Source organism: Lepisosteus oculatus, chromosome 10 (assembly GCF_040954835.1).
Source record: "Lepisosteus oculatus isolate fLepOcu1 chromosome 10, fLepOcu1.hap2, whole genome shotgun sequence".
Classification (NCBI taxonomy): Eukaryota; Metazoa; Chordata; class Actinopteri; order Semionotiformes; family Lepisosteidae; genus Lepisosteus; species Lepisosteus oculatus.
Genome location: NC_090705.1, coordinates 17,695,740 through 17,817,635, shown reverse-complemented (window position 1 = coordinate 17,817,635; position 121,896 = coordinate 17,695,740). Strand labels below are relative to the sequence as shown.

General features: G+C 37.4%; 1 protein-coding gene across 4 annotated transcripts; it reads left to right on the top strand.

Annotated features, from left to right (window-relative positions):
- The first annotated feature begins 781 nt into the window (after positions 1 to 781).
- On the top strand, positions 782 to 106,247 carry nfatc1 (nuclear factor of activated T cells 1). 4 transcript variants are annotated; one of them, XM_015357731.2, is made up of 11 exons: positions 782 to 1,282; positions 9,368 to 10,439; positions 14,009 to 14,168; positions 31,662 to 31,864; positions 35,869 to 36,041; positions 38,109 to 38,249; positions 53,333 to 53,388; positions 56,622 to 56,754; positions 70,064 to 70,461; positions 70,561 to 70,759; positions 102,803 to 106,247. In XM_015357731.2, exons 1-11 carry the CDS (start codon positions 1,150 to 1,152, stop codon positions 102,856 to 102,858), a joined length of 2,724 nt encoding a protein of 907 aa, XP_015213217.1. In that variant the 5' UTR covers positions 782 to 1,149; the 3' UTR covers positions 102,859 to 106,247. The 4 variants fall into 4 exon arrangements, with proteins under 4 accessions (XP_015213217.1, XP_015213219.1, XP_069051072.1 ...); XM_015357733.2 differs by lacking the exon at positions 70,561 to 70,759; XM_069194971.1 differs by having other exon boundaries at positions 70,064 to 70,759.
- Positions 106,248 to 121,896: the final 15,649 nt, after the last annotated feature.

Below are 121,896 nucleotides of genomic sequence, written 5' to 3'. Positions count from 1 at the left end.
AGGAATACTGTCTCTAATCACCTAGTGGGTGATGTGTCTCCATAGTTCTGATATCCAAAAGAAATTCTCTAGTCTTCAACAGAAAGTTCACAAAGCCATTATGAAGTGAAACTGAAGTAATACATTTATGCAGTAAGTCTTGATGACAAACTTAAATACTATAGTTTCCAAGTGACCTTAATGCTGTAGAAATATAAAATCATTGTAATATAAAACATTGTAACAAAACTAAAGAGAGATTGATTCTTGTTTCTAATTTGCATGTGCTTCTAATACTTTTTTTTTAGAAATTCCGAAGGCGTTAAGGAAGCAAACACCACTATATATATATATTCATTTTCGTAAGTGGTTAGAGTATCACTCTGACTATTATGCTTAAGTGGAGCATGTATATATTTCAATAGTGACGAAGATTCTTACTGTAGCAACTTTTGTTTCAAAACGAGTAAATAAACAACTTCGGCGGAGTCCATTGTATCAGTAGTCCAGAAAGACTCAAGCTATAATCTTTGTTTTTTATATCTTTGTAAACAAATGTCTTTTACGCTACGACGGGACTCCAGCAGAGTAAAAGGAACGGGTCACTGTTCAGGATCGCCAACGATAGCCCTCTCTGACTCCAGCCGCAGCGTTTCAGTCCTACGGCTCTAATCTCTGTTCCCTCAGTTAGCTTTTCGGCTGGGAGCTGGCAGGGAGAGGGTATAAACGTCACTAACAGAGGGCGGGGAGAGGTTCTGGAGGTGTTTTCCAGCTTTAAAAAGGCAGGAGTCTACTCTTGACAAGCTCTGCGTCACAGTGAGACAGAGTCACTGAAAATCTCAATTACATTATCACGAGAGACAGCAAAACACTCCAAACCATTCCTTGTCTTTTAAGAGAGGCAGCCACTCCGCTAAACTTCCCTGCAGCCGCTATGCCCATACATATCCCCTGTTCTTAAATATCAGTCTTTTACTGTCACTTGGACTGAAGGCATTTTTTTACTGTTTTTTTATTATAAGATTTTTTGGAGTTTTTGTAAGCCTTAACTTTCCTATTTAAAAAAAGAACAATATTTTTAGACTTCTTTAGTAGAAACGGGATCTCGGAAACTATACCAATCCTTTGAGACATTGTTACTACCGAGAAAGGAGACCTGCCGCTGATTGAATGCAGGATAATAGCTATCTGAGTGTCTCTTCAAAGTTCACCTTCGGACCACTCTTTTCTTCATCTGTAGGAAAGGAAACTTTGGAATTGCATTTATTCCCGCCCTACACCACCATGAAATCTGCTGAGGAAGGTAACTATGCTATATATATACATAAAAATATCTGTGCAACTTTTACGGTTTACTGTTACCGATGTACAGTAGCAGAGACTTTCGTAATGGTTTTAGCCAACCGGTTCAGAATTTCTTGGTTCACGTCTGCAGGACGATTTACTGTGAGTTAATTCGCGACAACTACTACAGAGGAAAATGAATTAAAATTAGTAAGATTCCCTCAGCCCAAGTGTGTGATGCTGTGGTAGACCACTTGTCTCCCAGTGCAACCGAAAAGGCTTTTTTTTTCTTACGGGTTATTGCCTATAGGTGTCTCCTCTGTATAACTCATAGCGCGGCGTTGTAAATTTTACATTACAGCAAAGCTTAACAGCAAAGTTCTGATGTAACACTTTGTAGAAACCATTTGGAAAAATGCAGAATCCACTCAACCATCGCTTCTCGTTCAGTTTCACCTTAATGTGTCTTGGTCTGAGGTGTATGAAAAGTAATAACTAATAGAGGTTGCGTGGGTCACTATACGTAAAATGTAATTCATGGGATGTACTGTAAGTGGACCAGCAAGCTTAGACTACTCATAATGCTACTGCTACTTCTACTACTACTCCTTAATATTAATATTAATAATACGAACACCTTAATTTCCCGGGGATTCCTGTTCAGATATTAACTCCAAACTGCTCTCCCGAAATGAAAACTACATTGCTGTTGTATTACCCTTAGATATTAGACGTTAGTTCTTTACTGGAAGAAAAATGTGTGCCAATGTGTGGAGAGTCGATTAAAAACCAATTCAGCTTCCTTTCCTCACTTCTTTTATTTCGTTACGCGCTTGCACTTGTTGACTGGGAGGTCTCCTGAGTGAAAAATCGAGGCGAGTGTAATTTGCTAGTCAAGGTACTGTACCTACTGTAGTGCTTTAATTTTCCACAGACGTTCAGTGTCGGTATCCTGCCTCTGTGCTCTGTACTCTGCAAGTCGAATAAACCGGCACTTGTTGCTGCATCACTCAAGGTTTTGCCAATTTGGCATCGTGTACTTACGGGGTGCCCTGGGAGGCTCCTGCGATTGCAGGGCTATAGTTACTGTACTGTCGTTTTACTGTACAGTATGTGCAATTTTCACCACCCTAATTGTAGAACTCCCCCCCCCCCAAAAAAAAAAAACAACAAGATTTTAATTATATGCTGGATTACAAAAAAAATGTTTAACTTTTGCGTAAGAAATTGGGCTGCAAATGATGAAAACCTTATCAGTTACTAATCTTAAAATCGCCAAAGAAGAAAAATCAGGTCAGTGTGCTCTCTTTAATTTGACTGTATACCTTTCCTGTTACTTTAGAATATATACTGTCTACTGTATGCTGCGAAGAGGGTAGCCAATGGAATATTTCATAAAAGATTTACCTCCTGCCTTTTTAATGCATGCAGGAACAGGAACTCTGACAGCACCACACAAGGTACAGTACATGTATGAATGTCTTCACAGGTACAAATACACTTAAATAAATGCATTGGAGTGACATCATCCAATGAGTTTTTAATGCAGCTGTTGATGTCATAGACTCTAGGAGGGACAACCTATCATTATTTTCAATTGCTGAAATGTTGACTTGTAAGTCTTATAATTGATAGCAGACTGGGGTACTGGCGACTCCATCCCCTTGGCTGGTGGAAGCGCATCATCACTTGATATAACCAGCATGCTGACTCCAGCAAGATGTTGATCCCCCCTACTGCTTTTGTGGTAACTTAAGGCTATATGAGAGCCAGACTCCAGTGGTTGAAGCCTAAAGTCAATACTGTGATGGCAGCTTCACCAGACATCTTCCTATTTAACTGACAGCCAAATGCTGTAGGGATGTGAATGGTCAGATTGGTATCAGTCGGTCAATCAGTCAGCATCCTTCTAAATTAGATATGCTAAAAAACCAATATACTAATCCAAGCCTGCAATATAATTTGAAAAATCTGTATATTTTTTTCAAAAAGATAACACTAAAACTCTGTTCTGTAGATCAGTCTCCCAAGGCATTCTACAACATTGAACTTTGTCTTTATCCATACTGTAATATTTCTTGATGGCCTAAACAATAAGATACTTTTTCCAGCATTCACATAATCTCTTCTCCTGAGTCTACCTGATTTTGTGTTCAAAGAACGTCGACCCTTTTGCTCGGCCCTGAAGGTTGCCTGAATAAACAATTTTGTTGACTTTTGATTTGCTGTATTCCATTATGTTAGTTGCCTGTGTAATTCTTAAAACAGTATTTGCAATATCATGTGGTCAAATCAATAAGATAATATAGCATCGGCGTCAGTGACATCTGTGCTGTGATGGACGCATACTTCTCATAAGAAACATATTGAGAAACCCTCTGCAAAGAAAACACAACCTGATTTTCTTTGACAATGAAAATGTGTTAAACTCTTTGTAGAAAATAGCTGACCATGGCTGATACAGTTTTAATGATACTGTGGTATCATTCACAATGCAAAGAGCTTAACACAACATAAAGTTAGGATCTGATCAAAAAAATATTGAGTGCTGTCGTGAAATGAACTGCACACTTTCTTGAGGGCTGTTCTTGTGGATTTGTTATGCAATTTGCCATTGGACAGTATGTTAAAATATAATTGTGTATTAGTTTTATTTAATTTGCTACTTTGGTGTGTGGGTTTTTAAAAGTACTTTAAAACTGTTTAGAATTACTTTTTGGATAGGGCTCAAATATTTATATATCACAGAAAGCCTGAAGGAACTTGAAAGTTGTTGTTAAATCATTAGACCACTTTTTCTGCACAGAATCCATCTGTAACAGAATTGGAGTACATACTGTATATACATGCAGTTTGATTTTCCAAATTGCAGATGAGTGGAACAGATTCTAAAATTGGTTTATTGGATTGCATTTCATTTTCTCTTAAACATATAAACAATCATTAACACGGTCACCATAAAAAATCAGCTAATCGAGCAGAACAGGGAAGGAGAGAGGGAACTAAGAGAAAAAAGATGGAGAAAACACAAGAGCCATCTTTATAAGCTCACAGAAAGGATTCTTCTAAGACTAAAAATCACATATTGTGTTATTTATAAAAATAAATAATTGGAGCCATATAGTGGGAGCCATATAGTTTATTTTTACCAGTTTTAGATGGTGCAAGACATCTCCCTGTGAGTTTGTGTAGGCGGGTCTGATACAGTAGTTTCCTTCACAATCTGTCTGAAATACACCGGTCAGTAAATAAATGCACAAACAAACCACATGGTCAGAGGCCCTTTCGCATTTCTTTACATACAGTACATCTTGATTGAAGACACAGAATTAAAGTGGACGTGCTGGCTGTTAATTGTTGAATTAAGGGCTCACTATTTCTGAAAGACTTTGTGTCAGATATGTAAGAAATGTTGCTACAGTACCTACATTTGTTTCATGCAGTTGTGAAGAGAAATATCTTAAATCTAATTTATTATTGCTTTGCTTTTCTTGTGCCCAACTGAATAGTTTTTACAGGATCATAGTGGCATTTTACGTGCGGTAGAACCTATGCATGAAAGTAGTACAAACCTAGTGCAACAGAGTGTACAAGGCATGAATGAGATCAGGTTTTGTGATTAACAATACAATGTCATATTATAAATGAGGAAACTCATGTCCACATGCTTGATGATCACTAAGGGGAAAATGTACTTTGTGTATTACGCAGGATGGACTTCAAAAGTGTTGATTTATGAGTTACTAAAATAGGCTTTATAAGGCTTGACTTTCTCTTGTGTAAGAGAAAGCCTTTTATTCAAAAGTTGTATTAATTATGCATGCATGTAATCAGAAGTCCTCATGCAAAACAGGGATGTGCTGAAAGACAAAACATTTTTATGCTTATAGCTAGCACCTGTCACCAGGAGTTTGAAACAGTTCACACTCTGTACAGTATATTGAAAATGCGTTGATTCCAGTGTGTGCATCCTTGCTGCACAAACTTGCTGTTTGAATCTCCATGCTGTACAGTATATAGATCCAGGAAAGAATATGCTTTTGCAGAGCACTCAGTAATTAGCTAACCTAATAGATTGTAGCACTGCACTCTAAGAAACTCAAAAAGTGAGCAATTCATAAAGTCAGGAACCTGGTTTATTTATGTTTCTGTTTTAAACAATTTCTGTGTGTAATGCTTTTCATCTAGTGCATATAAAATTGGGATTCCTAGAAAAGTGAATGTGTGAGAGAGAAAAAACAAACAGAAAAGTATTGTCCAACTCCTTAGCAGAGGGTTTTCTTTGTTATTGGGTATCTATTACATTTAGAAGATAAATTCCATTGTTTTTATGTTATAGAAAGAAAGGATAGAACTGTGAATTGCATCATTTGGCAATGTGTTGGTATTGCAAGTAATATAATGGTTCCTTTCTTACTGTGGAATTTGAAAATACAGTACATTAAACATTCGCAGTATAGCTTTCATGGATGTGTATTCACTTTGGCCCATTTGTTACAATTTACATCCCTAGTTGTAGAATATCATCTAAAAAAGTAAGATTTTTTAATAACATTTAAGAGCATTTATTTGGTTAAGGTACCATTCTGATTTTAGATTAGATTTAAGTCTAAAACAAATAAAAGAATTATCCACTTACTGGCCAAAATATTAAGTTAATTTACTTAAGAGTCTGTCTGGAATCCGTAACCCTATAAATGAATTCACAAAGGTGTACAAAGTGTAGGCAGTTGAAATCCTCTGATTTGATATCCTTCTCAGTAGTACAGCATTGCACATCTGTGATCTTTGAGTCTAGTAGTGCATCAAGTCTTTTAAATTATCTGTAAATTGGATTGATTGGGGCTCAGTATATTGAAAATACATATTTAATTTGGTAAAGTACAGTAATTAGTTGATTAGGAGTAAAGGTGTGATTTTCGTGTGTTAAGTCAACAAGTCTTGGTTGACTTACCAAGAGTTCCTGTAACACACAGCTTTACCAACCAACAAACAACTTTCCATCCCAAGCCTAGACCTCTATTCTACTTAAAGACTCCTGCTCCTACTGTACTCCTTATCACGCTAGAATTTAACCCACATACTAGTCACCCATATTAGTATGATAATTGATTAATAAGGAACTATACCAATAATAGTGATATAAAGACACCCCATCATTCCTATTGCTTGATTAAAAGAAAAAAAGAGCACCTTCTTCTGAAGAATGATGTATTAAAACTCCTGTTTGTGGGAAACTAGGCACTTTTTATGTTTTTAAACAACTTGTTTTTTGAGAGGATTATAACAGCATTAGAAACATCCCCGGTACATAAAACAGTATTGGTATTCTGAATTTTTGTGGTCCCAAGATTGTGTAATGCCATTAAGAATGTTTTTCAGTTTGTCTGAAGCACCAGAATTTCGTAATTCTACAGAGGCCTAAATTTCAGAGCAGGTGCACAACTGTCTCTGATTCATGTAGTTGAGCCATTAAAAAAAAAACACAGGGTTCAATCTGATCAGGTAAACATTTTACAATTAGACTATTAAAATAAAATACACCAGTCTCACATATTATATAGTATACCAAATTAGAGAAGACTTCAGCAGTTTATTGTAAAGTTCAAGGGAATTCTCCTTTCTCTTCCTTTTTCCATCAGACAAACTATCTACATCTTTGATAAACTAAAGATAGCTCTGGTTTCCACAAAAGCTTTTCATATCCTCCATTTGCTGTGTAAGAAGGGAAACCTATGAGCACAAAATCCATGTTTACAAAAGAAGGAAACAATCACACCATGATTAGTTACAATGACTCTTCTTTATTTTCTTAGATTACTTCCACACACCCCCAACCCCCCAACCCCTCCTTCCTTCAACAAAGTTGACGGACAGCAGGTTTTCTTGTTTTGTCTTTCTGATGTCATGTGTGTTGCAGACCCGGAAATGCAATGTTTTACGTTTTCAGAGACAGCATCAGATAGTGTGAACGAGTGAAAGCAGAGAGAGAGAGGGCTGAGACTCCCAAGAGCAGCTACAAAGCTTGTGACTAGGAAGCTTATGCTAAACACCTGTCACTGTTTCCTCTGTCACATCGGATATTGTGAGCAGTATTGCCTCCAGCCTACGAGCAGCACATGTGGGCTGATACGAACGGCACTTAAAGCATACCTTAACTGTAACAAGTTTAAGCAGTTCAGAAAGTCTGTGTTGCTGAGGCTAAACGATGACCACTGTTCCAGAAGAACCGGAATTCGATTTTAATTTTCTGTTTGAGTACAACCAAAGTGAAGAAGCTAACAGCTATAAAGGTCTGTAATGGGGATGAGAAAAGGGCTTTCAGGGGGCGGAGGGTGATTTCTGTCTTTTTGGGTTATTTTAAAAGTGTGGTGAGCTATCTAATACTTCAAATAAATGTTAAATCAAGTAATACGGCAAAGGTGATGGGGAAAACAAAATGATTCTAAAACTTTGGAATTGAAAAAAATATATCTTACCCCAATTAACAACTGTAAAAGAAAATAAAAGCAAATGTTTCTTGGCTTGTACAGAAACCTGGAATGGTCAGTAGCTGTTTATGTTTTTTTCAGTATTTTAGGACACTGTATGTTCTTAGTTTGACAAACCACAGAGAGTTTTATCGTAGCCTGAAAGTTCCAACATCTGATAGTTGTCACTCCTATGTCTTAGTACCAGACATATTCATATTTTGTGAGTATGGAAATGTGTGCCCTGTATTTTGCAGTGTTTGATTCTTTTTTTTACCAGTATATTGTTCCAGTAATAGGAAAAAGTAACTTGAGCCAGTTTGATTGTGCAATAATTATGTATGGTGTGTGCTACAGTACGTCAGGTTAGAACTGCTACAATAATGAGTATTCAGCTCATGTATCACTTCATGATGAGCTAACAAGGAAGGTGCAAGGGCCTTGAAGTTACAGAAGTCTTGAAGAGCTCTGGAAGGGAAACCCCACAATTTTACAAAAAGAACTTGTATTCTTGTGAAATGTATCTGTGTTGTGCTCCACCAAAGCTGGTCTTATACAATCAATCAAACTTTATATTATACAGTTCCCTTCAAGGAAAAAAACCTTCACAAATCACTGTATTAAAAAAAAAAATGATTCATTTACAATAGAGGTAATTTTTTATTTAATTTGTTTATTGGTATTTAGTTTTAGTTAACTGATTCTGTTTACAGTTAATGCTTTTGTTTTTAATGTAATACAGGTGATTATGTCTTGTGAAAAAGATAGAAACGCTCTGAATAACAATTACTTCTTGCATTTTGTCACCAATTTGGCAAATGATAGGACAATAATTTTCCTATTATTTTTGAAAATCAGGTTTTAGGTTCCTTAAACCTTATGTACATATGTACACCTTTCAATTGTTTTATTAGAAAAGTATTACCAGATAAATAGGTAATTGTATTAATTTTTTTTCTTCTGAGCCCTCTGTAACTTTAATGGTACAATATTTAAAATGTGACTCAATTTGTTCCAGTAGCTTCAGTCGCAGATACACTGGAGTCTAGTCTAAACATATCTTGAGTGTACTATAGGAGATAAATTATCCCACGTTTTCTCCAGCTGTTGAGAAGAGGCTTATATTTTTTTCAGGCCAAATATTCTTTATTGCCGAATGTCAGAGTTAACAATGTCAATCTAAATAACGTTTTCATGCATGTTAGTGACGTACAGTATGAAAGGCAAACGTACCCCATGCAGGTTTGCGCTGCTTTCTCAGAGCTCTCAGGTCCTGGGGCATCTTCTGTGTGGAGTCTGCATATCAGAGCAGAGTGTTGTAGTGTCAAGAGTCTACAGACTAGGCTGTACTAAGCAACAGGTGTGCTATCAGATATAACAGTAGATATAACAAAGTCCTATTCTGAAGGCATGATACAATTGTTATACAATTTCTACTTTGCTTGAGAACCATTTTGGTGGAACTAACTGTATTAATGTCCTTTGATACCAGCCACCTGTTGATTTGGCCTTAGGCACACAGCCACTGCAACACATGTCAGACTTCTTCATTTTATTTTTTGTGATTGGTTTTAGCCCCTGGGGGGGTCTACTGGTGCTGCACTCTAATGAAGTCATGCTTCTTGTTTTTCTAGAGGCTTTCAGCTATGCCCCAAACGTCAGCCTTACTCTTCCACTCAGCATGGGGAACCCTTGCCTCTCAACGCCTTACCACAACCTCCAGTCCAGCCCGGTTATCTCTGTGTCTTCCAACCATCAGCTTGGCTATGGTGGTCACGAGGATAATGGAGCCCCTGGTTACTATCTGTCCCCTAGCATCAGGCCAAATGGAGCTCCAGCCTTGGAAAGCCCTCGGATTGAAATCACACCCTACACTGGGCTGCACCATGGCAACCAGTTCCCTGAGGATGAGATCGAAGAGAGCATGCCCAACAAGCGGGGCAATTCCATTGTCACACTGACCCTGCCAAATGCGGACAACTACAGGGACCCCAGCTGTCTGAGCCCCGCCAGCAGCTTGTCCTCCCGGAGCTGCAACTCGGAAGCCTCGTCCTACGAGTCAAACTTCTCCTACAACTATGACAACTCCCCCCAGAACTCGCCCTGGCAGTCCCCTTGCGTGTCTCCCAAGGGCACAGCCCAGGATGAGCGTTTTCACCAGGGGCTGGTGCCGTGCCCTCTTGTAGCCTCCCCAAGGCACTCGCCCTCCACCTCCCCGAGGACCAGCATCACTGAAGAGAGCTGGACAGGCAATCGGAGTCCCAGGCCCTCCTCGCCCTGCGGCAGCAAGAGGAAGTACAGCTTCAATGGTGTCCCCTGCAGGCACCCCTCTTACTCTCCCAATCACTCCCCAACACCCTCACCCCAGAACTCCCCACGGGTCAGTGTGACAGATGAGACCTGGCTGCCTAATACCAACCAGTACACAAACTCAGCTATTGTAGCTGCCATCAATGCCCTGACCACTGATGGGGTTACAGACCTTGGGGAAGGAATCCCTGTGAAGTCGAGGAAAACCATGATGGATCACAGCCCCACCATGAGCCTCAAGGTGGAGCCAGGCGGAGAGGACCTAGGTTCTGGGGAGCTTCCCCAAGAGGACTTCTCTAATCCACGCTTACCCTTCAAAAAAGAAAGCTTCTGCGGGGACTTCTTGGTCGTGCCCCCTGCCCCTTACAGCTGGAACAAGCCAAAACCTTATATCAGGTAAGAAAACCTCTTAATCTTGTAGAACACAGACAATGCAGTATTTCTTTTGAGGAAGAGGTTTTCAAGATGGTCTTATTCCAACTATTCTGCATTAATGCTCCTACCCCCTCTTAATGAAACATTTTTATACTGACTAGGCTGAGTGACGCAGGTAGTCGAAGCTGTCTACTTACTGTTCCTCTAGCCTCACCCAGCGTCAGTGCCTGTTCTTGAAAGTTATCAGCACTGATGCCTTGCCTTAAGTTAATTTGGTTTTGTTATATAAGACATTTCTCTGAGGAGGCAAGATTCATTTCTGAAATGAAAATCGGTTTTGAAATGGGGTTTTTAAAGGTTCCTAAGCTGCTAATGGTGTTGACCTGTGGTGTTGCATTCATAGTCTGAAGAGCTGAAGATTTTTGTCTCTGTAGTACTCTCTTCATTGAAATGAGTTAACAAAACTGAAATAGAGCAATAAAACCTTTAAATCACCACACCCTGATAGCTGAATAAATGGATATTCTTTAGGCTCTTTACGTTTGAAAATGTGCTTGATTGATGTAGTTAAAAAAAAAAAGTTAGTTTTCCCTCAGCACCTAATTGGCATTAAATCAAAGTGGAAATTGATCATTTGTGTTGTTGTAGGTTTAGTGATATGTGTTCTCATTTCTGGCTGACTGTACAGTATGTAGGCACTTTTTTTTCTGCCACAAACTAAAATGTTTCTATAATGATAATTTTCACATTTGCTAAGCTAATTTTTTATACATAAATTTGGGATATTCAGTAACTGAGGCCAGTTAAAACACACAACTAAAATATTACAACAGCTTTTTTATAAAACCCAGGACATTTTTATCATAAAAAATGCCAAGAATCAGTTAACTAAATGTGAATTTACAGACCACCATAATTTCAGTCTGTCACTCCAAAACCTATTAATCAGTTATTTCAAAAAGTACTTCTCAAAGGGAATTCACAATACAATGTACAGTATGGTGTATCTGTTTATGTTACACTAAGGGTTGCATCCAACAATTAAAATTGTTAATTAATTTGAAAAAGAAGATAGTATTTTGAAGGTGTGTTTTGGTGCATGTAAAATGTGTCACTTATTCAGAAGAAAATGGTCACACCCTGGAGGGAAAACCCCATTTTGGTGAAAAACCTGGAAATGTGGTTATTTTAAGTATTAATGTTTCCAAGTGATGATTAAGTTTCCTACATGAGTTACTTCACAAGTCATGTGAAACTGAGAAATGATACTATTTTAGGTGTAGCAGCAATAAATATTTAAATTACAGAGACAGGCTCATCACATTCCGTATATGATTTTATATATATATAAATATTTATTTTTGCATGCCTATCATTATACAATATCATGATATTTGGTCTTTCCTGTGCAGAGCAAATCTCTATATATATTCAGCATATTTGTTCCCTGAAATTGTAGTTTGTAATTATTGTAGTAATATAATGATTTCTATCTTCAAAGAGCAGTACAATAACAGTTCAAATTAATTTCTGTTTACTTTCAGATGGATTGCTTTGAAAATCAAACCCACTTCAGAAATGGTCATGCACTGATTACTAAAATGTATAAAAAATGTAATTTCACAATATCTGTGGTCATACTTCCTCTTATGTGAAAGCACTTTATTTAACATGATTTATCCTATACAGAATTTTCATATTGACTCAGTAGAATTTTTCCACTGACATTTTTTCCTGTAGGAAATACAGTGTTTGATGAAGATAATCTCAAATAGGAAATGATCTTGACAGCCAAACAGAGGGAAACAGTTGGTGGAATAATTGCATTGCCTTGTGCTTTCATGTTGACCTCTTTTTGCTACTAATGTGATGTCATGCTTTGACTGCGGTGATAAGGAAGAAGGGAAATTGGTTCATTTTGGGGCTGCAAGGTCAACAAACAAACAGAGAGAGTTCCGAGAGGACACTGTAACATTTAGGTCATGGGATTTTGATTGGAGAAGACATAAAAAGTTCATAAAGTACATTTATTATTAGTTTTATTTCTCCAGTATTTACATAAGAAGCCTTTTTTAGCTCTATTGAAGTTCACATGGCATGCCACAGAACCAGGAGAATTGGAATAAACGCTCTTCTTGCTATGTTCTTTTATAGCCATAAATGTCGTATCAGTCACAGTAAACTTGTTACTGAGTAGTGGGGAGGACATCAGTACTGTCTTGCAACTTATATCCAGACAGAATTATTTAAAACTCAAGAGCAATTTCATAATTAACACAAGAATTTCATTTTCATACAGGTCATGAAAAGCGCAACAAATAGAATTATGCTTTGAGATTAGAGGTCTCAAACGTTTCGTTTTTAAGATGTAGATGTTTTTACCCAAAGAAGTCCCAACCCATTTGGGAATCATCACTAAAAGCACAGATAGGGACTGTGGGATGGGATGGGACTTACTGTAGCTCTAGTACAGTAAAAAGTAGGTGTCGATCAAAAACAGTAGACAGACATTTTTGTGGATCTGTGTCTTTAAAAAAGAAAAAGAAAATTCAGTGCTCCTTTCTAGAAATCTGGGTATGGTTTGCTGATAAACTGTTGCTTCTAAACTGCAATTTACAGTATTTCATGTTACTGTGTACATACATTATGTACAGTAGGTCCTAAAAAATCAGTCATGTCATATGTCATATGTTATATCAAATTGTCTTGTCATATTCTTTTTAAAATATAGTCATTTGATGGCTATAGTGTGAGAAGCAAAGAAATCTTAACAGTCTTGATCTGTGTCCTTAATTTCTGGCGTCCTGACTGTTAGATACAAGAATTAAATACTTCTAGATACGCACTGGCAATGTTCCCTGTTTTAAGCTCATTCAATAAGAAAATAGGCCTGTCTTAAAACATATTAATTTTAATTTAACAGGAAACTTGAGTTTCTTTTAGTGTGAGTGTTACATTTCAAAAACAATAAAAGTCCTTTTCAAAGCTGCATATGGGAGGCATTTTTGGGTGATTTTTACGATGTTCATATGTCATGAGATGGTTTTCTCTTGTGGTGTAAGAGAAGTTATTTTGCAACGTTTGCAGAGCTTGAACCACTCAGCCTCATTCTGCTTCCCTTATACTCACGATGCAAGTGATGGCTTCTGTAATACCATAAGATATATAAATGTGATTACATGCAAGATAAAATAAAAAAGTAATATTTTAAACCAGGAAAATTCTAAAGGACAGTTTCTAATTGAGTTAATATTCTCTTCTTCTTGTAGTTTTGCCTGATTTAATTGTACATGCATTGTAATTGCATTAGGATAAGGTTTGCACCCCATCAAACCAAAGAGAAACTTCTCAGTCCTGATAAAAATGCAAATATAGCCCATTAATCTTCATAACACAGCCATCACTGATGTCCAAGCCTTTTAAATTACTTATGTCATGGTATGATCGTTATTGATGGATATGGCCAATGTGAGATGGGGATAGATGGGCTGCCTCCTGTGGTCTTGGAAGTAATCGCACTGTGCTCCTTTGTGGTCTGTGCTTTATCTGCAGGGTCATGAATGTTTAATCTGAACACTTGTTTGTTACAGCCCCTCCCTGCCAGCCCTCGACTGGCAGCTGCCATCCTGCTCCGGTGCTTACAGCCTGCAGATTGAGGTGCAGCCCAAATCCCATCATCGCGCTCATTATGAAACGGAAGGAAGCCGAGGTGCAGTAAAGGCACTGGCAGGAGGGCATCCTGTGGTGCAGGTACCGTTATTTCTAGACTGTTTATAAGTCAAATTACCAATAACTGGTCATTTACGACCCTTGACCTTTTTCTCTACTCCTTACGCCACCACAAGTTGTGACATGTTACGTCCCAGAATCTAACTACTGCCTGAAGCTGAGATACACCAAAGAAAAGTCAGCCAATGTGCAAAACCTTTCCTTAAACCAGAAATACCAACCTGAGAGCCTGATATGGTGACAGTTTGCACGGAGGTGTTGGAGATGCCAGTTTCTGACTGCTGGCATAGTCTAGCTATCCTGTGATAAAGGCTAGAATCCCAGCTTGTGCTAGTTGTGTTCACAATTGTTGTGCCCTTTCTCCAGTAAAGGAAAGAGCTTCCTGTTTATTTCTTGTATTAGAAATAAAACATATATGTGCAAAACTCCTAGACACAATCAAAAGTTAAAGTATACATGTGTTACGAGTGCCAACAGTTTACTTTAAGCCACACTGGTGTTTTCTATTATTATAACAACTGTAACTTACTAGTATACTGTAGCTTAAGCAGCCAAGCTGATCCTTTATCTATCTAGAATTCACACTGAAGAGAGCCTTAAAAATCATTCATTGTTTGCTTATCCCCTTCATTATTATCATTTACTATTCTCTCCATACATAAAGCAAAAATGCTATTTTGGTACTACAAAATATAGATCTATCAAGATTAAGTTAATAAATGTTAAAAAGATTAAAAAATGATTTAATAAAAAATTAAATCACTGAATTGTGTACCTGTATAAAGAAGGAAAAAATAAGAAAACAAAAGAATGTTAAATGTCTAAAATCTTTACAGAGCAGTGTAAAACGGTCACAGAGAAAGGCAAGATCCAGATGCCCTTTTACTTTTTAAAGCATTCCCTCATATCAGCTCTTATATCAGATTCGTAGACCTTTCATTGCTTTGTGGCTAAACTTACATCCACGTCTAAGAAATAAGCAAATCGAGGGCTTAAATCTAAACCTAGAATAGTGGTTAGTGCTTTGATTGGAGAGCTTGGGGTCAAATGCCAGGTGGGAGATTGGTGTTGTAACCTTAAGCAAGGTACTTCATTCACAGTACTCCAGTAAAATACCCTGCTGTATAAAGTACTCTCCTGGTTGCCATTGTAAACAGTTGTAAATCATTTGTCCTCAACTGACTTATCTGGTTAAACAATGGATACAAACAGAACTATGGATTTATTCCAAACCCATGTAAAGACTTTGAGAAGTAATAGAATGCAATAAATTATATATGATATTCCTGTTACACTACTAAAGAACTACAGAAGGATGTTCTGAAATAAAATCAGAGAAGATATGAACAGTGATTGGCCTCACAAAGGCTTGTGTTTGCTTATGGGTTCAACCAGAGCTCCAAAGGCCATCATAAGGTTTCTCCATACAGAATCCCTCTTTTATCTGCTTAGTGTCGTAACATCTCACATTTTTCTGCTGATCATTTCGAGTTGAAGCTACTCTTACTAACATCATATATTATCACTGCCTTTTATCGCTGTATTTGACACTACCAATGTACTTTGATTGTATTCATGAAGTAACTCACCATGACCTGACTCCTTCTAATCTGACTTGCCTACTACTGTAGTACAGGCTGCCTGTACTTGGACTGTTCAACTGGGGAAATGAAGAACTCCATTACATTTCTTCATTGTGGAATGTCTTGCTGTGTTACTTAGTCTTGTATGATGCATCAAAGTGGCATTTGCCTTGAAAAGCAACAGGTGCTCCATTGTTTAAAGGGAGAAGGATTCTGCCTGGAGAGAAATGGTACAACAGTCTTTTCAGAAGAAGTCATCATCTTGCTACAGTAGGTATTTGTCTGCATTACCAGGAAGCAATATTCTGTAATTTCTCCATGAAAACTATAATTACAAACTTATGTTTTTACTACATAGAGTGCTTGGCATACCTTAACTGTGAAACTTAAATCATATGCTTTAATTTAACAGACTCTTCTGGGCTGTTAGGGTCCCTGCAGTTGATTTATTGGTCCTTCCCTAACTCCTGTGCTAATAAATCAGACAACATTCAATTTAATAAGAGACTGTCTGACAACTTCCACTGTCCTGCCAGCTGACAAGCAAGTCTTGGTTATCTGAAGAGTGGCAAAGCCCTGTGTGTCGCCAAATAAACCATACCAGACAAGTCAAGGCCTGCTTCTTTAAAAACTACAGTAAAACAAATTCATAGCAATGATCTGTAAACCAGTTCCTGTTTGTTACATAACATGGTTTCTTACCTCCCACTGGGGCTTTAAAATACATTCATGAGGTGTAGAAGACTATGTTTCATGGTATATGAATCTTAAGAATTGTCAGCATAATTTTGTATTTAACGTGCACTGTTAAAATATCAGTATTGAAATGACCACTGTTATAGAGATTAAATAATTCTCTACTTAAAATATCACTTTGCAAGTTCATTTTAAATAAATCTGTGACATATTTATCAGCATATTCAGGCTGACTGTAGCAGTACAAGAATGTAGTTGGTGAATGATGACATTGGAAAATATCGTAACATTTGTTTCCAGAAGCAAGTCTTTTGTTCATCACAGTGTTTTCACGGATGGAAATGCTATATTTTTATATAAGACACAACTTAACAATTTCCTTAGATCATGACATTTTGAATTGAACAATTTTACTTACTGTAAGAACTGAAAGCAATACTATCTTATTTGCTTACTACTGAAAGTAAAACACTACAATAAATTCTAGGAACTAACTCTAACAAATTAATTTCAGCACAGTGCTAGTGTATTTTGAATTTTAGGTGGAAACTATTTTCCCCATCTTTAGATCACTTAAATTACTTTCCTGTCTATACTGTCTACATAGGAAATCTCTGTGTATGAAGCTACAATCCAAGAGTTAAATACCCATGAATAGAAAGTTGTTGTTTTTTATTCAACACTAATTTAATGATGGACTACTAAGTAGATAGCAGGTTAAATATGAAAACAGTTCCGGTTAATGAAAAACGAAAATCCTCCCTTGAGAAAAAAATACCCTTTTGCCTTCATTGCAGTGAGTGAAAAACATGTTAAATCAAATGCCACATCAAGAAACAGGAAAGTGCCAGTACAAAAAAAAAATACCCAAGTCAACAGTAGGGGTTTGATTCAGTTAAAAGAAAAGCCAGCAAGAAATTAATACTGTTGCAAAGTTGAACTGTGGTGCCAAATACATTTAAGACATTCTGCAGTTCTCCAAAACAAGAAATCATTAGGGGATGCCACAGACATTTCACTCTGCAATACCCGAAGAGTTAGATAAATCCCATGTGCCTTTGCAATAATGAGTTCCAGTTGTTGGGTGCAGCCGTGGAGAAAATAGTGAGAAACAAGAGATTCAGCAGTTCAACAGGGCTTGGTGCTGGCTTACCTGGAAGAGCTGGGTTCTCGCTGATTTCTTCTTATAGCCCAGAGGATCTTGGGATTTTATTGGTGCATCTCTGACACACTGATATCACCTTTAGCATTTTACAGTTTATAATTTGTTGTTCTTGAGGGTCTGGGACCTGATGATTTTAAAGTGACCTTTTAGCTATGTTGTGCTTAAGGCTTGAAATAAAAATTGAAATAAAATACAAAATACATATGTGTATAGAACAAAACTCTCTGATTTTTTCAATTTGTTGCCTAATGTACAGACTGCATTTTTGTCTTGGAGGGTTATTTCTCTCCAAGAAAAGTTCAATACTGACACCACATTGAGTTATGTCCCATGAAGCAGTCTGTCTCAACCACACAAGCCTTTGGCAAACTGTCCTCTCCTCTGTTGAGTTGTCAGTAAAAGCCTTTAACAAGCCACACGATCATCAGAACGTCCAGATTACAAGGTATGGGGAATTGCGGACACTCGCAAATCAGCCTTTCTGGTGTTTTTCCTGTGCCTTTACCAAAGGTTGCGTATGTCCTGGAACACAAATGCTCCTTAACTGCATATGTTCTGACCTCCTCACATCTTAGCTGAGTTTGTAAAGTATCACTGTTTCCCTTGTCACAGACCACACATCTGTTATAGAGATGGCAGTCTCAAAGCCTGCCTTGGCAGTGAGGCAATAAGTTTTAATTTAACCACAGTTATATGCAATGTCTGCTTTCATCTTGAAGAATAAGACTTTGTCTACCCTTCACAGAGCCAAGGACTAAAGCATATCTGAGGGTTTTTCTGAAGCAATCTCAGTATAGACACCTTCTTATGGCCAAGGTGAATGTCTTAAAAGCACAGTCACAAACATGCTGTGACTAAGAAGTGGTCTCTCTTCAATACTTTTATGGGTTTTTTTATTCATTGGAATACCTGAATACTGTATGTCCAAAACTGTTTTTTGTTGTCATATTCACAGTGTTAGAACCAGAAAAATATTCTAGAACAGAAGAGAGCTTGCAGACAGAATTTCAATCCATTTTGATGTTTAGAAGCTATCCAAATAGCTAATCCTGTAGCTCCTTAAAACGAGGTCAGGTTATCAGCTTTGACAACACGCCTGGTTAGCTTGTTCCTGACTCCCACAACCCTTTATGAAAAGAAGTGCCATCTATTCTATCCTCAATTTTCTACAACCCTGTAGTTACCACTTCTGTTCTCTAGTTTGTGTTTCTTATTTTTTTGTTCAAGACTGAAGAGGCTTAGTCAGGGTGATATGCCAGCAGCCCTTCAACTCACAACTGGCAACCAACTGAAGCGAACCAGGTGTGAGCCTGGTCAGTACCTGGATGGGCAACTAAGGATGCTGCTGGAAGAGGTGTTAGTGGGGCCAGCAGGGGGTGCTCACCCTGCAGTCTATGTGGATCCTAATGCCCCAGTATAGTGACGGGGACACTATACTGTAAAAAGAAGCCATCCTTCAGATGAGACTCTCTGTGGTCATTAAAAAAACCCAGAGGGTTTCTTGAAAAGGGGTGTAACCCCAGCATCCTGCCCAAATTTCCCATTGGCCCTCACCAATTGTGGCCTCCAAATAATCCCCATCTATGAATTGGCTTCATTACTCTGCTCTCCTCCCCACTGATAGCTGATGTGTGGTGAGTGTTCTGGCGCACTATGGCTGCCGTCGCATCATCCAGGTGGATGCTGCACATTGGTGGTGGTGGAGGGGATCCCCATTACCTTTAAAGCGTTTTGAGTGGAGTGTCCAGAAAAGAGCTATATAAGTGTAAGCAATTATTATTATTAATTATTTTACTTGTTAGAATATAACATTCCTTTGAGCTCAAGAGTACAGTATGGACTGACTCTAGAGCAGCATTCTTTTCTGTAGTGACCAAAACTGTACATAATATTTTCAATAAGATCTTATTTTACAATTCTAACATAAAAGCCATTAATTTCTTAAAAAGGCTTTTGTCAACATAAACACTTAAAACGTAATCTTAGCCAGCTTATTTATATTGATAATTTATGTTTTTGCTACCTTTCTCTGTCATTTTACTGTTTCTATTCCATGTCCATAAAACATTAAACTTGATGGAAACCCTAGATCCCTTACAGAGGATAAATGTAGGGTCTGGTAAATACAAGATAAATACAAAAATTCATTATTTAATGGATTTTCAATCCAATCCAATTTTTTAATCCATTGTACTGTAATGCACTGAATAGCAAGTCTCACTCAAAGATTAGACTCACACATAAGACAACTTGAATTTTAAACTTCCAAGAGCAATGTGAACAATTGCATGGTCTCTGGTATATTTTCACATCTGAGTGTACAACAGGAAACTTGAATTCATTTTAGTTAATTGTAGAAATTACATAACAGTTAAAACAAATTATCAGTTTTTACTTTTTGCAAATGGGAATGAGCAAAAACTAAACCTACAGTGTACATGTGCGATTTTCCTTTTTAACTTTATTAAATGTCTTTTCATTTTTTTCCACAAAATTGTATCTTTTTTCTTTGCCAAAATCAGTGTGAGCTCAAAAACAACTTTTACAATCAAGAACACATAACCGCATACTGAAATAGCCTCATATTTTACTTTTGTTGTTCAAGTCTCTAAAAAAAGACAAAGGCATTTTAACTGTAAAACCTTCATTAGATAATCTGAGTGTGGGTGTGTCAGGACGCATTTTTAAATGAGGGACTTGATCCAGCATTAATTGTAAGCGGCACACTTGTTCTGTTGGTGTTTTTGTTTCCTACCTTCAGTGTAAAGTTAAGGGAAGATCCATTTCAGATGTATTCTTGGCACATTGTCAGTCTGTTACAGCCCTCAGTCTTACTGTTAGCCAGCACACTGTGGTGTTCCCTTCTGTGTGAGTTGGGGGGGGGGCATTCCATGCTCATGGCCTTGGTATTGAATAACTAATAATTGTGGCAGAATGGCAACTGGAAAATGAAGCTAAATAACTACGTTTACAATAGTTTGAAGTGATGACTGGGACTAACTGGATTTATAGAGTGAAAGATGGAGTGAATGATAAATTAGCCAGCTTTGTTCTCAGGACATTAGACTGAAATACACGTCACTCTGCCCAAACTGCTCCATCTCATCTATTTTTCTTTCATGTCTGGGTTCGCATTTTATGAAATCCTATGTGGAAAAAACTTTTTTTTTTTTGCAGCTGTCAGATGATTTGTTTGACTGTCAAATGACTGTGTTGCCTTTCTTCCTTGGTATCAATGACCTTCACTAGACTGGTGCAGGTGGAGATTGGGTGTTTTGGGACCCCGTATTGAAATTGTCGGCCTCTTGTGCGTGACTGTATGTTATTATGTCATGTACCAATTTGTGGGAAGGCTTTTGCATCATACTGTAAGGTTTCTACAATATATTAATTGTGAAAAAGAGCACAGAAACGTGCAGCTACTAAAAGTGCAAGTTTTTTTTGTGGTAATTTGTAACTTTGGAAAAGACAAATAAACCAGCTGGGTTGTGTGTATTGCTCAGACGGTTTCAGTTGACACCCAGGGATCAAAAGAACAAAAACTGGCTAAGCCACTTAGCATTGAATTTCAGGAGGCAGACGGGCTGTTTTTGTTAAGTCTTAATTTGTTTTATGCAGTACAAAATGAACAGAGGGGCTTGACACATCTGTCTGTGCCTGTAAGACTCTGAATACTTGGTTATGCTGAGTTTAAGCTGTGTTGTAACGATCTCTATGTGTTTTGCCAGCCAGCTGAGCAATGCCACGTGGAGAAGTGTTCTCCACATTCCTCCATGCAGCGATAGAATGTTTTGGAGAGAGAGAGTGAGGCCTGTGTAGTCAGATATTTTATCACACACACCCACAGACCAGGATAAATAAACAACAGTGCCAAGCAGCAGCTCATTTTCTTAAACAAATATATGCTTTGCAAGTAGTTAACCCTAACTTAATCAACCTTGAAAGCCTGTCATATCTGAAACAAAACTTAAATGAGAAACAGCAGTGTTGCTGGTGTGAATTGTGGGGAACTGGGCACCGTCGTTAAACAGAAAAAAACTTTTCCCAATTTAATGTGTTCTCAAAAGCAAACTATATCACAGTATTTCTACAACGAGGTGTAAAAGTTGCTAATTTGTGTACCAAAAATATGAATTATTAGCTCCAATTACTATCATTTACAACTGAAATACACCTATTGGTAGACTTTTGAGTGTCCTTTACTTTCTGTTCAGCTATTATACAGACAAGACTACATGCCCAGCATAATGAATTCACTGGGGATTTTAAAATACAGCTAAAATGTTTCATTGTTGGCCCTAGAAAAGGTCCCTAAAATTTGTCAAATCTGGGAAACTTGTATGCATTTTTTTGGCTCGTGAAAGATTTCATTATGAATATGGTGGCATGATTTCCTTAGGTATTTATGCAAAAAGCCGCAGCCCAATATCCAGTATTTCCAGCAAGTGCAAGTGCATGAGCAAGAAAGTGAGTCAAGGAGTACAACTTGCTTTCATTATGATTGTTAATTGTGCTGGCTCTGTTATTCAAGGCTGCTTACCTTTTAAACAAAAGATTTTCTTTTACCTACACAAGTTACAAAGCCTTCATGGTGTAGTGGTCTAGCAAAAATAATCAAATTTGACTCAATGCTCTAAGTAATAAAGCATTTGCAGCAAATCTGTGTTGGATTGTCAAATCGTGAAGATCCGTCTGATCCAGTGGTTTTGGAGGAGGTTCTGGCAGGCCATCAGAGCAGTTCTGACCTGATGTTTGTGGATATCTTGATCCTCCATAGAGACAGGAGATTGAAGACAAGGAACTATTGTTTGTCTAGCAGAAGATGAAGAGACAGAAAGGTACAGTAGAAGTGGCTAGAAAAATGGAGGGATCAATGAGAAATAAGACAGAACACCTCTTGATCATGCATGGAATGGATAGTGAAGGGGTGGTCTTTTTCCAGCCCAATTACCCAATGCATCATAAAAGAGCTTGGAACCTGCACAGCTGAGAATAATTAAGTAATTGATTATACAGCTGACAAGTGTGTTATGGCATTTGAAATTAATAAATGCATTTTGACATGTTAGGAAAAAGCGGTAGGTCCTTCCAGTAAAACTATAGGTGGTAAGTTTAAGATGAAAACTGATAGGGTAATGGTAAAAGCTGTTGTTATGGAATGTGTCCAACTACTGTTAGCTGGCAATGCCATTATGTCCTAAGGACTGAAGTAAACATATTATTTCCATTATTTATTTATTTTTAATTCAGTTACTCTTATGGTCATTTTACCAGCTCATGTAGTATTCTGTTCAGAATTTTGCACCAGTCAGTAATTTACTGTATATTAGTGAATCTGACATAGTGGGTACAAAAATTCTCTGTCAGCGTGAATGAGAAACTTTGCAAGAAAAAGATATTTAATCCACAGAGAGATGAAAGTTTGAGTTACTTGGCAGTCATTTCACTGCATACTACCTCGTGCCTTCTGGAAACTGATTCTGGGAGTTTGGGACCCTCAAAACAAAATAGCATAGAAGTGTGTTGGGCATTTTTAGGCTAGTGCCTCAAAAAGAAACTGTGAACGACAAGTTTATAAACACTTCATCCAGTCTATTTTTGCGATTTATACATGATGCCAAACACATGCTTCATGATGAAAATTGGTGGCAGCAGAAAGCATACAAGTATAACTCAGAAACTCCTCGAATTGCATGTGCAAAGTACAGATTCAGTTTATTCACTGGAAAATATGTGGAAAGCACAGTTTAAAAAGACTTGTTGAACAACCACAAAATCATAAAAGAAAGTATGCCATATTCTGAAATGCCACAATTATCTGTTGCCCTGGCTGTGCTTCAGATTGGAACATCCCTCTTACAAAATGCTTCAGGTGACACAAAAAAATAATAATGCATGTTTCAGACATTATGTTAATCAGCATATCAGTAACAGGGTATGTTCAGGACATTTAAGGTGTAAGCAAGCACAAGTTAGATAAGGGTCACACACCACTGTAGTTGCCTCAGGTGGTTGCTTCCACAGTCAACGTACAGACAGCTTCTGTGAGGCACAAGTGCTAATATATACAGGATGCACCTCTTCTAATGTGATGTTAATTTGGAAACTACTGTATGTTGAAAGATGAGAGAGACTGAGGTGTTTTTTTTTCCTTTTCAGGAAAACTTAATCTATTACAGAATTAGTTAGCTTGCTGTGTATCATATCACTCTACAATACACCATTCCATACACATACAGTAATTATTCTCAAAAACCATTTTATAAATTTCTCAAAGAACAAATTGTCATTTAGATAGCCACAGTATTGTATGCATGCCTCCTAAACATGATCTCCTCAACTGTCTGTCTTCATAGATTTTCACAGGGTCCCTTGTGACCCTGAGTTGCAATATGTTTGATGAATCAGTTGATACAATTGGATTTAAGGCCAGGTCTGATCCTGTTTTGAGAGATGCACAGCTCCACAATGTTTCCAGATAAACACAGCAGTGCTTTTCCTTTCTCCCCAGGCTAAGACACTTGCAAAATCCATCAAATATGCACCTAATATTCGAGCCTTGAGAAGTAACTGAGGTCGGTCACATTTTCAGATGTGATAATGTTGTCTTGCAGCAGGAATCAATTTCAGTTTCAGAGTTTCTCTGTTTCATCTCCACAATTTTCTGGGTACATGACCACCATGTCATCATCTAGCAATCCACAGTTTTATTTTTTATATTGTAGTTGAAAATTTACAAAGACAATTTTCAATTGTAGATAACACAAACCTGAATGAATCTGAAACCTTTGTGCTTGACCTTATTTAATACAAAGATTTAATGCCAGGAGTACATTAAGTAGGAAGCTTTATTAAGGTGACTGGTCATATTAAAATGCTATTAATGCACTTACATAAAAGTGAATGTTGTTTTTTTCAGAATGATGGAAGTCATTTGGTCCCTTGTCTCAAGTAACACCCAATGTTGTAATTTTATAACTGCCGTGCTGCAAACATTTTCGAATGAATCCCTTGTTAATTAGATCATTCTACTCGCTTCACAGTTACAGTATGGGCTTGATCAGATCGACTTAGTGATTAGAACTTAATTAACTTTGTGTGCCGTCAACAGTGACTGTTCACTACGGTCCTTAAATAAATTGCTCTGTCAAGTATTTAGAAGAATACTGTTTTTCATGCCTGAAAATTCTGAATTTTGAACTATGGAAGCATTGAAAATATTCTCTATACCCATAGTATGGATTTAGAAAATATTTAGTTTGTTGCGAGATTTTTCTAAGAATCTGACTGTATTAGTGAAGTGAATTTTCAAGTCTACACCAGTTGTAAGAAAGCATTCCACTTACGGCTTGCAGAGCATTTTGAACTTTTGTTTTATGAGAGTCAGTAAATAAATGATTTGATTGAAGTCCTGTCCAGAGTGGATCCTGCCTTGCACTCGTTGCTTGATGGGATAGGCTCCAGCTCCACCGTGACCCTGTATTGGATAAAGCAGTTTGAAGATAGATGGATGGATGATAGTGTTTTAATGTGCTGTATCATTTACCTATAAAGTAGTTAAGGCCCTTATGACCTGCAATTCTTTTATGTCCTACACTGTTGTCCCAAGATTACAACATACTCTGACCAGAGCAGCTTTTGCACTTTTTAGACATTAACAACTGTTTATTGTTGTGCACAGCTCTGAAAAAAGGTAGAATTAAAGCACAATTCAGAGTAAGGAGGTAACTGTGCGGCAGAATGTGCTACGTTCCAGTGCTTTTGCTCATGTTGTCTTGTGTATAAAAGTAGTTAAAGAGGTTGGTACAGACCCCTCTTCCTTCACCCTTCTGGAATGTAATGTTTCAAACCTCTTTGGTTTTATTCTACAATTTAAAGTCATTTACTCTCACTTTGCTTATGCTTTCCTGTGGTTTTACCACCCTTCTATACTTAAACTATGACAATACAATGATTCACCGTAGCAAGGATTCCTTTACACCTGTGTGGCTCTGTGGTAATACCCTAATCAAGGCTTACTGCCATAAATCATTTTGCAATCATAGTCTGGTTCAGTAAAGGACACCGAAATATTGCTCAAATCATAAGAAAGCACTGCAAAAAATGAAAGCATTTAGAACTGTTTCTTCTGAGAGCTCAGGATTTTCCAGGCTTATAGAAAGTTCCTCATCCTGCTTTTCTAGTCTTATAGCCAACTAGTGCTTTATCAAATACAGGGTCATAGGGGAGCCAGAGCCTATCCTGGCAAGCAACTGGCACAAAGCAGGATACATCTTATATGGGATGCTAGTCTATCTCGGGGTACACACAGACACAAACAAGCATCCACTCACACCAATGCCCGCTTTCCCTTTTAATGAATCTTTTGGACTGTGGGAAGAAACCATAGCACCCAGGGGAAAGCCACATGAACATGGGGAAAACATACAAACTCCACACAGATAGCACTACAGACATTGGACCCAGGGCTACAACACTGCAGGTAGCAATGCTAACCACCGTGCCACCATTCCACCCCATTTAGTACTATAAATACACTGTGAGATGTGAATCTGTAACCTGTAATGTAAAAGACAGTTTTAAGAATAAAAAAAGGAAAGCTTTTATTTAGTGTGAAAAGAGTAGTACTTACCTATAACAGTCCCAAGAAATATCTAAAAAAAAGGGTATGAACCTGACAGAATGTGTGAAAAACAAGTGTTTTAGTTCGATTAAGCTTCGCAGCTCTTTGGCAAAGCTGTTGCACTTGGAGAGTGTGAGGGGGAAAGGGGAGGGTAAGATCCTGTGAAAAATGACACTGCATGTTATCATGGAGAAACTAAGGTACAATAATAATATTTGTATTTGTATCTGTTTTGGATTATTGATCTTTGTCATCTGCATGTGTGCCTGTGATTATATAGTACAGTTTTTTCCAATTAAGAAACATTTAGGGAAATTTTGTGGTGGCTAAATGAGATTTGGACTGTTTTCTGTTGTCTGGGGAAGACTGCATTTATGATGTGGAACAAAAGTTTGAAAGTGCGAGGAAAAAACTTCGGAAGATGAGTGAGATTTTCCTGTCATCCCAGCCTGCGCTGAAAGCTTACACCATCCCGAGGCAGAGACTTCAGATTTACAGTATACGATGCTGTATAACTGCTTATTACATACTGGCTTTTATGCAAGAAACCACACATTTAATTAAGACATTTTACGGTCAACACAAATTCCTACATGTAGGCAATCCCTGGCTGAGTAATACACAATAGCCACTGTGGAAACAGGCAAAATCCCAGAAGTGCCCCCCTTTATTCTTTTTTCTACGTTATACTGCTTCTAAGACATGAGCTGCCTTCATATTGGTGTCCTTCATTCCTGTTGCATTTGCTGTCTTTCTGTGTTTTTTAATTGTTAATAAAGCTCAGGCAGAAGAAACCAGCTGCACAAATATACATCAGGACACCTGAAAATCATCTCTAAAATCCCCTCCTGCTGTGTGTCACAAGGCTCCTCTGTGCTCTGCTGCACCGTCTGTATGGCATGGCTACTGTGTTGCTCATCTAAATTAAATTGATGATTTGTGTACTAGTATCACTGTTGGTCAGCCAGAAAAGTTGCTGAGACCCTCTGATATGCAGATTTTATGGTTGAACTGAAGGCAGGGTAGACAGACAGAATGTGAACCTTAATAATTCAAAAACAAATTCCTTCTGTCCTTTAAGAGAAACACAAAAGATAAGAAAGCAGCGATTCTCATTTGTTTAAAGGCTTCATTACAGATGCATTCTGCCTGTCTGTGAATTATTATCATTTCAAGGATTCAATGTGCAGAAGGGTACAAGTTTTCAAGTGGTATGCGGGAGAATTTAGAGCAGATGAACAAGCCACAGTCGAAGGGTTTTTTTTTTGCATTGCCTAACTAGATTATCACCATCCCTGCCCTACTTTCATTTTCCACCCCTAAACGTGTATTAACCACAGAAAGTCATTTGCATCAGGGTGTTTATTTACACATCAACAATGTTCTTTAAAAAATAAGAAGGAGGGAGTGCAGCTGTCTAGTTTCCAGCAGTGCAGCTTAGTGCAGGGCACCGGGTGCTTTCTGCGGCCTGTCTGTTAGTCTGGGTGAGCTGCATCATAAAAGCTGCATCTGCCACAGTTGGGTTATGTTCAACATGCCTCTCCACCCCCGCTACCGCCACCCTCCCTCCTTGTTCCTTCCTTTATTGGGACTTCCTGTGATCGTCTTGGTTCAAGCCTAATCACCAAAGCATCAAGTGCACAAGATACTTATCACAGTGGCATGAAGAAACATAGGGCCTAAAAGAACAGATCCTATTACAGATTTAAATGAACAGCACCTTCTCTGCATTATATAGAAGAATTAGAATTGTTTAACCCCTACCAAAAGGCTTTCTACACATTGGATCAATTTTGATGAAGTCCTCTGTCTGGTTTTTGTCCCCTCACTACTTTCCAGTGCTGTGAATACAGATATGGCATTTCTACACAGTTCATGGTGTCACTCCCTTCCTTTAAGTATGCATTCTGTGCATGTCCCCAGTCTAGATCCTCAAGACTTCAGAGTTTATCAGAAGCTTCTGGTTCATCTCCAGCCAATGGCTGTTTAAATACATTTACCCCCTTGTCTTCATCACTTTAAAAGGCGAGTTATCTATTAAGCTAAAGCTGTGTGAATCTGTATTAATATATATGAGTGGCAGCCATTTCTCATCCCTTCTTAGTCTTCTCTGTCCAAGACTAAAGGTGTTCTGTTCCTTCAGCCTGTCAGTGTAGGACATTCCCTTATGCCCCAGAATGCATCTGGTTGCTCTTCTATGGACAGATTCCTGATCAGCAATATCTTTTCTGTGGTGTGGTCACCAAAATCATCCACAATATTCTAAGTGAGGCCTTATTAGTGCACAATACAATATTAACATAATATCCCTTAATAGAAATTCTGTGCTTTTAACTATGTATCCTAATACTGTTTGCCTTTTTAATTGTTTGCCTACATTATCTAGAAGATGTAAAAGATGTGTCAACATTAATCTTTTCATGTAAAGGAATGAAGTCAAGGCTGTAGTCGACGGTTCCTGAAAAGGCTGTTGTTACTCACCATAGAATCACATACTGTGTCTGCAGTGAGAGGACGCAAAATTATTCAGCTAGTTTGAATAATGGCTTTGCTCTTGATTGAGGGACTCCCTTCCTTTCCTGTTTGATTGCAAGTAGGAAATGCACAGCTATGTTAATTGAGAAATAATGTGAGTTAAAAATTGGATAAGAATGTAGCAAACGTCTAACGATTGTGAGGTATTAGAACTAACTGTGAGGTATAATAACAAAGACTGCAAAGTTCTGATGGGCTAAAGCTGAACAAGGCCATGTTGTTGTTTTGTTTTTAGCTTCATTAGCTGTGAGCCCAAAGTTAATGATTTTTGTTTCTTTTTTATTAGAAACCGGTAGCTGTTAATAGTTGCCAGTGAAAGGGAGGCATGGAGTCCTGGTTGTTTGAAGTGGTTTCTATGATTCAGTAGCCCTTTCATCTCCATGCAGTATTAGAGCTGGCCCCCTGCCAGAAGGTTATAAGACTTAATGAAAATCATAGCATATGTTGCATTCTGTATAAAAAAGCAGGCTACTCTGCAAGAGAGGCCCAGCATGCCCTAGTATATGTGTATATTTGCTTTCTTTGGAACGGTTAGACCCAAAGACCTCTTGTAAATCAAACATGGACCCTTCAGGAGAAGCCTCTGATGATAAGTTAAAGGATCCCAGGGTTGTTTTCCCAATTGGTGACAAAATAATTAGGTACTTTACTCACAGTATTGCAAGGTGTAGTTTAAGCAAGACAGGTACTTAAAAGAATTTGCACACATACTGTACATTTTGAACACAGTTTTTGATATCCTTTGTTCTACGAATACGCACATACATTCAAATATTTGATACGGAAAGAACCATGAACGGGTCCACAGTGTTAATTCCAGAAAACAATATGGGATGGGGACAGGCAGGCAGCTTGAGATAACACATATTTTGGAGGATGTGTCCCACCCTCGAGAATGCAAGAGTAAGGCCAGTGGGTTTACAACTGTAGGAAAAAGGTATAATATCAATTACTGGTGAAAGGAAATCTGATGTTTGCAAGGTATTCAGGATTCCAAATTGTTCTTTTTAAGAAATTAAAAGCCTGTGAAGAAGATAAGGTTTTGTTTTGGAGACGTTTGAAAAATAAAAAGCCACGTTTACATGTATTATGATATAACTTATCAAAATCAAAACAGTATAGGTTCAACAAAGTGAATTCCAAAATCCTGGTACTCAGAAATTGCAGTGGTTAGAAGAAGTTCACTAAACAACATACAGTAAATTCATGGAAAATGTTATGTTTTTAGGTTATGACAAATTTTGCTTTCTAAAAAAGTTTAATTCTTCACATAACTGTTCTAATGTCACTAACGTTGCTAATACTATACGTACACTCTTTGGCTTGCTTTTTGTTTGAAGCCCATGAATACAGTATCTTTTTTTTAATTTACTCAATATTGTCTGGTGCCTCACTTGTGATATATACTGTTTTACTTCTGCAACTGGTAATCAAAAGGAAAATTAATTGTTTTTTCAATGCACAATAGAGAAGGCAAGGTAGGAAAAAATCATCACCCAGATTACTGGTTTTCTTTGGGAGTTCAATATCTGGTCTTCATGTTGTTATATTTATATCACATTTTGTTATATTTTACAGCTTTGTTAAGTGCCTTGGGGCAACCTTGTTGTGAAAGGCGCTATATAAAAATAAATTGAATTGTATTTATTGGATTCACCAGTTAACAGGAGTTATTTGGAATCTGAGTTTCCTTAAAAGTGTCGTGGATGTGGTGGTAGTTTGGCATTCTTCATAGCTCAGTAGATAAACAGTGGCAACATATAGCTGACAAGAATTTGGCTAGACAGAGAGCTGAGGGCAACAATTTCTGCCACCTGTCTCTTTTGCTCATGACTTTTATAACAAAGTAGATAGACGGAAGACTTTTATAAGAAAGGTTTACAGCACTCCCTATTGTGTCAACGGCTATGGTACTACTTATCATTACTGTCTGCTGTGTTGCCCATATTCATAATTAATTATATCGAACTTAATCCCAGTCCTTTTAATACTGTAATTCATATATCCTTGGTCATGTATAAGATGGGAAATGGGGATGAAATTGAATCATAGGTCATTTCCACTTGTAACTAAGGAATCATTTTAAATCTGATGATTACAGTATGTCATAGTTTCAGAATCTTTATCCTAAATTAAAGTTTGCCATGGTAACTTTTGCAGAAACATTTTCTGTTTTACCATAGTTTGCTGCGCTCACACAATGAAATGTTTACATATCATTTTCCATATTTTGTATGATAAATAATCATTAGCTCTAATAAATGATCAAACTTTTAGTATGAATAACTTTCATTCACTGTACTATAATTTACACTTTCATTTTTCTTTCAAATGTAAGTTGCTATTTGATTTCCACAGGAATATGCTTCACTGTCACAACAAAGGACATTTTTCAGGGTAACTTGTGACACACACAATAAAACTGACTGGTGGATTGTCCAGGCTCCAGAATACACCAGGAAACCTACTTTTCATCTAGGCTGACCCAAATAATAGAATTACAAAGCACTTTATGATGTTCATATAAGTTTGAAAAACAGTGTCCAAATGCTGTGAATGAAAATACTTAGAATTTTTTAGATCTTGCTGTTCATTAAGTCCACCAAATCTTTATTTTATAGACCCTGTAGCTGGTGAGCTTTTCATTGAACTGACCTGGAGATCAAAACAAGAAAAAGAAAAAAACAAAAGCTGAAGGGGATGTTCTGGTTTTATGATTTAAATTTACTCCTTGATGAATGCTCTTCATGTCTTCTGAAAAATAAACTGGGACATAGCAGTCAGTAGCTATCATTAATACTCTCTTGTCCTTAGTTTGTTCGAATTAGGGGCCTCTGCCTGTAAAAGCCTAAATTGGTCTTTAGGAGTTTACATCTACGTTGCCTAGCTGGAGATGTCTGTTCTTTTGCCAGCTCCACGGTTATATGGAAAGCGAGCCGCTCACCCTGCAGCTCTTCATCGGGACGGCAGACGACCGCCTGCTGCGCCCGCACGCCTTCTACCAGGTCCACCGCATCACGGGCAAGACTGTCTCCACCGCCAGCCACGAGGTCATGCTCTCCAACACCAAGGTGCTGGAGATCCCGCTGCTGCCCGAAAACAACATGCGCGCCATGTGAGTCCGCCGTCCGCCGCCCTCCGCCCTCCCTGCTCGCTCTGTGCGAATGAGTGGGTGTGCGCGCACGCCCGCGTGTTAAACCTTCAGCAACAGCTCCAGCTAACATGGTCCCTCCTTGGCCCTCGAAACTGCCGAAGGGTTTTCTTTAAAAACTGCCTCCCGTCTAACTTTGTGCTTGTTTGCTGGTTTCAATTAAATAACAAGAGGGGCAGACGGCAGAGAAGCCGTGCTGTGGAAATGCCAAGGAGCTGCTGCTCTGTTCAGAAGGCAAACTCTGGCACTTTGCAGATATTTAATACAATATGCAAGGGGGCCTCAAAACGTTGTATGCAACAGACAGTGAAATAGACTACAACTCTTTATGTATAGCCTCACATTGAACTGGATCTCTGCTGCCATGCAAAAGATTCAGTAGCACCCTCTAAATGAGTGCACTCCCCCAATCCATCTAATCACTGGAAAAGTCCAAAGCAAACTTTACCTATCGCTATGGAAACTGATTAGCTGCAACTTTATAGTTTCTATATCTGGCAAGCTGGACTGTCCTGAAATGAGTGGCCCCAAATGCTATCGGTAGTAAATTTCCTGCTAATAAACTCATGAGCTCAAGTTCCAAAACACCCAGTTTAGATCCCTCAGGGCTTGTTACCAGGGGTTGTTCCAGCCTTCATTGCAGGCAGTAGCATTTGGCATGGATTCATCAAGTCACTGTGGGTCAGCAAGCCCTCACTCAGCATTGTTCAGGAGGAATAATGAACTGTAATTGTAGTTATATCATGGCCTCTCTTAAACCTTTCTTTTGCATTAGAACAGTTCAACTCTCCCTTGACAATGTTGGGTGAGGTAAGGGTATCCCAGAAATTCAATTTTTTTTTTAAACGTATTCTGATATTTTTATACTGTCACAGGAGTTTTGTTGCTGGAGGCTTAAATCACATTAGGCGATACCCTGAGCTTAATTTAATATACTTTGACAAGGGAGAGACAAAATCAATTTCTTTTGAGGAAAAAAATCACAATATCCTCATGAGGCGAACAGATTTGTTTAGATGATGTAACAAAAATAAAAACAAATCAAATGTGTAAAGAAAAGGCTCCTTTGACTAAGGGAATATACACGACTAAATACAGTAATATCCCAGAAGAATGGCTTTTGAAAGCTAATATGCATTTCTTTTTAAAGGATTGAGCATATTGCCCTAAAAGTAATTACATATAAAATGATGCAGGAACTTTGGAACACACCACACAATTGCACTCAATCTGGGTGGCTACAGGCAATTAATGGGGCATCTGTTTGTATGGAGTGTGTGCACTCAAAGTATTCTCAGGGCTGTAGGTAAAAATGTCAGAACCAAACCTAGGAATTTTCCTGCAAATGTTGAAGTAGGTTACATATTCAATGGGAGATCTTTTAAATGTAGTGTTAATAGTGTAATTAAAGAAGTAAAAAACTTACACTAAATTTCCATCCTTTTTTATACATGCAAAACAATGTGTTTAGCTTTCCTGAAATACTCATTAACACTTATAAAGTGCACTGCATACTTACCCTGAAAAGTTAAGTGGTGGTAGCAGAACAGGTTTTGAAAACTGTAGTCTTTCAAAAAGAGAGAACAAGCTAGGAAAGTAAAAGTGAAGTTTTCTCCAGGGCTTCAACAGGAAAGTGTAGGCTGGTGGCAGCAAAAGGTTATGCTCCACTTACCAGCCCTGGTGGAGACTTTCCATAGGTTGTAAAAAGGCATCTTGATAGTTCTAGTCATGGCTAGCTTTGCGTGCCTGTGTGGGTTGAGGACAGTTAAAAAGATTTTTTTTGTGTCCCCTTTTGTTGTTAAAACTTTAGAACTACATTGCATCTGTAATGCAATAACTCACCTAATTTTATTAAACATTTCTGTATTTTAAACAAGTCACCTTGTCTTTCCTAACTGCTATTTATTGTCTTGCAAAATGTTATTGAAAAAGATCTGCAATTTATCCCTTCCAGAGAAAAAAAAAAAACTTTTAAATAAAAATAATATCCACCATCAACCATAGAAGTAGGAATTTACGTGTTTTAAATCAGGTAGAGTTCACACTAAATGTGAATTTAAAGGAAAACTTATTTTTGTATGGAATCATATTTCGTTTTAATAAGCAGAATTGTACTACTTTCAGTGAATTTAATCCATAATTAAAAAACACAGGAATTATGTAAATATCTGCCCAGATGACAAAAGTAATCTTTTTCTAGACACAATCTTTACTGAGCAATCCAGGTCCTTTTTTTTATGATTTCATGAGCGGGTAAGGCAACAAATGAAGTATTTTCCACTGAAAAAAAAATCCTTTAGTGGAAAACCCCAGACAGATTAAAGGTAAACGTGGCATTTGTTAAAAATGCTGAAGCTATGATGCTGAAAAGTTGAAAGTATGGAGCAAGAAAGAAAAGAACTAAAATGTTAATAAATTGTCTGAATAATTGCAGAAGTGGGTGTTAAAAGTGATGTCTGAGCCAGCAGGCTACTCTGCTGGAAATATCAATGGGGGGAGACCAAAGACCTTAAAAAAGGATCTCAAGGGAGCCTACTTTGTGGATCGTAAAAATGTATATTTATACATTTATTAAGTCATGAATGTGCAAAACAGTAATTTTTAAGATTTGGTGTGAAAATGCAGGTCTGCGGAATTGAGTGGAGCTTTCAGTGGACCTGACCGATTTGACCTCAAAGCATTCTACAAATCCCACCTCAATAAATCTTGAGCTGGGATGTGAATACAGAAACAGATTTGGATCTGTCTGATAGACTTCAGCAGGGAGTTCCACGAAGATGCAGCTTGACGAGGAGCTATTCCCTGATGTTTTCACTCGTGCTCTGGGAATGACCATTAGTCCAGAATCCTGAGGATGAAGATCTCACTCAGGAATGTAGGGCAGTAAAACCGCACTAGGAAGAAGAGGCTGAATTCAGTAGCCTTCTACAGTATATCTAGCAAAACAATTTTAATATCAATACGAAATAGGACTAGGAGCCACTGTAAAAGTTAAAATAAGAGCACCAAGTAGAGAATTGTGATAGTCAATACATGAGGAAAAAGTGAGTTATCTTGAGCCTTAAATAATATTTATTTTGTAAAAGTAAGCAGCTGAGAAATTGTCAAATGCAAGTACAACTTTCATAATTGATATTGAAGTTGTTCAAATTTGACTCTCTGATTCAAAGCCATTAATTATGTCAGACTGCAAATGAGATTGAGAAAAAATAAGTCACATATCAAATACCTCTGATTTGTCAGAAATAAGTACGAGAAAATTCTAACTTATTTAGGTGTTGAATCAGCTGCTTGGTTGTTGAAGGATATGCTCATGGGTTAGATATTGAATAGCATAGCTCCAGGTGATTTTAACGACTTAATGTATGAGTATAGTCCAGCTCTTGATCTTAGATCTTCTGATTCAGGTCTTACTCCACCATAGACCTGTCTCTACTCAATGGTCAGTAGAATGGGCCTTCTTGTGTGGAGTGCCACTTTTGTGGAACACATTGTCCAGATCCTTGAGAGACTCTGTAACTGTCTACAATTTAAAAAGTGGTCCCTTGAAGACCACTTGTAATGTATAAATTTAGTTTCATTCTTGATTTTCATCCATCCATTTGGTAACCATTTTATACGCTACAGGGACATAAAGGAACTGCAGTATGTCCTGGCAAGCAAAGGGCACAAGACAGGGTACACCCTGGACAAGTCACCAGTCCATCACAGGACATATGCAGACATAAACATACACATTCACACCAGGGCCAGTTTTCCCAGAATCCAATTAACCTACCAGTATGTCTTTGGGAGGAAACCCACACATCATGGGGAGAACATCCAAACTCCATGCAGATAGCATCCCAAGTCCAGAACTGATCCCAGGGCCACAATGTTGCGAGGCAGAAATGCTAACTACTTCACTAATGTGCTGCCCCCATCTTGATTTTACAAGGTTAATTTTCTGTCTTTGTTATTGTTGACAGAATCGATTGTGCTGGAATCCTGAAGCTCCGCAATTCTGATATTGAGCTCCGAAAGGGGGAAACAGATATTGGGCGCAAGAACACTCGAGTGAGGATGGTCTTTCGCGTGCACATCAACCAGCCCAATGGCCGGACTGTCTCTTTGCAGGTGGCATCCAACCCCATTGAGTGCTGTGAGTACACTGCCTCTTCTCTGTCAACTGGGAAAGGAATATACTCATTATTGCACCCCCATTGAAATAATGGACATGTATGTCCAGTTACAAAAACAGATAAACAGATATTGTAGAATGCATACCTGACCAAAAGAGCCAATCAGCTTTGTCCCAGCCTCAGCATCTCATTCATCTTGGAACAAAAACAAAACATTTATTTTTAACTCTTGTCTTCTAACGTTTACTTTTTCTAGATTCTCTCACTTCCTCATTAGGGAACAAGCTGTTTTCCATCCCTCTCCACTCTGTGTCTTTAACTAGAAAGACGCAAGCCCATTGCTCATCAGCCCCTGGGCTATGTTAGGCCAGCAGCACTGTTTTATGTTTACTGTAGATTCTGGCTCTTTCTCTGGAAATAGAAGCAAACAGTACAATGTTGGACAAATTAAATCCTGTCTTGTTTTTCTCATTAATTTGTTAGGCTTCCCATTAACACTTTTAGGAAAATCCCAGTAAGTTCACCAACTCTGGGAATCTGGGTGAGGTCTTCATTCCTCATGGTACCCTTTTCACAGAAGGGGAGACCACTTCTTGACTGGACAAGCGAGACAGCATATCTCAACACTTGCCAGTGTGAGGTCCACAGCAGTGGATTGGTGCTGTGGGGGGTGTGGACAGTGGTCTTACTCTTTCAAGTTACTTGAGCCACATTAAATGTTTAAAAAAGAAAGGCAAGGCAAAAATATTGCACAAGTGCTGCTGTAGGATTTATTTCCATTTTGTAAAATATAGCATGATTATATCAGACAACAAAGTCAATGACTGTGGATCAAAGCATAGATGTGCTTGTTCAAAGTATTAGTTTGGTTTCTCAGTCCATCAATTCTAGTCTGGGCTGGTTGTGACAAGGTTTCCAAAAGTAGCAGCTGTCACTTAGAACTTGTATTTCCCTTGTGAGAGTTTGCTATGTTGAGTTTACCTTAGAGTTTTACTTCTTGATATGGTTTTGTGATGTGACCATGGGTATAAAGTGGTTTGCTATGGAATCACTAGGTTCACTACACTGGACCATGGGAATAGTAAAATGCTGTGGAAAATGTCAGGAGGTGACATGAATGCTTGTCAAACTGTCAGAAGGGTTGTGTCAGCATGAGTGTTGTCAGCCTATTTGATCCTTTTGACTTGCTATGCGCCTGTGAGTCTCAACATTGTCATCAGTGACAGTTGCATCATTCCTCTTGTTGAAGCCAGCAAGGCTGTGGACCCTTTGGGGACTTGCAATTTGAGGATGGGTCTGGGAAAGCCTGCAAGGTTTCCCTCCATTCTGTCATGACACAGGCATAACAGTGACCCACACTGGGTGTGCCCCAGTTGGTAGTGGGGTTTTTGGAAGGAAAACAACATTTTTTAATGATTTCAGATTTTTAACTTGTTTGTATATTTAGCTGTGAATATTGTTAAGAAAACACTTTTACAGTTCATTTTTTAATACCTTTGTGGAAAACAGATTATACAGTGCTGCTAAACTGTATACTGACTCAGACAAGTAAGGCTAGAGAGCAATACCCAGACTGGAAATTGTTTTGGAAGGTTGTTAAGAATCAACAGGAAAATTTAAGATTTCTATATTAAAAATCTCTTCCAAAGTCCAGAATGATTTTCATTTGTTTAAAACTTTTCCATTTGCCAATATCTGTTCCTAAGTAATATTTTATTGTACGTCAATATTGCAAAAAAAAAAAGCCTTTTTGTTACTTCACAGTATAACTCAATGTCAAAGGCATCTGTGTTGTGGAGTAATAAACTATAATAACGGTAATTAAAAAACAATGGAATCCTCTGCGCTGAAATGTTGCCAGTATGGTTCTATAACATTTTGGTTAAGTCAGTAATCTTTTTGCTCCTTCTGAAACCAGAAAGAAAGCACTTTCTGGAATACAGAAGAGGGAGGGGAGCAGTGGGGGTTGTGGGATTCCTCTTGGCAACGTAAGCACTTTAAAAAAAAAGTGTCTGGCGGTTCGGGGGTAGACGGGGAGTGGGTTTAAAGGAGCACAGTAGTGAGGAACCACTGCTTCTTCCAAACAGCTCAGAGATCTGCCCAGGAGCTGCCTCTGGTGGAGAAGCAGAGTGTGGACAGCTACCCCGTGACTGGAGGGAAAAAGATGGTTCTGAGTGGACACAACTTCCTGCCCGACTCCAAAGTGGTGTTTGTGGAAAAAGCCCCAGGTAGGCTGACCGCCTGACAGCAGCCAGCTAAGAGTGAAAACTGTTCTGTGCCGTCTCACTCCCACTCAGAGCCTCGAAAATATGCGCTTTCCCCTCTCCCTGCCGTCAAAATATTCCTCAGCCTGCCAGAAAGCCACATGTGGTGTACATTAAGGCACTATATTTTTAACCAAACGTATTTACATTTGCAGAAGTTTCCATTGTCTGTTCACTGACGGTTGCCACAAGTAAAGGAATGAATCACAACAGGGCATGTGCAGTTACTCTAGAGTTGGAAGATTTGTTTTGATTTTTTTTTTCCATTTGTTTCCCTTCGGATGGGAAGTGACGGTTCCAAGATGTTGATATCAGACATTTACAAACAGAAATTTCCTTGATTAGCTTTCGAAAATTTGAACATTTCACAGGCAAAGGCGGAGAGTGTAAGCACATGCTGTATCATATGTTGTCAGGGTACCACTGTTTGTTATTTTGTTTTTGAATAAAGGGAAACCAATAACCCCTCCTGCAGTTCTCAAGTCTGCTAAAGGAATTTAAAGTCCAGGCCCTGTTTCTTCATTTACCATTACTGCAATTTCTCAGTCTGCCCTGCCTAAGCCTTTCCCTAAGCCTTTGCCCAGTAATGTCTTCACTTTTGCACCTGATCTGCTGAGTAGCTGAGCTACAGATTCAGAGGGGCTAAGTATTACCCCAAGGCAAGTTGCATCTATGGGGGAAATGGGTGGCCTTTAAATTCTCCTCTTCCACATTATTAATAATAATAAAGACTCCAGCAGAAGAAAACATTAGTCCTGAAGAAATCCTTTACTTTGTTTGATTTTTCACCCTGTATTCATTTGACTGTGGCCCTTGAGGGCTATATTCATGTTGTATAATGTATTTTAAAGCTGCAGTGTCTAGGGGTTTATATTTTCAAATGTGGCAAGCTTTGTAGTTTTTTTTTTTTGTTATTTCGTTATTTCATTGTATGTGGTTTTTTTTTTTCCCCGAGATGTTTAATAAAGCAGAACTGAAATGACGGCGGCCTCAGTGAGATTCAGAAATGATTCAACGCTCACAAAAGACTTCATTCTCCTGAAGTGCAGCTCTGTATCTGGCATTTACAACAGATATTCACAAATAAAATTTGCCCCCAGCTCTTTGAAAGTCAATGTAGAAGTCTACAGGTATAAATTAAGTAAGAGGCAGGAAAATATATATTTTTTTTTACTCTAATCATAGCTGTTAAATTTTAGCTGGACATATTTGGGGGAAGACAATTCAGAGCATATTTTTCACTGAAGAAACAAAATTGGTGTCCTGTAAATATTTTAAATTAAAATATGATGCAAATATTGTGACAAATGTTTTTTGTTTGTTTTGTCATTTATGAATAATTGTTGTCCCTTTATTGTATCTGTGGCTATGGTCAGACATTAAAAAAAGTTTCAATTCAAAACCTATTAAAATAAGATGTATTAAAAATCAGAGGAGGCCATCTGGACCCTGATGCCCATGTTTTTTTACTCAGACCCATGTGGGAACCCTTTATATACTATTTGTCCAAACATGACTGCAATATGCAGCCTAACACCTGTTTCAGGCAATGGGACCAACTAGTTGGTTCAGGAAATGAATTTTAAACTAATTAAACAATTTCTTTACCAGAAAATCATGTTTATCTACTTCAGTAAGCAAGTAATGCATGCGCTAAATGCATTCTCAGTCTTTGTTAGACTCACAAAGGGAAAATAAATTTACTTATTATTCTTTTACGGTACAATAGGTAAAATAATTATTGGTCCCATTATTGTGAAATAAAAGCAATAAAAGTGTAATTTAAGGGGAGTGATTTTTAACGGAAACGTTAAGCACATAGTTCCTTCTTTAATTTACAACAAACCTTTGTTAATTACAAACATGAACATTCCTATGCTTGTAGGGGTATAGTTTTTAAACAGAATCTAAAATACATGTTCAGTGTTTCCAGTTTACTCCATTTTATTTGATCTCAAGGACCCCAAGAGACAGACTGAAATGCCCGCAAATACAAAATTCTTTGTTAACCCCAATGAAAAGAGGTTAAGCTGTTCAAAGGATGCAGGGCTCACAGATATCTAACCTGGTAAAAATCTGGTGGTCTACTAGTCAGGTGGTTGCCTGCTCATTGTTTGTGTGACTGTATAAAGGTCTCTGAAGAGACAAGGAATGAATAGGTCACATCTGGGGATAGGTCTGCAGATACTGTAGTATCCTCAGTTCATTGTGCAAGTCACCTTTGCTGCTGGCCATGCACCTGCTGTTACAGAGTGCTTATAAAGGTAATTGATATGTACAAACAAATATACTATGAACACTGCACTTTAAACAGGTGTGGAACCAAAGAGAACACATTCCAATGTATTCAAGCCATTGCGGACACTAGCTGTGGTAACACTGAGCTGACAAGGTGCTCTCTGATGTGCATTGTTATTGCTACTTGTTTCATGATGCACAGATTTGCAAAAAGCCAAATAACTTGATTAGCATTATATTATCAGACAGATCATTTAAACTCACTTGAAATCAAATCTCATCTGTTTTGTGAAATGTTCACCAAATGATTGGGGCCAAAACCCTGATCCAATCTGCTTCCAATTTTTTAGATATTAGAAAAATCTTAACACTCAAATGGATAACCAGTTTTAAAAAATACGGTACCTGAGTTTGATTGTAACAAGAAGAATGGAGGCTGTTAACTAAAGTGAAAAGCTGTCTGTCCAGAGGCTTAAATGAAGGAGACGTGTGGGTCTTTGTTTCGTGAATGGAAGAGGCCGGCTCTAGGGCCCTGCAGGAAAGCTGGACTGGCCTTGAGAAGTGAGCGCTCTTGTTTTTGAAGAGGGTTTCCCTGAGTCTGGCACTGGTCTCAGATTCCACAGTGAGCCTGCCATGGAAACACCCTCACTCCCCCCCCGCACCCCCCTCCGCCTCCTCCTTCTCCTTCCAGTATTTCTTCAGAGAAGCAGCACTCCAAACACTTTGGTGCCTTGACATCCTGACTGATTAACCCTCAATATTAGTGAGCTCCTGAGAGTCTACACTTGACTCCCCTCCTGTCCTCGTTAATGCACTGTTCGTCGCTGTGTGTTAACAGACTCAGACTGAAGGGAATCCCCCAGAGGATGGCCACTTGTGTCTCTCTCTCTGTCTCTGCCAGCCAGCCAGGCAGCTAACCTGATTAGCTGAACACAAGGAAGATCGCTATTGACATTTCAGATTCGTGTTTGTTTAGCATTATGAGAGACTCTCAGAGGTCTTCAAAATACAGTACCTTTAATGCTGTCTCTATTATCTGACTTATATTACCTTTAACAACTGTAGTCTTTATGGGCTTCCAGGTTCTTTATACAAATTGGTTGTCAGGTCCTAAATGTGTAGGTCCGCAACCTAATGTACGTAGACAAAAAGTAGAGGGACTTTTATTGATAGATACTCTTGACTTGTTCCTTTTGTCCTATAGGTACAAATAAATGCATTTAATTTTGAAATAGATAACTGCAAGTTCTCACTTGCAATCATTGTAACATAATACCATCATATCTAATATCTATTCTGATAAATGCACATTTAAATGAGTAATGTAGTGCTCTGCAGAATTTACAACTATAAAAATGTATTTTTTTAAACAGTTTTTTTACATTTTTCCCTAAACCCTTTTTGAAGTGCCAGGCTATTTTCAAACCTAAAAGAAGCCTTTTCCCTTCCAGCTTTAAGACCCAGCAGTGCATATACTTCATCTCTGTCCAGATTTTTTTTCAGAAAGTTTTATGTCATGAATCTGGAATTCTATTACCTTGGAAAGTTCATGAATAAGGCTAATAAAAAACCCTCCATTCTGCATAATATCCCCCTAATTATGGGTTTCTGGAGTCCTTACAGGCATTACTAGTCCAGTAATCGAAGGTTAAGCAGACTATTAATTTTCCGCAATGTTTTCCAATAAACACCTCCCAGAAATACCAGAGTTTTAAGTAGCAACAGACGTGCCCCCACATTCCAGAAAGATGTATAACCAAGGGTAATCCATTCCACTGGGAAAGAGCAAAGCCAGGGATCAAAGGAAGTGATAGCCCAAGCCAATTGCTGCAGGGATCTGTACGTCATATGGAGAAATTTCACCACATCAGTATGGCGCTGTCTGACAGCTTTATTGGGATTAGTTTACTGTTTTTGACTTTGTCATGAAAAATGCTACAGATGCTAAGAAGATGCAGTGTGTGAATTTACAACTACTATATAAGCTAGGCACGAGCACAAAAGAACTCATAAAAGGTTGCAGATGTGATTGGCCATTGGTTTCCATTTTACTCACTGGGTTGCTCGACCTGTGCAGTATCGCTACAGCAACCTCATTGAGCAGCATCCTCAGGGTCTAAACTGAATCAGATTTCTTGGGGTAGCAACATACTGTAGGTTGTTCCAGACAGCCAAGATTAGTTGTGTCCCCTGTTGTATCCTGTGAAGCACTCGTTTTTAATTTTAACCCCTTCTTCCTAGTCCCAGTTTTCTCTCTGAGTTTTAACTTAATGTGTAGAGGAACATACAGTACTTCTTTTTAAGATTTTAAATGCCTACATAAAATTGCTTTTCAGTCAGTGAACTAACATTTTTCAGATAACTTAACTGCAATTCTAGACAGACAATTTGAAAGTAGGCAGTTTGAAATCATTGACATTGAGTTGTTATGTGCATACAGTATACTGACATACTGTATCTGCTATGTCATGCTATTTTCATTCTGCAAAACTTCAACATTCACTAGTGGATATTTCTGATGTTCCACTAAGGTAATAATACATTATTGAAAGTGCTCATATGGTGGGGCTCATAAGAACATACAGTAAGAACAGTTACAAGTTAGAGGAGAACCTTCAATCTATCTCTCCCGTTTGGTAGTAAATAGTTAATTGATCCAAGGATCTCTCCTAGGTATTCCTTGAAGGAAGCCATTGTAATTACATAGCTGGGTAGCTCATTCCATACTGGTGCTGCATGACATGAGATTATTTAACAATCACGGCCACACCAGATTCTGGCCCCCATGCAGCAGAAATCACACGTTATGGATTGATAGAAATTAATGTATTTTAATTATTTAACGGTAAATATTATGCTGCATGTAAATATCACATGGTCTACATGTACTGACTCCACACCCTTGTTGTACAGTATATCTATGCATTCTGGTCTTTTTTCTAGTTTCCTTTTATTGATTGGAGGAAGAAAGTGATGAACATACTGTACAGTAACTAATTTATTTTCATAAATTATTTTTAAAATAATGTATTAAATCTTAATGTATAATATTAATTATTGTTACATACATGTAATACCATACACTTTAGTACAGGGGCTGATTATCTATGTACAGAATAAATATGTATGTGTTCTTAAAAGTGTTACTGAATGTGCCATGCATCAGCCAGTTTCTTTATGCAGTTTAGTCAACAATGCCTTGGATGGTGAAGTGTTCCACAACAGTAAACCCTGTATTCAGTAGATCATGACAGAGCTGCTACTGTAAAGCTTTCACAGATGGTGGAAAAACATATTGAGTACTTTCCACAGCTCCACAGAAGCTGTTCAGGCATAGAGCATTAATTTCATTTCATACTGCGTTGCAGGAGGTGCCATATTTCAGATGAGATGTTAAACAGGTTCTGACTACCTGTAGTTACTACAAATCCTGTGAACTAAATGTAGGGCTGTTCATCATGATGTCTTGGAAAAAATCCACCTCAGGATTGTTTCGTCTATCATAACTTTGTCTCCTCCATTCAATTGGTAAAACAGTTGCTTGTTTCTCCACCTGCTTTACTTTGTAGTATCCTTCTAGTACATTAGGGCTGGCCTATGCTGAAAATTGCAATGATCTTTCTGAATGAACTGTGCTGTACCAAAACAGGGAGTTATTGTTAATTCATCATTAGGTTCTCAAAGACTACCAGTAGAAATATTTTGATATTCATAAAATGCATTAGGCTTCCCCCTCTTGTTTGTTTTGCATTGCCTTATGCAACTGGCCAACTATTTGTTGTGGCTCAATGCTCTGGCAAGCGTTAGTTGTAAATGTACTAAATGTTGGTTGGACACATACAGCAGTCTGTTTCTACAGGTAGTACTTGTCCATGTGTAAAATATAGAAGCACACAGTTTATAAAAATTAGTATGCATGTGGCCCCAAATATCGCTCTTTTGCAACCTTGGTGATAGAGTATACTGTGTTTTATGAATTCCAGTTTCTTTCCATTATAGCCAAGAGAGCTCTGAACTACAATTGTTAATCAATATGACTTCCGTGTGACAGAGCTTCAGCGTTGAAGCACTTTAGTAATGGAATGTTTCTTGTCAGGAAACACGTAAAATGATTCCAGTAGTCAAAGAGCTGTAAACCCAGCCTTCCTAATTAATTTGACTATTGTAGTTATAAATACCTGGACTGAAAAGTTAATTTTTTCATCCACACTTCAAGTAATTTCCTATATTTTGGTTCTCACGAGTTTTGCCAACTGGTTAATCAAGCTCCAGTGTGCCTCTGATCCTCAAAGTGTGGTGTTTTTTTTTTCATTTATTGTTCTTTACAGTGGCATTCAGTATTATTGTTTTCATTGTGTTTTGTTTATCTCGAGTGTTACATTTGAATCATTATCTAGTGTCCTGGAATATTTTGCAGGTCTTACTCAAAAGTAAAATGGTTTGAAAGGACACTTGTTTGATCTGGAAAAACATGCAGAACTAGCAAAATAGAGTGGCAGTAGTAGTTTGTGATACTGCCTTTGACCTTATAGGATTGCAGTGTGCTTTCACATTGTGCGAGGTTGTTTAGCCATGATAGTTTACATAACAGACTCTTTATAATGTATGAGTCCCAAGACCTGAGTTTAACAAGATATATTTGCAGGGAGTGTTAAAGAATAGCCTTCACATGTCTCTGACTGTTCCAGAGTTCATTTCTGCGAAGAGAGCACTTTCTTGGAAGAATATGTCCAAGCTCTGACTGTTATTGCAGCTTAGAAATGGATAGAAAGTAAAGGCAAACGTGGTCAATTATAAAACTCCAATCATGAGCTCCATTGAGCATGTGTGGACCAATGTCCAAAGACTCTCCTGTTGGCCAGGACTGGCTGATACTAATGTTTTACAATGCCAGTGTAGTTCTAGAATAAACATGTTTTCTAACCCTGGCACCTATTTCACTGTGTTGCCTATAAACAAACACAAGATGAGCTTAAAGGAAGAGAGATCAGTGCTTTCAGGATCCTACAGTTTTCACAGCCTTAATTGAAACTTTGACACGTGTGACTGAATCTTTAAGTTAGGTCCCTGTATGTACTGTTAAACATTAGCCTTGGGGCCTGTTTGTGTGCTGGTAGGAAGTGCATCTTGTTCACTGTGACTCATCAGGGAGGGAATCCCTGTAGAGAGACAGAGCATTATGACAGAAATACTTTCCTTTCACATACTGTAATTGTATGCCCCTTTTTAACATTTCTTTGATAGTAACAGAAAAAAGACTGTTTTGCATTGCGTTGAAAAGTCTACATATTAGTGGACTTATTTTAAAAGCTACAGCGCTAGTAGCCTGTCTTCTCAGCTTCAACAAAAAAAACACCCACTGTATGAATGTTTTTTTTCTGCACCTTTTTATAATGAAATGCTGCAAGCAAGTAAATATAGTTTCATTTCACGATCTTCATTTTTAAGAAGTTGCTTAGGTTTAGGAATGTGATTCATTGGTTACAGAAATCATGCTCAGAGCACAACTCTTGAGTGTGCATAAAATAACAGAACTCACTTTCACAGGGAGGTCATTTTATACAATGCTGCTTTGTTCTTTGGTTCAGAATGTATGAAACAATCTGTCCTTCCCTTGCTTTACTTGAGCTGTGGAGGAAATTAATTCCATCTTGTAAATACTGGTTTATTTCTTCTCCAGCAATTTTCAGGGATTGGCCCGGGTTGTCGCATGTGGGCAGCAGGCAGTAAACATGTTTATTGGTCCTGCTGCATTTCGCCCCTGCTTGGCATTGCAACAGTATGTTTTTTTCTGTCCTGGCATACGTGCCGCTACGTGCCTGTGAGAATGCAGGATTGTGTGTGGGAGGGAGTGGTGGGGAAGCCTCTGTGTGACTCAGACAAAAGGGAATTCCCTGATGAGTAGGAACGGTTTTACATCTGGGCTGATTGGACCTCTGCCTGGGACTCTGAAGGAGCAGTCTGAACTCGCATCCACAGCAAACAACTCAGAGCCACAACCTAAAGGTTGCTCCACAGCCATTGTGTGCTGGGGCCTGTTTTGAAAGGTTCTTTAAGGTGCTCTCATTTCCACACGTTCAGTGGCAATTAGCAGAGGTAAATTAGAAGGTGTCACGTTGAGAAAGAAAGACAGATCCAGACACAGACGATTGTTTTTGGCAAGAACCAGTGTCTACTGCAAGATCCAAGTTTAATTCCGAAAGATTATCATAATGAGAGCTTGCCAGGTGGCAGTCAGATTTACTAAAAAAAATACTCAAAAATGATCTCTGAAAGGAAAAAAAGACATAATCTTTTTACAAGTGCTTCTATAGTTAGCATAGGAGTCTGAATTTCCATTCTCAAACCACAAGAATTAAATAATTGTGGATGTTTTTTGTCATTCCCACTTTTTTTTGACAGAGGAGAGTTCTGTTCTTCTTAATGGTAAAGAATTAACAAGAGATTAACAACCTCTGAGCTGTACAGTGCTGTCACAGTCACAGTCAGAGGAAATGTATGACAAAAGCAATATCTGTACAAGCTCATTTTGGTCCTTGATAAAAAAAAACCCATTGTAAAACATCAGTTAAGATGACAATATTATGTTTGGACAGTGTTGAAAATACATATTTATAAATTCTTAATAAGAGTGAAAGGTGATCACAGGCTTTCACATGGTACTGTAGTATCCTTAACACAAACATGATGAAGCACTTAATTAAAGACATACTGTATGTAACTCACAAAATAAATAGGTTTCGGTGTTGCGTGGTTCAGTGTTTGTAGTCTAAACTGGAACTTAAGTTTGTTTCTTCAAAGTAACTCAGTTCATATGCATCAGTGTTTCTTAAAACCTTTCTGCTTCATTGTTTACAATGATTTACAACAATTGCAGCCCACTGCACAGGCATGCAACATCTACCCTGCTAGAAACGTGGCATTGCATACAGTATATCACAGCCAAACACTGCATGATCACGTCATCTGGTTTAAGTGCTATACAAATCTAACCATCTCTCTATACTGATCTATGCTGAGTGACGCTCCTCCCTGCTGTTTATTGTGGCCCCTATAGTTTCTACAGACCAATTAAAAGCATAAGCAGCTGTTTGATTTTCTTGGTAGCTATGGATGACAAATGGCGGAATTGTATATTTTCTGATCCCCACGGGCAGCCATTTAGTGAACACTCTTAACATGTCTCCAGCTACTCGATGTTATGTCTATGCTGGTAATTATTTGCTTTAAGGAAGGTAAGAGAAATATTGCGAGTCTGCCTAAAGTCTGGGCAGCTGCCAAGGCAAAGGGTGTTGCCTAGGGTTTCAGAATTAGAAGCATTCTGCAGATGTTACTGAAAGCCAATGGAACATTTTGTGGTTATCAGTCCTCAGGCACACTCTGACATGAAAAGGTATCCCACACATGTGGCATCGTCCCAGTTCATCTGGAAGAAAAAACGTTTTTTTTTTATTTTAATCCTGCCGAGTTATTTTCCTGACTAGGAGCCTTCAACAAATTGTTCCATTTCACATTTGCTTGTACATATCTACACATCACGAAAAAAAAAGGAAAACCTGCAAAACATGTTTACTCCAGGAGAGTTGACGTAGCGGTCTAAGGTTTCCCTCTTGGAGTATATCCCAGTGCGGGGGCGGCGAGATTCCCTCTTGGTTCTCCAGACGTAATATGAGGAATCATCTGCCCCTTCGTCTCTGCCACATAGCAGCCTGCGCTATCCAAACCCAGCGTCATGGCCTTTTAATGAGTTGTCTGCTACTCTGACTGTTTTTATTGTCAGCCCAGTGTTGCTTCAGTAGAGTGTAATGAAGTCAGTTGACGTGCTGCTTGCAGTTTTTTTTTTTCAAACCCCGCTCTAAGCTCTTAACCATCTGCGTCTTTTTTTTCAGTAACGTTTACAGATCTTGGAAATCGATACCTGGTGGTTTCCACTAGAAACAGTCCATGCACAAGGCTTTAACCTCTCCACTCCCACCCCCGCAGATTCTTCACCCGTGGCAAGCCAAGTCAAGCACAAATACTTTTTTTTTGTTACATTGCGATGTTAAAAAACACGTCTCTGGAAATCTAAGAGCTGACTGTGCTCGAACCGCATTTCTTCATCGGGGCTTTATTTTACATTTGTAAGAGTTTGTAAAAGTGGCAGCGCACGGACGCCAAGAGCTTTCTAAACTAGACATTTTTAGAGAGGGACCTACACAAGCCTAGCGTGGTTTCTACAAACATACGAGAGTGATTATTTCAGCATTAGACACTAATACCAGCTTGAAATGCTAAAGAGGGTCCCTATCTCCAAAAGGGAAATTGCATCAGCATGGACAATGTTAACAGTGTTTAGTGTGATGTAATATCTATTAACCATTAATGACATTCACAAGAGTAAAGAAGTTCACGAAGATATTTTTCGTCCATGATCGACCTTTCACCAGAGTTGGATAGTATTATAGCTTTTACAATCAGGCACACTACTTATAGCTACATTTCCAGATTGAGAAAAGTAAGCCTGCTGTTACTAATGCAACCTGTAGTTCTTCTTAAACTGCTGCAGATACAAAGAGGCTTCTGTGTTTTATAATTTCTATTTCAGACAGTGCTAATGAGTCACTGGCATAAATGTGTTGTGGTTTTCTAATGATTGTACAAACAGAGCAAAAAAAAAGTCTGTTCATTGAAGTGTGGCATAAAAATAGCAAAGAAAGTTCTAACTGTTTTAAAAACTATGTGCAATTTGGATTTCCAACAGCTGGATTTATTTTTTTATTGGCTAACAGGAAGACTGTGTGCTACAACAAGTTGCAGTTAAAGGAAGAAACAATTTAGTTTGAGTGTGAGTTGAGGCATGAAAGGTGTAATGCTTATTTAAAAAGAATGACAAAAAACTGCACATTTGGGAAGAAGAGCTGATGAATGTGCAAGATTCCTCTTTCTTGGTATATTGAAGACCATTTTATTATCCTGATTTTGTGACATTCTCACTCTAAAGTACTTCACATGAATTGGGGAGTGGGAGAGAAAATGAAGAAAATGTATTTTATGTCCAGAGGAGCAAAACTGTAGATGTTCATACCATTGGGTTTCCTTTGATCCAAAATGTGTCAGAGCTGTCTAAGAGGAAGTTGCATCAGATGAATTAATGTTCCGACAAGTCCACCCAAGAACATTTGATGTAAAAATCCTTTACCAAGCCAGATACAATTATGTAGTTCATTTGAATTATTGTTCTAAATCATAGCCTGAATAGTTTGAAAGTTAAGAATGTCTGTATGGTAACACTCACTGGCAGTAATGCAGAGATACTGTGACAGTGCCATTTTACTGGCTTTCAGTTACAGGGAGCATTTAACCCAGATTGTTTCATACTGTTAGAATACGTTTGGTTTAGCAACACCAACTGGAGAGACACAGTGTGAACCAAAATAATTATGAACATTGGGATTATCAGAACCCAATAATATTGGTAGAATTGGATCAAAGGACAGACTTGGCCAGCATTTCCTAGGTTCATTTGCTACAAGCTAATTTTACATGCACAGCTTGGCCTAATATTACGCTAAGACATTTTGATGAAGCAGAAGTCAAGCTTTTTGACAGGATAATAACAAATAATGAACAGTTGTGTAGAACTTTATAAATGAACCAAGGCCTCTTGTACCAAAGAGAGAAGAGCAGTATATCAGTTGTATTTGAATGCTGACATATATTCCTCTTCAGTTTATACAATTCCATCTGTTGCTAATCGAAATGAGACACAGAAAGAGCAGAGTTAGCAATGTTTCCAAACTACACATCTGAGACTATTGTAACATGAATAAGTTTGTGCTGCAGTATTATAACACAGAAGAAAAGTTGCTGTTGTTGATGAAGATCACTGATTTATCTTAGCAATAATATTCTCCCTTGTACAGTACTATAAACCTTTGTCTCAAATGTAAGAAATTTAAAATAATTATCATATATAACCAATTATAATGATACAATAAGAAGACAGATGCTGAGTGTAATACGTGACTGTAGTTTGTAAACCTGATATACCATAGACCTTCAGTAAATGGCAATTCCTGATAGTTTTCCCATAAAGATACCACTGACGCACAAAGACCTTCTTACAAAAATGGAACAAAATCATTCACATCCGCTCCTGATTTTTTTCCACCTCGTCTCACTTTTTCTTCCAAATATTGTGGGCTAAAGAGGCCTGGATCTTATCAGAATAGTTGCATCGCACTATTAGGAACACTATTGGTTCTCTGTTCTTTAGCGCTCTTACTGGGAGGCATCTATGGTGTAGGATGAATGATTTAGGGGTTCAAGACATAGTTTCAGCTGAAAGGTAAGAGCAGAACTCCAGGGAGACAGTAGCTTCTTGTTTTATACCTGCATGTTGTTTCATGTTGTGGTATAAGTATTATAGAAATGATGATAATTATATTGTAGAAACAAGACAAAGTGCTAAATATTCCACAGCCCCGGTGTTTCTTATGCAAGATAGCTTCTAGCAAGAAAAGTAACATTATACTGAACCTAATGAGTAATACATACAGTAACTTCTTCATGTGTGTTTGTTACACAGTGCTACAGCTATACAATGCAGTCCTGTCTGTCTGATTTTTACAGAATCATACACATCTATGGGGAGGACAAAGTAGAACGAGATAATATTAAATTTTGTACTATATACTTCAATTTTAATATAAAATCTCGTTCAACCTCTTACCCTTTTTCTAAGCATTGGAGTGGTTCAAATCATTCACAAACAATGTATGCATATACTGATTAATCTGATGTACAGTGTTATGTTCTTTTTTAAGAGAAAGTATTTGTCCAAATTAAAGTCACCCTTTGATTATAAAATATGGGAGACCACTTGTATTTTAAGCTACTAATAATGACTTCTTGTTACTTTTACCTTGATAACTGCTTACAAAACAGAGAATTAATTAGGGACATTTTTAGTTGAATTATTTAAACAGTAACATCTTCTACTAAAGACCACAATAGATTCTGTTTCATAGTAGTCAAAAAGTAAATATTCATTTTAATTACAAAAAAAGGTCTTTGCACAGTAACAGCTACAAATACAATAGAGGCACAGGTATTGCCTGTTAAAATATCAGTACTAGATTATTCATATACAATTTAGTAGAAATCTATTGATATAGACTTGCCAATGAGAGAAGGACATGTAGAATGTTTGGTTGCTGGTAGCAAATAGATCCCAGATTCTTGTCCAGGTTCTTGTTGTTGAGGGAAGGGGACCAGACTCGTTAATTAACATTAAACACAGGACAGCTTTCCTTTATGCATCAGTGCAGAGGTTACTTCACTTTTCACATCTCTTAAAAGTGCCTAGTCCAAATTCTTGAACATTTAAATGAAAATATGTCAAATGCTACTTTTTATGTTTTTCATACCCATAGTAACCGTTACATAGTTGTACTCTCGAGCATTTACAATTAAGCATTCATTTTACTTCAGAATAACCCTCTACAGTGGGCGGTATGGTGGTACTGTACAGTGGTTAGCATTGCTGCCTGGCAGTACTGGGTTCCTGGTTTCAATACCTAGGGTGCTATCTGTGTGGAGTTTGTACTGTATATTCTCCCTGTGTTTAAGTGGGTTTCCTTTGCATGCTCTAGTTTTTTCCCAAACACATGCTGGTAGGTAATTGAATTGCTGCTAAATTAATTTTAGCAGCTGTTAATTAGCACCTGGGAAAAGCTGGCCCAGGTACAGTATGAATGTGTGTGTATTTGTCTGTGTCTGCATGTGCCCTGAGGTGGACTGGTGTTCCATCCAGGATGTATCCTGCCTTTTGGCTGTTGTTTGCTGGGTTAGGCTCCAGCTTCCCCTGACCTGTACTAGTTAAAGCAGTTGGAAGATGGATGGATAACCCTTTAGAAAATAAGCATGTTAATATTTATTGGATTAAATTTAGCAGCAATTCAATTCAAAACATTTTTACATGATTAAATACAAATAAGGAGAAATTGGATTTGTTCATTTGTGTTTGTTATTCTCACTAGTCACAACAGGGGAACATTTCTGATATACAAAGTAACAGTCAGGTTAGACCAGAACATTACTGTCAGGACACAATGCAGAATTCCAAACCTTTGGCACAAGCCACGACATTGTACTGTAATTAAAGTAACTACCTGGAAGCATCAACGTCTACGGCTTCTGTAATAACAGCCATTGGATTTTTTCCGATCTTCAAATCAATTTGGGGATGCAACAGGACAGCGGTTAGCAAACATCCAGCTATCCATCTATTTTCTAGCTGCATGTTTTAAATCAGGAAGAATTTTCCTGAATTCCATTTTCTAGCCACTTTTTTTAATTCAGGGTCATTGAGGAGCTGAAGCCTATCCCAGCAAGCAATAAGCGCAAGGCAGGATACGCCCTGGAGGGGACGCCAGTCCATCGCAGGGTGTGCACACAGGGACTAGAGGAAACCAGAACACCCAGAGGAAACCCATGCAAGCACAGGAAGAACATACTAACTCCCTGCAGAATGCAACCCAGGGCCCCAGTGCTAAACACAGTGCCGGTTGTTAACAAACATTGTGGTCCTAAGAAAGAAGGATTTTCAGGACATTTAGAATAGAATTAGGAGAATCCCTCATATTTATTCACTCTTTAATGTGTTTTCTTATTGTAGCTCCAGCAAGTGTCAAGTGGCACATTGTTAATCCTGTACTTACTTCTTTCACTAGTGGGCCTGAGATAGTGATCACCATCCTATCAAGTAAATTCAGGTTAATAAACAGTATAACTTAATAATTGAATGCTTTTTTTGTTTCTTTAAGATGGCCACCATATATGGGAAACAGAAGCAAAAGTTGACAAGGACTCGTTCAAGTCTGTAAGTAAAGATTAATCAGTGCTGAAACATTACATCTGTCATAACAACATAACTTTATGAAAGGGACTTGGGGAACTCATATTCTTTTTAAATAGAAAAGCCAGGAAAGTTGAGTAACACTTTAATGAGTTCAAACTTCAGAAACACAACTGAATTATAATGAACCAATGGTTTGCTCTAGTAAAATATTTCTGAAGCAGATCAAAGAATTTACAAACATGAAGAATGCAACATAGAAAGACAAAAAACTATGAGAAACCACAACAAACGCAATTGGTCTTGTAGTATTACAACCCAGTTCTCACACTATAAAAAAGGAAGACATTTAGCCTGCCACTTTTAATATAACTAAATTCAATTCAAGGTCAGTTTACATTATATAATACACATTTTAATGTATTTCTTTAAAGATAGACACTTAAATATATTTTATTACAATATAATAGTTTGTATTATAATTGTATTTTTTATTTTCATGTATTATATTATAGTATATAAATTGGGAACTCTTTTGTGATGAAGGTTCAGGCTGCTCCTATAACAGTTCATCCAGTTTGATTTTTCAGGGAAGGAAACAAAAAGTTGAGACCTTTTTTTACATAAGGCTTTCTTTGGGGGGGCAGACACTGACATGCTACGGATGTTAGAAAACCCACAGCTGCACCTTTCTTGTCTTTGCATGGCAAGAGCTTATTTCCATTCTGGGTTCTGAGCACATCCTGCATTAAAATCTGTCTGTCTGAAAGATAAATGGGCTGTAAAAATCTGTGTTGTTGTAATACTGGACATAGACCATGGTAAACTGTGTTTTGCCAGCTGTAAACCCCTGTGATGTTTTCAGAGACAGACACTGTGTTCATTAGTCTCAGCTGCCAAGTGGGACGCATACCAAGGTTGGATCACTGTGGTAGCTGGAATACAGGTGGCATCAAGACTAGCTGAGTGATTTCTCACTTTTACCAAGATAATTAATGCCCCTGTGCTTCTCCAGCTCCTCATGGATAGTATCATTAGCCGCAAAGCTGCATAATCCCTGTATAATTAAACTTCATATGAATCTAAAATGCCTATCGTGGACAAACCAAGGAAGAATTAAGCTTTCAGATCTGCAATTTTTGTCCATCAAACACAGAATAACATGGACTTTATTTGATCTTTTTCTGGATTTCACTAAATATTCGTACCATGTTTGAAGCTAATGAAATGTGCTCTTGTTTTATTCTATAAAAGCAAGTAAAGCCATTGTACACTTTTCCAGGACTGTATTTTCTTGTGCTTAATTGAAAAAATGGCCATCTTCTTTGGCAAGGAGCCTGCTTTAATATCTGAATGTTTTTCTATTATTATGCAAAGGTCTCTCTCTGAGACATTACACTGAATGTGTTTTAGTTTTGTCTACAAAGCAGCCTTTGGTTTTCCCCTCTCTAGATGGTTGTAATTGTCAACAGGGATTCCATTTCTCACTTCCCAGTAATGAACTGTGGCAATTTCCACTTGTTAGGGTGCCAAGTACCAAACATAAAATATATATTTTTAATATTTTATAGACCTTTTTCCTTTCAAATTATATTTTGTATTGCATCACTTGGGTTGAACTTGGGCGTATTCTGTGAAGACTCAGTTATTAAAGAAGGTTAAAAAATAATAAGTAGAACTCTATTCTTTTTACTTAAATATTGTGGATGTTAAAATCACATCCACATACATGTCTTGTCATATTGGGCATCACCTTTCTTACATGTTTGAAACAAAAAACAATAATATAGAACATGTAGTCTGTAACTTAGCTTCATATAGAAGTGAGCTGAAAAAGACTTTTACAACCTCGATCCAGAAATCTGATTCCTTTTAAACAATGACTGTTCTTGCTAGTTTTACTCTTTGGAAAGTCCTATTTTTTTACAAATTTGGGACCAAAGATTATATGCCCACTTCATTTAAAATATCAGATTTTGCTTCTCGCCTAACAGTGATGACCCCTGTACCCACATGGGGAGAATGAGGAAAAGCAAACAGGCTTCTCTTAATTGTCTATTTATCAAGCCATTCATCTTTAGTCATGCTTCAAGCTCTTTAATGAGACACAAGTCGTTCAGTTCTGATTGGTAGAGAGGTGCAGCTCTCAGTGATGTCACTGCAAGCATCACTGTTTTACACGTAGCAGAATAAATAATCAAACACCACCCTAGCAGTGCAGAGCCAATTGTGGAAGGTCCCTGTCTTAATATTTTTTGTCATGTGTGCTGCAATTCACCAATAAAGTCATTTTGTTAAAAGGTAAATTCGATGGATAGTTAACACATGTAAATTGGTTGTGAAGCAAGTAGAAAGGTCATTTGTGTCCACAATTCTCATCAAGTTTGCTTCAAGAACAATTGGAATGTAAACTGTGAATGGCTTGATCTGTTTTTTGAACTGCGGCTCCTTCTGAGAAACAGCACATCTATTGACCACAGATATTCGGCCCACCCAGGCTGAAACTGGGAAAGACAATTTCCTATTCATAGAGGGCTTGTCTTTGAAACACTAATAAAAAAACTAAAAAAGATTTGTGTAAGATCTTCTCCTGTCCTTGAGTATTCACTTAAAACATGTCTACCCTCCATTGTTTAGAAGGCTGAAAGTGAATTAAGTTGTTCCAGAAGCCATCTATTATAATGACTGGATATAGCAGTTTGTGACGGAAAAAATATTGGTGTTGTGGTAGAGCCTCAAGGGGATAAATCACCAATAGCACAGTGCTTTCTGCATCTTGAAGCAATGGGAATGATAAGGAACCTCCAGCTCACCTCACCTAAAACTATTAGAAAAAAAAATGAGAGACAACAATTAAACTAGCCACCTTTGGAAGGTACTGTAGAAGCAAACTGGAGCACTGTGACACATTGCACTTTATGTATTTATGCCATACCATGACATGCTATCTGGAATGCATATGAAAAGATGGGAGGATCCATGTAAATCCTCTTGAATTTCTTGGATCAGCATCAGCAGTGAAGCATAAGCCAGACGACACATGTAGAAATTACAGGGAAGTTTATTTAAAAAGGATAGCAGGAAGTAGTTTTTAGAGAGTTGTGGAAGTCTGGAACGAGGTACACAGTCATGTTATTAAAGCTGATACCATGGCTTCCTATATGACAGAATGGGAGTATCTGAAATGGATGGATAAATAGATAGAATTCTCTTTTGGAGAGTTTTTCCTTAGACAGCGTGTCCTTTTTGTGTTGCAGACTACATTGGTGGTGGAGATTCCCTCATACCGCAATAAGGGCTTAACCAGCCCTACCCAGGTGAATTTCTATGTCTGCAATGGGAAAAGGAAGAGAAGCCAGTACCAGCGCTTCACCTACCTTCCAGCGAACGGTAATCTTCAATGTCTCATGTTTTCCCTTGTTTGTGCCGAGTCTCATCCGCCACTCCTGCACTCCGTTCAAATCTCCAGGCCTTGTCACCAACTATAAGGATATTAAACTGTCGACACTACTGGAAAAACCCTAAAACATTGACGTAACATGCTGGTTCTCATATGTCTTCAAACATTCTGAGTCATATTTTATGAATTAAAGTATGGAAGTGGACTTTATTTCTTCAAATTTTATTTCCAGACCACACTCGTCCTGACCAACAAAATAGTTGTGAGGCCTTTCCCAAATATTTGTCAGGCAAATACCTGTATCTCCTTTGTGTCATACATGCTTATAACAATACATAATCCTCTCTATTAGGGTGGGGAAGTCAAGTGGAGTTTCAGACTTAAAAAAAACTAGCAAGACGTGTTCTATTGTATTCTTAGGCAAATATGTCTTTCATTAATTAAAAAGTGTTCGCTTTGAGATATTTACAATTTCTGCGTGAAATTGTGCATATAACCATTTAAGGTTTTGTAATAATATGGACATATCTCTTAAAAGTCATTTTGGACTGGACTCAGATAAAGGCCTTTCTAGCTTTATACTGTATATGTCTGATCTTACTTATCTGTGTTGGTTTTGTGTGAATGTAACAGGGTTTATTATGTTATGTGACATAGTAACCTGTGGGTTCTCAAGATTGTATGGAGCCAGATTGATTTGGGATTCACCTTCAAGTGCCTGGCCTGCACAGCCAAGGCAGGCATTAGCCCATGATGCTGACCCCTGGCTTTTGGGAGTTTGATTGCTCTTTAGTCCTGAGCCATAATGCCACTGTAATATGATCAAATAGGATCAAACCATTGTTTGGTATAATAGATGTGCCCGCCGTTTGGTATAATAGATGTGGTATTCTTTCTGACTGAATTTCGGATTTGGCTTTCATTCAGTGCCTCTTGAGTAAAAGGTGTACCTGAAATGCCAGTGAAAATCAGAGGTTGCACCTTTATTGGCTTTATACCATTTATTTATAAAGAATCTGATCAACTGAGAGGAAATACTTTATCCTCAAAGGATTGATGTCATCCTGGAAACTTACTCCAAATCAAATCAATCCTTCATCAAAAAATGAATCTGCTGTGAGTAGATCGTGCTTCATGAAGTCTGTAGCAGCGATCACTCATTTCTAGCTCATAAAAATAAAGTTCAGTAGCATTTAAAAGAATAGCAACTCCAAGTACTCATGTGGCTAAATAAGTTAAAACCCACAGTGAACTTTAGTAGGACCACATCATATGTAATTATTTGTTCTGGATGATTGATATTTTAAGAACTGTGAAGGTCAGAAAGGGTTTTTTATTATCTCTAATGCTGTGTGGCAAATTCTTGCCATTTCAGCTATCCCTGAATCAACCTGAAGATTTGCTTTAAACTGTAACTTAAGGTCAAGGTCCTGTATCTTTCTCTTATTATAGAGTAGCCTGGAATCCAAGGAAACACCCAGTTTCATTCATTATGGATTTTAAGGTGGTATAAAAATACAATGAGAAATGTTTCATACAGTATAATCTGTACATTGTTATAGGAATTAACTTGTGTCAGATATGGCAATTCTGTGGGTACAGTTACATGTAAATAGAGGCCAAGAAGCAACGACACAGGACAATTTCTGTTACAGCTCAGCAGGATATGACAGGCAGTCTTCGGAGGGAGATTATCTTGCAGATTTACAAATGCTTTATAAACATTTGTAAACAGAGAGCAGTATAAAGATGTAATATTTAAACTGATAAGAGAATCAAAGTGTAATTAATGTTACACTTTTTATGGGGAGGAGATATATACAGTAGTTTTTACATAGGACTACAGTATATGAATGAGAGAAAAATGAACTTAAGCTATGATGTACTGAATAACATACTGAATTGATGTCTTTCTCAGTTAATTGGGCTTTGAATCAGTCAGCATGTTTACTTTGTTACCAGACTCTCACAGCCAAAATTTCACTCATTGCTTCCAACACAGTGCTGAAGAGTGGTTCCTTACAGGTTAAGTCTTTACTTGAAACCTTATTGTTTTAGAATAGGATCATGTTGCTAGGAGGAATATCATGATTATGAAACACTTAAAATTAAGTTTCATTCCCACAAATAAAACAAGCCACTTGAAGCTCACATCCGCTGCTGTCTAGTATATTGCTGTAAATCTTCGAGGTTAATTCTATTAGTTTATTGGAAAATGTGTTTCAGATATTTTGAACTATGACTATAAAGGTTAAACTGGAAATCTAGCAAGAGACAACAAGTGGCTTGAAAAAGATTTATTTCACCAAATCAGTTGGTTTCTAACTTTTTGCGCAAAGCTCAGCCTACCAATGCACTGGAGAACAAACCTTTGAACATCATTATCTAGAATTGTTCCTGACAATGCAGCTTCAACAATAATGTTTAATAACATAACAACTTATCTCAAAAAGTGTAATTATATGAATATATCTATTGTGCCAGATTCATTTTTACCATGTTCCCTGACTGTTTTGTTTTTTTTTGTCCCAAGTTAATTAAAAGATAAGTAGATAATATTATCTGTCATGATAATATTAGCAATTATGTGGCCTAGGTTTTCATCTTTATAATTTTCACAGTTCTTCAGGATATATGATGGTTTATAATGAGCAGCAGTTCAGTCACATCTGATAGGAAAATGACTTAGACTGCCATGTTAGAGAAGGCCCATATTTGGAGATGCAGCTTTGCTGGTGGCAAATTTGCTATGGGTAACTGTCATGGGATATTTGGCTGTATCAGCCCACATATTTGTGCAATAGATTTCATCACAGTCCCATAACTGATCCTGATTAAGGCTGAAAGAATTGCTGTTTTGGTGTTACACATTTACGTATATAAAGTATAATGTGTACTTGTTTTATCTTTTTATCTTTGAGCGTACATTAATATTTAGTGCATTTAGTGCTGACAGCATATTTTTATGGATAGAGACTTTGAACTCCCTTTTAGAAATGCTTAAGTAAAATAGACTAAAGTTGCTTTAGTAAACATACTACCATTTCATTTTGAGGACCTTGTGAGGATACAAAAAAGTGGAAAGGTTTAAGTGAACATTGACTTTTAGTTTTATTTATTGTTTGACACTAAATGATCCCATAATATACATAATGGCAGTAGTGACTAATGTTTAGTTTAATTCAGATGTTGTTATATGGACGTAATGTGTAAATAGAGGAGGTGCAAAGTAGACATTAAAAGGCAAATAGATACTTTGGTATATAATATTGTTAATAAACAATTGTTGTATTGTAATTTGCATGTAGAAGTATTAAGGATGGTTAGGAAGCAATGTATAAATCCAAAGTAAGACATCTGGTGAAATTTTAAATCTGCTTCCAATATACTGTATCTCCCAAAATATCTCCCAATAGAGAAAAGCATCTATACTTAATCCATGGTTGAAAGATCAAGACTTAAGCTGACATTTTTAAACAAAATTAAGCGTCTCTATTCAAGAGTTCCAAGCTTGTCCAGAGGATGTGTTGTGTTGTCCAGAGTTTGATGTCTTAAGTCAGGACAGTGTCATCAACCAGATGTGACCAGGATTATCAATCCCTGAAACAGCAGCAGGGGTCCACTGGTATTTCCCGGTGTTTGCTGTGTAATAGTGTGCGCTGTGGTTTACCTTGTGTGTGAGTTTGTCGTTTTTTGCTTTAGGGAACAACAGGTGAAACTAGTCACACATGTTTCTTCAAGCCATTTGAAAGCAATAAAGGTGACAGCTTTGGCTATTTCAAGCATAAGTCAACCAGTAACATGGAAGGGCATAAACAGGGACATTAAAAGAAATGTAATTAAAATTATGAATCCTTGGAATCACTGGGAATGATATATTTTGCACTTAGATACTTCTAGATCAAGTTTAAAATGATAAGGATTTCTCATAATATACTGGAGGATGCATCTGATGGTCCTGGACTTTTAAACAGTACACAGTGGGTATTCATTCTTTCTCCTAGGCTGAATTTTCCAGTGTTCTCTTATTAAACTCTTATTTTGTAAAAAGATCATTTTCTTGGGGAAAAAAAAACAAAGTTTTGTTTGACCAAACTAACACACTGTGCTTCCCCAGGGATTCAGGTTATTGCCTTTGTAACCAATCAACTTTTAAGATTTTACTCTGGAGATATTTGAAGAAAATTCTTTGTTCATGCAGTGTTGATAAGGAATTGATAAAGGATAGCTAAACATTCTTATTATAGGAGAAATGCCTACATTAAGACAAGACTATGTATCATAATTTAATACTTATAATACAAAAGGCAGAAACACGTTCTCTGAATATATTTTAATGCTATGTCTATATAATGACTTTTTGCGTTGTATTTTCAGGTTTTTTTTAAGGATTTTTGGAGTACAAAAATAGGGATTCTCCTTCAATTATTTTTAAAACCTTGTGTTAGGGGAAACATAGCGTAGCTGCCCATAAAATGTTTCAGAGTTTTAGTTCCACACCTGGATTAAAAAAATAATTGGGCCCATGTGCCAAGTACTCTTGATTCTGTACAGTATGTGATGGGTAGAACAATGAAGTCCAAGGCAAATAGGCAAATGAGAAGCTGCCTGTAGATTTGCAATTTACAGCACAGGACTGTAATTAAAAAAAGCACCCAAGTGGATCAGCATTTTGGTTTAATTACCTGCTCAGACACCACACTTGTAATGTTTCTCACATTTACTTTGAGGATGCTACAATAGGATGCATAAATTATATCAGACTGACCATCATACAATAGCAATGGAAGAAAAAAACAAGTAAAGCACTCTCTTGCACTTCAAGTACCAGACACAGAGTTCCATTTGTGGTTTTATTCTGAAATAATACAAAGGAAAGTAGCAGTTATAAGTGTTTTTTAATCAAAATAACACTACCATGAAAACCATTTTGCTGACAAAATAGGAAAGTTACCCTGAAAGGTGGGTGGATAATCTGGCTCCTGAACTGTTATAACTGTTTTAAAATTCTTTGAAATGTTTTGGAAAACAGTTACTTTTTATGCTGAAGAAGATGCAGGAAATAGTTGCTACCTTCCCACTCTCTTCAGTCATCCCTCTCTATTTCTGTTGTTTCCTCTTCATACGCAACCGAGCCATGTGGTCTTGAACACACACTCAGAGAAAGTATGGTGTTTCTGTATACAAATACAAAAAAAACACACACACAACAATGAGAAGGAAGCCATTCACTGTCATCGAGTATTTTTATTTCCTCCCAGCCATGTAAATAAGGTTTGTGGCCCTTCATGGCCAAATCTATTACCGTCTGTGGTGATGACATTTCAAATACACGGCTCGTTAGCACTCGCGTTTTGTAGCACCCACCTTCTAAAAAAAGACACAATGCCAAAAAAAGACTATGTCTGTTCACATAGTGACGGAAGCGCTCGCGCACAGAAAAATACACTAGCTCTTTTAAATTGCTTTAATGAGGATGGGCTGTCATGGGTGAATTTAGTCGTCTGATCAGAAAGGGCCACTTGTTCCAGCATGAACCAACACAGTTTCCAGGAGCACCTCTGAACAGAAAGTTGTTTCTTTGTTAGTACAGATCTTCCATCCTGTTACACAGTTCCTTGAAAGCCTTTAGGAATTACAAAGCCCAGAAGTATTCTGCTTTTCTGGGCATCTGTCAAATTTATACGTAGTATTTTTTTCTAACTGTTCTATCTGCCCCTGAAATAGCTTATTTTGTGGCCTCTTTGTACTGCTGTTGTGGAGTTACAGCTCTCTACTACTGTGCACTTAATGATAAGCATTTTATTAGTATTCATTCTTAAGCAAGGTGGCAGTAAAATTAATAATACTTTAGTACCATAAATACGTTTTTTTTATTAATCATTCATGTAGCTTAATGATGGACTTTCTACAGTCTAATAATATATTAGAGATATTAAAAAGAAGTCATCCGATTCATACTGTGTAGTATTAATTTCAGGAATACTATGCATTTTTAATGTTGTTTTACATGTTTAACATGCTTAAAGCATAACTTTGATTATTTTTATCATTTTACATCAACAGGCAATGTGGGAATCTGTTGTAACCAGTTGTCTTGTAACCAGTTGTCTTCTTGTGGTTGTTGTGTTGTCCATGCTGTCAATGGTTAATAACTGATGTGCTTATTTCTGACTGTTTTTTTTAAATAAGCCAGAGTAGTGTTTTATTCTGTCACTCTTCACAAAAATTTATTATACTCGGCCTACCAGTTGTACTTCTTTCTGCACAATAATCAAAATACATTCTATTTCTTATAGAGCTTGTCAGATATAGATAAGGCTGAGCTGACATTTTCATATGCCTCCACCAATGACTTATCTTCACCCTTATCAATGAATGAAGGAACTTGCTTATCATTGCATTGTTTCCCAGCAAGTTCTTATCAATAGGCGCTGATTTGTTTTTTTCTTCTTGTATTCGTATAACAAATAGAAAAGGTCCAGTAAAACGTTTAGCTGGAAAAAAATAGTGTGTAAAATCTCACAGTCATATTTAATTTATCATTCTTTGACCACAATGTTCCTTGTAACATTCATTTGAGAAATGTGTGCTGTTCTACACTCTTTAAAAGCACAGCAAAATGTAACAAAGTGGAACTGAAATTTTGGTAAATAATTCAAATGGACTGTGCAAGATACAGACCTTAGACATGTGTGAAAAAGATGAGAAAATGTCTAGTATAATAATCATGAACATTACTGTGCACATTTAAGTATAGCCACATATTTATTTTGTTAAATCTGCTCTATACATTACATTGGCACAAAGGCTGTTTCATAAACCTAGCAATTATATTAAAAGATACCTTGGTTACTTTTATTCCATTATATATTTTCCTGTAATTTCAGGATCTATTTATACTGTAGTCCTATTCCAAGGGAATTAATGACTGGCAGCCTCTCTTTGTGTGCCCCAGGATTATAAGTATTGCAATTGCTATTAACAGTCAACACCTGAGCTTGAATCAAGAATGCTCCCTTTGACTGTTCATCCTTCAACAATGGAGACACAGGCTGTCTCGGCCAGCTTGCATTAACATCTATATGCTGTACATGGCCCTCGCATACTGTTCACATCTGTGAGCTGAAACAGTGTATCATCTTAAGGGGCAAAACCTCTGTAAATGTGCAGGTACAAGCCATGGTGTACTGCACACATTTGTTTTAGGCACTTCCTGATCTATATGATTTAGATTCTGGTATACTGTATTTAGCCAGCTAATTAAATTGGCAGATGATACCAAATTTAGGAAGCATCACAAACACAGAAACAAAGACTGTAAAATGTTGTAAACTTTGCTGATCAACTTGCCACTGTTCTGCATAGAGTTTTGGGTTTTTTTCCAGCCTTAGGGTATGACAACCCTCTAAAATAATGTCATCCTTATTGGTGGCTTTGTAGTATAAACTAAGGTGTAAAAAAAACATACATTTTTAAAATGGTCAGTTTTTCGAGTCTTACAATATTCAACTGAGTATTTAGAAAATGAGCATATTTTCACAGATTTAGAGCACAAAAAGGTGTAGCTATTGTACATTATATCTTGCAGGTTGAAAAACACAGTCAAACAAGACAAACAAGAGCTGGAGAAATGGCTCTCACAATACTGTACATTGTATATCTGGCACAATACATATCTGGTATCTGGCCACAAGTAAAACTCAGTGAAGATGATACCTATCCTGAAAGCCTGATGTCAAGTTGATTTGTGAAGATCATGAGGTTCTTTGAAGACCTCATGATACAGAGAACTTTATTTAAATGCATGTAATGTAATCTCGACTAACATCTTCTTCCTGTCCAAATCGTCTCCGATTTTTTTTCTCACTGAATAAAGCCCATCTGAAAACTCGCAACTGTGTTTAAGTGAAAAACATGTTAATGTTATTTCCATTTCCTTCTTCTATATTGTCTCCAGCTTGATTGGCATAATCATTCTTTTCTAATAACTTCCAGTAAATTAGGAGCAAATTCTACTCTGCAGCAAAAAGCATTGACAATCCTGCTTGAGTTGGGTAATGCTTTCTTTAGAGAAGGCAGATCTCTGCAAAAAAGAAGACTGCTGGATTTCTGAGAGACTTTCTTTGGTGGTTGCAAACAGGAGGATTTTTATACAATTTCACAGGGAAAAGGGAGTACAAGAGAAAGAATTTGATTTCTATGTGAAAGTTGTCTATCATGAATGTATATCATGTGTTTCTGCATGAAAAAGCTGGTTGATGTACTGAAACTTTTCCTTATTGTGGGTGGCTTACTTGTATCAGTAAAATTAAAACTCATTTCAGGTCAAGAAATCATTGCAATTCTTGAGGATTGTATTGTATAGCTTGTATAGCTTTATTTCATCACTACACGAACATAGCGGGATGAGTGTTTTATTGCGGTCCGTAGTTTTATTTGGGTGGGCATGCTCACATTTTGCATAAGCCACAAAAATAAGCTACAGAACCTTAAAAAATGAATTTCAAATAAATACAGTTAACATGCTGGAGGAAAATAAAATAATGAATTACAAAAACAAATCAATCTAATAAATGACTCTTAGTTGTTCATTTCCTGTCAGCTCGAACCATTTGGAGGAGGTCAGCTAGAATTGTTCAAATGTCTTTCTTCCCTGCCAGTTTTGAGCCACTGTACACTCCAGCACCAGTCGTATACCCCTATTTCTCATACATTGTTGTCTGAGCAGGAGGTGGAAGCTGTAAACCCCACAGGCCTGTTTAATATTCACCAGCCCTGGGAGCCAGGGATTTTCCCTGGAGGTAGGCTGTAGAGACCTTGGGGACTCTTACCTCACTCGAGCGTCGCTTAGTTCCAAAGAAGACAAAAAATGACGTAAATGCATTTCCCAGCGAGAGTCCCCAGCTGTACCAGTTCTGAGTCCAGAGGATTGCCGCTCTTCCTTGCAGTAAAATACCTACTGCGTGAGCTCTGCTGCTGCTGTCACTAGTCTTTTTGCACAGGTGCAGTACAGCATTTACTCATTAATCTTTAAGGGTTTATTCCAGTGTCTGTGTGCAAGTTCACAGGAATTAGTATTACCATAGATTAGAAGAACATTTTGAAACTGCTTGCAAATCTACTTAAAATTTTAACATTGTTACTGTTGTTGTTGCTGTTCTATGATTTACAGTATAAATGTGCTACAAAGTAATTTTAGACACTTAAAGGGTTAGTGAAAATGTCTAGGAAGTGCACATTTATATGAATTAATAACTGCCACTAGAATTGTAGTTGTACTCTTTAGTCATGTTTCTATGTAATGATTGCAATGCACTTGAATAATAATTTTTTTCAATAATAACAAAAACATATCAAAAAAGAAAAATGGCTTCACTTGTGAAATGTGTATCTTAATGGGAGCTGGGTCTCTGTCTGGCACAACTAGAGAGTGTGCCTACCGTACCAGAGTGTGTCATCGCTACAAAATGATGAACACAGAGAAAGATAGGCAAGTGTATTTCCTTGTAGCACTGTTGAGAAGAGAAATAGTCTATCTTTCTATAGCTGTTGAGGAGTAAATCTAAACTAAGAAATCCTAATGCTGTGAAAGATGATTCTTGATACAAAGAGAAGTATTGAGCTAACGTTCGACAGACACCTATTCCTGGTAGGATTTGCAGTAACCTGGTAGTGTAAGGCACAAGTGGGACCACACCCTGGTTGCCATACCAACACATTGCAAGAATTTTGTGGCAAATATACTATAGACAATATAGAAAACTCAGTCAACTTCAACAATCAACCATCCTGCGGTTTGGGAGGTGGGAGGAAACTGGTTCATCTGCATAAAATCTGCTTGGAACTAGGGAGAACATGCAAACGCCACATAGAAGGAACCCCTAGTGTGAACCATGCCCAGGATTCCAAAGCTGTGAGGCAGCAGCACTAATCACCTTGCCACCCACAAGGAGACCTATTTAAAGTAAACTTTGCTTTGGAGGAGCTGCTGAGGCTGTAGTTTGTGAAGATATTTGGTAAAACAGCCAACCACAAAAAAAACACGTTCATTGGTGGATACAGAGCCTCTGGGTATTTGCTTATGTTCTTCTGTGATCGTTACATCCCAGAACCCTTAATCTTGTCCCAGGCAAGCCTTTTCTACTTTTTATGCCACTGATACTCCCAAACACGTCTGCTGGTGCTACGGCAAACATTTGCACTCCCACTCATCTTTCTTTGTGCAGTGCATTTAAGTGCTGATAAACACACTTCCCCCCTCCCTGCCAAAATAGGAACATTTGCTATTTAAAAATTGAGTTTCTGTGGCTTGCATCATCAAGATGTCTCTGTTCAAATATTGTTCATGGAACATGATTAGAAACAGAGAGCCCTCTTCAAAGAGTCCTACACAAACTGGGTAATCCACCTTTTTTTGTCTGTCCTCAAGAGCTTTATGATGATGTAACCAGGGTCAGGATGTGTTAAGGAGGAGAGGGGTTGCGAATAAGGGAACAGCAACAGTGTCCTGGAAATTCAAAATAAATGCAATTTACAGACCTACAGCAGCTCGTAGAAGCTGCCAAGGGTTTTCAATATTCAAGTGGGGAAGCAAGTCCTCCAATATAACGACGATAAAAATAACAGAGGCACATCTTAAATAAACAGGATTGTGAAATGAACTGCAAGCGGTAACCTGCAAAGGCTCAAATATTTAGATGTAGAACAAGAAGGAAAACAAGAGCAGAAGCCAGTGCTGCCCTAATAAATCATCAGGTAGGAAACAACAAGACCGCAATCCAGGCGAGCAAGCAGAAGAATTTAAAACACATGCTATTATGGAATTAGTATCTGTTAGATGTGTTTAGATTTAAATAAAAATTACTTGAGTCATTAGTTGTACAAGCATAGCAGGAAAAGGTGCTCACGATAAAGAAAAAAAATCTGTGAGAAGTTCTTCTAGGACAGAATGCCTTCTGATTGGAAGGACCATATGGCCTTGCCCTCTAAAACTGTACTTACAGAGAACATAAACAGAAGCAGATTGAAAGGTATAACTTTAATTTTTTTAAAGTCCAATTCTGGAGCTGTATTTTCAGCTTAAAGCTTCAGTTTGTGTTGGTAGTGATTCTGGCAGCAGGGAGATGGGATGAGTGGTATTAATTCTTTCTTGTCCCTGCTGGCAGATTTATGAAGCCTTTGAGGGCTACTGTGCCCATTCCTAATTCCAAAAACCTGGATCCGGGCCCACCCGCCCAGTTTTGTTGTACTTAGACATGTTTATTTTAAAAGCTTTTTATGTTCTTCAGGGTTTTTTTCCTGTGGGCTTTGCTTTTTGTGTGTTCCATTGTTATTACTATTATTTAAGACCGTTTTAATTATCTTTTATGCAGTGGAGCTGGGATGCTGTACCTACTGTTGCAATACTGCTAGGATAAATTAGTACATACCAGTATAGAAAGAAATTAAATATTTTGCACACAGTTTGGAGGAACTCTTTTAGTGATTAGTTATTTTGTTTTAAGCTGACTGTCCTTCCTGTTATATTTTTGTCATTTTAAAATAATCCTTTAGCTTCTTTGTTTGCTGTTGTTTTACAGTCGATTTTGAGTAGAATAATCTGATCAATGTGAATTAATGGTTTATCCTTTTTTGGACTTAAATAAATTAACTATTAGTTATTATTCTAATTTGTTATTAATTATTTTAAAAGTTATTCTATTATTAATTATAATTAATAGTTGAAAATATTAGTGAAGAATTTGGCTAGATTATGCTGTTTGTGATATACATTAACAGTAAGCTTTGAATGTGTAAAAGACATTTGCACAACACTGTACAGTCTGGGGAGGGGAGGAATAATCTTAGGTTACTTTCCCAAATATATTATAAATATTGTGATATTTGTGATTTTGTTTAATTTATGGTGTTTAAAACCCAGGTTTTTTGCATTTATTCCTCTGCTCTGTAAGGGACTATTACTGTGATGAGGAGAAGAGTATGGAATTAGTTTAAAAATAAGATATAATTAGAAGACAGAAACAGATTTTATAAAGATTTGTGTTCATTTTCTGGATCTGAAAGGGTAACCATGCTTGGCATACGTGAGGTGTAGTCCATCTGTCCACCCATTTTGTCATCATGCTAGCACAGAAGGTGTCTCTTAAAACCATAAAAGTAACTCATGCAAAAACAGTAAATCTGTGGTTCCCAATTATGTGGAGTGGAGTAGGGCCTTACAGCCTAGAGAACTTACAGTCGCTGCCTGGACTCTGGCCTGTGCTGTTAGCTGACTGTAAATAGGCTTCCCCAAGCAGTGACAGTCCTAACTAGGGCCACTGGGATTGCGTAGGTTCAAAGTCAGCCATGTTCTCATCATCCTTCTGTGCAGTAACCCTTGACAGCCCCTGTAAGCTGTTGGTGTTCTCATGAGAACTGCATCATTCCTCCATCAGTTCTGTGCGCTGCGGTCTTAACAATGTGAAGAAAAATCCTGTAGCCTGGAAGTGATTCCAGAGAGTGTGCTTGTGATGTAATACTTAATTATTCTAAAGTAGTTTAAAATAAACAGCTAAATTTATGAAAGTTATATGGGCCTATAATCTTTAAAGAGCCCAAGTATTTAAAAAACAGTAGATTGGAAAAGCTACAGTATGGCTTAGCAAGCAATTATAAATATTATTTTTGCACAGATGTTGAAACTCAAACTTGCTGTTCCTTGCAAATGAATTTAATCAGTTACTCTAAGCATCTTTTTGAATTAATCAAAGTGAATACTTTAGAACCACAACAACATTGTTTAGCACTTAGTTCCTGTTAAACGTAGCGTTTTTTTTTGTTTTCAATTAACTTGTCTGCATTTCCTTGAGCATTTCCTTTAGTTTAAATGAGGGTTCCTGGGATCTGCTGAAATACACAGATTGCTATTTCATAAGAGGCACAGTCTGTCTTGCAGTCTGAGCCTTGCTCTTTTCTGAAAGCAAGTAATTAGTTTTACACTGTGGAGCCCTGGGGTCTAAGGCTCCTGCTGCAGCGAAATGTTTAAAAATATGCTTTTATAGGATATTAGAGCTGGAGGAGAATCCAAAGAAAATAGGCCTTTTGAATATTAGAACCAGCTGTGACTTTCTTGTGCTGATGAGTCATCCAGTTTTTTAGTTTTTTTTTTATTCTTCAACTGGGTGGGAGAGCTAAGCGACTGACACACAGAACTCTCATTCAAGACCTTGTTTGTTTTGCTGAGGGTATCCTAGCCACAAGCCTACTTGTTCAGTCACATGAATTCTGAACGTGTGTTTATTCAATTTTTTTTTTCAGTTCCAATAATAAAAACAGAACCGAATGATGACTACGAGTCCACCCAGCTGTGTGGACCGGTGGCCTCTGGACTGAACGCGCACTCGAAGTCGTACTACAACCAGCAAGTGTTGACCTCCATGATACCCCCGGACCCCGGCTCTTGTCTGGTGGCCAGTTTCCCTTCCTGTCAGCAGAGACACATGGTGATGCCACCTTCCTCTCCGAGCTCCAGCCCCAAACTCCACGATCTCTCTCCCTCCGCCTACTCAAAATGCCTTTCTGGTGGGCAGAACCAGTTGGCTTCCCTTCAGCAACCCACAGCAGGCGTGGCCACAATCCAGGAGGTGCCCAGTCGGTCAGTGGTGGTACACCCGAGCTCTCCCGATCAATCATCTCTCATCATGCTGCAGCCCCAGGTGAGTCAGCATCTGAATGGCAGCTGTTCTCATGGTTTCCAACAGCCAACGCTCTGTCCCAACAGTCCTTCTTCTTCTCCGGTTCCCTCTGCTGCCCAGGAGCCATCATACGCCCAGGCCTACAGTCCGCCACAGCCTGTTGCCATGGGGCAACCACTGCCCAAAACACAGAGAAATGGCTCTCCCACAGAGCAGCCAGGGCCACTGCCGCTGCTGCAGGAAGAGAGCAGTCAGCATTCTCTGCCTGTCACAGTCAAGCAAGAGCCCCAGGATCTGGACCAGATGTACTTAGATGATGGTAAGTGAAAAACAATACACAGGCTCCCATCAAGCCCATTTATTCAATAATTTGTTAATTATGAATACACAGGCTGCCATCACCCCCAATCTATTAATTAATTGGTTCATTATTAATGAACTGGCTCCCATTATCCCCATTAATTAATTAATTAATTTGTTTTTTATTAATGCATTGACTGCCATCAACTTGATTTGTTAATTAATTGGTGAATTGATACACTGGCTCAGATCAACCTGATCTTTTAATAAATTGGTTAATTATTAATGGACTAACAACCATCAACCCGGTTTATCATTTGGTTAATTATTAAAGTACTGGCTCCCATAAATAGATTTATTAATTGGTTAATTATTAATGCTCTGACTCCCATAAACCCAATTTAAACCCCACTGGGCACAGTGGTGTTGTAAGGGGCACCAGGCCTACTACACCTTGAAGTCAGTGTTTACTTAAATACAATATTAATCCACTGGCTCTCATCAACCCAATTTATTAATTGGTTAATTATTAATGCACTGGGTTCTATGCAAAGTTTTCTTCAAGGGTCCCCCAACAAATAAAACATTGCCTTCTTTTCTCTTGCCAGTAATTCAGTTCATCAGGGCTTAAAGATATGAATACAGCAAAACAAAGAAAATGCTTGCTAATTCATGTTGAGGAATCTGAAAAATTATTGTGCTTTGAAATATTTTATTCATAAAATGTATTTGTTTGTACACTTAAAAGAAAAGAACTGCATCTTGAGGCCAGTAGTGAAATAAAGCTGACACAAAAAAATCCTCTTTTACATAAACTTCGACTATAAGCATTTATATTTTCCCAGTCATTCTGTATCTGCACTGGCGTAGGTTGTGAATATTTGAAATTCTTTGTTCCCCCAGTAGTGCCTAAATAGGTTGGAGTAAATATCAAGATTGAGCGGTTGTCACCAAAAACGTTGTGTTTTAAAATCAGCGTTTCTCAAAAGTGCACAACTGCTCAGAAGCTTTATTTCAGATACTAAAGATCAATTAGATCCCTTAAAGATTTAAAAAAGTGATGTTCTGCCAGAACTAGCAAAAATTAAGGTAAAACAGGAGAAAAAAAGCAGCAACACACACATTGTGATCCAAGTTGTTTATATAAGGCCTACTGAAGGAAGTAAAACAATGGAGAAGTGTTTCCTGGTGTGGTCTTTTTCCTATTCAGAGAAAATCAAAAAGGTTTTGCTTTTGTTGGGACTGACAAGAAGCAGGGTAATTTTTTTAGATTCATTTTTTCCCACTTCACATGCTCTGCAATACGGTTCTCATCATCGGACTCATGGGTCAAAAGGAACTTCTGGCTTGCATCCCAGTTTCTTCAGAATAACTACTGTATTGTATTGTCACTTGCTGCGTTGGTTCCTATATTAACTGTAGAAATAGCCTTGTGCATTGTTAGGTTTGTTGGTGAACATTCAGCGATCATTGTTGAATTGTGGTGAATACAACAATACAAGAGTGGAATCAAGTGAAGTAGGACACTATTAAATCTTAGGTTTGAAACAGGTTGTTTTGTCAAAAAGACTGGCTTGGAGATGAGACAAAGTATTCTGGTTCCAGTACGCATTGACTAGCAATTTGCATCTGATATACAGTATACATACCAACTAAAACATGCATACAAACTTTTTAACTTCCAAATTAATTCTGTGTCAGCACTTAGTTTGCAGTGTGATTATAGGTCTAGATTTTATTCTAATAGTTTGATATCAAAAGTAATAATATGTTTATGTTTTGAATGCATTTTCTTACCAAAGGTTTTGCCAGTGTCAATATGTTTTTAATGCATTGGGAAACAAAACAAGTAATGATTATTAGGAATTGCATGGAATAATACAATGTGATTCTCTAGAATTAAAAGCCTGAAAATAACAAAAATTGAACTAATAACATTAGAACCATCTACTCCAGTAATATTATTAATCCAATTATTAACTGATTACTAAAAACAAGAAGTCAGCCATAGCTTTTTGCTATCCTAACACTAGTTCAATTTCAGTAGTATTTCATGGAACAGTACTTTATCCGCCAACAATGACCTGATGAGAAATAAAAATTATTTGATATGATGTCTAAAAATGGACACTGTAATTTCTTAAAAAAGCAGTTATTCTGACAAAAGAATGGTTGTACAAGCGTTTGCTCCCAAATAATCTCCTTGTCCAGAAGCACATGTCTTCAACTTCTAAGTTGCACTTTCTCAGTTCTGGATGTCAGGATTTCTGAAAGGGGTGAGTTGTTGGACCCCTGTGTGAAGCCGTGAGGAATGTAGTACAAGCAAAAGTAAATCCACGATAACAAATCCAAGTCATTAGGCAAGAGCGAAGTCAAAGGTAGGAGAACCAGGTCGGGTAGTCAAAGGAGTCAGGTCGAGAATAGTAGTGCGCACAAACAAGAGAAAGCTGTGGAAGACTTCTCAATAGTGAGTGTGGGTAAGCCAGTGAAGAGTGTTTAAATATTGAAGAGAGAGAGACATGGTCGGTTAATTAGTTCCTGGATGAGCGTGTGTAGAATTTAGCACACGTGGGAATGCCAGGGAGCTTACGGGAGAAGGTACGAGTCGTGACACTGGCAAATCTATTGCTTACGGCTGTTGAAATGTTGCATACTGAGTTCAAGGATCAGAGTGTCTAGGTAAAGCTAGTGATGCTGCCATAGTCTAGACATTGCATTAGACATTAGTGCTTGTGCATATACAAATAACTTTGATGGTGCAAAAGGAATTATTTCCATGCAGAAAAAACCCCATGCACTCAAGCAGTCGTATGTACAGTAGGCAACCTGCACTCATAGCTAAAAGGGAATTTCAAAGGTTTTTGTCTCTTGCAATCGAGAATTGCTTTGTCAGTATGGTTTCTAAAAAAGTCAAGTAAATAGGTTTCTTTTTGTGTAAAAGTAAAATAGGTATAGTTCTCTCATTGGTTTCCTCATACCTACAGTACAGTAGTTTGCCAGCGAGAGTGTTTCAGAACACTCGCTTACACGGCTTTAGGCTGACCAGCACCCTACTGCCTACACCATGACAAAAGCAGGGCTCTCCCAACAACATATGAACACAGTTCCATTGGGACTTTAGAGGCTTATTCTAGTTGTAAAAGAGCAGCATTCATGAGACCAACAGTGGGCAGAAGTATATGTGCACAGCAGCTCGAAAAGAAATTGGAGTGGAATTGTAATTGAGTCAAACTGTAGCTGTCAGCACAACTGCCTCCATGATGACTGCTTCTGTCTTCACCTCATAAATAAACAGAAATCCAAAGCTATGGGCCTGTTGTCAGCACTGCAAAGTGCCCTCAGAAGTACTCAGATCTATCAACATTGGGCATCTTCATGTGAGGAACACTTTTTTCGGATACGTTTTTTTTTTTTCTCCGCACATAACAAAATTAGGATTCATCTTCTGACTGGGCTAAATGTGAACAGAGAATGTGAAGTAGACACCATATTCTGTATTTCCTGGGGATGCTTGGTTACTTAAAATAATACACATGAAGAGCTATGGAAACTGTATAGGTTAAAGGCTACTGTATGTGTTATTTTATTTTCAATAAGTTCAGACAATAATGTGCAACCTAACACTTCTGCTTCAGTAATGCAGAGGATTACATCATCGTCTTTTATGTAGGATGAGGGTGACCATGTGGATTAGGATGTAAGGGTCCTCCATGTTGAGGGAGGTGGGGTAGGGGATGATGCTAGTGGATGGATACTAAGCTATGAATGCTGGAAGGAAAATATTAATAAATCCCGACTATAGAGGAGGAAGTTAACATCAGTGACATTTGGTCTTGTGAGCCTTAGTTTCTAACTCTGTTATATGGCGTAAATCATGTAAGAAAACTTAAATATGTTCAATCAACTTGCAAAAAATAAAATTGAAAAGCGAAATATTAAATATGCACATAAAATTCAAACTTTTGTCTTCAAACAACACCAGCAAGGGCAGTGTTTTTATCTTTCATCGATGTTTGCATATAAAAGCCTGATAATTGCAATCTGAAATCCTTCTTAATATGTGCTGTTTGAAACCTCACAGTTTTGGAGGGAACAAGTTCAATTTTAGAATCGTGCCATGTGTTATGCCATATCTTCCAGTTTAAGACACTAATGTGAACTTAATTGATTAGAGAAAAGGCATGTACAGTAAACATGGATTTTAATGTTATTTTAAAATTGAAAGTTATTACATAAAAATAAATCACAATGTACTTTTTGATTGTTTCAATGTCTCTTAACACATACAGCAATTTCCTAACTGAATGTGATGATGTGCCTTTTATTGGTGATGTTGCTTGAAACAAAAGACATCTGACAGGTGTTAAGATACAGTATATGCTGTACTGTGTAGTGGAACAGCCCATACAATAAAGTTTCTAAATCTCACAAAGTTATCAAAACTATAGCAAAACCATGTACAGTCTCAGCTACAAATGTTATTCTGATAAGTAATATTAAAGCTTCTTTAAAAATACACTTAAAGTTAACATGAAAAAAACACCTCCTCTAAAGTGAATGAGGTTGTGTCTTGATGACTGATGGTCACACTATAAGTGAGATATTATGTAACAAGGACACTCAGAAAATAATAAGTGTAAAAATTGAAATGTGTTTAGAAGTGCTATTTATAAGGTATTTTGCTTGAAAAAATGTAATACATTATTTTACTTTATATTAACTTAATTAAATTCCGAGACAAAATGAAAGCAAGGTAAATTTGTATAATTAGATTCAGATTCAGATAACACAGCTAACTTGCATCCTCACCTAATCTGCTGTCACTTTAGCATAACGAATTTCTGTAACCTTGTGGAATATATCTGCACATCATATAATAATAGATGCATTAGGGATTCTTCGGAATTTTGTATTGATTGCCGAAAGATACTGGAGTGCCTCCTCCTGACCACAATAAATGGCGCACTTAACGTCATCTAATTTTTAAATTAGTACCTTTGGTTAGTTCATGGAGACCCAGTAAGTATGTGGTGGTAATAGCATACTTTGAATTTGTCTACCAAATGAGGCATTCCCATTCTCGACATGACATAAATCTGAAAAAGTCAGGAGACGTGGGTTTTCCTTTTAGACTCATTACCCTGTGTGCTAGTAAAGGATCCTCTAAAATGTGATTACATGTCTTCACTAGACTGTGATATAGCACTCACCACTAAGTGTCCCAGTACAGGGTTGGTCCTTTGAGTTAATAGGATACATGAACTACCCTTGAGCTTAAAAATACAATTTAATCCCATATGTTACAAAGAAGGAAATGTCTTTCAAAGGTCCGTGTGTGTTAAATCCCTAACCAGTCTCCAAGAACCCTATAGTTACCAGTTAAGAATGCCTGAAATATGAACAGTTTAATTAAAAAAGAATTCCGGTTAACAAAATGGTAGACATCAGAATACACCCAGGGTTCATGAATGAACATTAACCAGTTATCAGTTGAGATTAATGGGTATGACAGCATTTTTTATATTTTGCTACTAACAATTTATAGAAGCTTGGTGAAAGAATGAGCATTCGTTGGAAATGTTAAGTAGCCAGATTTATAATGTGACTGATTTATGTGTCTCTTCTAATAGGTCACGTGCTGTTGAAGGAGTTACATCATAATGGTTTTTGTCTCCTGAGGCTCCCACATATTATATTTATATTTTATGCTGTTGATGTATTTCAGATTGAACTAGTCACGATAACATCCCTTTGTGAGACAGTACAGTAGATTTATTGTCTGGGCCCCAGCCTGCTCTGTAATTTATTATTTTAGAGGCAAATGAATTAAACTGTTAACTTTGCTAGTGATATAAACACGGGTGACTGTGTCAAAGGGAGTAACATGGGTTAACATATTATATGTATATATTTCTATTCATTAAAAGGAATCCAAACTGTTTGAAGTAACAGTCAAAATTCATGAATGCTTAGATTGTCTCCCTAAACCAGAAAATTTACAAATCTGTAAAAGATGGCAGAGCACTCCTAACAGAGCTGTATTTTATTGAACAGATTGTTCATTTCATGCGCATGTCTCAGCTGAGAGAGTATCACAGTCAGCGATGATTGACAGAACACCTTGGGTAGGTGGTAATAGACTGTGTGTGATCATAGAATGTGTTTCACTTGCTCCAGACATTCATTATATTATGCTTTGCCCAAAGTTTACAACTCCAGTGTGGATACTAAATGAAAATACATAAATCTAGTAGCTTAATTTGGCTATACTAGACAGCATCAGATAGACAACAGTAATCATGTAGCTGGAAACAAAGCTACAGTTGGGGATGTGGTTATATTCACAGTGTGTTTGTGTGAATGCAATATAAATAAGGAATTAAGTTTCCTTAACTCTTGGACTTAATTCTAGATTCCACTTATTTCCATTAGGAATTGTTAAAACCGTATTGTGCTTTGTGTTCTAGTATTCTTCAGTGTATCACAGTATAACTGAGATGATTAGATACTACTTTGAAAGCAACAGTTCAAACACTATCATTGTCCTTTAACATAGTATAATAGTAAACTAAGGATATGTTCCCCTGTTCTGTATTCTGAACTGGTTTCATCTTCCTTGTTTCTGTTTATTGACCACAACTCAATTAGTTTTTACTGTTTTTACACCATCCATTCTTCTCTAACACCTCAGATACTGTACGTCTCAAATAGAAGCCCATAACAACACTTTATTTTTTGTACTTCTTACTGATTGTATTGTGGTTTAACTGGTGACTTTAAACATCTCTACCTCATGAAAATGACCAGTTTGATGCCAATGTGAGTTTAATTCTATTGGGAATGACGTACTCATGTTGTTTTCTAGAAGTAAGAGGGTATTCTCAAGTAATGAAGCATACATTTCTGACATCGTATTTTTTATATTATTTGGATTGGATATAATGTTTTTAGAAAATAATGGTCATAAATCTGTAAGTTTGGACTAAAAAGCAAAAGAGTATTTCTGACCTCTCACATTATGAATTTAGATGTTCAAATCGAATCATAAGACCTTTGGAATAATGTCCTCTTAGCCACAGAGCAGAAATCTGAGTTGGTTCATACTAACTATAGTAATAGTTATTTATAGTATAATCAATATTTTTTACTCAAAGAGATCAGGTGTTTTAAATAGATTTTAAAAAAGAGTTTCCAAGAGGTACTGTACATCTAATAGAAGGATTTCACAAAGGGTACTGCCTGAAATTCGCAGCTTTCATGGGGTTTAAATGGTACAGATCTACCAACTTTCGCTAGTTCATATGCATCCTGTGCCCAAGTCCAGACATTTTCACCCCATCTAAAGCAAGAAGACCCACTGCCCTCAAACAATTTATGGACTAAGTTTTCTACTGGACACAAAATCAAATTATTTTCAATGTGGGTTGCACAATGCTCAAGGAAGCTTCAGCAAGTGCTGGTGTTGCAGTCACAAGCCAACTCAAACAATAATTGATCATTGCAATATGGGGGCATGAAAGGTGAAAGAAAAATATGGGGGATTGTGAAGAAAAATAAAAAGTTAATTTTTGTCATGACAGGGCATTTGTTTATCATGAGAAACATATCTAAATAAGTTAGCACAGTTTGCTGGCCTTACTCAGTTTTTGGCCAAGACTGTACCTCACCTTGTGTGGGAACAGTAGTAATGGTTTACAAAAATGAACGATATCTTGTAAGTCAGACTCATCAGGGGAACAAGAAAAAGAGTGACATAATTTTCTTCTCCTTATTTGGTGAAGTTGGGCTTATGTGTGATCTCTTCTTTGGATTGGAAATTGCCAACAGGAAGAGACCAGGCCACAGTTCAGCACTTATACAACTTACTTTTTGAGACAAAGAAGTCACAGTATTGCTGAGGGTTTAGTTTCAAAGCTGTGTAGAGATCTGCATAATACCTACTCCAGAAATGTTTTGTGTGTCTTTTCACATTAGAGTACAAAGTGAGTAATGATATCATGAAAGGTTTTTGAATGTACAGCAGCCTACTAATCAGAGTGGCAGATTTTTGCCAGCTGTGTTTCACTACACTGAGATCTATTCACAAAGAGCTGTTTTCATGTGTGCAGTACATACATATACATAACTTTAACAGGTAGTCAAAAATGGCCCATAAATATTTACAAAATTGAACCTTTCTGCAAGCCTTATGACAATGTTGTGTCATAAGAACGGAGGTCAACCTTCAATTATGTGCTGAAAGTTTGCTTTACCTCACATGTTATTTTTTAAAATTTGTTCAATTTTAAAATCAGAAACAATCTGACAATCTTTTACCAGCACATGTCATATGCCAAGTCAAAATTAGGGCCCCGGAGTTGTACCATGGAATAATACCCTGGAATTATATCATGATTATGTAGCAGTCTATGGTTCTGTGTTTTTTATTTCTCTTCAATGACATTTTTCTTGTGACAGTTATGGGAACAAGAATGTCGAGTTCTGGTCTTGCTAGGTCACACTCCAACAGGTTTTGTGGGTCTCTCACATCTGGCAAAGTTAGACCAAATTTAGTGTAACACAGTACATAAGAGCAGAGGTGAAAGCAGGCAGTCACTATGGCCCTCTAGGCTTAGACTACCCAGATTTTGAAGTTCCATGATGTTGTATAGAGAAGGGCTGCATATCAAAAGCAAAATGTTGCTTATGTTGCCTATATATTGTCAATACTTCTATACAGCTGTTTTAGAGTGTTTCATTGCAAATCGGCACTTTCAATTTTACAGTACATAATTCCTGATTATTAAACATAAAAATAAATGAGAAGCTGGTTGTAAGCAGATTCAGGAAAGAGGTGGAGATGAAAAACCTACAAATGGCGTAACTTTGTACTACTGAACTAAAATTGTGTCTTTATTTTTTTAGAGGTGGCAGGCTGATCTTTCCTCAGTCCAGATGTCATTAAAGCCACAAGCAGGTTGAAAGCTCATTTGGAGAAAGACACTCTGTCTCTCCCGTCTAATAAGGCAGCCGTCTGAAATTTCTGAGGATCCCTGTCCGACATTGCTGGTTTCCCTTTGGAGGCAACAAAAACCTTTCCTCATGGAAACTTTTACTCATCTGGCTCCTTGCCCAGGGCCAGGTCCTCCGCAAGCCTAATGATGATTGAGAGTGTACATGCTGCGATAAAACATGCTGAGTCGTTAACATTTCAGGGGGCTGGAGGTTGGCGCTGTGGCTAGGAATTAGTGAGGGAAAGGGGAATCATTCATTAGGGTGAGGACTTTAATGGAGATGGCTATGGAGCGAGTGGAAGTGGTAGACCATTTTGATGAGATGGTTAAGTCCGTGGTTAGAAGCTTCGCTTTTACAATGCTCAACCTGTGACCTCAGTAGTATTCCCTGAAAGAAGGGCCTCAATAACCCCCTAATAGATGCAGACATTTAGTGCTCTCTGTTGGTTAAGTGCAGTGTCAAGACAATAATGTACAAGAGGCCACGGGCTGCTTCTCAGTTTATTGGCAGGTAAACGCAAATGGTTTTATAATTTATGATTTTAAAAGGGATATAGATTTTTTTTCTGCTCTGTTTTAATATTCTAGATCCTGTATTCCTGGCACTCACTGAATTCACGTCGAAGTAAAAAAAAATGAACTTGGGGTTTTTTGGATTTCTGGAACTGTATTGGAAAGAAAACTTAAGATTAAATCAAAAGTGGGTCTCCAAGCCCCCAGAAGGCTTAAGCAAGGGTTAGACGGCTAGGAAGACAATTATTAATCAAAGGGCAGATTTATGCAGCAGATGTGTATGAATCTGGACTCACATTAAGCTCTTATGAAATAAAGGTCTATTGTATAGACAGTGACATGTAACTGGGAACAATTGTTTGAACATAAAAGCCTATTGTGTACAGTATGCAGACACCATAAACCCGTATACCTATTGAATATAAAATTTGTGTATATTTGACCATTTTCTCTTGTAAGTTTAAATAATGTTGCAGATGCTGCCCATCAAGTTATCAAGAAGAAAAGAAAATCTGTGATTCATTTTGTTTTACAGTTTGCTACTATTTTGAAGTGTACTTATTTTATAATCTGCAGCAACATAAAGTGTAATGTTAAATGGGAAATCACAGAATTAATCAAATGTTTTTTAAAACTGGCAGCAAACTTTTACCCAATGCAAAACTCAAATTTGTCAGTAGATGTGTGGCCTTTCATCTGTCTGAAGAATTCACCCTGCAGCAATATTTTCAGGGAGAGTTCTGTGACACCTGTAGGCAAATCATTGTCAAACCATTGGACTCACTTAGAATGCTCTACCAGTGCCCAACATCTATGATTTTAATAGATTACTTACAGCAATTATTGAGAATAATACAGTATTTACAAAAAATCAGTTTCAGAAGCACTTTGTTATACTTACACTATATTTATATATATTATATTTATTATATACTGTATATGTTATACTATATTTATAGTATATGTTTTCAACACACAAATGCAGTAAACAAAGTACAACCAGCCTTTTGGCATTATTACAAAAGTTATTTCAGTAACCCTTTTCTAAAGACTCCTTTATTTACAAGGCATCACAAAGCTCTGCTTAATAATACATTTTGAAAGAGACCATTTCTATATTTTTTTACAAAAGGTCAGTTTAAGTATTTGGTTTTAAGGCATTCTATTAAAGCATTGAAGTGATCAGATCCCTGGAAAACAGCCTCTTGTTGCCCACAGAATGTGGCCAGACAGTGGGAACATGTGAGTTTGGCATCAATGGACCAAAGGCTATGTCTAGGGTATAATTGGACAGCTTAGTACTGCTAGGAGGACACATGGGCAGAAAGCAGGATGACTTGTATATGCCCCAGACATCACTGGCTTATGTCATTAGCTGACTGTGATCAGATGTCTGGCTTTCATTTAATCAATATTTGTTTGCATGTATGATATGATGCAGTGGATAAGACCAGGGGCCAAAATATACTGTCAAATTCATTTCGAGTGTCAGGTCTAGATGTCTTGAAGCAATTTTTGCTTTATAACAGTAGTCACGTTCCAGAAAATAAGACACTGAAACGGACAGATAGAAAGAAGGACAGATAAAAGGACAGATGTCCAGCTGAAAATCAATTCTAATTATAAAACAGCTTTCATGAAACACTAAAAAGGCAAAAAATTGTTTGTGCTGCTCCTCTAGAATTGGTGACGATACTGGAGTGTACTTCAGAAAATGTCAGACTGTTATACAGTATAGGACAGGATATATTAAATTTCAGACACATTATACCAACAAAAACAATGGGGAGTTAGATGACAGAAAACATCTTTCAATTTTTTTAAATTAATTACTTAGTAATAATACGTACCTATATTATTACTATAATAATAATATGTACCTGCAATATGGGGGACATTTCTAACAACAAAACCATCTGAACCAATAATCCTATTGTCCAAATTATTTTTAAAAGTTAAATTTATGATCTTCATGACTTCACAAAGTAATATACTGTATATATAGTACTCTTGTCATAAGCCTTTCTGCTTTACAGTATGTGTTTAAGAGAAGAGAAATAAGAGAAACAATTATGCTGTTGCAGGTAATTAAGCGAGATTAATTAAATTCATCAACATTATCCTACACAACCATCCTACAAAATGTGACAAAAGTCTTTTTGTGTCCTAAATATTTTCAGGTAAAACATTTTAATCCGTTTTTTACATTAAAGGCTGTATTAAATGTCTAAACTTGTTGTGCTGCACACTTAGAACCAACAAGTGTTCTCCGTCTTTTAAGTCTCGTGCTTAATTTACGATTGCTCAGTCTAAATCAATTTTGACCCTCCACTGAAACTGCTGCACCAGCCTGGAAGATGGAGTAGAACACACATGTGTCCTCTGAGATGCTGGCCAAGCCATCTGCTTTTCTTCTCTCTGCACGCCAAGGAAGCAAACAGAAAAGCTATTGTGTCAACTAGATGAAGCTCAGATTGGCAGAGGTCACTAGTACATGGTAAACCAGAGATAAACCAGCCAGTACTATGACACCAAATCCCTGGCAAGAGATAGGGCACTTAAAGTAATTGCAAATTAAGTAGCTGTGCATTTCTAATTGAAAACTGTAGGCACTTCTTTGCACATATTTGCAGGAATCTAGTACAAGACAAGTAGCCATATTGTCATCCTTGAAGAAACAGATGGATTAAACAGCAACTCCTCTACATTACACAGCTAGATAAACAGCCTACACTAATTTGATCAAATGGGCTACTTCAAAGCTCCTATCTCCTATACCTCCTTCCCCTGCGTTTAAGAATGTGAGATGCTACACAAGTAGAAAACTAAACTAGCATAGATTTGATCAAACAATCACCGATATGCCTTGCACTTGCCTTCCATTAACAGGCGTAAGAAGCACCTGATCTGAATGGAATTTGCTATGGCAGAAACATTGAAAATTTGTATTTAATGAATTTATATGACAAAGGCAAATGAAAAAGATATTAGAATTACATCATAAAAATGATTATAACAATAACAGTGATTACATAAGAATCAAAATATACAATTGGACACAGATCACTCCAATAAACCACGTTAACAGAGGTCAGTCTGCAAAGTAAACACTAAGCTCATTAATGGCTGGCATGTTGGAGCTTGTACACATTTGCAGACTTAAGGAGCAATGTAAGAAAAACACAATTAGTGTGGGCTGTTTATGAGGTGCTCTCAAGAATCAAGAAAGCAACTAAGAATGAGTGTGCGTCTATGAAATATAGATTTTCATATGTGCTTTTGAAAGAAAAAAGGTTTGAAAATTTGACAAAATTATTTTCTTATACAGCTGCAGTAATTTCCCAAAGTCCCCAAATGTATTTTTTGCAATTTGTGTTGTCTGCCTTACACGATGATATCGGTAATGTCTGTGTTTCTTGATGTTATGAGCTGACACGAGCTGACCTGAGCTAACATGAACCCCTGTAGGGACTGGTGTTGGACCAAGCCACTTCTTTTTACTTAAGTACCATGGAAGACACTGGGTGAAAGGCAGTGTATTTAAGGCCATGCTATTATTCATTTTAGACTTTTAAGATGAGGAACTAGATATCATGTTATGATTCTATAGGGAATCTTCTACTTTTAGTTTAGTTAGTTTTAGTTTAGTAGTAGGGTCTCTACTAGTTTCTTACCAATTCTATAGTGCTATGACTTTGCATTTAATCTTTAATGTTAAATGATGCCATTTAAACAAACAAATTCCTTTCATAATTCCAGCCACTCAATCATATTATCTTCAGTAATGGTGAAAGAATCTGTCTGGTGAGTAATTGCTATACTATCTAAATAAATAAGGTTTTTCATGGCTATAACTTGATGTAATTGGATACAATATATTGTATATTTAAAGAGAAATGTGGAAAGACCAGGGATGTCTAAAATATACTGTCCTGGTGAAAGAATTAATTTCTAATTCATTCATGCTGTGAATTGGTAAGCATGACACATAAACAACATAAATGCAAACTGATGCCACCAAACATTTCTAAACATTTGGAGATTGAGATCCCTGTAGAGTCTGCCAAATGACAATCAAAACAAAGTACTGCTGAATTTGTTGTGAGTTTGAGGTTAGTCTGTTGGTAGCACTTTGTTTCTGCATTAAGGCACGCATGAAGTTAACTGGTTAGCAACAACCTGCATAGATCCTGGATATCCACTGCAAATCAAATTTTGGATTTGCAGCTATTACTCACCTGTGCTGTCAATGTACTGTATGTGTGAAGCATTCAAAAATGCTTTTCAGCTCTCAAACGGCAATGGCATCATTAGAAGTATTTAATAATTAACGTAAATAGAGTATTGTTAAAGTACTATTTTGTTCACCAGACTAATTCCAAACTAATTATACTTAACTATACCTTTCGCAATTATGATGCTCTTAATTTAACGCAAATAAGATGGCATACTAGGAGCAATACTCGGTCCAGGCAGTCTACTACCTAAGAACACAGGGCTGTTTGGCCACTGAAGTAATAAAATCCACTTTTTTACCCTGTTACAGTCATCACCCCCACCCCCCCACCCCCTCCTCTGCTATCCCTGCTGTGTTTTTTTTTCCTGTGTAGACAAAAACATTGATTACAGGGGGACGCTATATCTGCTCACCGCCAACTTCATGCACTGAACCCCGATTTACCGTCTCTGCGCTGCTGCTTTTTCTTTGTATTTTTTTCTGTTTTTGGTTTCCGTCCCATCTGTAGGAACCTCAGATCAGGCAACCCCCAAAGCTCTATCAGACAACTGCAGCTGCTGCAAAGCTTGGATAGGGCAGGAAATAGGTTCCGGAAGAGAGAGAGGGCTTGCTCCAAGCCACAAGAGAGAGAGAGATGTTGAAGAGTTACCTTGGCGCTTTTTTGTTCGGCTTCAGCCCCCACCTTGTAAAACTCTTCATTTTAAATCAAAACAGGCCAGGGCCCCTAGAGGTGTTGTGTGCCTGTTTCTCAGCAAAAGAGCCGAGTAGAGGGCGGGTGGGTTTCTTGTTTTTTTTTTCATTTTTGAGGTGGAGAAGGGGTGCTTTCTCTTGAGTAGTCACCTCACACAGGTCTGCTGCTGGGTTATTTGATACTACTGTGCATTAAGCACAAAGTACTGAGCACCCAGAAAAAGGTCCAGTTGCACTAAGGCTAAAGAGGTGGAGCTGATGCATGTGTCAAAAAGATGGATTTGTGTGTATTAGAAAAACAGATGAGAAAATAGCTTCTGTGTTCTTGAGGTAGCCACACTTAGCTCATTTTTGTTTGGGTTGTTTTTTTCTCCTTCAAGAAGCAGGAGCTTTTTATTCATTTGCAGTTTTTTTTTTTCTGCTGCTGTTGGTGTACTTCTTTTTCGCTTGAGTTTAAAAAAAACTTCTAAAGGAACATTTTGCAGTACCTTTTCTTTTACATCACGGTGATTTTGACCGTGAAAAGAAGATCGAGTCGCTCCAGTAGGGTTTATAGATAGAGCTATATGAACATTTACAGTATATATAATACTGTACAGATGTGGTGACAGAGGCATGATGACAAAATGTCTGCAAAATGTCAGCCTGACCCATTCTTTAAAAATAAAGCAAGTGAGTCATATAAATTGGATTTGCTACATAAAATGTGAACATCATTGCTCCATATATTTGAAAATATTGTTTAATCTGTACGTAACACCTAAGTTCTGGAACAGATATACTGTATAGGATCATTTTATAGATTCACTGAAGTTATAGATTCAGTTAAAGTTAAAATCTCATTTAAAAGGCATTTTAAGGTAAATATTTAGTTGATGTTGTAAAGCTAATCTTTTTCAAATGCAGTGTAAAGCAGACAGTTCAGTGGATAAAACTGTGTGTTTTCATCTTACAGGAATTATTAGCTCTCTCTGCAGGATGGCAATGAAGTTAAGAATGTGTTTAGGACTGGTATGATCCAACCAAGCTCTAAATAGCACGGGCTTCCCCTTCATTAAAGGCTATTAAAAGATTTCTAATTGATGTGTTTGATATCACTTTCTGTTGAAAGATATGCACTATTTCTACGTACATGGCAGGGTGTTAAGTATATGACATTTTCAAACACGTAAAGGGCAGCATTCTGTATTTTAATTATAGCCCCCTTATGAGTTCAGTGAAACGTATCCTGCAGTGACGTGGTCTGCGGCCAGTCAGGATGGGGAAAGCCAGTGTTATCTGCTGCACTTGGAACAGTTCCCTGACTTCACCGTGCTCAGGCGAGCAATGGGCCTTTAAAAAGCCCTCCTTTCTTCACAGTAGCTGCTGTCACCGGCCCATAAACTGCTGTATATCACCCAAAGTTTTAACACCACAGGCTTTCAGACAAACGTTCCCTCGGCACACACCACTAAAGAATGAACAAGCACAAGCGAGCCCTCTGATGAACGAATGCCGAGTCTTTGCTTTTGTCTCCTTTTCATTCTTTGTTTTCCTCCTAGCCTTCTGTTTTCCCTCTGTCTTTTCAGTCATGTTGCCTGTTGCCAGACCCCCATTACGCAGAAGCTATTTCCTCTTGGCAGATGACTAGATGACTGCCAGAATATTTGAAGAGAAAATTATGTGGCAGGCAGTGTTCGGAGACTGAGCTAGGGGGAAGCTGTGTCTCCCCATCACCTGCAAATATCCAGTGGTCTCTTGGCGTGCGCTGTACTCGGCTTATGGAAAACAGCTTTATTTTATAAGGCTAGAAATGAAAGGATAGAAACTAAAGGGAAGGCAGTGGTGATGCACTCCATCTTTTTAAAGAAAGTTGGCAATTTCTATGTTTCAACTAAAAGAGAGAAAGTGGTGATCAAGGTGGCAGGTACCACTACAACTGACAGCCAAAAACACCAACACAAAGTGCATATTTCCGTTCTTGAATATTTACACAGTGTACTTCCCCATAACCAGCAGAATAGAGACAGTCGTTGTTAGAATAAAGGTAAGATCTCAAAGTGCTTTACAGGCCATGTGCTGTAAATCCTTTGGCCCCTTAACTAATAAAACTTTCTCTTAGATTCTGGTGCATCTAATTTTTTTCCAGTAATGTCTCTGGCACTTTAGTAAAAGCCTGTTATCTGTGAAACACTGTGATTACGTATTTCCACGCAATATAGGTCTTCAGAATGCATGTGTTAAGCATGCAGGCAATTAATAGTTTAAAAACATTTGCATCTTACAAATCTTACATGTCTTAAATCTTACAATCTTTGAGAAAACTTAAATGTCAATCAGTGTATGCTCTTTGCTGTGAATATAGAGCAAATTAAAATATATTTTTCCAACAATGATATTCTCTTAAAATCAGTGATTTAGAAACTTTGAGCACCTCATGTACTGTAAAAAGAATACTATTATGGCAAAGTATAATCTAAGTGGTCCACCTCCAAAACTAAAATCTCTCAGTCCAAATCTGTGCATTTCACTCTCTTAGCTTTTTAATAGAAATGTTTTCCATTAAGAATAATTTTACTAATAACAGTGTCCAAGAACAGATTTTAAAGCTAGTTACAAAATTCAGTGGGGGAAATATAACCTTAGAGTAATGCTGTAAAGCTCATTAATGAAGTGCAGGGAGAAACAACAAGTCCTCAAACACTTCTGTTCATTAGCATAAAGTTTAATTTACTCATAACACAAAATTTCCCTTTTATGACCAGAAAATGTTGGATCATGCTACATAGTCCATCGTTACTGTCGAAGCTTTAAAGAATACAACTGGTGGGTAGGCAGCTCTAATTTGTAGATGACATTTATGCCTCAACTGATGGGTATATTGAGAAATATTGAAGCAGATTATAATCCCAGACAGGCAGGAATTTGATCATAAGAGATATGACATACAGATGCAGCCATTCAAAATATTCATTTTGGTTGCACAAGAGGGGTAGGGTGTCTTTAAAAGAAGTAGATATTTGTAGAAACTGAATGGCCAGCCATATCTCCAGGTTTAAATGCATGAGAATAGAGCTGACAGCACAGCTTTTGACAACACCACTATTGGAAAGAAAAGAATGGTTGAACCTGCAGCTCAAATCTAAACCACTGAGGATGTTAGTATAGCAAATACAAATTAAATGATCTTGAGTAATTAAGCAAGCAACAAACCAGCTACTGGCTAGCAATAATTATAATGTAATAAACATAAAATAATATGATAATATAGTAGTGTAATAATATTATTACACTATAATGTAATATAAGAAAATACATTATAGAATTGTCCCCTAATCTTGAGCATTTGTCCATGTAGATCCAGTTACCACGAATACATAAATTATAATGTTTTATTCCATAGGCCAATATTGATCAGCACAAAAACATTTTTTTAAGTGTTCAAAAGTTTATGATGAATCTGTTTAAGATTTTAGTTTGAAATTGTAGTTTCAAAGTCATCTGTCTGATTTAAAGCATCTCTGAAATCCCATAATAGAACTGACAGCAAATAGGTGATTTAATACACGTGTGAATAAATGCTGATATCAGCACATTCGATTATGAGGCCGAATTCCACACAGAGACTCTCCCTTGTAAAATATACCACCATTTCTTTTTTTCAAGAAATATATGTAATCGGTTCAGTATGTTTAACTTTTTGCACTGTATCTGAAACAGGTCCTCCTCTGTAAAAATATGTATAGCTTATTTGATCCTCTTAATCATTTTTATTATAATACCATTACATTCATTACAAGCTGTGTGTGAATATGTATTAGTGAATCTCGACTGCTGGGTTATTAATAATCAATTTCTGAACAGATTTACAATAGGACTCGTGAATTTATATAACATTTAAGAGAATCAATCTATTCTTTTAAATAGATATTTAAAAAACTATATATATTTTAATGCAGCCACATGTGTGGCAAAAGGCTTTGTGGTGGATCTTCCTTAATGACATGTTACTTGCATCTCTTTTTCGTTTTATGTGATTTTGGAAATCTAACAGGCACAGAGATGGTCAGTTCAGTACGAAGAATATGTTTTAGGTTCTTTCTTCTCTCGTCTGCCACTTTGCTTACAGATTTTTTTCTGAAATGTGTGTCAACTGTAGTGTGAAGTAAATGAAAATGCACATGATACACCCAAAAGAAAAATCTCTTGTTTTTGTCAAATCATAATCTGGGTCATTTAGACAAGAAAACAACATTTAATCTGTTGATTGGTTTAAAAGCTGAAATTGTTTTCCCATTTATAATTTTGAGGAAATATGAAGAGGCTTCCTGACCATTATTGTATCAGTTGGTCATCAGAAGTACAGTATAATGGTTGATAGAAACAAAGATGAAGCACAAGATGGATTTAGCAAAGAGAGGAGGCACTGCACAGAATTTCAGTACAGTGCTTGCGGAAAGTGTTGTAATGGTCCTTTAATTTCAGAGCTGGTTGTGTTTTTATAAGACTCTTGAGAATTCAATCCAGGCGTCTGACCAGGTGCAGAGGTACAGTTGTGTGCACAGCTCTGACACAGAGAGTTATGAATCAGTTCCACACGCTGAAGATTAAGGCTCTTGAGACGCAGCCGACCGAATAAACACAAGCGTGTTGCACTAGAGAAAACAATGCCGAATCCAGCAGGGATAAAAGCTAGGGAGGTAGGAAAGAGGGGAAAGATAGAGAGATGGTGTCAGGCCATGGAGACTGGGAGAATCTAGAGATGATAAAGTGGATGATACGAAGCCATTGTTATTGTTTTGGCTTTGAAAAAGGGAAGACCATTTCCTCAGTGAAAGACATCAGTGTTTTGTGTTCCTATCACTTCTTCAACTCATCTGGGCTTTGACATCACTTATGGGGCGAAAGCACATTTCCACAAAGCAGACAACGACATCCTCATCCCAGAGCTCATTTAATCATCAGCTGTGGGAGAGAAAACCTGTTCGTACAGGATACAGGCAGTTCTGTGCTTGCTAACCTATGTCTGCGGGTTGTCTTTGCTTTGATTTAAGTACAGAATACTGAATGTTTCCTTGGCAGTAACATTGAGACTTTGATTTTTGAACTTGCAGAACCTCTGTCAGAACATAAAGTTTCTGTCTGGGTATTAAAAGAGGAAATGGCAGATATATATTAAACCAGTGACCAGTGATTCATCTTTGTCACAATTTAATAATAATATTACTTTTTAAAACTTAGTCTTTCTGAGTAACCATTTTCCTTGTATAAGATGAAGATGAGAAATGCTACAGGGTACCTATTTATTAGGTGTTTAATTTCTTTGATTGACCAAGAAATTCACTAGTGCTTAAATTTTGCTTTTTAAATTTCACTTCCTATTTATTTCAGTTGGGAGAGGTCATACAAATAGGATTTTATAAGGAATAAGCTTAGTTACATTGTGTCTCTGGCTTTAGGTTGGAATCTGTTAAAGTTTTTGTAACCAATGGAAAGAACAAAATTCCCCAAATAAATTTTAATTATATTTGACGGAGCTGCCCACTTTATTACTGTGAGAGGGAATTCCTCATCTGGATCCAAGACCTCGTCTCCTGCCAACGTGCTTATGTATGTACTCACCGTTGTTCCTATTGTTAGGCTTACTGGCGTGTGATGAGCCAGCTTGGCCTGAGACCCAGGCTGCAAAATATCTCTACGCCCGTGCAGCTGCTAAAGGCCATTAAATCATTTTAGAATTGTGATGTTCACTTACCACCAAATGAAAACACATTCAAAGCCTGTTCGTCCAGCTATAGCTGAGGCTGGTACCAAGCAGTTCTGTCCAAGCAACACCTCCTGTGTTTTTGATAATATCCAGTATGCTCTGTATTAGAATGTTCTCATACTTTGCTATGTTTAACATCCACCTTGCTCAGAAATTAAACAAGGACTGATATATTGTTTTTTTACGATGTTGGGAATTAAGAGGTCTCTCCATGGAATGCAGCTGCATCAGCTGAACAGATCTCCAATGCCAGTAAAGGAAGGAATTCACTTTGTATGAACTGGAAAATGTTTTTTTTTTCTCATTATTAAAGCTAGACTGGCCTTCCTTCTCTCAGAAATGTGTGATAAACATTGTGTACAACATTCAGTGAAATTTAAGAACTAAACCCCCCATTCCTGTGAGGAGAATATGTATATTAGGATCTCCCAATAAGCACAGATATCCAGAGTCCCACACCTCCCAACTCTTCAAATCAATGATTTTAGGTAAATAAAAATGCATGTATGGTCTGAGTTCAGACTTGTTTGTAAAGGTTAAGCAGAAACACTGCAAGGCCTTGGTGTCGCTTTCCTGAAGAGTTTCAGATGATCCTGGTACATGTGATAGATATCGTATTATTGTGTTTGTTACATTTTGGTTTTTTTTGCAGACTAAAATACAAGACCTAAGATTATCACTTCACATTTTCTGAAAAGTAGCAATTTAAAACATGCTGAGGTTTTGGAAATATACAGTATTAGCCCTCCTTTACATCAGTGTAGTACTTGCAACTGTTTTGGAAAAACATAGTCAAGACTCAATATTTGGAAGAACGTGTAAATTTGGTTTACATTCCAGATAGACCCATTTTCTGCATCAAGCAATAGGACACATAATTATAACATCAGGGTGAATTGTAGTTTGACATGAGGCTAGGCTGTTTAACTGTGGCTAAGAAAGTTCCATTTCCAGTCCCTTTCAGCTGACTCGTATACTGGAGTGCTGAGTGTGTGACTGCACCTCCTTGTGTTCCAAGCTTCAGATGAAACATGAAACTGTGGTCGTCTCCAGCAAAGTAAAAAAAAAACATATATTTGCAATAATGAGGAATGCAATAAAGGTCAAAACATTCACATTGTTGTATTTGCCTTGGAATATTTAAAAATAAACCAAAAACAACAAAATGGTAATAAAACTAGCTGGCTTGTTTATTGAAATTTGGTCAGCTTGCCCTGTTTTGAAAAAAGTTATAAGCAGGGCTTGTGTAGTAGGCAGTAACCTGTTTGGCTCTCTGCCTTTCTGGCACAAAGTGCACCGTGAGACTAGCAGTTCGCTAACACCTCCTGATATGCACGTCTCACTTGTACATGTTTGCCACCCACAAGAGTTGTGGTTCCACATTTGCAGAATGCTACCTGGCTATGTGAGAATGCTTCTAGACAGTCGCTTGAAAGATGTTGAGGTTGGGAAGAAGGACTGGCCCTTGTGTGCTTTAATGTTGACAATTCAATCAGCGGGGTGGAATATGATCACCTAAATGGCTGCACCCTTCCTTTCGATGATTTCAAGATACGTGTGGGTGGTAGTAAATTGTCCATAAAGTGTTTATGTTGAAATTGAGAGTAAATTTGATATTGTGGGGAAACAAAAAAAGAAATAAGACTCAGGAAATTGAATTTTACTAATACAACTTCAAGTTTAGATTGAAAACCCCAATCTTAATGCATCTTTAATGTTTCAGAAGCAAACTCCAGAAGTTCAAATAAGCGTTTTCCTGTTTATTAATTGCCTACTGAATCAGATTCTAAAGTGTGGATAAGCTTTATAGATATTCACTTGCCTTATTACAAAGGTCATCCTATGGAGTAAAGGTTGTATAACCCTTTTATTTACAGATACATCTCTTTCACCAGATGAACCATCTCTTTGGCATCCTAACCATGTTGATTGATTGACTGGTCATACTGCTGGTCTCTAAGCATATTCCCAAACATGGCTCAAAGTGCAATAGATGAATATTTTCTGTGCAGACCCAAAAGCAAATGTCAGCTTCATGTTGTATTCACGTTATGGGCATGCTAGTGCCCAGCATGCTAATTTTACTGTATATGATTTGATTACTTGAAAACAGATTCATTCTGAAAATTATTATTACACCATTATTGGTGGTTAATGCTAAATGTAGTTGTTTTCACAAAGTCTCTTTTGAGTTGCCATCCGAATGGCTCTTTTTGCTTTTGTAAATCTTCGGACCAAAAATAAAGCAGTGCAAAACCCGAAACCTGAAACTAATGCGATGCAATGTCTTGAATATGTACTGTAACCCCAGATGTCAAATGTTTTCCTGTTATGAGCCCTCTCTCTTCTCTTCTACTGTTTTTTGATGATTCCAGTTCTTCTCACCTCAGGCAGATTGCTTACAGGGAGACAGAGAAAAGGACAATGGCTGGAAATGGATGTTTATAAAGACCAGTTTCCAGTTCAGGCGTTTCAAGCACACATCTAGGAAATGCAATTCAGGTGGGCATTTACTGTGTGCGTGGGCTCTAGACTTCCACCAAAAGTGATAATACTATAACATAAACCCACTATGTTCAGGAAGAAACTCACTGTCCGCTTAGTGAAATAAACAATAGCTGTCTAAGAAAGGGTCATTGTCATCTTAAGTATAATGCTATGGTTAAGCAATGGGAAATCTATCATCTGTGCTGGAGATTCCCACATTTCTGTGGTTTTGCAGGAATGTAAATATGCAGGGTTCTATGCCTCTTCAGTCAGGAGCTTGCTTATTGAGGCACGGATTACAGCATTATCTAGGTCAGTAGGGAGGATCACAGGTGCACCTCAAACCAGTGATATTCTGTTAGGGATGCATTGCCTACATCCACCACTTGAGGAGAGAGGCCACTTTGATATTTCGAAATGCAACAATGGAATAACACCACATTACTTGAGGGACGTGTGTAGGTTGTCTTCAGTTCTCCTAAGCTGGTGCAGGGTTCTATTGAAAATGTCAAGGTAAATAATAACTGGTCATTCAATGGTGGAAATGAAGACTGAGAAAAACAGATTGGTGGAAAGGATAGTAAATTAGCATTTACTACCCTTCAGCTTCTTCTGTTGTTATACAAATGGACATTTAAATAAATCTTATAATCTAGCAAGGAAAGTTTAGGATGTACGTACTGCCATCAATCATTCTCTGGTTATAAATGAAGTTCCTACTAAAATCACACTGGCACAAATGATATAATTATCTGGCAGATAATTGAGATTAACCTTTTTTGTCCGTTCATGACAGGACAAGCTTTCTCGTAGAGGTCTGGCCTCTTGTAGGGTGTGTAGGATATGTTACTGCCGTTTCATGTGTAACTGAAGCAAATTCAACATATTTGTAAGAGTAGCAGGGAACTGGAGCTGAGAAACAAGTCATGCCTTAACTCAGCTGGCAAGGCAAGAGCCACTGACGTCCAGTAGCTGGGAGTCTGAGATTAACTAAACCTACACCAACCCTGTTTCAAATGTAATAATCATAATATAATATTTGCTTGTGAAATATCATCTGTTCCATTTCATGGCTAGCTTAAATGATTTACACTTACAGTACTCTAAAACCTACCCTGTGTTCCCTTGTGTGAATATTCCTTGTTTTGATATGACAGTATTCTGTATAAGTGGAGACCATGAAATATAATAATTTAAGAAAAGGGATACAAGCAAAGCAATACTATAGAGAACTTCAAACAGGCATTTTCTCTCAAATGTGTTTTAAAACATTTTAATAATAACTATATACTGTATGTGATAAACATATATTGCATTTCCATAGTGATTTGCATCCTAAATATCTTCACATTTAGGAGGGGGAGCTACTATATTCACCACTGATAGGCAGCATCCACTTGTTGCCCTGGCCACATGTGGAACAGCCATACAGCACCAGCAGCTTTGCTCAAGTGGAGCAGTTAGGAATTCTTACACTTATGATTTAACCAGGACATCAGTGCTAACAAACCTCCTCCTTTCAAAAGTGTTGTGAGATCTGTAATGACCCAACAGACAGCACCCCTGTTTAACTATCCAAAGTTTATTTACTGCCGGATCTGAAGGACCACGGCTCGTAGGACACACAAATACCCCTTCTAGCCACACTGGGACATTGTTTTGAAAGTCTGGTCAGGAGGCCAGAATGCCACCTACTGGTCCACCAGCTCCAACACAGCTCACATCAGAAAGCTTGTTTTCCTTGGAGATGCCACATCCTGGTACTGACCAGGTCCAGGTTTGCTTAGGTTGTTGGAATTGTTTGCACGTTCAAAACTCGGGACACCCCCTTCACCCAGAATAAAAAGACCACAGCACTTTCAGTATAGCAGTTAAGGTATATACAGTATGTGGGAGTTAGTAATGGTAGAGAAGGGAGATATGAAAGTAGAAACATTATCCAATTGTATAATGTGACAGTCACTTGTAACAGTACTATTCATCACTAGTAACAGAAGCGTTAAGCCAAGAGGATCATGTTTTATTAAAACTACTTGTTGTCTGTCAGATGCACTCTAAAAATAGCACAGCCGGTGGTGATGGCTCTTTGTGATAAAAGAGATAAAAATAAGTTTGGGTTTTAAAGAGATCAGAGGCATTTGAGGTATTAAAAGATACATTTCTTCTTTGGTGGGGGTTTGTTTGTTTTTTAATTTTCGGCAGTGGAACCCTCTGTGTTAGACTTTCCATTCCTACATTGTTTTTTCTTGATTTCTTTTTTAAAGCTTGCACTGTTGAAGAACAGGACTTATTTCTGTAATAATCTTGCATTAATATTGTTTGCAATGTATTGTAATGAACATAATCCCAAATGGGTTATAGGTAAATGGAATCAGAAGAAATTCTTATGAAAGCTGATGTGAAGTTCTCTAAATTTAGATGGATGATTATGGCCTTCATTGGGGAAAGTGATATCGGAAATATTTCTCAACAGTATTTTGGCTATTTAGCAAATTAATTTGAAAAAAAAGCAAAGGTAAAAATAGAACAACAAAAATAAATGTGGGTAAAATAATTTGGAAAAATCACTCACTTACTCCAAATAAAATCTTTAAAATAAATTATATAAAATACTTATTTTTATTTTCCATATCTCTGCCACCCAGATTTTTTACCTTTAATCTATTAAATCATTTTCAAAGAATGAGGAACATAAAAGCTATGAAAATCACTTTTCAGCATGACTACATTAAACAGTTTTGCTCAGTATTTGATGAAGTTTCATTTGTTTTGCTTTGAATTTACATGCTACTCAACAAAGAAAATTTCATTCACATGCATTATCGGTAAAAGGGACCCCAGGGGATCCCAACTGGTGCTTTCAGGTGTCTTTTCTCTATAATCACCCCAAAAACCTAGTTGTCAAAAACCTAGTTGTTATAGGCTACAAACACCTCTTTGGCTAGACTTTGTGGTGATGGTGTGGTGAACAGCTTTGAAAATGAAAGCCATATTCAATAGTTGTTAGAGAAGATTAGACAAAATTAAAATACTGTAAACTGAAACTGAAACTTGGCTTGGTTGGCAGTGCTGTTCTTGAGTGTACTGTTGAGAGCTCATGGAATGGCATAAGAGCAGTAAAATATGTATTGAGTTTTTGTCACCTGGGTACTTGGTTTAATAACCCGAGAGTTATAACTGACAGGCAGTCCAGTTTAACTAAGGATATGGCACGTTTGCTACACCATCTAGAACACAAGTGTGTTTACAGCCTGTTTAGTTTAATGGAAAAACAGTGGGATTGTGGTGGAAATCCAAATGGACTACATGGAATCACATGCTGTACAGTAGATGCATGATAGATGGTGTAAGACATCTAAGTTACAAAGCTGTGCTTAAGAACTTCATTTGGATTTACCTTTTGTTAAGTGGATGTTCCATGTCTCCTGCACATTCAGCATGAGCATTGCAATCGTGTCTGGTCATTTTTATGCATTTCATAGGGTAGCAGCTTTGCATGTAGAACACTACAGTATGTGGCACTTTAAACAAAAACTCCAAAGTAGTGCAATGGCGTTGTGACAGATGTAGGTGATGCCCTTTTGTGTGAGATTACAACATCAACTCTTAGTTGAATCAAGTTAGCTGTACTGTATAGAATGACTGAAGGTTCAGATGGTGGGTTATTTTGCAGAGGGAAACGTTTACCAGGGAGAAATAGAATGTTGTCCTGGCTGCATAGAACAAATTAATATTTTGTGTTTTTTATCAAGTGCAATTCAGTAAGCAGGTTGTCCTAAAGGTTAAAGTAATGCTTAAAGAGATTGAAGCAGCAAAACATTCATTGGAACATATCACTTGTTCACATGACACTTAAAAAGAGAAGATGGTATACTTTTATTTTTTATACTTTTTTCAGGATAACAAAACATAATCATTAAAATAATAAAACATTTTGTTTGAATTATTTTTGATTATAATGGCTATTTGACTGTGGTGTAGGTGGGGAAAGTTCTTATTACAATACTTGACAACAGCACAATTTCTTTTCATGTAGATAAAGTTATCTTTTTTGTCCTTCACATCACAAAGTGTCTTGAAGATAGAAGATAAAATGAGGTTACACATTCTTCTGTTTGAGTCTCAAGCAAAGGAAGAAAAAAAAAGCCAGATAGCTTCCAACAGGTTGTTGCGTAACTCAGGAGGAATGCAACATGAGGAGAGAGCTTGACCTTTTTCCTTGTCCTAGTCATTTGAAAAGAATTCTTTTTCAAGACCTTTGCAGATGTCTGAAGTACACTTTTTCCAATCCAGCTCTACATACCGGCTGTAGGAAGTCTCCATTGAATCAGAAAGAAATGAGCGGCAATAATAAGCAAGCGAGATCAATATCTTTCTTTTAATTGCCACAACTTTTTTTCCTGTTCCAGATTGCTTAGGTATTTATTTTTTTTACTTACTGAACACATGTGACAAGTTAATAACTTTGTTCTTGACATCCCTTTTACCTACAGTGAGTAGTACCCCTTTGTATTAGTCTATCAGCTGCTTTTTTCTTCATTTTGAGTGTGGTACAGTACTGGGACACAAGAATTAATCTCTCAGAAAAATAATGGATGGGGATGTCTTCAACAAAAAGGAGATTTTCTTTCATATATTTGTGTTGTTTCTATATATATATAAGTTGTATCAGTTAAGGCATGGAAACACTGCACAAGACTAATTCAGAGCTCTAATATACTTCACAGTAGCATGGGGCTGATATTTCTATGATACCCTTCCTTCCCTTGAATGCACAAGTACTGTGTTTAAGTGTTGCATTACTATGAAAATTATTAATTACTGCTATATTGTATTCAGTTTGAAGTAAAAAATAAATAATTTTACAGTTTCATATTGAAAATGTACATTGTCATTGAGATGTACCAGACACAATCTATAGTTTCTTTTGACATGTAAATGGGAGTATCTTTTTACTGTTTCTTTCCCAGCGATGTTGTACTTTATCTCATCATCGAGTGCACCTGAGCTTTGTTCCAACAGTTAAAACTTAAAGTGCCTGTGAAAATCAGAGGCTTGTGAATAAACCACGTCAAAGCTGAAACAGCTTGACCAAAATGAAAAATGTAGTGAAATGAAAACCTTTTGCCACATTTTAAAAATGCTTTCAAAGAGGGCTGCGGCTTCGCCTCCTGTGCTATGACGAATTAGACAATAATTTTTACTTTTTTTTTCATTTACCCTGAAATTGATAAGAGACACAACTGCATCATTAGTTAGCTATAAATAACTCTCATAATTTCATGTGGTCTAACAGTCTACCACATCCTGTTTCAGTGGCTTGTAATGTTTCAAGGGGAGAGAGCCCTTATCTCAAGATTCAAAAGGTAGAGTCAAATTACTACCCATGGAACTGACAAGTGTGCATGTTTTGTTTAGTTTTTTTTTTCATTTTTATTTTTGTCAGTGGAAATGTTGAAGGCGAAAATGGAAAGTATTAGTTGATAAAGAAAAACACTGTGGTTGAGATGTAGGTGTCAATGTTCAAAGCCAGAGAACAAAAAAAAAAGGCAAACTTACCATGACTCACAAACAATAGCGGTTACAGAGCTCCTTCGCTTAAAAATAACTTTTTTTTTCTATTTTTCATGTACCTCCCATTTATCAAAAAGAAGATATAATTCCTCAAAGTCAAAAGTATGCAGCAATAAATACTACAGCAGTGTTTAAGTATAGATTGAATGAATTAAAATAACTGAGCGGCTCCTGCTGTTATATAATAGAATGTCTAAAAATAAATTTTGCAGGTAAATTCTGGTTTGGCAAAAGACAGTCATGTTAATAGTAAACACAACTTTGGCTCTATTTTTATTTTTCCACAAAGATTTCCACACATTTTCACCCAGGAAGAGACTGCTAAAAGGAATGTTGTTCTCCTCTGTTACAGAGTGTAGCTGTATGTGATTTGTAGTTTGCAGCTTTTGTTGTGGTTTTGCTTCTCAAAATAGCATAGAAAAGAGCTCAGACCGTATTAAGAAAGTGTAGGAAAAATAGGCATCAACAGTGGGGATCTACAGTAAGTCTGATCTTCATTTTTATTTTCTCTAGAAAAACATATACTTTAAGCTTGTTTTAAGCACATTGTGTTGTCTTGTTCACAAATATGAATCTGTAACCTGAATTGGCCCTATGTTAGTAGTCTATAAGACGCTATGAGTCCTTCTCCTATAAATGCAGACTTTTTAGCTTTGTTTCAAACCTTCACATGTAGGCCATTGGTTTCATGGGAGAAAAAAAATGTGACCATCTGGATTTTTTTAATGCAATTATTGATGACAAATATGGCTGTTATGATTATAATATAACATTTCTAGAACATTTTAAGCTAGACACATTTTATGGAATATTTTTTTATGGAATATGAATTTAATTCATATCCCATACTGTCATATGATGGTTTTAATTCCCATTTTATTGGAAGTGTGAATTAATCTGGAGGGCACTTTATTGAAAGCACCAAGGAAAGTGAAGTTTGCTATTTTGTTACACTTTTGGTTTACAGGCATAATTTTTGCAAGTTTAGTATAACTGTTAAAAGGACAGCAATCTTGTATGTGATGATTAAGTAACGTGGGTGACTATTGCAATAGCCAGACAAGCACTGTGTTTTTTGGGAGGTTTTTTTTTTGTCTGAACTCTCAAAAGAAACAAGGCAGGTGCACTCAGTTAATTTCCCTTCTGACATAATTCCCTAAAACAGATGAATCTGTCTCAGTTTAGTAAACCACAGGATCCAACAGCAGGAAGATATACAGTAGATGTGAGATGTATAGATACAGTACCTGTATGTTTGAAAGTAGTCAATACACATGTTCCTTTCCTCATTAAATGACATAAAAAGCATTCCTTCTTGTACAGTATTTTTATGGGCTAGCTAGTAAGAGCATGAACATGGTTTTGCACCATAAATTGCACCACAGCCTGGCCCAGGTTTTGTCTTAAGTATTTCTGTCAGTATGGTATTGACACTGACACAGCAGATCACGGTTTTCTTGATGCAAAATGTATTGCAGAGCTCTCATGAGGACTGATTTTCCAAAAAGACAATTAACCTGTCAGTATGTCTTTCAACTGTGGGAAGAAATCTAAGCGTACATGTACAAACTCATAGATAACATACAAACTCCATGCAGAGAGCACCCCAGGTCCAGAATTGAACTCTGGGCCCCAGCCCTGTGAGGCAGCAATGTAAAACACTGTGCCACCATGCTGTCTTAATAGACGTGTATTTTTAGGGAATTTTGAAAGTTCAGACACTATATTTATTCAGACACCAGGCTTCACATTATTAAATTATGGATTTAAAGTTGAGTGTGTTTTGCATAAATTATCTGGGAAAATGATAAAATAAAGAAATACAGTTTCAGGTGTTGTTTTTTTTCTAGAGTGTACAGGTTTCCAGGTTCTACAGTGCTGCAACAGCAAATTGTTAATTGTTATACATAACTACATATTTACTTTCCCAAATGTGATCTTCATGCAGTTGAACTTTGTGTCTTCAGACTGTTTTTCCTTTCTCATATGGTGTAAAACAACAAATCCGTGTAGTCACACGTGAAACAGTATTTTTATTTCACCAGCCTTCCTTGGAGCTCCAGTTTTGAGACTTTCCGCATACAGTATGTTCATGTTGTCTTAGCCTTCTTGCTCTGAGAAACAAAAGCAGATTAGGCAGCTTGGTCTGTGCTACGTGGAGAAAGACACTTCCTCCTTTGACTCCGTGAGGCTGAATGCTTGCTGAACATTCTAGATGGGCTTCTCAGACAAGGAGCTGCCTAGGATGTGATATCTTCCTTTTATCAGAAGGACCATAGATGTCCTGCTGTTTATTTAGCTCCAGCTGGTCCTTGCCATGTTCAGTCATTTCCTTTTCATCTGCCAAAGAACACAGCTGATAAAAGGATGCAGTTTGGAGTGTGGGAACCGTGTGGGGTTGACATTTTGCAGGGAAATGGGAAAGGCAAGAGCATGAAGCATCTCTAAGGAAATCATAGACCATGTTATTTCTCATTGCCTCATAATGTCAGATAGCTTTTGTTTTTTGACTCTTTACCTCTGCTCTAATTAGAATCTCTATTTTAACAAAATGCCTAGCAGTACAATATGTATACGGACAAATCTCTGATTTCAGAAGTGCTTATCAAAGTGTTTAATCTCAGAACGCGTCTTGAAAAAATGCTGGTGACACATTCAATTTGTTTTTTTTTTCTGTGGCACCAGAATTTTATATTTTAATTAATGTTTTTAGGTGGTTATCATTTATTTACTTTAAGCTGATCGGAGCGACAATATCATTAAGCAAACTATCCATCCATCCTTTCAACAGAAATAAGGCAATTTTGAATTAATTCATGGTTTGATTTGTCCAAATATTACTGTATCAGGATAAGAATTTGTTGGGTGTTTCCAGATCATTTTATCTTGGTGCTTGTGCTCATTGTCTGAAAAAGACTATTCCAGTAAATGAGGAAATTGATGTCTGATTAAATTATGTTTCAGGTGGAAATATTGGAGTATCCCAATATTGTAATGTCATTGTTGTTGAGATGCAGAATCCTAAAATAAATGCATTGTTTTTATTGTGAATGTTAAAATAAAGGTGCCATTATTCTGAAATGGTACAACATACTAGCACAGAAATATCCAGAAATAAAAGGTGACATTCTGTACTTTTGCTTCATATTCATCTTTTCATATCAAATCTGAATTGCCTTAGTATACTGCAAAAACTGCAATTTTGACTTCACTGTCTCAATGCTTATGGAGGGTACTAAATGTTCCTCTTCGGTCATGAAAGATGAACACTACCTGTTTCAATTCAAACCACTGTTTTTATGCCACATCAGGAAAAGCGAAACCTTTGAAACTGAACAGAATGGATATTATTATGTTGGGTTTTTGTATGCCTACTGACCTGATCATTAGGAACACCATGTTCCAATGAATAAATGCTGTCAGTGACATGCAGTGTGCTGCTGGCTTTGTGGAGAATGGAGGAGATGTCCATTACCCTACCTGACAACAGCTATTCCCACATCCAAGTTCTATTAAAGACTGGTGAAATGGGAAGTTTAGTCACACATATAGTGCCATTGCTCTTTGTCAATGGTACTGTATGTGGGACTGAACTGCACTGCAGCCTCAACTTAAGGAAATCCTGCAAGAGGAAGAGGATCAGATTGGGCTGCAAATATTTCAGAATCTTGCAGAATCCATGCCATGTGTTGTTTGTCATTTTACCAGCCTACTATCAGTGTAATTATATTCATTTAACATCTTTTGCTCTTAATATTTTGGTACACAAGACTACCTGTAACCTGTTATTATTCTTGTTTCCTCCTTTTGTTTTTTCCACAGTAAATGAGATAATAAGGAATGACCTCTCCAGCATTTCTGTCCATGGCCATGCATAGCTGTGTGGGATCTCCACCAACCGGACTCTTAGCACAGTCAGCTTGGAGGCAGGAGGACAGGACAACATTTCGAAGCACAGCTTTCACAGCAACAAGGGACTGATGTCTCCCATACCCGTGACTGAAGAATCAAATTTCCAAACAATTCACAAATGACATTTACTGTGTCTGTGGAGAAGGTATTTTGGCCTGACAAGTTTCCCCTCCATTGCAGTGTCAATGTCAATGAATGTCAATGAAGGCCTTAACTCCAAGAAACAACAACAATAAAAAAAAACAGAATACCCATTGCCTTAAAAATAATGATCTTCCAAGGACCAAGAACTCTATCATTTTATTGTAAAATGAACTTTTTGTACATATAGAAGGTTTGGCTTAACCATCTAAACAAGAGAAAGCAATGTCCAGTCTTAAGTGATGCTAGCTTCCAGGCTGTCAGTGCCCGGCATGGATTTGGCTGTAACTTGTACTAAAGAGGAACAGCCAAGGACGTGCCTTATATTATACCCAAGCCAAGAAGCACGTTCTCTAGTTTTTTGTCCTTTTTTTAAGTTACATAAGTATTTTTATCTGATGTTTACAGAGAGAAAAAGCTGGAAACAAATTGTATGGATTGTAGTTATGTTGCCTTTGTTTCGCAACCCTGTTGTACTTTGAAAGCAAAACGAAAAAGGAAAAAAAAAACTTTCACGTAATTCATACATTACGTTCCTTAATCTATGCCTTAGCCCTTATTGCAAAAGCCAAGCATCTTCAGCTGTTGGATGTCCTTTGTTTTTACTCTAATTAAATGACCCACATTGCTGTGCAGTACACTACAGTTTTCAGTTCCTGACTGGGGCCAAAAGATATTTCTGTCAGGTTTGTTGTGAGAAACTTCTCAAACCAAGTGCTGGAAGTGACACGTTAGAGAAACCAAAAATAACTGATAAATAAGCCAGCAGGCAGCAACACTAAGCGGAGCTCAAATTATTTGCCTTCACAGTCAGTTCATCACTGAGTTCATGCTGCTGTCTGTGCAGTAGACATACATATTACACACATCACAGAACAGCTTTAATTGTTTTTTACTATATCAAGGTAAATATAGGTTATTTCATAATGCCATTCGTATCAGGGACATATTTACAAATTCTTAAATATTTCTCTTTTTATGTTCTCTTTTGTTCACTATGAATGCAGTAAGCAGTTCTATGGTGTTTTTAGGATTCAGCAAACACACATACACATACTCTACATACACCCCCAGAAAATGAAGACTATAGACTATTTCAATAATGAACCCCCCAAAAACCCTTCAGTATCTTTGCTGTTAAAAACATTTTTAGATTGCATTTTTCTTTTCATCATTTTGCCTCAGGCAGTGGTGATGTGATAGTGTACTTGCCTATGAGGGTGACTAAAAGGGATTTACTAAGAAATCACAAAAGAATGTGTGCGGGCTCCGTGCACAATGCCTTTTTTGTGAGTATAAATGCAGTTAAGATGTGTGCATGTAAATACATCATTAAACTATGTTAGAGACAATCATTGTTTGCCTTCCTGAAAGAAACAAGGACAAGCTGGCAATAACAGATCTGGATACCAAAGCATTTTAAATTGAGTGGAATTATTACTCAAGCTTTAAATATTGCCTGATCTTAGATGCTCGTCGTAGTTAGGTATGCTTCTCCAAGCCCTTAAGAATATATGCACTTTACATAGCAGAAGCAAACTTTGTGTTGGGGTCTCCGTTGTAACGACCAAATTGTGTCCATGAACCACCAAAAAAGCTGACTATATGAATCAAAATTAACTGCAAGATCTCTTCATGGTTTTCATAAAAATTTTTCAGCAAAGCTGTTGTACATTATAGATGTCTAGCTTCATAGAGCATGCAGTAATTATGCTTTTTATAGCTTAACTTAATATACCATTAATAGCTAATTATATACTAAGGATTGAATTTCCTACTTGTAGAGTATGTTGTAGCATGATTTAATACAAGAGATACAGTTATATATTGTGCCTTATCCATCATTGTCTCAACTAGACATGATTGCAACTGTATCATGCTCGATCAGGCACACAGTGAAATGTATTTCCTTTTAAATATTAAATATTTATAGGAAAAGGGTGTTTTATGTATACATGGTGACTTAAAAATGCTAAAAATAAAAGCCATATTGTTAATATTTGCACATTACTGTGAAGACAAGAATATAGTATGGCTTTAAACATATGTGTAGGGGTTTTACAAAGCAACTTGTATGGTTTGTGTTAATCCTAGCTGTTTTATATCACTGTCTTTGCTACATGATATCATCCATAGATATCTCATATTTCTTCTACAAACGTTCTGCTTAACAGCCCAGATGATTCAGAGCAATGCTAGCTCCAATATTATCCTCCAGATTCCGATCCCAGACAACACATATACTCAACAGTGGCATGCAGACTTTCCTTGAACCTTGACATTTTCCATCCAAAGCAATTGTATCGAACTAATTACTAAAAAAAAAAAATTTCTGGTGCATGTTGAACTTATTCTTTTCCATATGACTGCATTTTAGTTGTAAAGATGTATATTCAAATAACTATAGTATCTTTTTAGTGTCCAACTGACCAAGTCCACTTTAAGTAGAATGACCCTGTCATTATGTCATACTGTATGTTGCCTTGTCTGACATAAAGAGGAGGAGATTCAAATGTACAGCAGATCCATTTTTCAGTTTTTTTGTATAAAGCCATTTTCTACTTAAGCTTTCAATAATTCTGGTTATTTTTTAAACAGACTCAAGCACAAAATTCTCAATGCTTACTGACTCCCTGTGTTTTAAAAGTAAAACTGTATCGACTATGTTACTGCAAAAGTCTGCTGAAATCTTACAAATTGAGTCTTCCACGCCTTCCAGAATGCAAACGATGCCACATTTCAAAACAAATTGTGCTTTTTATCGGTATTTGAAAATGAAGGTGGCTGGTCATTGTGACTATGACACCTTCCTGTTTCTAATGAGACTGGGAGGTGCTGGTAAATGTAGCTGGTCAACACTTTCCAGAATGCCATTTGTCCTGTGTCCCCACCTGCTGTTTCTCCAAACATTTCCCCTATCCAAAATTCCAAATCCGCCATCTCCATGGTGATAAAGAGTAGCCTGGGTGGGGTCATCCTGCTCCTTTGCGCTCTCTCTCTCTGAATGGCCTTTCTATTTAAAGATCAGGTCACACCCCTTTTCTCACACATTTCCTTGACCCCTTTCCTGTCAAGGTTGTTCAGATATTTAAATGTTAAGGTGATTACCTCTGACACATGTAATGTTTTCAAAATAATCTGTTGTTCTTTTTTTGTTTGATCGTTAATGTTTTGTGTGTATATACAAATAAAGAAGCCCAAATAATAAAATGTACTGTTGTGTTTTGTCTCCCATGACTACCCGGTGCTCAGGAACTAAGTCACTTATGATCCCCTGTGATAAGAGGTGAAGCTAAATGAGTCTAAATGAGTGCATAAATCACAGTGAAGAAGCATTTTCAGTCTAATTTTAAAGCTGAAACTTTAAGATGGGCTCTTCTGGTCTCTCAATTTCGAAGGCACTGCACTGTGTTTACATACAGTACTCTGGCTGTGATGGTACATTTCGATACAAATGCTATTCATCTGTGAATGATAATATACTGTATAAAAAAAAATTCAGGTGGCTCCTGAGTGGCTCATTCAGTTAAAGTGTTCAGTTACAGTCCAGGTTGAGCCCTGTCATCCAGAAGTTGCCACCTGGAGCCTGAGATAGCATAACAGGTCTCCTGCACTGAGCCAGTTACAGAAATGACATCGATCTCTTCTGAAATGTAGACCATGCCATGCCAGAGGACTAGACTTTTAGTGTGGCAGGGTTATCTGCAAATTACGGAGTGCCGCAGTGCAAGCTTGGAGCCCACAGGTGAATAGGATTGAAGCCCAGCAGGGACAGGTCTTCTCCAGGGGGTGGCATGCAACTGGCTGAGCACTGCCCCATTTGGTGGTATGGTTGGTAACCCACAGGTTGCTGGTAGAGCTGTATATTTGTGAGCAGCCAATCAATTTAAAAAGGGTGGGATCAATTTGGGAGGCGGGTGGGATCCATGAAAGCCCACACTAGCAAGACAGACTCCACACAGATAGGACCCGAGGCCAAAATTATACCCAGAACCCTGAAGCAGTGAGGCAGTAGAACTACCCATAATGTCACCATGGCCTGCACTCAAAACACTGGCTTCTTCCATTGTCCCTGTCAAGAAGCAACTTTGAATACCATGCCCTGAGTAGAACTAATTTGGTACTGAAACTAAGTTTCCTTGGTATTCTGTAATTCTTAACCTTTCTAATGCACTACAATAGAGATATATTCTACATAGTGTAGCTGTACAGCTGTGTAGCAGTACAAAGATTCAGACTAGGTTTTCTTATAGTTCTTTACTGTACAGTATATCCCTTAAGAACAGGGGTTATTCTGAAGGTGCTTTATTCCCCAGATCAAGTAAAGGCATTAATTCTGCTCCCGAGGGAGCGGAATCCAATACCTTTAGATTCGGATGTGGATCCAGCCGCATGAAAAAAAACAGTTTTTCACCTTAACAAATTATATATACTGTATATTTTAAATATGATGCCACAATGCAAATTCTGTACGCATCCTTAACCAGAGAGTGAAACTTTTCAGTGAAAGCCTGCAAAACAGATCTGAGAGGTTGGAGGGAGTAAGGAAGAGAAAGAGTTGAGCCTGTTTTTGCCTGAATATTAAGACATGTGGCCATGAGGGCACATGGGGAAGAATAAGAGAAGTGTCCACCATGCATAACAGTGAATTTATTGAAACTAATGAAGTGCATTTAGATACATCATGCTGGAGTCTGGAGCAGTGGTTAGGGCTCTGGGCTTGGAAAAAAATGTTATCACTCCCTCTCTCACAAGAGAGAGAGACAACTGCTCCACCATCCACTCATCAGGTGCTCCTGTTCTCCTGGAAGTATTCCAGGGCAGTTGAAAAGGATTGCACAATGATTTGCAGATACTGACAAGGCTGAAATCAGCCCACAATCACCAAGTTATATATTATTGTTAAATAATAAAATGGGTGAATTATTGACTGAAAAGGCAGTGGCTATTTCCTTTTTCTTTTGCATTTTTCTCACAATGTCTTGCCCAGAGAGATGCTCATTGGCATTAAAAAGATATTTCCAAGGACAGCATCCTTACAGTTTGAGAAAAGATGTGTGACAGATGTTTTTTATTTAGCTAGGGAAAAGACCTGGATTTTTAACCCTATTTAGGATTTTAACAAATTTTGCATTACTGGACACAAAGAATTACACTAGGTGAGCACTGTTTTAGATTTGATTAATCAATCCTATGTTTATTAATATTTGTAATAGCAGTTTTACTGTGGAATACAATGTATGTATATAACACAGGCATCTGAATGATAATTTGTGTTTGGTGGTCAAGACATGACACTCCTAAACACTTTTAATTTATTAATGTATTTATTACGTGATATATCAGATAACTCAAAAATTGGGTTTAGTTATTGGAATGTCTTAAAAGTATTTCACTGTTTATCTGAAATATAATACTATTGTTATAATCAATAATGCTAATTAACTGAACAATCTCCCAAACTGTTCTGTGATGCCATATGTTAAATGTTAAATTATTTGTCTGATATTACATTTGCAGCCCAGGGTTATAATAAACAACAAATTTATCACAAAATAAAATCGATTGTGGACCAGTGGACCCACAATTTACTGTTTGCTGTGTGAAAGTTTGCTGTGAAATCGAACCTTTGTTTAGCCAAAGTAAGATGAATCTAATCAATCAGTCAGTAATTATTTAATACTCACTACAAGTTACACCCTTTCTACGTGAGTCCAATCCTAAAATACTTCAGAGTTTTGTTATGTTACTTACAGTATGTCTTGTTAAAGCATGCAAAATATATAGACCAGTAATTTAAGCTCAAATAAGTAATGGATTTCAGAGGACTAATTGCATGAGGCTAACAAAATAAACTTTTACTTAGCTTCAAAATTGTAGAAGAAGTAGTTTTCAAAGACTGTCAAGGGGGTAAAAGCCTCATTTTAGGGTCCAGCACTTACTGCTTAGATTTTGGGATGTTACTTGCAAATTGTGACCATGATTCCCTGAGTGGTAACTAACAGTTGATCACTGTTACGCACGAGCAGGTGCAGGCTCACAGCCCTCTGTTGCCCTGGGAAACCGTATCATTCCCATAAGGGATGGCAGGTGTCCCGTGGAGGACATGGCCTGGACCACCTCTTTCAGGCAGGTTCCCCATTGTCTCTTTCCAGGTCCCTATAAACGTTCAAGGCACCACTCTGGAAGAGTGACCAACATTGAGCCCTTTTTAACCCTATTGACTCCATTGTAAACTTCTCTGACGACGAGTGTCAATTCTCCCTCCTGGAGGTAGCAGAAATCAACAAAGAGCTCAGTATTCTCAGTAGGTTTTTTTGTTTCGCTAGGATCAATAGCCGGTTCTGCTTTTTTTCAAGCCTCAGCCTTGCCCTGCTCTGCTGCACCTTCAGCAGGATTGGAATTCTTGGAAAATCTGCTGGCATCCAGTTGAGAACCTCGAGTACATGTCCTGCTTACTTTCCATGCTTCTTTAGAGCAAGTCTTTGCTTTCCCTGATTTTCAAAAAGTATTTTGTTGTATAGAAATGATCATCTGCAAAATTATCCATTATAATTATTTTTTTTCTGTTTTTTATCCTCTTTATCCTTTTTATCTGTCTGTGAAATTAATATGCATTGACGTGCATATGCTTGACTCCAACAAGCTCCAGTTGAGCCTCCTCTTTAATTCCTGAAAACACCCAAAGACCCACAGGCTCCATGCTTGGGTTCCAGCTAAAACTTCTCCACAGCTGCCTGCAACACACAGCAGAATCACTGCCCTTGATCTTTACATTCACTTAGTACTCTTCTGCCTCTTTTTGTAGTGCTGTGCTGCATTGTAAGCATCACATGCTGTTTGGAGTTGGGTGGTTTCATATTCAACCAGGGTTTCCTCAGCCTGCCTGACTGCTGTGCCTCGCCAGGCTCCTGCCATCTTGCAGTTCTTGTCATTGAAATTGGATGAAAACCTAAGAAAGAAACAGACAATGACAGAACATGTATCAGATCATGTCATGTGAATCTCTCCTAGAAACACTCATTTAACAAACATTCAGAGAGCAGACTGAACCCTGAAGGCTGTTTATTTAGGCAACTCTGATCACGATTGCACAACTGATCGAAGGCCATCAAGAGTGATTGGCCATGAGTGCTGATACCTGTGTGCAGTAACTCTCCAACTATAGGTGAGCCGAGAGCACAACTAAGTTTTAAAACCACAAGTCTACACGGGCCAGGGCAGAAGAGGTGAAGGAGGCTGAGGCAAGTGAAGAGAAGCTGGTGTCCAACAGCATCCTAGAATATCTACCTCCTGAGCATATGAGGACAGAGTTTCCCAGTTGTTGTTAACACAGGTCCAGAGCTTGCAAATTCAGCTAGTCCTTATTCCCTTTCTCACATTGAACATACCACCATCAGCCATATCATCCTGCAACTCACAACTGGCAGCCCACTGAAGCTAACCAGGTGTGAGCCTGGTCAGTACCTGGATGGGAGACCTCCTGGGAAAAACTAAAGTTGCTGCTGGAAGCGATGTTAGTGAGGCCAGCAGGGGGTGCTCACCCTGTGGTCTGTGTGGGTCTTAATGCCCCAGTATAGTGATGGGGACACTATACTGTAAACAGGTGCCGTCCTTTGGAGGAGACGTAAAACCGAGGTCCTGACTCTCTGTGGTCATTAAAAATCCCAGGGCATTTCTTGAAAAGAGTAGGGGTGTAACCCCGGCATCCTGGCCAAATTTCCCATTGGCCCTTACCAATCATGGCCTCCTAATAATCTCCATCTATGAATGGGCTTCATTACTCTGCTCTCCTCCCCACTAATAGCTGATGTGTGGTGAGCGTTCTGCACTATGGCTGCCGTCGTATCATCCAGGTGGATGCTGCACATTGGTGATGGAGGGGAGTCCCCATTACCTGTAAAGCGCTTTGAGTGGAGTGTCCAGAAAAGCGCTATATAAGTGTAAGCTATTATTATTATTATTATTATTATTATTATTATTATTATTATTATTATTACCACACCTCCAGCTTCTTCAATATCTCTGCAGAAGACAATCACTGATTGATGGTTGAATTCTGGGGAAAAGTGGAGAACTATGGGACAACAGGAACTGCACAGTAGTACTCTCTGTGTGGTGCAATTAATGTAGAATGGTGCAAATCATACTTCACACCATCAGTTACACTCAGTGAGCCAAATTAGTTGCAGTAGAGTTAACTACTAGTGGCTGTGAGCAATGAGTCACAGATTTTCAGACCACAGTATGATCAGGCAATTGTCTGTTTAACATTAAAGAGTTGGAGCCTGGTGGTACAATACTTTCACTCATGACTTTGAAGACATATATTTGAAAGATCTGTGACATAATATGGGGTAAAGTTATTGAAGGAATCTAATATGGGCCTAAGATATGGCATAGTCTCAATCTACTGTAGATTTTCTCCGTTTTGTGTAGAAAAAGGAAAAAAGGCTAATCAAGAGTTAATTAGAATTGTCCAGAGTCAATTAAGCACAGCTGTTGTCAGTGGAAGCTCAGAGTATATGAGGGTGTGGCAGAGGGGAGTAAGCTGTCTGTTTTAAGACCAGGTAATAGTGCAGGAAAACAGAGGTTTTAGTAACATAAAAGAGATTAGGAAATAAGCAGTTTAGTTTTAGAAGATAATATTATTTTGAAAAACCAAGACAGAAGTTTTTTTTTTCCTCTTTGTCAAAACAAAGTAAAAATGAAGTCTCAAAATATAAGGGTTCTTAGTTTTTGATAAGAGGGAAGTGAGGACCTCCAACCCCTTTGCTTGTGACTAGCAAAACCCTAAGGTATCAGCTCTCTAGAGGTGTTTTATACAAAATAGAGCCAATGGCATCCCTCCAGAGGGTCACCTCAAGAAGGTTAAGGCATTATTAAAAATCTAACAGCCCTTATTTCTAAGGAACATCTGATGCTCAAAGTGTTGACTTGTGAAGTGAAACAGAACTCTAGATGTTCACATCCAGTGATCATGTAGATTGATTACCTGCATAATTAACTCTTTGAGCTTCCAATTTGAGTTTGCTTACCACCTGTCAATGCTGATGGCCAGTGATTGTGATTATAGGAGAAAATGGGAATGGAATTAATGTTTATCAATTACAGTCCAGAAACTCTTTTAACATTGCTATACACATTAGGTAATGAATGGTAACAGCACAAAAATTACCTGAAAGGCATTATTACAGGATTCACTCCTACAGTGAGCAAGACCATGTTTAGTGTAATGACCTACCATAAACCCCCCCAAAAAAGTTACTTGATCTAGTTTTGGAAACATGTCTATTAATTGATATACTATGGCTAGTAGTGTTTCCATTTTTCATCCTGATTGATGATAGAATTGAGTCCCATCTTAGATGTGAGTTTCTATATCTTATCTGTTCTTTGGGATGGTGTTATAGAAATGCAATCAAATTATTATTAACATTCTATAACTCATCCTCAAAAGTTTAAAGAGGATCATGAGTTTAACAGGAATCCTTTCCCTGGGCTTTCGTTGCAATAAGCTGGAGTTCCCAATGCCCAGAAGAACCTTTCCAAGCTTCCATTATGTTCAATCTTCATTCACCTGACACTGATACAACAATTCAACAATTAGGATTCAGAAAACATGTCTATTAATTTTGATGATCTTAGATTATTGATTGCTACTGTGCAGAGGGGGAGGCATAATGATTCTTTTTTGCTAGTCTATCACTCCCACTACTGAAATAATACACTAAATAACAAACTAACGGAGTAGTGAGACAGGGGGCAGCTGACCTCCAGTTGACACAGTGTTGGTTGCAGTGAAATTGAGATGTCACTACAAAATCACAAAGAAAACAAATCCAGTTCAATGCTTTCTTTAGATCTCTGTGTCTCGGGAACAAGGGCATACTAAATGGTCCACTGGTTTCTGATACTTAAATACAACAAAATAATATGCTCATGGATGAGGCAATATGTATATATAAAACATAAATATCTTATATATTATCTTTATAAGATATTTATGTTTTAAAATTAAGCCTATATTGTCGTTAAAGTGCTATTTAACATGGTATGGTGTACCCTACATAAAATCAGTATATCCTAGATAAAATGGCCCCTGGTGAATTTAAGACTTTATTCACTATAAACAAATTGTCAAGGATGTTCCAGCAGCTGATGCATTAACATAATCAAGATTTCATGTAAAGAAATAATCAGAAATGCTAAGAAAAAGATACATGACAGCACAATCTGCACAAAGTCCCGATCCTGTCAAGGTCAAGAGCAAAGCAATGTTGTGTAATGCTGCTCATTTCAATATGGGCTGTGACAGTCCCTAGCCGTCTTTTACTATTGTAACATTTACACAAATAAGGTTACAGAGCACATCATTATCTATAGCTAGGGTTTTTGTTTTTCAATGATAGTTCCCACAAAATTGCAGTATTTTTATATTTACAAGTAGTTTTGCAGACTTAGAAAAATCTGAGTTGTCTGCTGCTGTTGGTTGTTTTGTTTCCTAGCATTTTTGACACATCCTTATACATTTCACTTGGTTGTACAAGAGCAAGCTTGTATGAGAACTGGTGCAGTTTTTCTTAAGGCTTTTTTAGTTTAATATTTTGAACTGCTTCTCTCTTCAATATATTTCCATGAAAAGCATGCTATTTAAGAATAAAACTATTCTACGAATACAATGATGTTAAATGCTTTACGTAGCTGCAGTTTCACAGCAGTCAATCTTGGCTTTGTTTCAAAGAATATCACTGGCTCAAATGGTAAAGACCTCTCCTCAGAGAACAGCATGGGGTGTTACGGATATTGTGAGGATTGGGGATGGAAGGATGTACTTCCTCCATAATGTGTGTATTCCTAATTTCACTTCCAAAAATCTGGGGACTTAAATATACTAAAAAGTACTTGATATTTCAAAGTTTTAAAAGTCCAACATCAGTCCTAAAAATATTATCCCATTAATTGTTCATTGACAGGAGGTCAAGAGTATTGGATCCTGTACCATTACTGGCACTACTGTAATGGCAAACTCTGACCCTATCAAGAGGGAATTTGCTCAATGCACTTGAGCCAGAAGAGCAAAGCATCAGCACTTCTCTGAAGCACATCAACTAGAAAGTGCAGACTGACCTTTTCACACTGTGAAATGGAGTTGTCTCCTTAGTGCCCTCCTGAAATCTGGCTTGTCTATAATCAGTCCATCTGATGACAGCAGCATTACTTTTTGTATTGCATCTTCTCCTTGAATTCAACTCCACGCTGAGTGAGTGTAACCACAAGCACATTAACTGAGAAGTTAAGGAGCTCCTGGTTTTATAAATGTTTTATCAGAAAAGGTTTTTGTATAGGAACTGTCCTAAGGGTTGCTTTTACAATTTTGTTTTTTATTGCTCAGACAAAATCTGCCATTGCTGGATTGTATGGAGTTCGATGATTAGAATTTTATCCAACACTCTAAGCTCCTGTATAAAACATAAAAATTATGTGAATAAGATTATGCTCAGTCAAAATGGTCAATAAAGTCTTACATTTCATGATACTATATTACCATTTTAAAAACCAAAGAGAGTTCATGAACTCACTAGAATTCTGTAGGTTGTTCTTACACCTGGCACTCCTGTGCACAACCATTTTGACTAGTAAATGTTGAACATGAAAATGAAAGTACAAACTGGAGACATCCGACAACTGATAAACTATGTTTAAGTGAGCTCTTCTGCTTAAAGTACTGCTGTAGTTAATGAAACATTACAACAAAACAAAAATCAAAACAGTAGGTAAGATGTAATATATTTATGGATATACTGTATATCTATAAAGGTTTAGTATTTTTAAATCAGCAAACAGAAAATGTGGAGTTTGCATGCTCCTTGCATTTTCAATTGGTCTTTTTTCAGGTGCTAAACCTCCCTCCTCTTAAAGACATGCTCACTAGGTTAGTTGTTATCTCTCAGTTGTCCCTGTTCATTTGTAAGTTTGTTTGTGTTTGCACTGTGTTTGAGAGACATTTATTACAGGGTGTAGTGGGTATAGTCTTATCTGCAACCAATACATTACATCTGAGACAGTCTCTGGGTTTCTGTGACCCTTACTTAATAAACAGCTATCTTCTACTGGATGAATAAAGAAAATGAATCAATTTCCATTACATACAGTATATAATATATATGAAAATGACTGTACACTCATGACTGTATTTCAAAAGTATCCTGGGCACCAAATGCATGGAGATGATGTGCTACTCAATTTTTCCTGTGCTCTAAATGGTATCCCAGAGCTAGTGCGCCTAATGCCTACTACTCTTTTTCACTTGTTTTAGTTATTCCAATTGTATTTTCAATGTATCTTTGTTTGTGAGATGGCCTATTTTATAGAAAAGGTTTGATTTTTTTCACCACTTGTTTTCCCTACTTGCAAAGAAGCTGGAACTTCTGTATTAGTGTGGCGAACTGGTCTCCTGAAATGGTCACTGGAAGTGGAGACACTGCTTGGTGAAATTAAGATAGTGGTTATGAGCTCATGGGCTGTTGTAATAGGTGCAGATTTAAACAAGCAGATGTCAAGTATTCTGCAAATGATCTTGTAACTGCACCTGAGTAAAAGGTTTTGAGAAATGCGACCTGAGCGAGCTCGTACAGGGTTGGGAGGAGGCAAATGTTTGGTTGCCTGGGGTAACATCGGACATAAGCCACTCTCTATTCTGGTGTAACGGTTGTATTCTTGAAAAAAGAACCCTATGTGGTTTTCAGATTTGGCTTAGTGACATGGAGAGGGTACATAGAATGTAAGGAGGCTGCTCTTCTGGATGCTGCAACAAACTTGGAGTGTTAATTCTCAGACTTCTCTGGTGCCCAAATGAAAAAATGCTTTTGATAGAAAATAGGCAATTTCAACCCTATTCAATTAAGCTAAGGGCTCTATGCTATAGTTTTACAGTAATTATAGCTCACTGGCTGCCCAGAAATGATGGACCTTTCCTGTAAGGAAAGGAGGTTGGTGTTCTGGAGTGCTTGAAGTCCTCCATGATGGTGAACATCAGTTCACCTTGTAGGAGACAAAGGAATTTATTAGATCTGAATGGATTTCCTCATCACAGCAATTTTTTTTCAAGGCTACTAATATTCTTTGTGGCTGATTTAGGTACGAAAAATCGGACCAAAATGTAATTTCTGTGTTGACAGATTTTGTTAAGCAAGGTGATATTACACTGTTTCTTATATTGGAATAATTCTTATTGGAAAATTACATCCTGTTTTCAACAAATATTATTTCTACCTGACCAACTTGTATTTACTCTGATATGAATAAAATTAGTACTTTGCAAGGCACATTTGCTGGGGCATCTTTGACTATTGTAGGTTTAGAGGTACCAATTTTGATTTCATGCCTTGATGATATACAGTAAGAGTTATGGATCTGAGAAAGGGAAGTGATATACAGTACTGGGGGGATTTCCATTTGAGGTGCCCTCTATTCCTTTGTGATGTTCATTGGGGGTAATCTATTCTTGTTTTGTTGGCAAGTGAAGCATGTAAAGAATTTATGCTTATTTTTTTCCTGTTCAATAGAATTATTTGTATCTATTATTTTGAATAGTAATAGTGACTTACTAGACCCATACTCAGTTGCATTTGTCTGCTGTAGTTCTACCTATCTCCATCACTTCTAACAATCCAGCCACACAATATAAACGTCTTCCTCTCTTTCCTTTGAACAGAGACAAAACATCATCAAAGACCAATGTTGGACCATGGCTCAAAAAAAGCATAGCAACAGACTTGATTATGAAAATGCAGGCAAGATTCTGTATGAGAGGGTTAGTGGTTATTCAAGTGATAGTGTATTGTAGCTTATGTTAAAAACAAAAGCAACCATTTTAGTAGGTACAAGTTTGCTTTGAGTGGTATGGCAATCCTGCTTTTCAGAATATTTGTTCCATTTATATAGGGAGATGTTAAGCAAGCCTTATAATCCTACAGCAGAGCTTCTGCAGACTGCTGCATAGTAAGTGTGGCCACACTCACTGCAGTCCTGTGATCTTCAAAGAAGACTGGTGATAAAACATGATGGTGACAAATGTTAATCCGCCTAATCAATCAATTTAACTAGATTGCAATTCTTCAATAACTTGTCAGTGAAAACACTGTAATTAGCTACAAAAAACGATTTTCTCATTTACTGACAGTAACTTTGTGAATTTGTTGCAGTTACATGTGGGAAGTTTCTTTCGATATTCAGTAAAAGTTCAAAACCTAAGCTTAGTAAGCACTTTCCAAATCAGGAAAATCTTTTATTTTTTTGGATTTTGTAAGTTCCTACAGTATTTATTTTGGCTAGGTGACTACTATAAATCTAATTTAAACTTTGAAAAAAGCTGTCTGTAAATTTTATTACATTTAAGAAAAACTGTAAAGTTTTGGAGCAGCTTTTAAAACTAACTCTTAGCGTATGTCGCAGTTAATAAAGAATAACATACTGTCAGATATTTCATGTCTTGTGGTCTTAAGTTTACCACAGAAAGTGCAACAGGACATTTGCACTGTATTTTACACAAAAGTAGGAATGCCTGGAGCTGTCGGCACTGTTGACTGAGTTTTCCCAGGCAATGTACAGATCCTACATTAACCAGTAAGGGAATTCTTCTGTCGTTTCCCAGGTATTAAATGACTAGGAGCTCAAAATAAACTGTGGTTACACAGCACACTTGATGCTTTCTGACAAAATCAATTTTTTATGGGACAGTAGTCATACATTGTGCAGGTTTCTGAAACTGGTGCACAACATTAGAGAGTCAACAGAGCTGTCCTTTAAAAAGAGCCAAAGTGAAAGCAAGCTGGAATGCAGCTGAAAAATATGTGTATTTGAGCTTGTACAAAGCAGTGCTTTACGTCTCTCCTTTGTCATGTGTCTGTGACAGGTCTTGGAGCACTGAACAAGTCACAGACATGACATCATTCCCCTATGAAATCTAGACAGTGTAAAATTCTTCCCCAGCAGAAGACCTTTTCTTTTGGTGTGGCAGGGTTATCCTTTGTCTTTAGAGTCATGTGTGTAGAGGAAGAATTCAGAAGTAGAGAGTGTAGCAGCAGTGTGCTGAGTGACTTACAGAAGTGATGTCATCCTTATCTGATATCTAGACAGCGCACCTGCTGCAGAAGACCTGTTTTTTGGTGTGACGGAGTTTTCCACTTTCCTGAGAGTAGTACTGTGCAGCCTTGGAGCCCCTGAGCAGGAAGAATCTAGTTCAGCCAGGAGCAGGGAAAGTTGTATTTTTTAACATGTTATGTTAACTATTGGATGTGTGGTCTTTCATTACCTCTCTGTTTACTGAACCCATTCACCTGTCCCTCATCCAGAATCATGCAATGAAATATTAAGGACCCACCACTGAATAAAACAGTGGGCTTCTGTGAGCAGTGTGCACAGAGCGTGGCATGTATTCCATAAGGTTTTAGCATATTTGTAGACTAGTCTCTTTTCATTCTTCTCAGGATCACCTTCAGATGAGTTTGGATTTTACTGATTGAGGACAGGGATTGTCAGGTATGCTCCTCTATCCAGCAGTGTATTGTCTGCCCCTGAGAGTATTTTGTTTTTGATCGGGCTTTTCTAAATGTTCATCTGTACACAAAAAAATCTGAAAATTGAAATCTAGGTATGATAGATTGCCAAACACAAATGTGGGAGGGCAAGGTGTTTTGGAGTTATGTGATTGATGACAGATTTCAGATATTCCTTTTTTGTGCAATTTTTCATATCTGCATTGTCTCTCTTCTTGTTGTAAAAACTTTCATCCATATAAATCCATTTCAATGTCTTGCTTCCTGCGAGAATTTCATTTTTAAAACATCTCTTTCTCAGAATGTTTTTCTCTCACGTGTACAGGGGCTAAGGTGCTGCATCACTATCACTTCCCCAACCCTCTCCCCTCAGCAGCCCTTTGCCTAGCTTCCTATTCACCTGCCCCAGTTGTATATAGCGCCCCCTACTGTAGGGCTGACACATTTGTGTTATTTTCTGCTTGATGAAAAATCTGTTCATTATTTCACTGGTTATGACTGTCAACCAAGACTGGTTGGAGGCATGAGGTCAATGAATATGCAGTCTTCATCTTAAAGGCATTAAATCTGTAAAACAAGCATAAAATCTCTGAAGCACATGTGGAGAGGACTATGGAGTCAGCACTGTAGCTGCCCTTTGGGATTCAAAAAGTATTTCTACATGTATACAAAATAACACGATAGATCGATTGGTTGAGTATGTTATATTGATATTTCTGTTCATTGCTATATATATACTGTATAATAGATAATTATTAATTAAATGCAGTGATTCTCCTGCAGGTCCAAGAGCACGGCCTTGAGAGCCCACTTTTCTCATATGAGAGCATACTGGGCACCTCTGACTTTATTATGCTACCAAACTGAAACTGAAGCTTTGCCAGACCACAGGTGCAAATCACTGGCATTTCATTGTGAGAGGATTATCCCCTTTCAGGGAAGTGATTGTTGAACCTGCTTGCATTTATATGTGCGGGAAAGTCAGACACACGAATGCAAGTGAGTCACAGTGCAATTCGTTTAACTGTGTGGTCTTGCACTCTGGATAACACTTTTTCTTCTATTGCATAATTTTGCACATGGCTACGGGCCATGATCTGTGTAGTTTGGACATGCAAAGGAATTAAGACTATACACTGGAAATATGTAATCAGCAGGTCTGCTTTAAATTACAAGCACCTCTGTTTTAAGTCAAACTAAGACATTTGATTTAGCTGCATATAATGTGCACCAGTAAAAGATTTGTCTCTATAATACAACAATTTATTTTAGCAGAAGTTTGAAATAAAATCAGGATATGGTAGTAAACTTAGTTCCAGAAAATTGCAGAATACTGTATATGCCACAAAGTTTTGGTATCTTACTTCATGTGGAAATGTGTATACAACTTCATTTTTTTAATAAGCTGTTTGGTTCCTGAGAGGAAGATAGTACCTTATGTACCCTGTCCACAAACCAGTACGGATCTGCTTACTTCGTATATGTTTGCAGCAATTCACCCTAATTTGTCTAATTTAAATATTAGTTGATAATGCTGTGCATATTTAACGAGAGTAGATCGCCACCTCATTGAATGAGGTTCTACAAACATCTGCTCCTAGAGAGCAGAGCACTTTGCTTTTTAAACCAATTACAGTCAATATTTCTCAATAACAAATGTCACAAATAAGGTGCTTTCAGGAAGCTCATTAAGAAGCATTTATTTTTGAGCACTTTGTTAAAGGTAAGCTTTATGGTTCAAAAGGTCATGAGAATATTAAGCAATAAGACACTGATGTTAAGAGTATACTTTTTTTTTTCAAATTAGATGGTCACAGTTCATTCAGAAATTATTCATTCATGAAGCAAATTGTGTGTCAAATATATAGACACTGAATAGTAACTGACAGTTCTCCTTTTGTAGAAAAGGCAGCAAAACTGACAACATACTTTACATATACAGTATAATACGACAGCATCTCAAGAAAAGCTTTTTTAAAGAGACCAGCAAGTGGTAGAAAAATGGAACCAGACATGACTTAGGAATAATAAAGTAATGATCTCCACAGCAAAGTTTTTCCATAAGTATAATAAAACCCATGCGTCCTGGTTTGGGGATACAGTATATTGCATTTCTGGTATAATTATTTGAAAATTGTAAATCTTAAGAGGTTACCAGCAATTTCATTTTTTATAAGGATTGATAAGATAACATTATTTAAAAAAAATAATACATACAGTTTATATCATAAAGCAATAATTTAAATTACAGCATTATAAAGAACTTGGAAACTTTGAAGCACTTTCTTCATTCAAGTTTTTTTCAATCCATTGAAGAAAATATCTGATTGTTACTATAGTACTTAGTAAAAAATGAAAACATTTTAGTACAATTTCACATCTATTTGAAATAAATGTGGAATTAACTCAAATACTTGCTGACACAAACCCTTTTAAAGCTGTTTCATACTAGGCAAATTTGGATGGTTCTGCATCACAATCATTTGTCTAATGTTCCTTAGAATGTAAGAACAGTTACAATTGTGGAGAAGCAATTTGGTCCATCTAGTCCATTTGGAGGCTAATAACTTATTGATCTAAGGATCTCATCCAGCTGGTTCTTGAAAGAAGCCTGAGTATCACCTTCAACAGTATGGCTGGGAAGCTTGTTTCAGACTCCCAAAAACCTTTGAGTAAAGAAGTGTCTCTTGTTTTTGGTTTTGAATATACTTCCAGAACAGTTTGTCAGGTCACATTTTATCCTTTCATAACAGAAGAACTCATCTTTCTTGTTATTCACTATCATGGAACTTTTATCTTGAAATGCCCTGTGACCATCTTAGGGCAAATTACTCATGTGGCACCTTAGTTCTTGAGGTATAACTGATAGGTTTATAGGTACAGTATAATATGTTTCACTAAGAAATTGAACTGCCTGAATTAGAGCAGCAAACCTAACTTGAAAAATGCCATTCTTCAATAAGAAATGTGAAACACATCTTGGTCTACATTTACAGTGTAGAATATCTGCAAATCCCTGTGTTACCTTAAAAATTACATGTACTTTCTTTCAAATCTCAACACTGTGATGTAACAAGACAGGGTTAAGAGTACCTGTAGTCTTATGCACACTCTACACCATGCATCATCTTTTCCTTTTGTAAAAACAACTGCAGGATTATTTTTTTCAGCTCAAGACACATATACACTGCGTACTGTATTTTAATAATGAACCTTTTAATTATATAAAAAATGATAGAGGAATTGCTTAATTTGTAAGGTCTGTAAGCTGCCTCGGTGTAGTTCAGGCCCATCAATGCAGTT

What these genes read in the sequence shown, in the direction of transcription:
- nfatc1 (XM_069194971.1), top strand. Translation starts at nt 1,150, where the DNA reads ATGCAGGATAATAGCTATCTGAGTGTCTCTTCAAAGTTCACCTTCGGA. An exon ending in ACAAGGACTCGTTCAAGTCT is followed by an intron (nt 53,389 to 56,621) that starts GTAAGTAAAGAT and finishes TTTGTGTTGCAG; the next exon opens with ACTACATTGGTGGTGGAGAT. An exon ending in CACCTACCTTCCAGCGAACG is followed by an intron (nt 56,755 to 70,063) that starts GTAATCTTCAAT and finishes TTTTTTTTTCAG; the next exon opens with TTCCAATAATAAAAACAGAA.